Raw genomic sequence first — 121896 nt, forward strand, 5'->3', positions numbered from 1 at the left:
AAAGACAATGATGGGCCTTCGAAGGTTTGGCCAATCCTGTTTCCTGTATGCTCCTGAGCCTTGTATACATTTAAATTTGACTTGTTAACTTTATAAGGTACTTCAGACTTGTATTGTACTGAAATTGGCTGGGATCTCAGTATCTCCCTTATTCCCACGTACTTTATTCTTAGAATGCTTTGTAGTCATATTATTGCTGTTGGGAGGTTTGGCTTTAACAGCCTCCAATAAAGATATGGGCCTGCGAAAGGGCACCAGTAGCCCAAGATTATTCAGTATCAGCAACTGAAGCACAGGTGCCTTCTGTTTGCAGGGCCTCTTACTCTGGGCAGCAGCAGCCAGGCCCGGCCCCAGCAGCAGGGAGAGCTCCTCACTCCCTGGAGAAGAGGACACAGATTCCTGCACAGACTCCTGCAGCCTCCCGTGGTGCGAGCAACAGCCACCGGGCACGCATGACCAGCAGCAGGCTGCAAAAGCCCCCTTTGCTGGGTTTATTTGCTGCTGCTTCTGCTTGCATCCTCACGCTGGGCTGAGCTCTCACCAGTGCCCAGGCAGCAGCACTAATGCCTCCCTTTCATCACCAATACTCCAGCTCACCTCCTCAGGTACTCCCTATGCTCCTCACAGCCCCACAGCCATCCTGCCATCAGTTAGAACTGATGTGAAGCCTCCCAGGCTACTGCAGACATCCCCCATTTTTGGCTCTATATTCTCTCTTTACATTCTGTAATATTAAAAACTTGCATCTGCATAAAGCTAAGTTTGCTATTCTACTCTGTGTTGCTCCTGGAGGATTCCTGCCTTCCCCTGTGTTCCCAGGCAGCCTGGACACATTTCTGAGGCAGCTGATGACAACACTGCCCTTCACTGCAAAGAAGGAAGGAAGGACAAGGATCTCAAAATCTCATTTCAGGATATTTCATCATGTGAAAATAAATGTCATTTCATACAACATTCCAGATTACTTATCAAATAATGATCTGCCTCTTAATGTCTAGACTTCTGGAAACTGTGCAAATTAAATGTACTTGCAAATGTATTTATTCATTACACATAGCAATTAACGTATGATTTAAGCAATTGAACTGTAAATTATCCCCTTGTTTATAAAACAACAACATCCTCTAAAGGATAGTATTTTCTATTACAGCAATTAGTAACACATCAATTCTTGACTAGCTCGCAAGAGATCTCACATTAGCCCACATGAGGATGATTCTCCAGCGTGATCTCTGGCACCAGGGCACGCACACAGCTCTGGACCAGCACATGCAGCCGTGCACCAGACAAAGCAAATGGAAAATGCACAGGAGTTCTCCAAAAATCCCACCCCTTGCTAACACCTGTCAACGGCCAAAGCGTTAATGGGCAGCTTTGGCTACACATCAGCAAGCAGGAAAAGAAAAATAAAGGAGAAACCACTCCATTCTAGCACACACCCTGCGCTGCTGTCAAAGTGTGCTAACCGAGGATTTCAAATCCCCTCCTCCCCCTGCCTGCCCTGGGCAGAAAAACAAAGAAAAATGCACCGTCCCTGTGTCCCCCTGGCACGCCGCCCCATCAGCTCACCTGCACTTGCGGAGCTCTGGCGCGATGGAGGCGCTCCCGGCGCTCCCGGGGCACCGGGCAGGGCGGGATCCGCTCCGGAGCCTCGGGCCGCGCTCCTCGGCACCGGGCGCTGCCGCCCTGCCCACGCGGGGAAACCGCGCGGCTGCATGAGGTTGCTAATCCAAGTAACATGTGATCGTCCTGATACTCTTGATATAGCTAAAGGACTCATTTGGGCTCTGTTGCCACCTTGAATAATGAATACTGATTTTACAGGATTCAGATTATGTATACATTTCAATATTAGTGAGATAGGCTAATGCTCTCCATAAGGCTGCCAAACTAAAAACTAAAGACACCAGGGAGATCAGGCACCAAGTGCAAATGATTCATTGTACCCTGGATTTATCTGAGTCCATCTACTTACACATCAAGAAAGATGCTGGCTCTGCAAAGGCGCCATTCTGCAGTAGGAAAGCACTGCACCATGAAGTATCCTGTGTTTTCTTGACTAAATGGATACAGGAATAATGGAAATGGGAGGGCTGGCAAGTTGTGACCAATCCTGTTTGTCAAGGGGAAATGCCTGATGTCCCAAGGGCTTCAGGACCTGGTCAGACCAGGGAGGCTGAGACATCTGTCCCCACCCTTGGTGGGCACACAACTCCTGGCCTGCCTGCCCTCAGCAGAGCTTCCCAGTGCCAGGCAGGGCTGCCTGTTGCAGCACCTCCCAAAGATTCCAAATATTTTCTTGCTGCATCACTGCGGTTGCCAGGGTTTTGAGGATAACGTGAAGTTTACACAACACACTCCCTGCTGCCAATTCATGGCATGAAGAGAAGAGATGATGATCAGCTGGTAAATTTAGCAGAAAGCTCAATGGCAGCGATCAGTCCAGGCTGCTTTCTTGGACTGATTAATACCAAGGAGAAGGAACTATGTTGGAAAATATGATTGATCACTCTGCAGAAGAGCACAGACACTGTGGCCAAGGGCTGGCCCTGTGGGATTCATGAGCCTGCCATCAGGGAAGGTTGAGTCCCCAGGGAACCACATGCCAAGGCTCCCACCTGCCCTTGGCTGCGGGTGCCAGCAGGGCCAGGGGAAGAGGGCAGAGGGGGCACAGAAAAGGGCTTGTGTGCTGGGAATTTGAGGGCAGGCTGCCACACCCAGCCTGCTCTGAGGCTCCCTGCGCTGAAGAGGCTGGCGAGACTCCCACCCCGCCACGCTCCCGCCCACGACTTCCCATCCTCTGGCTGCGCTGAGCCAGCTGTGCACAGCTGGGCTGCAAACCGCACTGCTGGGCTGATCTGACTTAAAAGCCGTGTTCTGGAACAGCCTGCGGGGTTTCCTGCAGCCACAGCATGTCAGGGATCACAGAGGGCTCAGCACAGGAGTGCTGCAGCAACACAGCTGGAGACTGGACTCAGGATGTGCAGCTGGTGCACACCCACCTTCATCTGGCTCTCAGGAGGGTTCCTTCTGCTCAGTGTTTGGGACAGGGACATTATCTGTGCCAGTGAGCCCTCATACCCTCTCCTCCCACCACTGCCAAACTCAGTGTTTTCACTCCTGCTTCATGGCTTGCAGTCTTTCCATTTCCTGCAAGCACGCAAGCACCACAGCTCCAGCACAGAGACCAGCAGCCTCAGGCAGCAACACAAGTGGGATCTTAAATAAATAAATAAATAACTCGGCTCTCACTGCCAACACCTCCCACCACAGAGGGAGTGAGCAAGAGCAGAGATGCTCCTGCTCCACTGTGGAGCGTGGCAGTGACTGTGCATTTATTTCTGGTTCTCAGAGGGATGCAGGCTCAGCTGTCTGTCCCTCTGCCTGGAGCTCCTGTATCTTGCCAAGGATGCTGGCTGTTGTACTGGAGTGGGACTGCCCTGTCATGGTCAGCAGACTGCAAACCAGTGGCCTGGTGAACTCTGGGCATATTGCATGAAAAGAGCATCCCTGAGAAGGGTGTGAGGCAGCTCACAGCCTCTGGCTGGTAGCAGCAGTGCCAGATACCAGTCCAAGCCCCACAGGAAATTTAGGGATGTTCCCAGAGCTTGTTCCCAGCTGCAGTGCCTGCCAACACCCAGCCTTGGTTGCCAGCAGAGGACCAGGCTGGAGCTGGGGCTCTGGAAAGGCACACAGGGGAAAGCTGGGGCTGCACCATCTCATGCCCATTAGCACATTGTGGCCGCTCTAGACAAACCAGCAACCTCTGAAGTAACGCCGTGGGTATCAGGAAGGGAATTCCCATCCACATGGGTGGCATTTCACAGCTGCCAAAATGCCCTCCCCGCCAGCTCCCCGGCAGCGTTTCCTTGGTTCAGCAGGATAGGAGCCTGCCAAGAGGAATCAGCTTAGCAAGAGATCCAGGTATCCTGGCTCTTGTCCCAGAGCCTTTCTCAGCACAGAGCTGTGCTCCAGCCTGGGCTGGGATGGGCTGGGGAGATGAAAATGGCTCATCATTGTCTGTCCTTAGTGACTCTGGAGTTTCTCAGACTGGCACTTTGCTACTCAAGCAAAGCTTTAGCCTCTTCATCCCACAGTTTCCTGAACCATTCACAGGGATGTGTACACCATTCTTCTAGTAGTGTGAGCAACAGAATGAAGGGCACCAATTCCTGGAGGCCAGGATGCTCCCTCCACGCAAGAGGGTGTCACTGCAGAATGGCCAGAGCTGCCCCAAACACACCCAGCCTGACTCACACAGTGAGGAGTAAAATGGGTAAACACTTCAGCCTCTCCTCTGCAGCAGCAGCCAGGGAACAGCTGAAAGAGGCCAGCTCTGGGGAGCAGCTGCCACACAGTACCCACCCCGAGGCTTCTCTGGCAGGGCTGGGACCCCAGCTCTCAGCAGGTCTCGGGGAAATGGGTTCCCAATGGAGCAACAGGGCAGGACCTGCCATAAAACCAGACTGCTGCCTCAAAATGAGCTGCTCCTGCCATGGAGGGGGCCAGGCAGTGACACTGCTGCACAGAGGTTGCCCTCTTCACCACAAAGACCTGGTGTGTAGGGGAGCAACGTCCATGAAAGCTTTGATTCATCTAGGGAGCTTTGTCAGGAAGTCAGTTTGAAAGTGACCTTGTTCCAAAGACCTGGCAAACGTTTATAGAGGGGAAATAAATCCTGAAACCTGCACCCAAAGCTTCTGAGATCACTCCTCCCAGGGGAGCTGGTTGGATATGGATTGCACAACAGCTTCTGGGATGGGAACTACAGGCAGAGGCATGTGTGCAGGGCTGTCCAGAGGAGACACCTGTGCCAGGGACATGTCCCTGAGACTCAGCACTTGTTTTCCAGCCTTCAGGGTGGTGACAGCTTTGAGCTGTGGCCAGGCTAGGTTTTCAGCCTATGACCCAAAGAGGAAAGGCTTGCTATGCAACCCTGGGATCCAGCTTGCAATCCAGCTCTTACAAGCAACTTGGTTTCCATTTTCTGCATTTCCTAGGATCCTTCTAGCTTTGGATATTAAAACACTTGGATCTCTTGAAGCACATTTTGCTCATCTTGGCTGCTTCCTAAAGGACCAAAGAGCAGCCACAGCCAACCCTGCCACCTCCTCACCTCCTGTGTGCTGCACCAGCAGCAGCATCCTATTTTATTCCTTCCCACCCCTGGGCCTGTGCCCAGGACTAGTCTAAATTTTCTTGCCAGCACATTTTTCCTCCAAGATGTTCTGCCAGTCACTAAAGCCCTAATGCATTGTCTAAAGGTTCTTCCCAAATCTGCTTTGGACAATTCCCAAATTGTAATCCAAGATGACTGCTGGAGCAAAGCAAAAACATTTTGGGAGGACTGTGGGACAAGGGACATCCCAGTCCTTGGGGCAGTCCCTTATCTCAGAGTTTCACGTCCCCCTTGACACCTCTTTCACAAGAGCAGGCGAGGCTAGAGATGCCCAGAGGATCAGTTCCAGACCCCCTCAGCAGTTAAAAACCTCCCCACCACCGCCTTCCAGCCTAAACTTGGCCTCAGCCATTTCACTTCCAGAGACATCCTTCCATGCAAATCCTGCCCTTCCTCTCCTGATCCCTGGGGAATTCACAAGTAGACGCGCTTCCGCTTGGAGATCACAACCCTTGCACATGAAGGCATTTCGCAGCGGCAGCAGGCGGAGGAGGAGATGTGCAGCAGGGACACGGCAGGGACACGGCAGGGACACGGCAGGGACACGGCGGTGTCGCTGCTCCCGCCGCCCGGGCAGCACTCGCTGGTGCATCTCAGAAGGCTCTGCCGAAGCAGACTCAGTGCCCACACAGCCCAGACGGGACAGGCACCCGGCAGGCTCTGCAGCGAGCCAGGGGAGCTCTGCCAGGCCGTTCCCAGGTGCGGGCGAGGGCTGGCAAGCCCTAATGACAGCATGCCCTTGCTGCCTGCCCCGCTCCCGTCCCACAGAGACACCGACCTGTTGCCGGCAATTACGGGCGGTTTGGAGCTACTGGGCTACCACAAACACAGACATAATTGCAGCTTGTTCTCGCTCCGGCCGGAGGGACCGGGCTGCTCAGCGCCGCGTTTCCTCAGCCCTTTGCGAATCCCCGCAGGAGGGAGAGGGAACACCGGCTCAGTAATTGCCATAACTTTCCTCCCCACCAATATATGCAAATATCAGCACTAGAAGAAATATTGATCCAGCGGAGAGTTTCTCAGCTCTCCAAAAACAGACTGCAGTTTTCAGGCTAATGTGGTGTCTCCGATTTCCCCACCAAGATAAGTGTGAAAGTGCTTTTAGGCACTGACTTCCCAGTGCAGTCTCGGTCTTTTCCTCACTCGAGTTTGTCCAGCTGCTTAGATAATTGAAACTTACCTCAAATACTCTTCATCTGAAGTTAAACCTTGCACGCTGAAGGCTGCTTTTTTTTCTTTCTCTTTTTTTTTTTTTTTTTTTTTTTTTTTAATCAAAGGGCTTGTGGCTCCATCAAGGAGCTAAAAGAAAGCCTGGATTTGAACTTTTCCGCAGTTTTAAACATGACACTCTCCCTTTTATTTATTTTTCTTTTTTTAAACTCTGAAGGCTCAGCAGGCAAGCCTCTGCAGGGACGAAGGCTTTGCACCGGTGAGATCTGCAAACATGTCTCTTCTTTCTTGAACTTTATTTTTCTCACGGTCTCTGAAAAGGCAAGATCGGGTGATACGTGTGGGATTGGCCCTGTACAGGTGCAGATCAGGTACAAGAGGAGGTGGAAAAACATTACTGTGTATACTCAAAAAAAAAAAAAAAAAAAAAGAGAGAGAGAGACAGAGAAAGAGCGAGTGAGCACATTTTTGAATAGGCCAGGTCTAGTTCTTGGCAGGATGACTCAGGCCTAGCTGGCAGACTATGGGAATAGGAGTGTGAGAAAGTCAGTCAAGCGGAGGGGAGAAAAAAAGGATTCAAGTCCCCAGGCAAAATACTTTTTTTTTTTTTTTACTTTTTTTTTTTTTTTTTTAAGTAACCCACAAACTGTCCAAACCAGCCGGAGGTGGCAGCAGGGCGGCTGGGCCAGGCCCGGGGGACAGGCACCTCCCTCCCTGCGGTTTCGGCTGTGTCCCCGATGTCAGCGCACGCACTACCGCGGCCGTGCCCGCGCTGCCAGCCCGGGCAGCAGAACCCGCGGTGCCACCGCCCCAGTGTGCCACCGCCCCAGTGTGCCACCCCGCACCTGCGCCGTTCCCCGTGCCCCGCGCTGCTCAGCCCCAGGCACACCTGCGGGGGCAGGGGCAGGGGCAGCCCCGCTGCCATTGCCCGGGCGGCCGTGGGAACACCTGGGGGGAGAGCCGGTCTGCTGTGGGCAGACCTGGGTTGCCCTGGGGAGCTCTGGGTGACCGCGGCAATGCTGCGGGCACCGTGGGAGGACGCGGCCGCCACGGCGCGCCCCGCGGTTCGCCGCAGCCCCCGCACACAGTAGCTGGGCTGCGGCCACACGGCTGGGCCCGGCCCGCCGCGTCCCGGCCATCACCCCGGAGGGCCGCGGCCCCCCACGGCGCGGCCCGCCTCGGGGCCGGCGGTCCCTGAGGGGAGCGGGCGGGGCCGCGCCTGCCACGGGCGCCAATTAACCCGGTAATTAGCGCGGCGCTCCCCGCGCCCCCCCCCCCGCCGCGGGCGGTGCCCAAGGGGTTAAACCGCGGCCGCCCGCCCCGCGCCATTGGCCGGCGGCCGCCGCGCGGCGCGCAGCCAATGGGCGGGCGCCGTCCACGAGCGGGGCCGCGTGCGGGCGGCGCCCATTGGCTGGGCGCGAGTGTGGGAACGGCGGCGGGGGACGTTTCACACGAGCCGCGCGCGTGCGGCGCGCGCTATATAAGTAGGGGCGGCCAAGGGCGCGCGGCACCCGCGCCCCGCCGGCCTCGCCGCCGCCGCCCCCAGCGCTCCCTCACGGCACGGCCTGGCCCGGCACGGCCCGGCTCTCACTGCCGCCGCCGCCGCCGCTGCGCCTCTTCCCGGCGGCGCACCATGCCGGCCGACCTGATGGAGAAGAGCAGCGCCTCGCCGGTGGCCGCCACCCCTGCCAGCGTCAATGCGACGCCCGACAAGCCGAAGACGGCGGCGGAGCATCGCAAGGTAAGAGCGGCCGGGACGGGATGGGATGGGACGGAACGGGCAGCGCCGTGCGGAGCCGTGCCGGACGCTCACTGTCGCCTCTATTGCAGTCCTCCAAGCCCATCATGGAGAAGCGGCGGCGGGCGCGCATCAACGAGAGCCTAGGGCAGCTGAAGACGCTCATCCTGGACGCGCTGAAAAAGGATGTAAGCGCAGGGGGGTCCGGGCGGGGGGTGCGGGGGCAAACGGCGCTGCCGGGCCGGTCTGAACCCCGCCTGTTCCCGCAGAGCTCCCGGCATTCCAAGCTGGAGAAAGCCGACATTCTGGAGATGACCGTCAAGCACCTGCGGAGCCTCCAGCGAGCCCAGATGACTGGTGAGTCCCGAGGGGGAACCGGAGAGAGGGAGCTGGGGTGGCGCTGCCCGCAGCCCGGGGGCTGGGACCATCACACACTCGGCCTGCCTGCTCGGTGGGGAGGATAGCAGAGCTCTGCACCTGTATCCCCGGGGAGTGATGGAGGAGAGGGAGGTGTGTTCTGTACCTGTATTCCTGGTGCCAGCGCCTCCGCACCTGAATCCTGTTTTCATGGGGGACACAGTGCTCTATCCCTGCTACTGGGGGTGGTGAGGGGTATCATGCTTTGTGCTAGTGTCCCCAATAAGGAGAAGGTCACTGTGTTGTTTGTGCGTTTCTGGTGCTGGAGGGCACATGGAGGGCTGCAATCCCAGCTTGAGTTCCCTCTGCTAGCATCCAAAACATGGATCTGTTTTGGGAGTGTGAGAGGCACAAGAGCCACTGGAAGTACTGTGTTTCCTGCCTGGGTCTCTGGTATATGGAGACATAAGGAGATTCTTAGGACTTATCTATTCCCCACTGGGTCCTTGGTGCTGGTGGACTTGGTAGCAGAGGGGCTGTGCTCTCTGTCTGAAATCCTGGTGCTTGGGAACACAAGACATACTGCCAGAGGGACTGCTTTCCCCATCTGGATTCCTAGCTCAGAGAGGCTGTAGGGTGCAATGCTGGTGGGCTGTGCACCTCTCTTCCCTGTGGAGCCTGCTGACTGCTGTGTGCCTCTCTCCTCCCACAGCTGCCCTGAGCACAGACCCCACAGTCCTGGGCAAGTACCGAGCCGGCTTCAGCGAGTGCATGAACGAGGTGACGCGGTTCCTCTCCACCTGCGAGGGCGTCAACACTGAGGTGCGCACCCGGCTCCTGGGCCACCTGGCCAGCTGCATGACCCAGATCAACACCATGAACTACCCTGCGCCCCCCCCGCCGCCCCCGTTGCCGCCGGCCGCAGCCTTTGGGCCACCCCTGGTTCCTCCAGGCGGGGGCGTGGGGCCGCTCCCGGGCATGCCCTGCAAGCCGGGTGCCGATGCGGCCAAGGTGTACGGTGGCTTCCAGCTGCTGCCGGCCTCTGATGGGCAGTTTGCCTTCCTCATCCCCAGCACTGCCTTTGCTCCTGGTGGAGCTGTGCTGCCTCTGTATGGCGGCCCACCCACGGCTGCCACTGCTGCCTCGCCGCCAGGCCCGCCACCTGGCACGGCCGACTCGGTCTGGAGACCCTGGTGAGCGTGGTGGGCACTGGACTGGACTTGGCAATGCACCCCGTGCTGCTGGCACGGCTGTACATAGATTATATGTTCATATTGGATTGTGCCTTTGTACCATAGCACTCCCTTGACAGTGTTTCGTGTTTTACACGAGATCTTTTTTCTTCCTTTCCTCCCTTTCCTTATGTGACACCAAAGATTGGGGGTTTGTTTTTTGGGTGGGGTTTTTTTTTTTGAATGCTCTTAAAATAAAAGTTTCCCTTCCATTTTGGAAGGCCTTTGGAGAAAATTTGAGCTCTGGCATGTGTGCATAGGAAGGACCCCAGTTCCTGGCTGCCTGTGGATCTTGCTGCTCCAGGGCTTCCTTGTCCTGTTCGCCAGGCTGGAGCTGTCACTCAGACCCTCTGTCCCCTCTGTCTTGTGAAATCACCTGGCCCCTCTCCCTGCCCTGGGGCAGATGTAATTACTGCTTCTTTGGGAGCAGCTCAATTAATCAGACTTGTTAAAAGGAGCTTGTATTTGCAGAGCTGGTGAATGTGCCATGGGAGTCACCTCTGCTCTGTTCTGGCACCTCGGGCTGATGGAGTTGGTGTGGTAAAGCAAGACATGGAGCTGCCCGGGTGAGCCTCCTGCCCTGAACCCGGAGGAGCCTGCTTCCCAGGCTGTAGTATAAATTGCAAGTGACTCCAGTCAGTTGATTGAGAGAGCGGTGCCTGCCAGCTTCTCGAGTTACAAAAGCAGTGGCTCTCCGCAGGACAAGCCTGACACGAGTGCTCCTGTCTCCTGGCTGACGGGCTGCAGCAGGCGCTGGGCACCACCTCCACCTGGACTTAAAAGCATAGAGCTGTTCCTGACCCTGAGCAGCAGCCAAGCTGTGCTTGATGATTAATGCTTTGCATGTGGTTTTGATAGAGTTGGGCATTTCCTCTGCTGTTATATGGAAAACACGTGGTTGAGGGAGTGATGTGGGGCTGCAAGGGCTGTGTAATCATGAGCTGCAGCTGACCCCTGTGACTTGAGGATGCCCCGTTTCCAGGCAAGAAAGATGCAAGCCATAGATAGTGGCGAGCAGCAGTCTCAGGTTACAGCTTGCATGGCCCTTCTTAACGAGTCCTAACTCAGAGCGGACAGCTTTAAGATGTGCCAGGATCCACTGGGGTTTCTGTCCAAATCCTGCTGTAAAAGCTTGTTGGATTTTGTCTGGATCAGCCAGGTGCTTGACTGTATCCAGGTGCTGGGGAAATGAAAGCTGGGGAGAGTGAGACCAGATGGATTAAACCTGCTGGGGTTTGACTCCCCAGCTTTGCTCCTAGTAAAGAAACATATTCACCTGATCTGAAAATACATCCTGGAAAGAGGGTTGGTATGTGCCTGGGATAGGCAGTGGCTGAGCTTTCTTTCCCTTCCACCAGCCAGAGTGTCACCTTTCTGCACTGCAGGTACTGAGGGTAGGAGTGAGCCCACCTTGTGTTCAGAGAAGCGCTCAGAGGATCTGTCTCAGAATTACATCAGACCAGCTCCTGTTGCTGGATGGCTTGTAAAAGAGCTGATGTAGGCCAGTCATGCATCACCTATAAGAGTGAATGCTGTTCCATATGAGCAGAGTCTTCCTTTTCTGCTGAAACAGTTGGTTTGGAAAGCATGTTAGAAAAAAGAGACTCTGCTGTAGGCTAATGGAGAACATACAGCAGATCCCAGAGTGAAAGACAAGATGAACCTATTTGCTAATGGAGTTTAAATAGCCTAGTATAAAGCAGATAGGGCATGCTTGGGCCGGTTTCTCCAAAGCTTTCTCTGTTTACTCTATCCCACAGCCTGTTGACATGAGAGATCTGCTTGAGTTTGTGAGCTTTAAGGGGATCAGAGCAATTCCCAAGAGCCATGCTCTTGGTGCCAGTTCACTGAGCCCGTGACAAATTGGGATGACAAATGCAGGCTGTGGGTCTGTGGATCATTGTGTGTGGGAATTCTCCTTCAGGTGCAGCAAATGCCTTTAAACTGATGCTGTGTGATGAGCAGGAAAGAGTAAGGGAGGAGTGCCAGGGAAGGTGCAGGGCTGAGCTATGACCCTGCATGGGGACTGTACAGGACGGATAGGAAAAGGGACTGGACTTTGTGCTGCCAGATGGGATGCAGCTCCTGTTGGCTTCCCTGGGCACTTTGTTGAGCCCTGTTTGCCAGTGGAGAGGATCCTGGGAAGTGCTGGAGGCCGGTCTTTCTCTCTCACGATCATTCTTGGGTTGGTCAGCACTTTGCCACAATCCTTTAGGAGGGTACATTTGCAGACCCGCGGGTGCTGAGCTGGAAGGAGCAGCACTCCAATCCCTGCCTGCAGTGCACCTGCAGGGGGGTCCGTGTGCAGGGGGCTTTTCCTGCCTTCCCAGCACCCTGCCTTGCCCCCCGCCCACCGCGGAGCTTACAGCCCCGGCTGCCCCTTCCATCCCCGCAGCTCCCTTCCATCTGCTGCTGCTGCCGTCCCGGGAAACCTGTCATTAAAGTCAATTAACTTTTCCCACACTCCTCGTGAGCGGTGCAAAAGCCCCTCCTTGCTTCCTCCTTGGCTCTTAAGTGCTACCATATGGCACAGGCCCCCGCGCCCCCCCCACGCCCGCCCTGCCTTTGATTCCAGCCAGACAGCCGGAGCTTTATGATTTAAGCCGGGAGAGCCCTCGTACCAAGCCCTGGGCCGCTCTGCGGCCAAGGTGGTTTTTTTAGCAGGCAAGGCTGTTTTCTGGCAGGAAATGAATAGCTCCCAGATGAGCTCAGGAACCTGAGAGGTCGTGAGAAAGGAGCGAACCCCCGGCGCGGTGGCGGGCTGCCAGCGGTGTGGGGAGCGCGGGAGGGAGCGCGCCGCTGCCGCCGCACACGAGCGCGCCCGGCCCCCGCTGGCAGGCGGCGGGAGCGGCAGCCGCGGCCTCACGCCGCCCGCACGCCGCGCCGGGCCCGGCCCCGGCCGCCACAGCCCCCGGCCGCCTGTCCCCGACCCCCGCCGCGCTCCTGCCAAGGCCCGCGGCCGACCGCTGACCTTGGGCTGGCAGCCAGGCGGCCGGCCCGCAGGGAGTGGGGTGGTGAAAAAGCAGCCTGGCAGCTGGGCTGGGGCTGGGGGGAGCCAGGAGAAGAGTCCCCCGGGAGCGGCACTGCAAACTGCCTGGGGGCTGCGTGCAGCAGGGCGTGTGTGCTGCGGGGACTGGGATGATCCAGCCCCACGGCTTCCAGCTGGGACACACAGCCCGGTGGTGGGACCAGACTTGCCAGCGCATGGCTCTGGCTTGCACCAGCACCTCCAGCCCAGCAGCCCCCTTCGCTCTGCCGCTGCCCCTGGGGCAGGGAAGGGGACCTGTGATTTACAGGGGTGACGTGTTTAACTTAAAGCAAGTCAAACAAAAGCCTGGTTTGTTTTGCGGAGCACAGACTTCCTGGGGGGATCAGCCTAGACAAATGACTCTACTCCCATTTATTAAACATTTGTGGCCATGCGATCAGCTGGTGCTGGGAACGGCTGGGACAATCTTATCCGTTTCTCTGCAGCAGGAGTGATTTTTGACATCTCTGCCCAAGAAGAGCTGTGCCCCAGGGGTACCAGCTCCCCATTCCAGTGTCTTTCAGGTATCCAAGGACGGCGATATGATCCACACAGGCCGTAGCCTCTGGACTGTTTCCTTGCTCAGCCCTGCACGAGCATCCACACTGAGCACTGGCAGCAGGCTGGGGGCACATGTCCCTTGTGCTAGCACCACAGTGAGGGTTGTGAGGGGGCTGTGTGGCACTGAAGGGGTGTGGGTTGGAGGGGCCTGCTCCTGGTGTGTTTGCCAAGAGGAGGGCAGGGCAGAGGTGCTGTTGCTGAAGGACAGCCTTGGAGGCAGGGCTACCTGCAATCTGTAATGATTAGGAAGCTGCTCCCAGAAGGGGTTTATTGCCAATAAAGCCAGCTCAGCACAACTGCTGAGGGGCATTAACCCTTATCTGCCTGGCGCGATAAGAGCCTTGGGCTTTGCCTTCTGGCCCCAAGAGAGCAAACAGCCGCCACAGGGCATGGTACAGACTGCACCATGCCCTGTCACCCTGGGGACACAGCCAACATCCTGTGTGGCTGGGACGCACCGCCCCAGCACGTGCTCCCAAAGCCCCTGGCCTGGCTCCCCCCGCCCACTGCCCTGCACACAGGGGTGAAGGCTCTGTACCCAAACTCCCGAGGGGTTCGGCTGTACAAAAGCAGCATCCTGCTTAATTAAAAGCAGACCTGCTGTAATGAGCCTGCCAGCACAACAGTGTGGCTCGGGCAGTGCTGCTGGAACAGAGGCTGGGATTCAGCCTCACTGCAGGGCTGGGACATGAGGTGGCTCATGGGCTGGGAGCCAGGGCTGGGTCACCCTGTGCCTGCCTGCAGAGCCGTGTCTCTCTCCGTGTCCTCCCAGCCCTGCTAAGGAGACACAGCCTGTCTGCCCCATCCTGCTGTTGTATAGCACCTCGACAAAACTCATCCCTGAAATTGCTCCTGGAGTGGGGCCTCTGCTGGGTTCTTCCCCCCAGGTGGGGTCACACACCATCCCTGGGCTGTTGGCTCCCATCACACCACCCAGCCGTGCTGGTACTGGGACCAACAGCAATCATGCCTGCCCTGCAAGGGGGACGTGTCCCAGGCTGTGCCAGGAGGAGGCTGCTCCCTGCCCAGGGCTGGGATGGCACACACTGCTCTGGATATGGGTGCACTGGGGTGCCTCACAAGAGCCTTTCCAATGGTGACCTGGAGCCACCCACTGCAGAGGGGCTTTGGTCCCAGCAGTGAAAGTGCAGGGTGGTGTGAATGTGACCCCCAGAGTGGCTCCTCAATGCTCAGACAGGAATATCCCTTTAAAAAGAGGGCTGTCAGCAATGACTGGAGGCTCCCTCAGCTTGTCCCACTGCAGAAGATGGGCTGTACCTCTGTTCTTTGGAAAGCATTATGAGTTCTTGAAACCGTAAAACAATCTGGCTGGTGTTTCTCCCTGTGACGCTGGAAATCTGGACAGTGTTTGTAGCAAGAGAGGGATACAGACACATGCTGAACCTCAGTTATGTATCTTGCCTGGCTCTGGCCCTCACAGCCCTGCTGCACCCCAGGCACAGATAAACCCCCATCTCATTTGGCAGTGCTGACACACATGGGGCATCTGCCAAACAGGGGAAGTGGTACTGGGTCCCAGCAGCATCCTCACTGATGCTATGACAGGTATAAAGCAAGACCAACACAGGCTGATCCTGCCAGGCTTGGGAAACATTTGGCTTCTTTGCATCTCCAGTATCAGGCTGAGCCTCATTCCTGCCTCCATCAGCAGCAGGCTCGTGTCTGGACCTGGGAGACAACCTGCCTTTGTTCCAGCAGTGACATGAACCCTGTTTATGGCAGGGGAGAGCAAATGGCCCATTGCACTCAGGCCTTCGACAGCAACATGTAAATGCAAAGCAATACTGGAGATCTGCATGGCTGAGGAAGAGGGGCCAGGACATCCCTCAGGGCTGCATCACAGTGGGTGCTGGAGGAGATGATGAGCCTGGAAGGGAAGGAGAAGCTTTGGGATAATGTTGCATCAGGACACATGCTTCCAGTAAGCAGTGTTTCCAACCAGACCGGTCCCCTGCATGGTGAATGGACAGGGAAATCAGAGCACTTATCCCTAGCTCTGCATCTGGGAGGGTTCTCATTGGTCATCAGCTGCACAAGAGTCTCACAGCAAAGACTCCAACCGGCCTGATGGATACTTCCTTGCTCCTTGCAGCCACACCTCACTCCTCACTGTGGGATCAGTGCTGCTGTGTCCCACAGTACAGAGCTCTGCACTTCCCACGGGGCATTTCCTTTCAGCCACCCTTCAGCTTTTATTGTGCTTCAAAACAGAGAGGCTGGCAGCTGGACAGCCTGGGCTGGTGTTTCTGAGCAGGCTCCAAGCAGATGTTTGTGCTCACAGCCAGGGCTGGCGCTCCCTGCCTTCCCCGCTGGGCTCAGCTGCATGCAGGCAGGCTGCAGGCAGAGCCTGTGGGCAGGCAGCCCCTGCCTGCAGTGCTGCCTCTTTGGGCTTGAGAGTGGCTCTGGTGCTGGGCACAGGCTGAGTGGGGTCATGTCTCCTCAAAGGGGTGAGGAGCTGGACCACCATGGCCACCCACGGCTGAAGTAATGGATGAGGGCTGCGGGATGGGAGCCCAAAGCCAGGCAAAGGGGAGAGGGGCATGGCTGAGAGCTGCATTGTGCTTGCTCAGCCAGTGTCACGGTGAGCACGAGGGTCACAGAGAACCTCTTGGAAAGCTCCTCCCAGGCTGGGTCAGCCCACAGCACAGTCACCACTCCCTCTTCCCCCATCCTCGCCCCCACTGCAGATCTTGCATAGGGTGAGGGGCTCTCTTATCACTCACTGTTTGCCAGTCTGGAGAAGCACGCTGTCGCTGCAGCTGGTTAACCTTCACCCATGTGAAAAAGGACAGGAAAAGGTCTGACAGGATGGACTGTCCATGGCCTCCCATCTTTCACAGGGGAGGCTCAGACCCAGCTGATCCCATGCATGTGGTGGTGGTTGTGGGTTGCTCCGGCCATGGCTCTGGTGTCAGCCACATTTCACAGCTCAGAGCTGTCCCTCTTGTGTTAAAGCCTGACGAGACACCCCTCTCAAGGTAAACACAAGCCAGTTTATTGCTTGCTGGAGTAATTTCCCAGGAAGGTCACAAGGGCTTTCCTTGAGGCTTGAGACAGCCTGGTAAGTTCCGCTGAGCAAAGGTGTTATGAGAGCACCATGTGCTGGGAAAAACAGCACTGGGTCCTAGGGATGCCTGCAGCCTGCTCTAAACCTTGGAACATAGTCCTGTTTGTCTTCTCTTGCTCTTCAGGGTGCTGTACTCTGGGTTTCCCCTCCCACTTGTTTATGGCACTGATGCAGAAATTTGTGATGGCTGTAATTGCCAGCAGTTTGCTGATTGCACGCTCACCTGGTTTACGGGGCCAGAGACAAAAGAGCTAAAACCCCTTCCAAGGTCTGAAACTGTGTCATCCCAATGGGCAAGAAGGAGAGGGGGGTTACTTATGCATTTGCTTCAAGAGCATCTGGATGTAAAATAGGACAATGCATCTCATGAAAGGGCAGCACAGTCCGTGGGGACTGCCCTGTGACACAGGCTCACTGTCTGTCTGCACCAGGGAGGCAGCTGGGCACTCCCTCATCCCCTCCAGCCTTCATGTCCAGGAGGCCAACCCCTGCACAGGCTTCCAGATTTTCCCTCTGCAGCCCGGGCAAACTGGCAGAAAGCTTTCCCCAAGGGCTCAGGCACCACGGACCCAGGTTCTGCACCAGAGCCAGCCCAGCATTGCAGGGGACTGCTCCTGACAGTGTCCCTGCCTCCAGCCAGATACTGCCAGGAGGCTCTGGAGAATGGGGAACCCCACCCTGAGTGTGAGAGCCCAGCAGGAGCTCGGCTGCAGCTGCAGCAGGGCTGAGCAAAGTGATGCAAGATGTCTGCAGACGGCCAGCTACCGGCGGGAGCGTGTGGGAGAGGAGCTGCCCTCGGCGGGGCTCTGCCTGCGCGGGAGGGACCACACAGACACTTCGCCCTCCAGCCCTCACAGCCTCAGGATGCCTGGAAAGAGGAACACAGATTTTCCATCCACCCCCAAACTGGATACTCCCTCCAGAGCTGCTCCATCCTGCCCAAAAATATAGGAAGAGGGCAATCTAGCCCTTGGCAGGGGTCTGGGGGAGCTGTGTGTGTGCTGTTGGGTGCTGGGGTGGCACAGGTATTGGTCTCTGGGATCACTGTGGCTGAGGAAGTTTTGCAGGGGACCCCAGAGATGAGTGAATGGATACTTGGCCAGGCAGAGCCCATGAGGGCAGCCTGGGGAGAAGGGCAGCAGAGCTGAGGCTGGTGTCAGCAGAACACCGTGATGGGGACGCCCTGACACCTCACTGTGTGTGCTGGGAAGTGCCAACAGCTGCAGCCCTGCCAAGCCTCAAGCAGGGAAGGATCCTGTGCACAGCCACGTCAAGAGCACGTTTGCACAGAAAGAGTAAAACTTCAGATACCGGGTGTTGTTTCAACCCCAGAGCCTCCTCAATAGTGAGCTGCCCTCCAGAGACCTCCCCTCTGGACACAGAATGGAAGTAGCAGCCTCAGCACTTTGTCAGGAGCAGGGAGATTTCTGCCTCCCGGCCCTGTTGAATAGCTGCAGAATTCATTACAGCCCCGTTCACTTCTCCCTCCAATTATCCCTGTGGACAAAGGGCTGGGGCTGCAGCGGAAGGTCCCTTTCAGGAGGTGCCGATGGCAGGACGTGCTGCTGGGGCTCAGGCGAGAGCTCCTGTGCTGGGGGCAGTGACCTGAGCCCTGCAAATGCCACTTTTTGGCCGGGGCAGTAAGTGCGCACAGGGTGGCAGGCCAGCTCAGCACCAGGGACTGGGAGATGCTCCCTGCAGGGCAGGAGGTGCCCCAGTCTGCATAACACCTGCAATAGGTATTGCAGGCTGTTTCAGTCAAAAGCAAGATACTGAAGATTACTTTAATTAAGTACCAGACTCATTTTTATCTGTACAAACACAAATGGTGATTTGGCCCATTTGGCACTTCTCTGCACAGTGACTGTGGACCTGCCAAAGACCACAGGCACTGCTTGCAGTGTGGCTCAGGGGACTGGGCTCCTGCAGGTGACACCTTGTATGCAAGGTCCCAGATGTCATCCTTGGTGCACTGCTCACCCAGGTCACCTCTCTCCAGCCAGCCATGTGTAGACCCATCAGCTTCTAAGGTGAAGAAAGAGACAGCAATTGGCTCCAGAGCCATTGGGGCTCTCTGAGAGCCTAGAGCTGGTGTTGAGGATCATGGGGTGGATGTGATACCTGGGTGAGGGCTGGCCTTCACTGGTTCCCTCCCTGACAACTTGGAGAGGTCCCTCACTTCCTGAGATGCTGAGCCCCAGCCATGCTCATCGCAGCAGAGCCTTCCTCCTGCCCCACAGAGCAGAACTCACTGAAGGGAGATTTTAGGGGGGATTGTGCTGAGTAAACTTTGGTGTGGGGAAGGGGAAAAGGGGCAGATGCCCAAAGTCTTCAGGCTTCGTGGGGGGATTTGCAGCTGTGCAGGCAGGGAGGTTTGTGCAGCCTTTTGCTTGTTTGCTCCTTCCACCTCTGGCTTTGCAAGAATTAAGGGCTGTTTTGGAGGAGCTGACAGGAGAGTAGCTTTGCACCAACAAGTCCAATCCTGACACACTTGAAGCTATCACCAAGCAGGCTGTGCCCAGGCTGGAGAGCCTGCAGAGAAACCCCAGGAGAGCGAGACAAGGACTGAGGACGTTTCCGATGGAGGCAGACAGGACACTCAGCCTGCTCAGTTTATCAGGAAGAAGATCAAGAGGTGGCTTGATTACAGTCACAAGGACCTTGGTTTGAAAGTATCCTGGCAGAAATAAGGAACCAGGTACTTAAGAGCTCTTTAATCTAGCAGGCAAAGGCAAAACAAGGGCCAATTGCTCCACATTTCCAGCAGTCCAAGTGATTAACTCCTGAAGGGGAGGCAGGAACACAAGCTGCCCTCCCCAGGTTGCTGGGGGCTGGCTGGGAGCTCACACCTCAGTGTCACCTGGAGTGACATATTTTACTTTAACATAAGCTACAAGAAAATTCTGGAGATGGCAGAAAGGCTCAGAGCTGGGACAGCGTTGGGTCCTCTCTGCTTGGGCTACAGAGGGCACATCTCATCTAGTGAGGTGGTCACTGCTGGTCCTTGGGACACAGCAGAGAACATGTGGCACTGCTCAGGAGGAGTGGATAGGGTAGACATGGGGTGCATGGTTCTGGCCAGGGAATCTGAAAAATGGTGTTTCCATTGAGATTGCAGCTCTTGGTGCCCAGGGGATCTCCAGATGCTGATCTTCCAACTCCTGAGCAGACGGACAATTGATCCCCTCTCTGCAAGCTCACAAACCTGACCAAAAGCTCCTGAGGCCACAGAGGAGCTGGATCACCCAGGAACAAGCGGCACCCAGAGCAGATCCTGGTAATGTGCCCCTGGCATCTCTCAGTGGATGCAGATAACAGGTACTGAGCAGCCCCATCTCCGTCATGCCAAAAGCACGGTGAAGCAGGAAGAACAGAGCCATTATCTCATGAAGCCATTCATATTTCTATTTAAGTCCTATTATCCCCTCATTTTTGCAATTTTTCTAGTTAAAAACCGATAGCCTGGCCAAGGCCTTGTTGCAAAGCCCTGGGAAGAGCCGTGGCCCTGGCGGTGGCGTGGGGACCCTGTGTGCAGCCCCGATGCCCGGCGTGCTGCCAGCGGGGCTAACAAAAGGCCAGCAGTGGGGCCAGCCCGTGCTGGGAGCGCAGCGGTGCCGCTGTTGAATAGCTCTTCCCGCTCAGAGGAAGGCATGAAGAGGCGTAATCAAATAAGGGTATCAGCATGGTGCTCCTTGAGCGGCGCTCCCAGCATGAGCCGGCGGCAGGGCCGGGTGGAGGTGACAGGTATCTTTATCCCACCACGCAGGAGAGCTCACACATCCCGCTGGCAGGAATTTGTCTGCAAATTTTCCCCCATTGAAAGAAGAGAGGGGGCCAGCGAGGCACGGGCTGAGATGATCGCTTGATTAAGGCCAGGGCAGGCGAGGTGGAGAGACGGGGCAGCTCCCAGGGAGCCGTGCTCCCAGTCCTTAACCTCTCCTCGGGAGACCGCAAATTATATCTGTTAATGTATCAGCCCCCTGGTATCCTACAAATAGGTCGTCTGGCTAAGTGTGTGTCAGAGGTTCACAGGAGGAGTTGTTACCTTTTCATCGCTTAATCATTTTCATCATCATCATCTTTTAATTTATCTTGCAATAAGCTTTAACCCGGTGAGTCCCAGGGAAGGTAGGTGAAGAGGCTCGCCAGCCCAGCTGGACTGTAAACACAAGCAGGATGCACTGGGTTGCAAAGAGAGTTTGAAGAACAGAGAGAAACAGTTTTATCAGCGCTCCCGTGAAAATGGGAAACCCTTTGCCATGGAGATAGGAGTATTCCCAGCCCCATTTCCCATCCTACTCCTCTGCCAGCTTGCAACATGGGGATGATGCACAGAGCTGGGTTCCACTCTGCCAGGGACCAGGAGCAGCCGGAGGGAGGATGCTCCCGGGTGTACTGGCACTGGGGAGCGAGGGGGGCACGTCACGCACTCCCCTGGGTGCCAGAAGTGATTTACACAGTGCACCCGAGAGCAGAGTCAATTAAGGTCACATTTCTGTGTTGCTAAACAACAGGCGGCTCTGGGTTCAGGCCCGCTGAAAAGGAAACAAAAGCCACCCCTTGAAACGGGGGCTTTGAGCGGGTTCAAAGGAGCACGGAACAAAAGGCGGGCTTTGTGGCTGCCCTCGCCCGCGCCTTCCCGGGCCCTTCCGCCACCAGAGACCCCGTTCATGTGGCAAGGGGGAGATTTTAATTGTCCAGCACAAACAATGCTGGCATATTTAGGCCGGCCTCATTACAGAGCCATCCGAAATGCTTGAGAAGCATTCCCACCGCTTAGCATAAATAGCAGAAACGCTCTTTCACCAGCAGAGCAGGTCCCATCTGCTCCCAGCCCGGCCTCACCTTGACTTGCAGTGGTGAGCCCACAGTGTCAGCCCCTCTGCCCCGCTGCTCCCAAACTCTGGTGCAGGAACCTGCCTCCCTGCCCTCAGCCCCCTGCCATAGGGTGCTCCCCACAGGAGCAGAGGGCAGGATCTCCAGGGATTTGCAGAAAGGGGTGCTGCTGTGGCAGCCCTGTCTGGGCTTTGCTCTGCCCACCTGTCTCCAGCAGCTTGGCTATGGCTGCTGGGAGCTCGAGGGGCATCATTCACACCTCCTGACTGGACAAGGCAGTTTGCATGTGGCCCCACTGGCTGCTGGTTGATGTCCCCCGTGGGGAATGAGACAGGGAAGGTCTTGGAGCCCTTCCCCAGCTGGGCTGAGAATAACACGGATATTTCCCAGAGACCCAAACCTGACTGAACGAGGGTCTGTTTCAGGTTTGCACCCCGCTGCACTCATCAAATCTCCCCAGCAGCCTCCCTGCTGGTGCGTGGGTGCTCTGGAGTGAGCCGCCCCAGCAGCCGTGGCTCCAGCACAGGGCAGCCAGGGCAGGCCGCCTGTTTCCACAGCATGGGTGCTGGCACAGGGCCTGGTCAGCCCACAGAGATCAAAGGGAGCTGCACTTCCCAACCGATACCTGATCCTGGTGCTGGAAGAGAGCCGGGAGCCTGCCGAGTGCCTCCTGCACTGTTCCCACCACCACACAGCACCAAGCGCCATGGGCTCTGCACCTCTGGGCTGCATTATGGTACTGCAGTTTCTGCCAGCTCCCTCTTCCTCCTCCTTTGCCTCCCCTTTCTTGCAGGCAACCAGCTCTCCACACCCCACAGTTTATTAAAAATCCTGCGTACCTTGGAAGAGACAACACAATAGTGTACTTGTTACAGCTGCCCGGTATTAATGGACTGCCCCTTTTGATTTTAGAGTGGAACTTTTGGCAGAAAACCAGCATCCAAAAGGGAAAATTGCTGTAAAGCTTGGCAAAAAGGGGGTGGGGAGGGAGGAGAAACAGCCTGTAGCTTTGATCAGAAAAGCTTGAAGATGAATCATGGTGATGCCCAAAGCAGATTTGCTGAAGTTTGATTGCAAAGAGGGGAGCCAGGACTGGTGTGGAGAGGAGTGGCCAGAGTGGTGATGGGGCCGGGGTGGAAGGGAGCCCCAGCAGCCAGAGGTTCAAAGGCCTCTGCAGCAAAGAGCAGAATTGGAGGATTATTCACTTTCTATATTTCCACTTCTGCAGCACACATGGGAATCTAATTGGCCAGGATGAGAAATACAGCTAGACAGCTTACAAGTGGACTTGGGAAGACAAAAATATTTGCAGCTGCAAGCCATTAAAGGCAAACCCAGCCTCACTCTTACACTTTAATTACCCTGCTGTACACTTTCCTCTGCGTACCAGAGCTGGTGTCAGCCCAAAAATCTTTCTGATCTTAAAAAGACAAGCACAACGCCTGGCTGCACCAGGGCAGCAGCACTCCAGCACAGCAGCTCCAGAGTAGCAAGGGCTGAACACTTTGCAGGGCATCAGGCATCAGCTCTCACCCACTGCCCCAGTGCAGACCCCAATGCTGCCCTGCAAGGCTGATGGCAGCCCTGAGTCCCATCAACGAGATTAGCTTGGCTTTTTGTGGAGGGAAGGCATCCAACTGTGTAGATTTGGAGCTTCCCATGTACCCCGTGCTCTGCAAGGTCCACCCAAGCCCATCCCAGCATTGCCTTGCTGTGACAGCAAGTGGCAAAAGCCTTGGCAGTGATCACCCCTGTCCTACAGCCTCCCCAGTCCTCCCTGCTGCTGTATTTCAGCTGAGATGCTCATTTCCCAGGGCCCAAAAGCACTGGCAGGGAGATTTCCCCTTCATTGGCACCTGGACCCACCCCGATGGCTGGAGGCAGAATGACCCCATCTCCTCATGTGCCCCACCACAGCGACATGTCCGAGTGACTCTTGGCAGTGCTCTGGGCCCTGCAGACTGCCCTGAGGGCCACACAGCCCTGGCAGCAGTGCAGCACCCCGAGGCAGCACAGCACGGCACGGCACAGCACGGCACAGCACGGCACAGCACGGCACAGCACAGCACGGCACAGCACAGCACAGCATGGCACAGCACGGCACAGCACAGCACAGCATGGCACGGCACAGCACAGCACGGCACAGCACAGCACAGCACAGCACAGCACAGCACAGCACAGCACGGCACAGCACAGCACAGCACAGCACAGCACAGCACGGCACAGCACAGCACAGCACAGCACAGCACAGCACGGCACAGCACAGCACGGCACAGCACGGCACGGCACGGCACAGCACGGCACGGCACAGCACGGCACAGCACAGCACGGCACGGCACAGCACAGCACGGCACAGCACGGCACAGCACAGCACGGCACGGCACAGCACAGCACGGCACAGCACGGCACAGCACAGCACGGCACAGCACAGCACAGCACGGCACAGCACGGCACAGCACAGCACGGCACAGCACAGCACAGCACAGCACGGCACAGCACAGCACAGCACGGCACAGCACAGCACAGCACAGCACGGCACAGCACAGCACAGCACAGCACAGCACAGCACAGCACAGCACAGCACAGCACGGCACAGCACGGCACAGCACTGCCTGCAGGGGCTCTCAGTTTGGTGAGGGGGGATGCCATGCCCATCACAGCCCAGCCTGCCCGGCCACCACCGTGCTGCTCCCAGTTCTTTGACTGCTCATTTCCTTTTCCTCTCCTGCACCAACACCAAAAATGTTATTCCAGGTGCTGGCCCCAGTCCTGCTCACTCCCCCACATGCTTCACCCCACTTCTCCTGAAACCTGAGGAGAACTGAACTCATTTTATGCCATTTTATTTCAATGCTCTGAGGGTTAGCCTTGTGCCAGGCATTTTTAGTTCAGCGATAAACACAGAAGAGGAGAAGGCCCACAACTTTGATTAATGAGCAATTTTTTTAATGACTATTTCGAAGCTTTGATGCAATCTCCTTTCAAATGCACAAGCTGGTGGGGAGAGGATGTTTGAGTCATTTTAAATTGAGCTTAAAGTTTCTTGGCAGCACTGAAGGGGTATTGCCGGACATAGGCAAGGACCCCAGAAGATAAGGAAGGACCCTCAGGGAGAAGATCTGAAGTGAATATATGTTGCATGCATTGGGCAAGGAGAAGACCTGGCTGGCAATGCTGGCGCTGGGACAGTGCACCAGGGTGTCTGCTGGGATCTCCCTGGTCCTGAGTCCCCACAACACCTGTGCTGAGGGGCTGAGAGAGCTGCCCTGCTCCTGTGGGAGACGTTCCTAGGGAAAACAAAGTACAGCAAGGAACTGCAGGAGCAGGGGGGCTCAGGAGCCCATCGCTGCCCTGGGACATCTCTGCTGCAGCCATCGTGGAAGGGGTGCACAGGGTGACACCGTGTCCCTGGCTGTCTCAAGGGCTGATGGGCACAGCACAGCAAAGCCAGGATAGAGCAGGGACAGGGGTCAGCCCTGGCAGCAGCCAGCAGGGCCCAGCTTATCTCTACTGCCCCAAGCCCTGGCAGGACAGGGGTGTGTGCCCACAGAGCCCACCTGTGCCCAAGGACAGCGAGGGGGCAGCCACAGCCATAACGACAGAAGGACAGCTGGGCAGGGCGAAGAGAAGGCTAAATTAGGATGCTGGGCACTGCTGGCTGCCAGCCTAGTGCCGCCTGCCAAAAGCCCTTTGGCAGAGGAAAATCAAATCCCGGTGGGAAGATGATGCCTGGGGCTGGGCTAAGGGCAAACCAGTGATGTTAGTCCCTCCACGGGCTGCAGGCAAGTGAGGAGCATTCCAGACATTGTGTCCCCAGCAGGAATTTTCTGTGAACTTCTCTCACAGCCTGGTGGAGGTTCCCTGTGACTCCCAGGAGGGAGCTGGCTGGGGGACACATCCTGGGGCCAGGGAGCCCAGGAGGCTGCTGTGTGCCCAGGCCAGCCCTGGGCTGCTCCCGGCTCTGCCCCGCGTGGCTGCTCCCGGCCCCTGCCGAACCCAGGGGGCAGCACGGGGGGAGCAGGGGCTCCAGATTGGAACCACATGGAAGCACATTTGCAATGAATTAGGCTGGAAGCCAGCAGCTCTTGCTTGGCTGGGTGTGCAGCCAACCTTTGGGGATTGTCAGCTCCTCCCAGGTTTCCACAGCGGATGTTCCCTGGCCAGAGTGCAGCTGGGCTCTGCACAGAGTGCGGCCAAGGCGGCCCAGAAGGAGATGAGGACACGCGCAGGCAGGGACCTCTGCCCACACACACGGCCCTGCTGGCTCAAGTGGGCCCCACACGCTCCTGGCTTGGGCTGGGCAAGGTTTCAGGGGCTGACAATGCTCTGGGGCAGGGCAGTGGTGATGCACAGGAGGAATCGTTTGGCCACTTCCCAGCCTGGCAGCCCCAGGGTGAGCATGATGTCTCCCTGCCTGGTCTGGCTCACCAGCCCCTCGAGCTGCACCCAAGATTAAGCAGATGGGGAGTTCTTGCTCAGGAACTGGTGTGAAATCACATCTCGAGTACCTAAGAAAAGGGCAAGATCCAAAAGGCAGGGAAGAAAAGCTCCAACCTGGCAGCCCTCTTGAGGGGTGAGAGGGTTAAGGCACTGGTGCAGAAAGGCTTTGAGTGTGCATGTCAAAGAATGACACTAACAATTCATGTGACAACCTGCCAGGAAAACTTTTCAGATCGTAATTCGCATAGCGTTTGTATCATGTTCCCTTCCTGTTTAAAAAGGCAATATGGAAACCGTGCAAGGGGTTATTTGCTGGTCAGGCCGATCTGCTGTTTGTGCTCCCTGTCACGCGCGTCCCCTTAGGAAGTGATGCCACCACGACAGACACAATTTCTAAAAATAACACCATCCCACACATTAGTCTCTAGTACCATTTGTTCTAATTATTCATCCCCAGCTAAAGAATAATGTCTAATCATTAGCACTGGGTGCAAACTAAGCCCCTGCCAGGGCAAGAAGTCAGGCTACCCCCCACATGCTGCCTGAGCATCTTCCTTGGTGACATGTCCTACTCATGGCAGAAAACACAGAGAGGACTCTGCATTCCTGTGCCCAGCCCAGCCATTTCAGCCCTCACAAACCAGTCAGGAGTATTCACTGACCCTGCTCCACCTCTTCAGGACAAATCCTGGGGGTACCCAGAGTGCCTGTGCAGCCTCAGAGCCAGAGCGCAGTGCTCAGCTGGGTGTGTGTGGGCCCCAGCAGTGCTGTGGCTCTCTGATAAGGCCGTGTCTGTCTCCTGTTTCATGGGTGAGGGTATTTCTGAAGTGACAGGCTGCAGTGTTAATCTCTGGTTGGCAGGGGAGCATGCCAGCAGTGTGGCAGCCGGGCACAGCCAGCAGAAGCCTTTTACTGCAGTTGGGGCAGGGAGGTGCTCGGGGAGGCTCTGGAGATCAGCCCAGCTGCCAGTTGCTTTCACCTCCTGCACTTTGCACAGCCCCTGCTCCCTGACACCCTGACACCCTGACACCCATGCTGCTTGTGCCCAGCTCCCGGTTCAGAGGGGCTGGGCCAGGAGCTGCCTGTGTGTGGGCATCCCCTCTGGGTTAAGTGACATGCAAGCCCCCCACATGCTCCTGGAATGGCCCTGGAACAACATTGGCCAAAAAATCCCCCTTGGATTTTTTTATCACCCACATAACACTGGTGAAGGAAGGGAGGCCACCGCCAGGGAACATCTGGGCTCCATTGCTCATTGTCTGAGCAATGAGTGCTCAGACACTCGTTAATGGATGTCAGCGCTGAAGACAGAAGGGACGTCAGATATTAAATAAACACGACCACACTCTGCAGCCCAAGGCAGTCCCCTGGGGAAGGCACACATGCATCCGCACCCTCAGGCTCCCCCAGCACGGCCCCAGCCAGGCCTGGGACAGGCAGCTCGCCACACACACGTGTGAGCACAGCCACACGCCCGCCCGCTCCCACACAGCTCCGGTTTCACGTCAGCCACGGCAGAGCCGGGTGAAAAATAGTCCTCCTTTTCCTTTTTGGTTTTCCAGCAGGCAGATTATCTGCAAGTGCAGAAACCGCCAAAAACTCTACCCCATGAAAGAGGGGAATGTGTGGAAAGTGGCCAGAGCCCTCCAGGGTCTGGGCTGGCTGATATTTCCCATCCAAAATTGCTGCTTGGAGTCCCACCTCTGGCCTGCACACATGCCTCTGGCAAGGAGCAGCTGGTGCTGGTCCCCATGGGTGTGCACAACCACATGTGGGGCTGTGTCCTGCCTTTGCTGGTGCACCCAGCCCCTCCTGCTGCCCCCAGATTCCCAGCACAGCCCAGCATCCCACGGGTCTCTGTGCATCCTGTCGGTCCAGCCAGCGGGAAAGGACAGTCCCACCCCCGATTCCACCGAGATGTGAAAGGCTGTGTTTCCCTCACTTCAACTCCTATGGGCTCCCAGAGTCTCTTCTCCTGCCCTTCCCCTGCCTGTGCTCTGAGGAAGAGCAAGCATGGGAGCAGCCTGAGAGCAGGGAGGCTGCCTGGCCACTGCACTGGGACAGACACGTGCTGCAGGACAGGATGCACAGCTGGGCTGCTGGTCCAGCCCCAGCTCGCAGGGCCGGGTCTGGAGCAGGGCTTGGGGGCAGCATTACCCTGGGGGCAGGCTGTGGCACGAGGCTGCTTTGATGTGTGTTTTGGAGTCACACCACAGAACCCAGATAAGGCAGGACCAGCACACTCTGTGCAGGTATGCAGGATACTCCTGACCTGTGTCCACTGCTGCTCCTTTGGCTGCATTGCTGGAGCCAAGTTTCCCCATCCTATGGCATCTTCCACCGAACAGGAAACATTTCAGCAAGACCATTCTGCAATGTACAGAATGCACATGTGCAACCCTACACAAGTGCAGGGGGAAAGCAGCCCTAGCAGGCTGGTAGGTGCCCATGCTCAGCCAGCGTGGTCTCCTATCCCTCATGAATCAAACTTGTGGGTCCTGTAAAGGGCAGTGAGCAAAGGGATGGTCAGTGAGACGTGTCCTGTCACACAGGAGCACGACACCAGCCCAGGGCAGCACACAGGGCTTCCTGCTCCTGCGTGTGGTGGGCACTCATTAGCTCAGGGCTGGCTGTGCCTACTTTATTCTCTGGCAGCTTTTGTTCCTTTACAGAAATGTAGTCTCTCCCTCGCCCTTAGCCCCTTTTAATATTAAGGTCAATAGGTTGACGATTAAGCAGGAAAAGGGCATGAAGAATCAACCAAATTAAATCTTGTGTGCAAACAGGTGGGTGTGAAATTTCAATCAATGGCTGGTGTTAGCAGGGACCCCTGGGATCACGATTTCCCAGGGGAAGACTGGGAAGCCCTGGAGGGATTTGGGTACAAAAACTCCAGACATGGGAGAATAGAAAAAAGTCTTCTCAAAAACCAATATTGACAAGGTTCCTGTGTTTGCACCCCGGCTTTCCCCGGCAGCACAAAGGGAGATGATTATCCCGGGTCCACACGGGGAGGGGATGACAGGAGCTCAAAGGTGAGCCAGGCCCCCACTCCCCGGCTCCCCTGGCCCCAGCTCCTCCACTTAATCCCCCTCTCGCCCAGGCTTTGAAGTCGCCAGAGGTCGAATATGGGATGTAAATCACGTTAGACGCAGTGTGTGATCACAACGCCGCTGCGAGACAATGCCGCGCTTCCCCCGGTGCCCGGGCATCCCGCCGAGCCGCGGCCGGCGCTGGGTTACAAACATCCCCGAACTGTGTCCGATCCTGGGTTATAAACATCCCCAGCACCCCGAGCTGTGTCCAACTCTGGGTTACAAACATCCCCAGCACCCCTGAACTGTGTCCGATCCTGGGTTACAAACATCCCCGGCACCCCCGAGATGTGTCCGGCCCTGGGTTACAAACATCCCCAGCACCCCCGAGATGTGTCTGACTGTGGGTTATAAACATCCCCAGCACCCCCGAGCTGCGGGTGACATCGGGGACCGAGGGTGGCTCTGCCGGGGTGACCATTCCGGGCAGGACAGAGCCGCCATGGGCGCTGCCGAGAGCAGCGGGCTCGTCCCTGGGATCCATTAGCGAAGGCTGCGGCTGCGGAGCCGTGTAAAACACGAGGCGGTCGCTGGGCGTTGGCTCCCGGGGCCGTCCCGCAGCGCTGCACATCTTGTAAGCATTTCGCGTAAGGGGAGCCTGCACAGAAGGACCGGGGGTTTATTGGGCTGTAAACTGCGTTGTTCCCGTTACAGTAACGACGTTGCTGGTGAAGAGATGTGCCTTTAGCACATGGGGCTCGGGAACCAGGTGTGCCGGAAGGAAACAGAGCAGGGTTTGGAGGCTCTGCTGTCACCAGTGGGATAATAGAGAGAGAAACAAAGCAGACGTGGGAGGAAGCAGGGGGCGGCACCAAGGATATGCCGCCCCTGCCCCCAGGGCTGCTGTGCTTTTCAGCCCTTGGCATTTATCTGCCCCAGCCCCGACGGGCCGGGCTCGGCCCCCTGCTCCCGGACATGGGGCTGCACACCCTGCCCTCCCCCTGGCAGGTTCAGGGTGCAAGGGGTGACCGGGAAACAGCGAGTGACTGCTGGCTCCTTGGCTCTGTTTTGATGGACTTTGCTCTGCCTTGCTCCAGCACTTCCTCTGCCTCCTGTGGCTCCTGGGAAGATGTGACACATGAGGTTTGCTCCCTGGAGCAGAGCAAGGGCACTGTTGCCCCAAGGAGCAGCCCTGAGCACCAAGAGCTTCCTTGCCCTGTGGAAAAGCCACTCACGTTTCATTTTCCCTTAGCCACGGAAGCAGCCTCCAAAAAAAAAAAAAAAGTGATAGATAGATACAATTAACACAACTCCTATTTTCCCAATATCAAAAATGTATCCATGCTCTGCAGGCAGCAGGTCAGTTAGTTTAAGTCTTTTTTCACCAGTTCACAGCCAAACCAGGTTTAAGTCTTTTTTCACCAGTTCACACCTAAACCAGGACTGATTTTTCAAGACCAGCACCAGAGCTTACCAGCCATCACATCTGGCTGCACAGACCTGAATGAACACCATTATAGGCATGGTCCCACTAGCCTGGCCCCTCTTTTCTCCCTGGAGCTGCCACCTGTCTTGGTGGCCATGGCAGAACTTCCCAAGCAGGTGCCTGATGGGAAAAACAGAACCTGTCATACTCCCCCCCGATGACAAGTGACAAAGGGGGTGATGGTTGGTGCCAGGGACCTGAACCCCACGGCATCAAACCTCTGCACATACCCACTGACAGGAGCCAGCCAGGCACAGGTACCAACACACCAGGTACCAACACACCTGGCCCTCCCACTCCCAGGCTGCCCTCCACGCTGTGCTCCATCCCTGCTCACTGCTGCAGAGCCCAAGCACAGGACCCTGGCACGCAGAAACTATCTGCTTTCAAAGCCTTTTTTCTTTCTTCTTAATTGGGAGAACAGATGATTTTTTTTTTAAACAAAAATATGTTGTTATTGTGGAAAATATCTGGTCTCCACAGAAAATGCCTTGCATTCGCTGTACACATTGCGGACCATACCAGAAAACATCTGATGTGCTTCCAAAATAGACAGGGCATTTCTTTTCTTATTAGAGTGGAAATTTTCCTCAGGAAACAAGTTTTACCTAGTTTGTGCTGACATTTGCTGCAGCAGAAAGCAAGCAGCCCTGTCCCCATCTCACCCTTTCATCTCCAGGCATCATGTGGGCATTGTGGCATGACCAAAACCTGTGGCACAAACCCTGGCATTGATTCAATATTTGACCCAAGTCCTGTAAGCCACCAAGCACACACCAGGCTGGTCCAAGAGGGAACCATAATTTCCTGGGGCAAGATGATATCTATGTGGGAATCACTGAGGAAAACACAATATGTTACTGCTTTCTGGATTTCAGTTAGTGTTGATGCTGTACAGTCGTACTGGCTAATGTTAAATAGATGTTTATCAAGCAAAGTCAAACCCAAATATTGCCATTTCAGTTTAGTATTGTCTGTGATTATTCTGTAGAACAAAAGAAAAAGGAGAAAAAACATGCAACATTTTGTTCACATCTTTCAAATTCATCTGTGATTAATGTAGATGTTAGGATGGTGATTACAACAACTCCACCATTGGTTTTCCTGCTGCATCGATAGCACAAGGTGGGATGCACCTGAGGACAACTGCTATGGTCCCTCCACAACAGCTCTGGCTGGGTCTGAGTCTGACTTTTTCTGCGACATTTCCATTTGGGGACTACTCCTTAGCTCTGTTTACCCCAACAAAGCTTCTGGACACAGCAAAGAAATTTGCCTGTGTCCCCTCACCTGAAACCTGCCTTACCAAGCGCTCCCCACCAAGTGTTTTTAGGTTCAAGCCCCAGTGGTTCCCCTTGCACTCTGGAGAGCTGTGGGCTCCTCAGGCAGGGGCTGCCTTCTCCAGAGACCAACCCAGGGAGCTGCAGAGGTGCCGTGTGACACAGCCAGCCGGGACACAACCATATTCTCTATTTCTTTCTTTTTTTTTCAAACAGATTTCTGAGAAAACATCTGCTGTGCCCCAAGCCCACACCGGATCTGAAGATCAAAATAAAGGACTTTTGTCTTTTTATTAAGCATTTTAGCAAACGAGACTATTACATTCATATTATATTTCCCTGTTTTGTACAAACACGTTTAAGTCAGCACTAAGAGGATTACGTTTATGGTGCACCAATCTCTTCTCAAATGGGTTGACTAAGGAAACTCTTGTTAAACAGTATTTTCTCTAATGCCTGTTGCTTTTCTTCCTTGCTTTAGTGCTCAGACGTCTATCCAGGCTCCCTAAATCCACCCTCCCCATAAGCTTTCAGATCAAGACTCTTCCCCCCTCTGCCCCCCTCCACACTCTTTAATACAGCTGAAGATGAACATTAGCGCTTGGTTCAACTGCACTGGAAAGGGAAAGGGCAGATTCATCAAAATCTTTATACCTCCATAGAAAAATGTAGCCTTTTGCCTTTCCTCGAGTGAATGTCTTTTCTAGAGGGTATTCATTAGGGGTTTGGTCTGTTTTTGCAGACAGCTCCACAGATGTTGACATTTTTTTTCTTCACTGGGTTAAGACGCCTTCTATAGGCTTTCAGTCTTCATTTGTTACTTCTTTATTATCCTAGAGGGGTTTTTCTTTTTTTTTTTTTCCGCTTCTTTTTTTTTTTTTTCCCCCTTTCTTCCCAAGGAGTTGACTCAGTTCTCTGAAGAGAGCAGTGGTAGTAAGGCTCATTATTATCTCGGACCCTTTTTCCCGGGCCCGGCAGGCCGGCGGGGCCCGCGGGGCCATTGTGGCCGAGCAGCAGGTAGCTGTGGCACAGCGGGGTCAGCGCTCGGGCCGGCGCAGCGCCTTTGTGCGCCCGCCCCGTGCTGCTGCCGCCGTTTGTGCGGCGCTGGGAAAGGTCAGGAGCACGCTGCCGCCCGTACCTGAGCCTTTGTCTGCAGCCGCTGCCGGGAACTTATGTCAATAATTCATTGGGAAGCAATCGCTGGCAGGGGGACGGAGGGAAGGGGTGGAGAAGTGCTGGCAGGGTGGTACCAGAGGTACCTGCTCCACCAAACACGCCTGCCAGGGTCTTGGCCGCAGCTGCCGTGTGCTCAGGAAGCCACGGGCTTGCCACATTCCATCAGGTTTCATATCATCACTCCTGTACACCAGGATAGCTGCTTTCCCACTGCAAACTGTGCCAAGAGAGCCATTTGTGTGTGGAGGTTTAAAGCGTGGTGCAGGCAGCAACCTGCACGGAAATCCCCATCTCCAAACCCAACACTCTGCAATTAGCCCAGGACCCGTTACCCTTGCCTGCAGACACACACCATCCAAATACTCATCTCAGTGCCAGTACCTCTGCCTCAGCTCCCACAGAAACTTCACTGTGCATCTTGAGATTTTTCCACAGAAAAGGTTGGCGCTACAGACATGGGAACTGGCAAAGGCATCATAATTCAAGTGGTGCTTCAGGACCTGCCATAACAGAAACCCGAGGTAAGGATCCAGCTAATTCACAGCAGGGCTCATTGTGTCACCCCATCACTGCGGGCCATGCATTATCTCCAGGAAAACTAAAGCCCTTCTGCTCTTCCTGAGAGCCCTCCCAGCCCATTCCCACACTGCTGGAGTCACCAGCCCTGCATGGAGCTCCCCAGCCGTGCTCCCAGCAGGAGCTGGTGTTGGGGACAGGGCAGAGGTGACAGGTATCTTTATCCCACCATGCAGGAGAGCTCAAAAGTCCTGCTGGCAGGAATTTGTTTGCAAATTTTCCCCCATTGAAAGGAGTGAAGGGACTGATATGACTGCTTGATTATGGCAGGGGCAGGCAAGGCAGAGGGATGAGGCAGCCCCTGGGGAGGTGTGCTCCTAGTCCTTAACCTCTGCTCCACAACTGGATGATTTAGTACCTTAGTGGGGTGTGCTGGCTCCAGCCACGAGGCAGAGGGTGGGCATTAAGGGAGATATGGTCTGAGTTAGCAATCACTGCCTGTGACTGGGGAGGGAAGGTGCCTGGCCAGCAGGCATGGCTCCCTCCTGCTGCAGGACTGTGCCAATGCTGGGTGCCCACACTGGGTGCCAAAGCACTCCCCAGCTGCCCTTGCCCAGCCAAAGGTGGAGCAGGAGGGGAGCAGCTCCCCCCTGCCTGCTGCAGCCCTGTGCTCAGCCCAGGACACTGAACTCGACTGGAGTCCACATGAGAATATTGATGGGAAGGCCAAAATCCATCACATTCAGCCCCCACCAGTATGCTAAAAGCTCTTGCCATTTTCTCTTTTTATCACAGCTTTAGCAGGAGAGCTCTCATTAGCTTTACACATCATCCCTGGGGAAATAGTGCTGATAGATGTGTGAGATCAGGCAGGTGGATTTTCTTTTCATCACATATGCTGGAAAGGCCTTCCCCTGCTAAAAGCAAGAGGAGACTGAGCCAGCTCTTGCAGACTGCTAATGATTCACCTGGAGGGTCCTGGCTGGATTTCAGGCCCCTTGCTCTGCTCTGGTGCCTGGGTGCTGCCTGGCCCAGCAGGCAGGGCAGGATCTGGCCTAGAACCAGAAGGATTTTCCTTTGGGATGGACCCCCCAATTTGCCCTGGATAAAGACTGGTCCTCTCCCAGTGCAACATTTCATTCCAGCAAATTCCCAGCACAACCACAGCAGTAAGTAGCTTTTCTGTAACAGTGGAGTGGTGGCATCTCTGGCTGTTCCTGCCCTTTGTCACTCTGCTGTGTTTGTGCTGGCCATTGCTCCCCCTGAGCACACCAAGCTCAGTGGTGCTCACACACCCTGACCAGCATTAGGGACATGAAGGAGCCCTGGGCACAGGATCCACAGCAGCTTCTGCATGAACATGACAAGTGCTGGGGTTTATAACACAGAAAATCTGGGCTCTGAAGGGCTCTAGCTGGCGGGGTGGGAGGCGTGCCGCCCTGCCCAGAGCCACTTTTATGCCATTGTGCCTTTTCAGCACTGCATTAAGGCAGTCAAAGAAGGGGGATTTTTAATGGTTCCAGGGGAACAAAGCGGAAACATTCGACCCAACTTCATTACAGAATCATCTGAAACGCTTGAGGAACGTTTCCCACTAATTATCATAAATAGCCGAAAAAAATCTTTCCCTCCCAAAGCAGGTTCCAGCTGCCCCTCTGTGTTTTCTCACCTCCACTTCCAATAGCCTGACCCTGCCCCCGCACAAAGGGGAGACCCCATCTCCGCTCCCCCCACACTCAGGGGCTCTAAAGAAATACAAACAGGCAGCAGATTAACAGCACTTGTTTGCACCTTAAACAAACAGGAACTTCCGCCCCTCCGGGCTCTCTCACTGCCCAAGGCAGGATGCACCAGCTTGTTTTTCTTGCCCTTGCTCCCATGCCCTGCCCAAACTCTGGATAAAAGCCTGGACAGCCCAAGGCAGGAGGCAGACAGGATGAGAATGCCAGGGGTGTCAGCCCCCATCTCCTTGAGTCCCTAATCTGTATCCTCTTGCTGCCCCACCTGCCCCTGGGGAAGCCAGCCCCTGCTGCAGTAGGGCTGGGAGATGCCAAGGGCAAAGCAAATGCAGGAATGTCCCCATTCAGCTCTTGCCCCATGGATCTCACAGGGCTCCTTGCATGGCTGGATGGGTACTGTTGAGTGGCTGTGGAGAGGGATGCTGAATGGGAAGGATGGAGAGGGGGACAAACCATCCAGAGGACACACAGAGGAGTGGTGCTGGTGTTCAAAACCATCACCAGCATCGAGTAGCACACTAAGCAATGACTATTAGCCCACAGGCCATCTCTGCTGGCTGTAACAGTGGATGGATGAGTGCGGTGCATGCCTGTGCAGCCAGACCTGAGGCTGATCCCAGCAGCTGCCTCCTGTGCCTGGGAGCTGCCCCAGCTCATGTCCTCAACCTGCAGGTCTTATGTTGCCCATCCCACCTCTCAAGTGGCATTTCCAGCATCTCTCTGCTCCTACAGGAGCAAGTGACAAACCAGCTCCTTCTTGCTGTGCCCACAGCACACAGAGAAGTCAGCCCCCAGCTCCCCATGCCTCTCAAACCCCACCAGCAGCTTTTCAGACACTGCTCCAGCACAGCTTGGCACATGTCTGGCACCAGCACATGAGGCAGGCATGTAGGGAGGAAGCTGTGGCAGCGTGGCCACGAGCTGGGACAGGTTCTCATCACAAGCCAGCAGTGAGACTTGCCCACCGGAGGCCCAGGCTTGCTCCTCGTGCGGGTTATTGTGCAAATCCCCTCATGCAGGTGTTCATTGCCTCCCCTTCCCATGAGCCACAATAAAGAGTTTTGCTTGTGAGCCCCTTCCTGCCCATGGGGTGCCCCAGGGACAGGAAAGGGAACTGAGGCAGGTGGCAGGGACAGGCACCACACCCGCAGCATGGCTGGCTCCCGGCAGGGCTGACATGCAGAGGGCTACAGTCAGTGCTGCAGCATGAGTGACAGTGCTGTGGGAACCACTTCTCACCTGCACAGGACAGGAGGAGAGCCAGCAGCAGCTGCAGGAGTCCCAGGCCATGCTGGAGACCCCTGGTCCCAGCACCACTCAATGACACACATGTGTGGTCTCCTGTCTCTGGTTCTAATAGCTGGTCACCTGAGGCTGTGAGGGACTCAGGCAGCCACAGCAACTAGGAAGAGGTGGAGAGTGTCACAAGCAGCATGGAGAAGCCACATGGGGATGCTCAATTTTTTTTTCCCAAAGTGAGAACCAGGAGCATGCTGTGCAAGGACCAGCTAGCAGAGGAAGAGCAAAGCGAGGTGATGTCTTGTTCAGTACATGGGCAATCCTGAGCAGCCCTCAGCACATGGTGCTGTGAATGCTAAAATCTTACCTGAGTTCAGGGAAACCAGGGAAATTCAGAGATTAAAAACTATCAGGCACTTCCCAGTGCAGTGGCATGCTGCAAAAGGAATGCCTGGGCTGCCCACAGCAGAGGGGAGAGGCTGTGCTGGGTACCCTGCACTGCAGAGTGGAGAGGGTGTGCTGGGTACCCTGCACTCCACAGCCCTGCCCCAGCCACACACCTTCATTGCAGTGAGCTGCAGCCCTGAAGCAGCAAACACTGATCTCCCTGGTGCAGATCCCCCTGCTCTTGCTCAGCAAGCAGCAAACCCAAGCCTGAGTTGCCCTACAGGCTGCTCAGGCACATCGCCCCCAGGACGCCCTGCATCCCTCTAAGCTCCTTCCCTCCTGGAGTACACTGTTGGCCTCAACAGGGGCAAATGGGAACAGCTGCTAATTCCTCCCAGCCCAGCCCATCTATAACCCTCCAAGGACTGGTCCTGAAGTAGTGGAGGGAGCTGAGTCTTCCCTGAGAGCCAGCTGCACCAGCCTGGCCCCGGGAACACGCACGCTGTGTTTTCATTGCAAATTACAAATCGATCATAGCAGCAAATTCCCGTGCTGAGAACACCCTTGGCTGTTATTATTTTACAGCACTCTGAAGCACTTAGAGGTGTTCTGGGCACTTAGAAAGATATGGCCCTTTCGGGGTATTATGGGGCAAATTAGTTTTAAAAGCAGCTGTAGGAATGTTGGCCATTTGGCCTCCAGAGCCGGATGGGCACAGGTGGAGGCTGCAGGGCTTTGTGCTGCTTTTGGATACAGCACCTCCCTGCAAAGAGGACCCAGCACGCTCCGGAGCCAACACCTCGTGCCTGACCCCAGCTTTATTAATAACCAGTAATTAATATGAGAGCGGACGTGCCTTGTGTCTCTGAAGACCTTTTAAGATGTGATTATGTTGTGCTAATCTCACCCCGAAGTACTTCCCTGTTTAGACTGCGCTGGGCCATTAAATATCTGAAAAGCCAGCAGAGACCCCCCCCTCATCACCTCGGGAAGTGCTCGGGGTCTGTTCCCCAGCAGCCAGGCCCCGCTTTCAAACCCTCTAAATCAAGTATTAAGCTGAGTCCATCTGGATTGCCAGAAAAAACACTCCCTCCCCCTCATCTGTATCTCATTACCTGCTGTGCCAGCCCGGGCCCCGGAGCCGCTCGCTCCATCCCGCCCAGATGTGCTGCCCCGCTCGCCTCCCGTATTTCACAGCCGTCAGCAGCACTTCAAGGAGCAGCTGAAGGGCCTGTAACACTGCACAGGTTCTTAGCAAGGATGTATATCCAGGTCCCTAATGCATAGCTGCAGGCATGCACTCCAGCACAAAGCCCCTCCCGCCTCCCCTGGCCTTGCAGGGGAACTGGGGTGCTCAGGGCTCACTGGCCACAAAGTTTCTGAGTTGCTTTCCCACTTTTCTTTGTGAAGCACATGTCCAGACTATTGCTTTTCAGATACTCTTTCCCTGGGACTCCCAAGCCAGGCAGCCCCCATGCCACACAACTGGGGAAGGCCACCCAAAGGCAGGACAAGATGGAGCAGGTGCCAGCAGCAATGGCAAGGAGTTGAACCCTGTAGAAACTGTGATCAAATTTGGGAGCAGCTTACCTTGCACAGGGCAAAATCAATGCTGAACCTAGAGCAAAAAAAAAGGTACCTAAAGACCCAAATCAAGGGAACAACCCCTGTGTTCATCAGCTCAAATTCTCCTGGAATAAAGCTTCCCAGGAAAGGTTTCAACACTTTCTGTGATGGCAGAAACCACAGAGGAACAGCCACTTTTGTTTAAGTTTGGCACTTCCCTAGGCCTGGCAGGAGCCCATGACCGCGGAGGTGAAGGCTCTAACCAACCCTTCCTGCCAAGTTTCCCAAGAGAGCTGTTCCTGTCCTGCAGCCAGGGCTCAGCACCAGGTGAAGTCATGGTAAAGAAGCACATGCCAGCCATGCTGAAATATCAGTCTTCCAGAGGGGCTGGGCAGGCAGCACCACAAAGGGGGTTTGGAGGACATGGGATTTAAGAGTGGGAAGAAAAGCTAATCTATTGTCTCACCGTGCCACTGCCTGTGGAGGGCCAGCCCTGCTCCTACCCCAGCACTGACTGGGGGCTCCACACTCCAGCAAGCAACAGGTCAGGGCGAGAAAAGCCCCAGGATGAAAGTAGTCTTCTCACCAGCACATCAGACATAGAGAGGAAGCTTTAATATCAGGGAGGAGGAAAGGGAGAGGGGAAGAGGTCTGTGTGTGACGGTGGTACAGACACTGACACATCCTGTAACGTGGCACAGGGAACAAGACGCGGTGCGGGGCAGGAAGCCTCGTGATATCTTCCTCCAAGGACTGCAAGCACCTTCCAGGGATGGGAGGAATCCGGGTGGGGCTCCTGACCCTCCATGGCTCCTGACTGACCGCGGGGGCCCGGCCGGCGGCTGCGGAGGCTCCGGCGTTCCGGGGGCCGTGGCAGGCGGTGGCAGCCACTGCCTGTGTCGGGATGCCATCTAGTGTCGGGATCCCATCTAGTGTCCCTCGGCAGAAGCGCCGCCAGGCAGGGACACCGAGATTGGGCTTGTAGGCTCCCAGCATCGCCAGGAGTCATCCCACAACAGCCTGGCTGCTGGGACCCCCTGCACTGGGATCGCCCTAGGACCCCCCATCCCAGGGGTAGCGCACCCTGCGGCCAGCACGGCTGCAAACCCCAAGGGAGGACAGCTGGCACTACCCAGCTCATACAGGGCAGCAAAGCTCAAGGTGGCACCGGGGCTGGCTCAGGGATCCCGGGAGCAGCCAGACCCTGAAGGCTCAGCAGCCTCACGGGTGGCCCGGGGGGGTGGCGGGTGTCCTGGTGGAGAAGGAAGGCGACCACCCCTCCCAGCAGCGTGCTGGCAGCCTGCAGTGCCAGCATGGCCAGCCCCAAGGCCAGGGACACCTGGCACTGCCATGGGCTGGTCCACAGGGACAGGCCCCAGGCACGATGACTGCTGGGGGTCAGGGGTGCAGAGGCTGGAGAGGAGCTGGTGCTGTCTGATAGTGCGGGGATGGGAGGTGTTGGGAGCAGGATGGTGCCTGCTGGGGCAGGAGCCTGCTGGGGAGCAGTGGGGGTGGGCTGGACACCAGCTGTGGACGAGTCACAGGGGGTGGAATAGCCCCAATCCCTGCCTGGTGCAGGAGCATGGTGTGATGGTGAACGGGAGGCCAGCGGGACTGTGCCCAGAGCAGCAGTCCTGGGGAATGGCCAGAAAGCCACAGAGGGAGCTGAGACAAGGGGTGTTGTGGATGTTCCCTGTGGGATGGTGGCTGGCCTCTCCCTGGGCACTGAGAGAGCAGGAGGCTCCTGTTTGGTGGTGGCTGCCAGTGAGCTTGTTGGCACCTGTGCAGAAGCAGAAGCTGGAGTGGGTGGCACAGGTTCTGGGTGGGTGGCCCCAGGAGTCTGTAGCCTTAGGATGGCTGAAGTTGAAACAGCTGATGATGGGCTGGTGATGGAAACCTTGGGCACCTCAGCTGATGATGATGGTGTGACAGTGGAGGCCTTTGGCAGCACAGTGGGTGATGAGGTGGTAATGGAGGTGTCTGGCAGCACAAGTGGTGATGAGGTGGTGATGAAGGCTTTTGGTGATGGTGTGGTGATGAAGGACCTGGGCACAGTGGTTGTTGACGGCTTGGTCATGGAGGCCTTAGGCAGCACAGCTGGTGATGGGGTGCTGATGGAGGGCTTTGGCACACTGGCTGTTGATGGTGTGGTGGTGGAGGTCTTGGGCTTATTGGTTGTTGATGGGCTGGTGCTGAAGGCCTTCTGCAGCACAGCTGGTGTTGGGATGGTGACAAAGACCTCAGATAGCTTGGTTGGTGACAGAGTGGTGAAGGCAGCCTCCATGGGCACGGTTGGCAACACAGCAGAGGTGACCACAGGTGGAAGAGTGGTTGGCAGTGTCCTGATGGGAAAGGATGCCAGTGACAGCATGGTTGGAGCTGCTGTGGACACGGCTCCACGTGACAGGAATGTTGACGTCCTTTGTGATGGTGTGGAGTTAAATGGCAGAGTACCTGGGCAAATCAGGTGTTCGTCCCTCAGCAATGTTATTTCTTGCCCTGCCAGATGGGGTGGGCTCTTGCAGGAGACTTGGGTGGACAATTTGACCTTCTCCCTGTTGCCTAGGATCCAGTGGTGCAGGTAGCAGAGGTTACAGTCACATTTCCAGGGGTTACCACTCAGATACACTGAGCTGAGCTTCTTCAGAGGGTCTAGGAGCCCTTGAGGAACACTCTCCAGCTGGTTCTTTCGAAGATTGAGGGTTTTCAGATTTGGGAGAGAAGCAAAGACCTCTTCATCCAGAGCAGAGAGCTGATTTGTGTCCAGCTGGAGGTCCGAGAGCTTGCTGAGCCCAGCGAAGACCCCTCTTGGCAGGGCTGAGAGCTGGTTGTGGGACAAGATGAGTTTGCCAAGGGATGTGAGGTTGACAAAGACACCCTCTGGAAGTGTGGCCAAACTGTTCCTACCCAGATCCAGCTCCCTCAAGTGTGGCATGATGTCAAAAAGGCAGGAGGGGAGCTCCATAATATGGTTTGAACCCAGAGTCAGCAACTTCAGTTTGTTTAAACCAAAAAAGCTCTGAGGTGGGAGAACCTTGATGAGGTTGTTGTCCAAGAGGAGTTTCTCGAGGTGAGGCAGGCTCCTCAGAAGCATGGGTGGCAGTGCCCTGAGCCTGTTCCTCTGGAGGCTGAGCTCCAGCAGCTCCAGCTGACTGTCTAGCAGTCCCTCTGGGAGCTCCTGCAACTCGTTCTCATACAGCCGGAGGACTTGCAGCTGGGTGAGTTTGCTAAAGGCATTCACAGGAAGAGCTGTGATCCTGTTTCTAGACAGGTCCAAAAAAGTTAGATTGATAAGAGAATCAAAAATGCCTTCTGGAAGAGAAGGGATTGCATTGATGTGCAGGGAGAGCTCCCCCAAACTTTCCAGCTCATCAAACAGGCCTTTGGGGATGGATTTGAGCTGGCTGTCTCTCAGCTCCAGCCTCTGTAAACTTGGGAGGTTTTGGAAAGTGCCCACAGATAGTTTTTCTAATGAGGCACCAGAGATATCCAAGTCCCTCAACTTGTCCAAATTATCAAAGGCTCCAGGTTCAACAGTCTTGATCTTGTTGCCAATGAACAAAATCTTGGTCAGGTTGGGCATGTACCTGAAGGCACCTTTACTTATAGAAGTGATGCTGGTTTGCACAAAGATCATCTCAGAAACAAAGGGCTTTGCAATCTTTGGGATCTCTTTGACATCATTTTTTGTCCCTCTGTAGACCTCCTGATAGTCTTTGGGCATTTCATATGGATCTTCACCTGGGATTTGATCTTGGCATTTATGGGGATTGAAGGACAAGAGGAAAAGGAAAAGGAAGTGCTGGTACATTGTTCTGGAAAAAAAAGTTTCAAAAATCAGTTATGAAGAGCAAAAACTCTGTCCACAGTTCATGAACTGTGGTATCACACTTGTTCAGCTCTCAGGACTCTTCTATTCACATACCATGATTCATTTCATGAGAAAAAGAGACTGGACAAGCAAACATTCACTGCATTTACACGAGTTCACTGCTGCTGGTACCAAGGGATGGAGAGGGAAGGCAAGCCAGCTCATAGCTTGCCCTGGGAGATGCTGCAGGAGGGACAAGGGCTGGACAGTCTGTTCTCTGGCCCTTCTCACGTGTTTGAACTGCAGGCTCAGTCTGCCTGGGTGAAGAAGGCAAAGTGCTGCTGCCATTAGTGCTGCCCCAGCGGGTCCAGTTAGTCACAGGGCAGCAGCCCATTCATGCAACAACAGAAGCAGTCAGCCCTGCACTTGCTAATGAGGGATCAGCAGGGCTCCCAGGAGCCAGCCAAGACCACAGGACCTCGTGTGCTTAGAATTTCCACACTGTGCTGGGCAGACTTGCTATTTCATTTCTGCTTCTCTTAGTTCAAGGGGCTGATTTAAAACATGGTTTCTAAGCACCTCTTTTTTAGGATTCTTGCTAATTGTACCATATTTTGGCCTTGGTCATGCAGCTCTGACAGACAGAAATAGTTAATGTGAGAACAGCATCCAAGCTTTACAGCAAGGCTCATTAAAACCTTGGAATGTCCACAGATGAACTATTTAACACCCAACATTTGGGGCTCTGACCTTGCAGGTAGGAAGTGAAATCACTGATGCACACCTACTAGTAGAGCCCACTTCTTCCGTGGAAACATTTGGAAACACTCAGCTAACACATTAACTGGGGTTTAACTGCCATGAGCACCTCACTGGGACCATATTTCCAACTTTTAATTCACAGCCCTGGGTGGGAGCAGGTAAAAGAGGTGCGAGTTTCTTCTTGGGTGACCATCAAAGCTGGCCATGCAAAAAAACTTATTCTGGGAGGGTAAATCTTCTATGAAAAGTTATTTTTTAAAAGAACATAGAGACATCAGCAAATACAGGAGACTGAAAGCCATTGGGTTTGAAGATAAATGGATGGGAGGTGACACTGGTTGTGCAGGCTGCCCCAGGGCTCAGCCACTGCTGCTCCCTGCCCATCCTCTCCCCAGGGAGACTCAAGTGGAAGAGCCGGGGCTGTGGCTGTAGAAGTGCCTGCTTCACTTCTGATGCAGGGGCAGTGCACTGGGTGAAATGTAGAAACATCTGAGGGTGTGGGGATGAAAATTGGCAGTTTTGAACCACAAAACCCTTTTTAAACCCTCACTGTGGTCCCGTGCTTGTCCCCTACTCCAGCCAGGCAGAGTCATGGAGAGATGGTCCCAGCTCATGGCACTGAAGCCTCCCCCGCTCCTTGCTGCAAGGAAACACCAACAGCCCTCCACACCGCCCCTCCCAGCATATTTTAGAGAGCACAAAAGAAGCATTTTGCATCACTTACTTGGCTGAGCACTTGCAAACGAGTTCAGCCACGGGGCGAGCCATGCCATGGAGGAGTGAGGACACCGGATGGGGGTCTCATCACCTGGCCAGCTCTTTATCCACGTCCCAGGCACGGGGCTCAGTTTCACGTGAGGTCAGGACACCAGTCTGTGTGGGGAGATAAGGGGCCAGGGAACTGTGCCCCCAGTGCAAGAGGCCACGGCAGAAACCCCTCGGAGGCGACGCAGTCACGTACTCCCCAGGCGTTATCTGCTGGCACCACTCGACTGGTCACATCCAGGGAAAGCTGAAGATCTCCAGGCCAGCCTGTTTGCAGCCATGGTCTCCGTGGTCCTGTATCTCCAGCAGGATAACTCACCAGTTTCACAAACACCACCTCCATCGACACAACAGACAGCTGTTTCATTCCTCAGCATTTGCCTTATGTAGCTAAAAGTGCGGTTCTGAAGCCATTTTTTTAACGCTTATAAACAGTGAAACATTTGTGGCTCGACAGATACAACAACACGCGGGCTCTGTGCTCAGCCCCACAGCTCCACCTTGCTGACCCCAGTGCTGTGTGCTCCTGGCTAGTGCAGGGCATCCTGTGGGATGCTCATTTTGAGGCAAACTGCCAGGATATCCATTGCTTCCCAATGGGTAATTGCAACAACTGCATTTAAACTTCTTCCATTTTCACCTACTTCTATAAAAGATCAGCTTCTGCTTGCTGGGGTTCATTGCATTTTTCTTGGCAAATTTTAAAACAAACTACTGCACATTTTTAACAGCCTTACCCTTTTCCAGCGTCGTATCCATCCATGTCACCACCGGGGCTCCCCACCGCCGGCTCTGCCTGCGGAGCCCGGTCCCGATGGCCACGAGATGGTGCCGCAGCACCGCCAGACTCGGACAGACAGACACGGGGACACTCGCAGACACCCAGGGACACTCGCAGACACCGCGGGCACGGGCAGACACACACGGACAGGCCGGCCCTGACACGCACAGACACAAGGACACTCACACGGACACACACACAGACACCTGTGCACTTACTACACCCACCTCGCCCTCCCAGGGGAGCACACGCCTTACCTGTCACCCCCGGTTGGGCAGCGCTACTGGGACTTTGTGCCAGGTCTCCACAGGTCAGAGTGAGAATCCCAAGATGGGAGAGGTTGGAAGGGACCAGTGGAAGCCATCTAGTCCAACCGCCCTGCTGAAGTAGGGTTCCCTGGGTACCCATAGCTCTGTTCACTTGGCTTTTTAGTATATTCAGAGAAGGAGAATCTACGACCTCACTGGGCAATCTGTTCCACTCATCCTCCCAGCAAAGTTTATGTGAAAGTTGCCACTTTCCATGTTCAGGCTGCAGGGCTGTACACCAAGCCCTGAGATGGAAGGAGTGGGACCTGCCTGTGCTCACCTGGGCTGGAGCTCACCCTGCAGGCAGGCAGCTCATGCCCCTTGCCGGGCAATCAGCAGCCCTCACCCACACCTCCCTTGGACAGCACAAATCCATGCCCTCAGCTTTTGCCAGGCTGCAGCTCTCTTCCCCCTGCAGTGCCAAGGGGAGGTGGCTGCAGCAGGCAGACACGATCACACCGCGAGAATGCCAGTGGCACCTACTCACCCCCAGGCACCTGCACTATGCCCCACCATGCAGCTCCTGGCAAGATCCCAATGCACCACATAGGCCTTTGCTGTCTCTCCCAGACACGCGGACAGTGATGGGAGGAACAGAATGATTCCTCTCTCTGCCATGGGAACTAGTACACAGAAATAATAGATACATTTTAATTATATTTGAAATACACAGGAAACACATAGCTGAGAGGTTAAATAGCCTCAGGCCAGCTGTTGTGGAGGGCTCGGGGACAGCTGGGGACCATGGCAGCGGTAGCAGAGCAAGACGGAGAGCTGTTTGCTTCCCAGGCTGGTCCAGAGGCTGCCAGAGCAGAAGCAAACGCCTGCCCAGGCCTTAGGGCACGGCGGGGGGAGCTGGTGGTGTGACCTCGCTCCCTCTCTGTGCTGTGACAAGGACGCTGACCTGCAGCGTGCCGCAGCGGGAGCGCAGCAGCCAGGCCCGCCGGTAGGCCGCCCCCAGGCCCCGCTCCGGCCGGGGAGGAGGGAGGCGCAGGCTGAGCTCCTGGCACGATGTGGCATTGCAGGCCACGCTCACCGTGCCCTCGGGGTCGCTGTAGGTGCACTGCCCCGGAGCATCTGTGTCCCAGCCCTCCTCCGGGGGCACGCCGTGTGCTCCCGGGCACTGGAGCTGCCCGCGGGAAACCTCCAGCAGGGACCGGCCCTGGAGAGCAGCCGGGTTGGCACAGAAGGCTTGGCCGTGGGTGAGGGGCTCAGCAAAGCTCTGGAGCCAGTGCAGGAGGTAGGAGAGGTGGCAGTCGCAGAGCCAGGGGTTGCCAGCCAGCCCCACACGCACCAGCTCATCGTTGGCATCGAAGAGCCCCGCGGGCAGGCGGGCCAGGCGGTTGTGGTCCAGCACCAGGGCCGTGAGGAGGGGCAGCCCGGCCAGCAGCCCCGCCGGCAGGCTGGAGAGGTTGTTGTGGCTCAGCTGGAGCTCTGTCAGCCCTTCCAGACCCTGGAAAGCCCCGGTGGGCAGGTGATCTATGGCATTGTGTGAGAGCTCCAGGGTTTCCAGCACTGACAGGTTGGCAAAGAGCTCCTGGTGCAGTGTCTCCAGCCGGTTGCGAGCCAGTGAGAGGTGGAGGAGGCCAGGGGTGCCAGCGAACAGCAGGGCAGGCACGGTGGCCAGGTTGTTGCCCTCCAGGCTGAGGACAGTGAGGTTGAGGAGACCCGTGAAGATGTCGGGGGCCAGGCTGCCCAGGGCATTGTGCTGCAGCTGCAGCCGCCGCAGCGCCCCCAGCCTGGAGAAGATGCCCGAGGGCAGCTCCTCCAGCTGGTTGCCGTCCAGGTGGAGCTCGGTGAGCTGGCCAAGTGCCCTGAAAGCACCAGGAGGCAGCCGTGCCAGCAGGTTGTCACTGAGCTTGAGGACACGAAGGGCGACAAGTGGGGCCAGCAGCCCATCTGGCAGCTCGGGCAGAGCATTCTGTGACAGGTCCAGGGCCTGGAGCCGCCGGAGTGGGCGGAAGATGCCAGGGGGCAGTGCCTCGATCCTGTTCCCTGCCAAGCTCAGGTCCTGCAGGCGGCAAGAGGCAGTGAAGAGCCCCGGCTGCAGGGTGCGGATGGTGTTGGCTCTGAGGGAGAGCTTGCTGAGGCTGGTCAGCCCTGCCAGTGTCCCAGGGCTGACAGCTGGCAAGGGGTTGCCTGACACCTCCAGCTCAGTGAGGCTGGGCAGCCCCTGAAAGGCACCAGGCTGCAGCTCCTGGATGTTGTTATTGATGAAGACCAGCTTGGTGAGCGTGGTGCTGGAGACCAAGTGCCCGCTGCGGATGCTGCTCAGAGCTGTCTCCACGAAGAAGAGGTGGCTGGCACTTCCTGGCAGGCCCTCCGGGATCTCCCGTATCCTTTCGTTTGAGCAGAAGACTTTGGAGGTGTCATAGCACTGGCAGGCAGGGGGGCAGGATGGGGACAGTGCCCCCACCAGCAGGGACCCCAGCCCCAGCAGCACGTAGATCAGCAGCCTGCACTGGAGAAGGAACCAAGCCTTACCCCATGCACCCATAGGCAGGCACTGCTGGGGAAAGGGCTTCTGCAGCCAGAAATGCAGGATCAAGCTCTGAGACACCACCAGCATAGGCAGCTGCCCTGGCCATGGGGATCACTCCAGCCCCTGCTGCCAGCACCTCCCCAGCACTCCCCTTGCAGGAATGGGAAGCATTTCCCTCCCAGCTGTCTCCCCAGGGTTTTTATCTGTGCCCCAGCCCACCCTGTGACAGTCAGGGTGATGCCACCCTCACCAGAGGTGGTGAGCAGCCACATCCTGCAGAGCAGCTGCTGAGGTGGGACCTGTGTAGGTCCCTGGAATTCTTGGGGGAAACCTGTACCCTCATCAGATGTCTCCACAGGCACAAAGCCAGGTTCTAGGGCAGGAGAATCTGTGAAACACAGGGCTGTGCTGTGCACATTGGGTGATGGGGACAGCCCTGCAGGGCTGCTCTCAGCTCAGTGGCAGTAGCTGTGGGCCCCACCACTTGTATTTCTAGTTTTCTTTTTCCACAGGGAATCAGAGCAGCATCAACCTGCTGGAGGGATATTCAGCCTGACCAAATGCCTATTCCCAGCCCACAGAAGCACTTTTTGAGGCGGTGGCCCCCAGACCTCTGCCAGTCCCTCCCTAGCTGGGATACATTGCAGTGCTGCTTCGTGATGGGGGACATTGCCCACCCCAGAGCAAGGCCCACCTACAGACACCCCGCATCAGTGGAGCTCCTCTGGACTTACACTGGCACTTGAGAGCAGCACTGGCCTTGGCATTTCCTTCCCTCCCTCTTGCTTGTGCTCACAGAGCCAACAGAGGCTCCCACCCATCCCAGGCCCCCAAACTACCCAAGCAGTGTGGGCACCACTTACCAAGTGTGGCATCACGGGGTCGGTCACCAAACGTGTGGCAGATGTGCGGGGATGCTGCTGGCTGGGATGGGACAGTGTTTTCTGGGTGGATGGGAAGCCAGGAACAAGCTGTTCCTGCTGGGGCGGAGCTGCCCTCACTGCTTATCAGCAACAACAGCCCGTGTCCTTGGAGTACTCTGAAAAATAACCCAGCCTCCAGGGGACTGGAGGTGAGGCCAGAGGCAGCTGCCTGTGAGCATCCTGGCAAGGAAATGGGGTTCTGGCCCCGGACATCCACTGGGGCAGGGATGGTGGTGGCAGGGTGCTGCTGTCACAGGTGGCTCCAGTCCCACACCAAGGTCAGCATACTTGCTTCCAGAAACCTCCTAAGAGAGCCCCAGAATTTTATCAAATCTCACTGGGAAATGGTGCTCAAAATATCTCTGCCATGAGAAAAGAGACCAGGTGCAGCTTAGCAAGGCAGATGAAGGCTGTACATGAGGTTAGAGGTCTTTTCCAACCTTGTGATTCTCTGGGGAGGGGACCACTGTGGGACCATCATGGGGTTTTGCATCCCAGCCAGCAGTGGGATTGCAAGGGAGCCATGGATCAGCTGAACTCCCAAAGAGTTTCAGCCTGCCCAGAGGAGCAGCCCACACTGCCATAAAAGCTGCATTGCAAGGGCCTGTGTTGGCACAGGCTGGGCTGCCAGCAGCCATGGAGACACCCTGAGGGGCAGGAGGAGGGATACTTCACTGCACTCATGGAGCAGATGGTGACACATGGAAAAACACAGCTGACACAATTCAGTGGCAGCCAGCTCTGAAGGGAGCCAAGCAAGCTCCCACCACCCTAGCAGTGGACTATGCAGGAGACAGTCAGTGTCTCCATGGAGAAGCTTGCTGGGGTCTCAGCTTACTCACCAAAAGCCCACCCACTGCTGTTGTATGGCTTAGCCCTCCTTGGTCCATCATGCCAGGTTGGAGTCCAGGGACCAGCAAGGGCTCTGCAAACACAGCCCACAGCCCTGTCCCAGCCTCACCAACTCATACAGGCTTTTCCTCAATGCTGTAAAAATCTCTGAGGAGTGGAAATCAAGTGCAGCCCCTGTCCCTGCTGGGCCATTCCCCTGCTGCCCACCATAAAGGAGTGAATAAACAGCTCTTGGCACTTGGAGTGGACAGTGGCACTTTAATGAGAAGGTCACACATCAGCACCCAACAGCCCCGTGACACAGTCATGAGTCTCCTGTTACCATGCAGGACTCGGCCCAGAGGGGTGGCCCCTCACATGCACCAGGCTGGAGCTGCTTGTACCAGCACTGGCTGCTGAGGTGCTGTGAGCAGCCAGCACTGCAGGGTGGACACCAAACACACACCTTGTCCCACAGCAGCAGTCCTCAGGCAGCGGTGCCACTGCAGCACACATGGAGGTGAGCTCAATCCCCCATGGTCGTGCTACGACTGGAGAAGGCAGCTGGGTACAGGGGATGGCATGGCACTGGCACCCATTTGCAAACTGCAGAGCAGCCAGCACGCTGTGCTGCCAGTATCCCCCCTGGCCAAGGGCTGCCACCAGGCAGGGGCACTGGGCACACACAGGAGGGCACTCAAGGGAGTAAGAAGAGGATGAAGAAGCTTTGTCAAGCAGAGCAGGACCAGGTGGCTCTCTAGCTGGTGGAGGGTGTTAAGGAAATGAGGACCAGGAATGGGGTGGAGTAGAAGCAGCCCCAACACACCCCAGCAGTCCAGGAGCACAAGCACAGGAGCTTCTCCCATTCCCTGCAGACACTTCACACACACTGTCCCACTCCTCTACCCTCACAGTGCAAGCCCCTGCACCCTGTGGGGCTGAGGCAGGGGCACAGCCACAGCAGGGTCAGCACCAGTTGCAGTGAGGGCTGGGGGGCTGCTCCTGCCCATCCCTGATGCCAGCACACTGTCCCTGCCTCTCCTGGCTGGAGGAGCATGAGGGAAGGAGGCAGGAGCCAGGAGCAGGAGAGGATGCTGGCTATGCTCTGGCCTGCCCTGCCTGCAGGCAGGGAGGGCAGCTGGGATGCAGCTGAGACACTCAGGGTGTGCCAGCCAGCCTGGAGCCCTGCGGGGAGCCCTGCCCAGGCACCGGTGAGTGATGGAGCAGCACAGGACACACAGCTCCCCTGGGGCAAAGGTGGCCCAGCATGATGGCTCACACTGCCTGCCCAGGCAGGGGCAAGGTGGGAGGCATGGTGGGGGCAGAAGGTGGGAAAGAGGGGCTGGGCAGGGGTGAGGGCAGCAGGCAGCATGAGGGGGCAGCATTGCAGGGAATGAGGCAAGGTGAAGGATGGGGAAGTCCTGTTATTTGGGGTAAAGCACCATCATGGCCAGGCTGTGGCTCCTGGCTCTGCATCCCACACCTCAGCTGCTGGACCCGGGCAGGGAAGGAGCACAGAGGCTGCACTGGAGGCAGGAAGGGCTGGGGACAGTGGGCAGCCATGGGGAAACCCTGCTGCAGAGCAGGGACAGAGCAAAGCAGAGAAGGACAGTGGTACACACAGCGCACACGGTGATGTTGTCCCATCCCAGTCAGCAAGGGCAGCTGATGCAGAGCCTCTGTCATGTCCTTTAACCCCCACAAGCACCTCTGTCCTCAGGGTCTGCCAGATACTCAGGCTTCATTCGGAGCCTTCATCCTCATGAGCACAACGTGGCTCTTCTTCCTACAGCCATAGACCACCAGTGCCACCAGAGCAGCCAGCAGGGCCACACTCACCAGCACGATGACTGCTACCACCACCCCACTCTGCAGGCGTGTCAGCCCCCACTGCCCCCTCTCTTCCTCCTCTTTCTTCTCCTCCTCATCCTCCTGTGGGGAGGCTGGCAGCCCCGTGGGGGGCTCCATCGAGGCATCTTCTGCTGCTGAGGCATCATCTGAGGTTGCCACAGAGGTGTCAGCAGGGAGCAGGGTGCTGGGATGAGGAGCAGCAGCAGTGGGGGGCTGGGGGTCGATGAAGTGGTCCTGTGGCAGCCCGGCGATGGGGATGCCCTGCAGGGCAGGAGGCTGGGCACACAGCGGGGATATCTCACCCACCTTGTGAGGGTTCTCCTCCAGCCAGCCCTGCAGGGGCAGGATGCCCTTGTCACAGCGCCAGGAGTTGTTGTGCAGCCTCACCTCTCTCAGGGCAGTCAGTGGGGAGAAGATGCCGGCAGGCAGGTACTCCAGGGCATTGTAGTGCAGCTGCAGGTGCCGCAGCCCAGGGGTGGCCCTGAAGAGGCCCCGTGGCAGTGCCTGCAGCTGGTTGTGGTGCAGAGAGATGTTCTGCAGCTTGGGCATCCCCTCCAGTGCCCGGGCATCCAGGCGGCGCAGGGCATTGGAGTGCAGCGACAGCTCCAGCAGCTCCCCCAGGCCCTGGAAAGCCCCTGGTGGCACCGACCGCAGCCGGTTCGTGCTGAGAACCAGGAGCTGCAGCTGGGTCAGGTTGCTGAAGACGGCAGTGGGGAGGCTGGAAAGCTCATTCTCGTAAAGCCAGAGCTCCTGCAGGTTGGGCGTGGGCCCAAAGGCGCTGGGGGAGATGTCCCGCAGGCGGTTGACGTGCAGGGTGATCTTGGCGAGAGCTTGCAGGGGCAAAAAGACGCCGCTCGGCAGAGTGGTGAGGAAGTTGTTGGACAGGTAGAGCTTCTGCAGGTTGGTGTTGTGCACAAAGAGCTCCGGGGACAGCGTCTCCAACTGGTTCTGGTGCAGCCCCAGCTCCTGCAGCTCCGGCAGCCCATCGAAGGTGCCCACCGGGATGTGCCGGAGCCGGTTCTCGTAGAGCCGCAGCACCTGCAGCCGCGCCAGCCGCTCGAAGGCCCGGGGCGGCAGGCGGTCGATGTTGTTCCTGGCCAGGTTGAGCTTGGTGAGGCTGGTCAGCTGGTCAAACACCCCCTCCTGCAGCTCCTTCAGGTTGTTCCCGTGCAGCTGCAGCTCTTTGAGGTTGCTCAGATGGGCGAAGTGGGAAGGCTCGACCTGGAGGATCTGGTTGCTGGAGAGGAGCAGAGACTCCAGCTTGTCCAGAGGCTCAAAGACCTGCACAGGGAGCTCCTGCAGCTTGTTGCTGGCCAGGCTGAGGTAGCGCAGGTCGGGCAGGTTCTGGAAGGCCCCGGGGCTGATGCGAGACAGGAGGTTCTTCTCCACACGCAGCCCGATGAGCAGGGAGGCGTTGCCGAAGGCGGCGTCGCCCAGCTCGGCGATGTGCGTGTTGATGATCTGCAGGGTCATGGCGTTGGCAGGGATGGGGCTGGGCACCGTGCTGATGTCGGCACCAAAGCACTCCACCTGGGCACTGCGGACACACTGGCACTGCTCTGGGCACTGGCTGCTGGCCAGCTGGATGCCCACCACCAGCAGCAGCCACCGCTGCCAGCCTCCCTGCTCCATTGGGCCTGCAGAAAAAACAAAGGAGGGGGGTTCAACCCTGGGGGTTCCCAGCTCCAGAGTCACTGCAAGGGATGGGTGCTGCTTTCCCCCTGGAAAAGCCACCGAGGCTGTGGCCATCCTGCTCCCAGCATGGCAACGAGGCAGAAAAGGGTGGACAAGGAAGGCTTGGGGCAGGCAAAGCTTGACTCAGCCCAAGCAGGAGCTCAGAGCAAGACAGAGCTGGAGGCCACAGTGCCTGGCTGCCATACCACAGCTATTAGTGGCATCCCTGGCGTCCCAGCTCTCTGGGCTCTTCTAGCAGCCAGGAGTGTGGTTTCCTGTTTTACAGAGTGTGGTGAGCTGCTGCCAGCAGCACTGGCCTCCCAGCACCACCAAAGAGCCCAGACCTTCACCAGAGCTGGCTCGTGGCACCTGTAGCTGGTCCCAGCATTGGCCCAGTGCCCCCAGCACCGTCTGAGCTCTGAGCTCCAGTTGCAAATCCAAGAGCAGTGTATAGGGATGCTTTAGCCCTTTAGTCCAGTCCTGCAGGACCCAGGCTGGGTACAGGCTGGCCCTGTTCCCCCATCCCTAGCAGGAGGTCTCTGCCTGGCCTGTTTTTGCCATGAGTGGGGTGTCTGATGTGGGCACGTGCCTGCAGGCTGGTCCCAGGGGTGGTGCCCAGCAAAGCTCTCCATTACCCCTGAGCACAGATACCATGGACACTCTCTCCTCTGGGCTGTGAGCTTCCTCCCTCCCTAGATCAAAGCAGCAGCCTTGTGCCAGGCTGGCATGGAGCAGCCCCCCATTAACAGCTTCATGTGGCACAAGGGAGGGAGAAAACTTGCAGCTCCTGCTCTGAGCACGGCTCAGCCAGACAGGCAATTCAGGCAGCACAGGGGTCTGGCCACAGTGCCCCAGCTGGCACCCAGGGTACTGGGGCACAGCCCTGCCCTCCCCACAGGGAACACTCTTGCTCTCAGGCAGGGAGGGAGGAGCCCTCCACAAGCCAGCATGGTTTATGTTTCCCATATGGAAACAATCTACATCCAAGAACAGCTATGTTTATAGCAAGACATTTATAAACTTCCCCAAAGTTCAACACATCAAAAGCTCTGCTCATGTCACTCCCTGGTAAGGCAGCACTGAGAGCACACACACTGGAGCAACCTTCAGGAAAAGCAGCTGGAAACAATTGATATCTCTTTTTCTTCTAGGGATAAAAACTTACAGACCAAGAGGCTGAACATTCTCTGCTGCTCAGCCCCTCAGCATCCCACTGCTCCTAACATCAGCCCCCCCAAAACAGTACTTTGCTGTTTAATTTTCTCTCTTGATCATTGTCTAGGATACATTGCCTATGAAACCCTTTCAGCTCCCATAGCATCCAAGTGGTCTCACTTTTTCGGAGAACCCTTGCAAGATAAACATCTCCATCAAATGAAAAGGTGCTGAATGTGCAGATCCCACCACTCCACCACCACCCCTCAGAGCTGCCTTGGCAGTCCCTGGAATCCGTGTCCACTCAGAGGGACAGCAGGAGAAGGAGACTTACCCGAGTGTCCTGCAGCCACGAGCAGCGAGCGAGCACAGCCCCGTGCTGGCAGGAGAGCAGAGTGTGGTTCATTCTTCCCCTCCCAGAATAAAACCCGTCCAAATCAATGAATCAGCACAGGGGCAGTGGCGGGGTTAGGGAAAGCGCTGGAGCAGAGCTGCTTCCAACTCCTGTTTCCTCAGCAGAGCACGCACTTCAAGGATCACTTTTGGGTTTCCCCCTCCTGAACCCCAGTGCTCTTGTAAGAAGACAAATAGAGGGCCCTGTGAACATGCTGCTCATGTCAGCCAGTGCCCAGGCGGTGGCTTGGCCCTCAGAGTCCCCTGTGGGACACAGCCACTGACCCATGGGGGCAGACATGCAAAGCCAAACCCCTGGGCACAACCCTGTCCTTCCCTGGCATGAGTCCACACCAGGGCTGCTCCATGGTACTTCCTTGGCACAGGCACAGCTCTTGTTTCCCCATCCATGGCTCCTGTAAGCCCAGGGCCAGTACAGGCAGAACCCTGGCACAGAGACCCTGCCCAGGTCACAGCTCTCATTCCCCCCACAGCCACAGGTGCCAAGGGGCCACGAACCCACAAGCAGACACTGTGGGCTCTGTCCTGTGGGCACCACAACCAGCACTGCCAGGAAGCAAGAACTGTGCCAGGGTCAGCAGCTGCGTGGGTGCCAGCCATGGGCCAGGCTGCTTCAGAGAGCCCTGAGTAAGCCAGAGCATTGCCCACAAGCCATGAGGAACACCTTGGCACCGAGGAACTCCCACTGCAGGCGTCCCTGGAACCCCAGAGCAAGCTGTCTCCCAATGGCTGCCCCTGCTCTGCCCCCTCAGCAGTCCTGACACACAGGTGATGGAGCCTGGTACCCAGGGGTGTTTGGAAAGCATCCATCAGCTTGTTCAGGGGCGCCTGCTGCCAGCCCTCCCTGCCCCTCCAGCACACAGGGATGCACTGGGGTGCCCTTGGGTTCCGTCACCCAGCCCAGGTCCCCCCACCTCGCCCACCTCCTCCAGGCAGTCCCGGTCCAGCCGCTGCCGGGAACGGATATTCGGGAGGAAGGAGGTGAGGAGAGTCAGTGCACGTGGCCCCTTTGGGCTTCCTGGAGAGACACTGCAGTCCCTTGCTATGCAAGGGCAGCTGGAAGTTCCCTGCCTGCCTCTAATCCCCTCTCACCCCACCCCACCCGTGCCTCTGCCGTTGCAGCAACCTCTGCTGAGGTTCCGGTGGCACCGAGGAGCTGCTCAGGACGGGAACAGCTGGGGCTGCTGCCGGGGAAGAGAGGAAATGTGTCATGCTGTGAGCGGTGGGAGCCTGCAGGGCAGTGGAGGGGACAGAGAGGGGACAGACCGGGACAAACACAAACTGCAGGGATGGAGAGCAGAGCTCCCAGACAGTCTCAAAGGAAGGAGACAGGGATCGTGGGAACATGGCAGGGAGTGGGACCTCAGCTGGAGGACACGGCCACCATGATGTCACATCGCATGAGAGGCCATCTGCCACAGGACATGCTGGATGGCCACAGACCCCTCTGGCTGGAAAGTGGGTGAAACTAGTCCTGGCCATGTTCCTACCTGCTCTGGGGCAACACCCAGGCGTTTGGGCACAGAGAATGGGCATTTTGAAAACACCACCCACCAAGTGCTCTAGTTCACACTCAAGTGACACAGCAGTTTCCCAGAACCACACTTCCCAAAACAATCTCCCCGTTTCTGTGACAGCACTGCAGCTGAAGGTCAGGCACAGGGCTTGGGAGCTGCCTGCTCCCTGCAGCCCTGACACAAGAGCTGGGCTCTCACAGCCTTATCATGGCTCTGTCTGCCCGCTGCCAGTGCTGCTGGGCTTCTACCCACTCTGACTCATCCAGAAGCTCACAGCTTTTCGGCCAGGCAACACAGAAACCAAACCTCAGCACTTCCAATAAACCACTGCCCCAGCCCAGATCATCCCAGGAATGTTGGAGTTGCCTCCTTCCAAGCAATGATGCAGTGATGGGTATCTCAAACACCCTGCCCCAACTGGGGGGTCATCAGATTATGGTCCCTACCACCATGCAAAGTTTCAGAGCAGTGCAGGTAACTGCCCTGACAAAACCCTGCCTGCCTCTACCCAGGCCTCAGGAAACTGCTTCTGGCTTCCAGCCGGAAAAGATGATTGTTTGCAAGACGTGGCTAAAAATAAAGTAGGGCTGAGTAACAAACGGCACACGCCCGTGAGCCGCTTCTGCAACCACTCCCAGAGGTGAGCACATGGGGGGCAGCCCCAGGCTACTTACAAGGGAGAGGAACAGAGGGTGTGACAGCTTGGGACAGCAGCACAGACTCATCCCACACATTTGGAGGGGAGAGGCAGCTCCTGAGAGAGCAAACGGATGTGATTGAGGGGGAGATGAGCATTTTGCAGGGAGAGGCTGTTCCACATAGCCAGGAACTCACACAGTGCTGGATGGAGTGGGTCTCATGCTGCAGGAAAGCCCCAGGTTAAGCATTGCCTGGTGGACCTGTCCCAGCTCCAGCTGCACCAGCCAGAGGCTGCAGCCTCCCTGATCAAGCCCTGGACAGTGTGGAAACACTGTTGTATCCCTGCACCTTCAAGGAGACAATGGAGCCCCAGAACAGCAGTGTCACTTATTGCTGGAGCTGCCTGCCTTGCTACAGGACAGCAGGACAGTCCCGTGTCTGTCTGTCCATGCTGGCACATCTCCAGCACATCCCCACGGCCAGGGTGGCGGATGCAGCAAAGCTGAGTGGCTCTGAATCACCAAGGGACTCGAGACTGCTTGGAAAAACTCATGTAATCGCTAAAATTAGCATTGTGGGCTTGGCTGGGAGAGCACATTGTTCATCTGCCAAGCAGCTGAGCGTGCTCACCCACGCCATGCAGACACAGCTCCCCCTGAAAGCCCCTGCTCCTGCTCACCTCCACTCCTGCCTGAACTGGCACTCGGGGAAGGGCGAGCCCTCCCCATGGCCTGCAGGGCAGTGCTGGGACCCCTCAGTTACTCTGTGCTGCTGCACAGTGCCCACCCTGCTGTGAACCCCAGCCTGGTGGCCCCCGGTGCACACAGCTGGCCTCAGGCCCCAGGCCAAACTCTGCTGAAGGGGAGGAGGAGGAGGATGGAGGGCTGGGCTGGGGCCACAGAGGGAGTGCTCACCGTGTTCCAGCACAAGGAACACCTCTGGGCCTGAGCCCTGCAGCAGGACCCACAGGCTCACACCACAGCTGAGGGGTGAAGGAAGGGACATTACCCTCTCAGGGACTGGTGCTGTGGACACCTCCACTCTTAGAGAAGCAGCAGCAGCCCCTGCCTCACCACGGGCCCCCCTAATCCTCTGAGGAGCTCAAATGAGAGAGCTCCTCCATAGGGTCAGTGATCCAGCCCTAGGGACATTTTCCCACCCTGCCTGCGGAATGCAGGGCCAGGGCTGCCTCGCTGCTCTGCCATCATCTGTCCCAAGGGACGGGGCCATGCCTGCCTTCCCTGGGAAAGTGCTTATGGAACTCTGGGAGGGAGCAGCAGCAGCTTTGCTTCGCAGGGATGGCCATCAGGCTGACCTCCATCCCAGCACCAGCCCCAGGCCCACCACAACCCTCCTGGAGCTCCAGGAAAACGGCGTTTAGGATGTCAGGCTTCAGTGGGGTTGGCCCCAGCAGCAGAGCCGCCCCGGCCCGAGCGATAGCAGCAGCAGCGGGGCTTGGCCCCAGCTCCGGCAGCGCTAGGCTGGAAGGAATGCGGGGCCCGGCCAGCTCCGCCCGCAGGGATAATCCGGAGCGGAAAGAGCTTGTCCTGGGAGAGGGGGAGGCGATGGCAGGGGCTCATACGCTGAGAAATGTTCCCTGGATCAGCTCCATCTCTGTAAAGCTACCTCTGGCACCACAAAGTGGCCCAGGGACCTCTCCCCAGCACACGAAAGGGGAAAGGGGCCTCGTTTCTTCCCAGAAGAAGCCAGCAAAGGAGTGCACAGCAGACTGCAGAGCTGCTGCCAGCCATCACTGGCTCTCTGCCCTGAGCTTTTTCCGTGCAGAGAGATACAAAGGCACAGCTGGAAGTCTGGCATGCCAGTCCTACAGCAGCAATTGCTGAGCCCAGTGGTGGATGGGTCCGGGTGCTGCTGGAACAGAAGCTCCCAGCCTGTAGTGAACTGGGACCCACCCTCCTTGGCCCAAGTAAGAGACTATCCCAGGACTTTACCCACTAACACCCACAGGTGAGTATAAATCCAGATTTTGGCTACAAAAAATGGATGCATAACACCTCCCTCGTTTGCCACTCCCTAGCTGGGACAAAGCAGGTGCTTCAGGCCTTCTGCTCACTGTGAGTCTGTAAACTCTCATGCCTTGTCCATTGGGAACGTGCCTTGGGCTGCATCTCCTCCCAGCTCTTCTGACATCCCTAGGAAATGCTCAGATATCAGAGCTGCCAAATCAGCAGCCCTGGGCCAGCCCTGCTGGTTGGAGACCTGGAGGAGACACAGCCAATGCTCCATAATGTCAGGCAGAGGCTCCCAGGGCTCCTGCCTCGCAGCCAGCAGCTGCATCACTCCTGAGCCACTGCTGGGGCCTGCTCCAAGCACATCTGCCATCACCCTACTTCTCTTTGACATCAGGACAGGGAAGATCTGAGGTGCAGGCTCTGATCTTGCTGCTGTGCATTGGAGGACTGAACGGCAGCTGCCCAAGCTCACTGCCCTCTGCAAGGAGTGACAAGGGCCCTGCTGCAGTTCCTGCTCTCAGGAGGCAGAGGTGTGGGATGGAAAGGACCAGGACACCAGGGACACCAGGAAAGGATGTGTGTGCTGGAAATGCTTGTTGCAGTGGCTGTGAAACAGGCAGAGCTGCCAGTGTTTGTGGCAGCAGTTCATTCAGTTCCACCCTCAGCAACTTGTGCTTTGGGGACTCTCTGGATTCAACTCCCAGCAAGCAAAGGAGAATGGCATTTGTGGTGACATCAAGTTGGAAACACAATGAATAGTCCCATGGCTTGGCACAGGGTAGGTCAGAGCTCCCACTGCTCCAGGATTTCCTCAACAGAGAGAGCAGGAGCAACTGCTACAGCAGCAAGCACTCAAAGGGATGGAGCAAGCTGTGACTGGGCTGGCACAGATGGCCTGGTGGGGAGGTACCCAAGCACTCCCAGCCAGGATGTGGTCCTGGAAGCAGGTCCTTGACCTGGAGGTCTGGATAACGTGCAGGGCTGTTAACCATGACTCTGCACCTCCATCTGGAGCCAAGAGAGAAGAACCAACCCCTTCAGCCACTGTAATGCATGTGCTTTGCATTCACCTCTTCCTCAATATCAGGGACCCACTGGATCAGGGATTAGGTACCTCCAGTTTCTTACCTCCAGCCTGTGTTCCCGTCCAGCCTGGTGGCAAAGGCTGGGCAGTAGATGATGCAAGTGTGGGCTGCAGGGACTGAGAGAATCCTTGCACACAAGGGAACAGTGCTTTGAAGGACCAGCCTGCTGCCTTCCTCTGGCCACAGCTGCATCGTGCTGACCTGGAAAACTAACCCTTCTCCAGGAAAAACAGAAATGGGGTATGCACAAGGATATCCTTGGGTTTCTCAGGCCAGGGAATTTTTCAGGAAGGGCTGAGCTCCACTGTGCAAGAAACAATGAATCAGAGGCAGCTCAAAACAAGTACACCTCAGAGGAAAGTTAGTAAACCACCCCAGGCACTCATTGCTGCAGCCTTTTGTTGTCTGATGACTTCACTTCCCCCTTCTGTCTGGCTCAGGCGTAGGGAAAGCCCGATGACAGCATGTGAGGAGGAATCATCCTGTCCTAGCCTTGCCTGTGCACAGCTCTGTGCCAGAGCTGGAGCTCAGCGGCTGCAGCCGGAGCCAAGGAGCAGCGTGGGGGCCCAGCTGGGGCTCTGCAGGGCCAGGGCAGCCAGAGAGGGCTCACAAAGGCACAGCTGGTGCTGCCCTGGGGTGGGCAGCAAAGTGTCATACCCACACCATGGGCAAACAGGGGCTTTTCCTCACAAATCAGACACTGTGCATCCAAGCACCTGGAGCACACTTCCTTCACTGAGGTAAAGATCCCCAGCATGGTTTGTAGAAGTCAAAGACAGAATTTCCTCACTAGCCCTGATATCCTGACCTGCCTGCTGCGAGCAGCTGCCTGCGTGGCACCGTGTGACAGCGCTGGAGCTGGCACAGCACCGAGGGGTTATTACAGCTGTCCAACCAAGAAACTAAATTTGCAACAACTCTCTCTTCTTAAATACTACATGAAACCACCCAGAACGACCACTGAGAAAGCTCACTGCTGGTTTTGTGCTTCTCTCAATCATATTGCAGTAAATATTCTGGAGCATCTGTTTATGATTCCAGTCACAGCTTGCTTTGCACCACTTGCAGTGACTTGTGTTTCTGCTTCTTTAGGGATAGCTCTAACTCCCATTTAGCCTGGTTTGCCAAATTTTGTTAAACCTCACCAGCAAGACAATGATCATTTAACACTATAGAAGCACATTCTCTCTTTTCAAAGAGGAATTTAGGCCCAGCAGCAGAGCACCCTGAAACAAAGAAGTTACAGTTTATTCTTCATGCCTATAGTAACACACAGCAGGGAACCAACCATAACCAACCTGCAGGAAGTGCAAGTTTTCTTCACCTCAAATCTGTTATGCATTTAAAGGCCATCCAGTAAAGTCCCTAATATTGAGAAAGTCACTAAGGTTACAAAATTACTCCTAGAGTAGAGGCTCTCTGGCCCAAGAAGCCAGGGATCCACACCCAGAGGTTTTTAAGCACATCAGAGCTTTTAAGAGAAAACGAAGTCCCATAATGTAGATAAAAGCTGATAGTTAAATCCAAGAGCTACTAAAGCACAGGCAGCCTGACAGCCACCAGTCTACCTATGAACTAAAATATTCATACCATTCAAAATACTAATAAAATGTTAGTATAAAGACCACAACCCACACTATTGCCGAGTAGTTGCCTTTGCACATCAACACTTGAAAGGACTGGAAGTCAGGGAATAGCAGGATGTAATAAGGTAAAAAATAGTGAGACTGAAAATGTGACTGGACACTCCAAGTTGAAGTTGTATATGTTCCCCAGCCAATTTCAAAATGGAGTTGACACTTTGTGGCCCTCAGTTCAGGCAGGCTCCCTGCCCCTCACCTGCATGCTGCTGTTTTGCTGGCCAAGCCCAGGAGAGACCATTCTTTTCTCTCCCAGCTCAGTCAGGATCAGCTCTCAAACCAATTCATGCCTGTGGAGCCCCCTCTCAGTCGTGGGCATCCTCCTAGCACTCTGGTTTCAGGATTCCCTGCATCATGCAGCCAGGAACTCCTTGTTTTTTCAGACCACTGGCCAAAGTTTAAGGATGAAAGTGTTTACTTAAAATTCAGAGTTGTAGGAACTTTACAAAGTTTCCAGAAAACCTCCAATCAAACAATAAAATACATCATGATTATACTTCCTAGCTCAGCATCTTCCTCTGCTGTTAGCTTTGATTGGTATCCCTTCCTCATGCCACGTCCTGGGAAGGGGCTGAGGACACAAAGCAGAAGTTAAGACACTTCACCACACCATTCTGCACACATCCCCGTCGTTTAAAGGTCCTTCCCAGCATCTCCTCCCAAAACCACTATTTTTTTTTTTCTCAGTAAGGAGACAAAAGATGGCAGGCAGTAGAGGAAATAATATTATTGGAGTTCTTTGGGCAATGTCTAAAGCACAGCTGAAGCCATGTTCTTATGTAAGAGTTTCTCCATTGATGGCATTCCATCTGAGCAGTGAACACCCAGCAGGCAGCAGCCTCTGGCAGAGGACAGGGCAGCACTCCAAGGCAGGAAACCCAGAGCACACGTGTGGAGGTGACCACAGTACTTCCATCTTGCCCTCTGGGTTCATGCACTAAGTGCTGTAGCAATTTACAGTGATTACAGTGACTCTTGGCAAATGCTGCAAGGTGCATAAAACTCATTTCCATTATGTTATACAGACAAGGTCCTTATGGTCTTTGCTATGAAGATCTGCAATCAAGTATTAACTGCTCAAATGTTCAAAAAACATCCAAAGCAACACTTCCAGTTCTTTCTTGGGCTAGATTTCTCTATCTTCTTGATATTCTTATCAGAACTACAGGCTGAGCAGGAATATTTCTGGAGAGCAAGAGTTGCCTGGTGTTACCCATCACATACAGACTGAGCACAATGACTACAGTCTGGAGTGTTAAAATCAAACTGTGAACACACAAGAGTAGCTGGCAATAAGTAACTCTGATATTAAAATAGGGTTTAGCACTGCTGTGGGCTGGAAACTCATCCCACCAAACAAGAGTAGTTAAATCTGTCCCTCTAACACTGCTGGTTCGTGCTATGATGCTGGGAGAAGTTTGGACTGGAACATCTGAGAAGTGTAGCCCAGGTTGTCCAACATCTTCAACATGGGAGTAGGTAAAACTTGGAGTTGCAGGAGGAATGGATGTGAGTGTGCTGGTGATTTCCATGTCAGACAGCACTGTTACAGCAGTCTCCTGAGATGATGTGAAGTGCTCCGTCACAGGAGATGTCAAAGTTGAGCTGAACGTCTGATAGGTCATAGCTGTGGTTGGCAGGCACTCCAGGTCATCGATGCTTAGAGACACAAGAGAAATATTCTGCAGTGCCAGTGGGCTGTGGCACATCAGAGATGGCACATTTTTAACTATTGCTGTGCTCTTCTGGAGCCATTCTCGGAAGCCAAGAATTTGGCAATCACATTTCCAAGGGTTGTCGTCAAGGACAACTTCTTCCAGCTCAGGTAAAGCAGTAAAGAAGTCTGCAGGAAGAGACTGCAGGTTAGTACTATTCAGGTAAACTTTCTGGAGGTGCTTGAGATTATGAAAGAGGTTTCTAGGAAGAACCTCAAGCCTTGTATCAAACAGGGAAATGTTCTGCAGTTTCTGAAGGCTCAGAAAGATTCCCTCTGGCAAACTGGAAATATTACTTGTATGGAGAGAAAGGCCCCGCAGTTCATTCAGGCCACTGAATACATTCCTAGGAAGAACCATAAGCTCTGGGTTAAAACTCAGCACAAGAAGCTCTAAATTTGTCAAGTTACTGAACACAAAATCTGGTATTGTTGAGAGCTTTGTGTGATACAGCCATAGGCTACCAAGATGCCTCATCTCTCCAAACAGCACTTCTGGAAGAGACTTCAGTGGGTTCCTGTACAAGGTCAGTTTAGACAGGTTGTGCAAGTGCAAAAAAAGCCCAGAAGGCAAAACCTGAAGCCTGTTCCTGGAGAGTGTCAGCGTTCTTAGTTTGCGAAGACAATGAAATGCATCAGGGGCAATGGAATGGATATTATTGGAATGCAGGAAAAGCTCCTGCAGCTCCTTCAGGCTAGCAAACACACCAGACTCTATTGAAGACAGTCTATTAATATACAGCATCAGCCTCTCAAGCCTGGCTAATGCACTAAATATATTTCTAGGCAGTGCTGCTAAGTAATTTCTTGATAAGTTCAGTACTCTGAGTTTAGTGAGTTTCTTCATCACACCACTGGGAAGTGCTGTTAGTTGGTTTTTGTTCAAGTAAAGCTCCTGCAAAACAGCCAGTTTGTCAAACAGATTTTCCTCAATAGAATTCAACCTGTTACTTTCAATGATCAATTGCTGAAGCTGCACCATGTCATCAAATACTTCTGGTGGAAGTTCAACCAGCTTATTATCCAGCAGTTTGAGGACTTTTAGCCTTCCCAAGCCTTTAAAAGCCATTGGTGAAACCAGAGCGATGTTGTTTGAAGACAGGATGAGATGCTGCAGTTCCTCCATCCTAGCAAAAACATCCTGCAAGTACGATATGTTAGCATTTGTTATGTGAATTTCTGTCATGTTGCAAGGCAGATTTAACAATTCCAGGTCTTTTATGTGGGGGCCAGAGCAATAAATTGCATTTTTTGAAGAGCAGTCACACTTCTCAGGACAAATAGATGCATCCAACTGGAAGAAAAGCTTGATCATCACTGACAAACGAAACACCAACATCCTTGTTGAAGTGCCAGAAACATTAGCTGTTACAAGAGATAAGAGAGAATCAGGATTTGATCATAGGTAACTTAGCAGCTCACAAAGATGTGTGATTATATCATAAACCTGCATATGTGTGCAAAATTTCTCGTGCCTTGAAAGCAAACTTCAAAATCTCTTTTATTGTTGACTGCCAATATTTCTGAAGTACTCAGCTTACACTGAGAAGTACAGGTAAATTAATTTTTGTAATTCAAGTACTTCTTGTTTGTATTTGTACCAATTAACTATAATAAAAGTATACAAAAATCATGATGAAACACTTAAGTAGTCAAAAGACATATTTATTTAAACAGAAAAGCATTACAGGATTACAGAAGGGTTTGGGTTGGAAGGTACCTTAAGGATCATATCTTTCCATCTGACAGGGACATCTTCCACTAGACAAGGTTTAGTGTATTATACTAAATTACATGCCAAAAATATTTTCAAAAATTATCAAAAGGTCCTGCACTCACTGTGTTTTTCATTGTAAGTTATCAGAGGTTAAAAAATAAAGTTTAGCCTGCAAAAATAGACAATGGAGGTAAAAAGGTTGTCCTGTACTTTAAGTGGTGAAAAGCAAAACAGCACCGTCCAGTTAAATCCTGTCTCAGCATTTTCAAGTGATGGCTTCTTGGAACAGCCCAGGAACACACAAGAAGGAACAGGCTATTTTTGACACAGCCTGAAATAACACAGAAGACCCCATATGGCACAGGACAGTAGTGAACCTCTGACAACCACCAAGTCTCATTTCAACAGCTTAACACAACACCAAGCTATCAGCAGTGGAATTGGAAGTTCAGTAAAATGAGAGGAAAGAAGTGCACAAAATTAGATGGGAAGTTGTCGCAATAAAGGCACATCTGCATGAAACACACCACAAAGTTGGAAAGTTGCATACATTTCCAAACAGGAAAGCAATCATTGTAGGTATAAATGGTAATATTTAAAAGAGCAAGTCAAACAGAAACCCACAGAAATACTTCCTCAATTAAATCAACAAGTCCAAGTGTATCAGAAACCTGGATTTCAGGCACCTGGCTGAGCAGCAGAACAAGCAGCAGCTGGGACCACTGGAATAGCTGCAAAACTTCCACAGATGTAACTGGGATAGCTGACACAACACCAGCCCTCTGCACCAGGAACATGGGGGAGAGGAAGGCTCCATCCCCACATGCTCTTTTTCAGGGGCAAGGATGAAGCTCTCTCACACCAACCCCACAGACATACTGTTGGGTTCAACTCCCTTCACTGAAAGAGAAACCCAAAACAGCTGCATGTCCAAACCAGCTACTGCATTAAAAAAAAAGCCAGAAGAGCAAAAGGGAGTGCTTTTAAAAAAATTCCAATTTTATTCAGCTTCAGAGTACTGAAGTCTGGTAAAATATCTAACTCCTCCCTCAGGAAGGGAAGGACGTGGCATTTAGGGCTAACAACCACCAGCAACACAGTCCCACAAAACAAGATCTCAGTGGGCTTTTCACAACTCATTGAATGAGACATAGGCATCACCAAAAAATAGCACAAGATTCCACTCTTCTAAAGGTCTTTCACATGTCAAACAAGAATCTTTCAGAGAATCTCACCCTCCTAGTAATCCTCCCTACCCCAAAACTTTGTCGTAAGCCAGTGATGCTTTTACTTCAATGAATTTGTAGCTCAGTCCATCTCTGATCCTACGTATCCCCACAAGCAGAACCCTCCATTCAGAAACACATTAAGAATTTTCTGTTTCAAGCCCTGACTTGAACCAAATGGATGATAAAAACCCAGTTTGTTATGCTAGAAACTGCAAATGCAGGTCCCTTGGAAGGTATGACTACAGGCCGCTCTGTAAAATCAGAAACAGACTAACACCAGCCTGTAGGTTCATGACTGTTTTCCTGGTGTTATAGCAAAAGATAAGAGAGTATACAGAAGACAAGCAGGTGCTCAGAAATGCTAGAAAGTACTAGTTTTGACAAACAGCAAAATGGTAGAAATTCTTTGCAAGATATGAAGGCTGTAAGTGCTGTCACAAGAACTGTAAAAGCCTATGGGTCTCAAACACTTAGAACTGCTAACAGTATTAAAAAAAAAATATATATTTTAACAGTACAGAATACAGTAAAACCCACAATGATACATTCTCATGCCTTAAAATTCTCTCACACCCTCACATGAGACACCTGGCATTCCAGAAAAGGCACCAGCCTGGCTGGTCACTTACCAAAGCCTGCTCTACAGCCTCTTTCCCTTTCAGCCCCCTTCCCCACCACCCCAATATTTCTCAAGACTACAAAAGGATGCCAGAGGCAATACATTAATGCTGTTACTATATCAGAAGTCTCAAATCAGTTTTGAACTTACAGAACACTAAGCACATGTATTGCTTACAGTGGTGCTTACCTCTTTTACTGTCTTGCAAGTTCCTAAACTCACACAAGCATGACAAAGAAATTTTGAGCTGTACCTTAGAAACTTATCTGCTTTTTAAAGGAACTTACTAGGAGGAGAGCAGGCAATCAGGCTTCACCATGACACTGCACTTTAAATGGGAAGTAAAACAGCAAAAGGCATCCTCCAGATAACACTTTCACCCGTATTTGTCCAGTTACTGAAACAGACCAAAGGCCAAACAATATTTGAAGCTTCAGAGCAGATTTTTTGCTTATAATTGTTCAAACGACCAACTTCCACAGGTTGTATGTAACTCCAAAAGTAGGGCTTGAAACTACTCACATAAAATGCGAAAGTTTTAAGTCACACACCCAACAGCAGAAAACCCACTTGTGGCTTCTTTGGTAGTGATATTGGGGTATGTGCTTCAGCCAAACCAAAGCAAATCTGAGTGAAGTCAGAAATCTGCATTTCAATGTGAGATGTGATCAGAAATTTCAAATTTGTCACCAGTCTGCTAAATAGGTTTTGAAGGAGTGGATACATCCACTTTAAATTAAGTGCTCCTACCTTGACAAAGCTGCTCTGACTTTTAATTTCTTGCAGGATTGAAGTCAAAGCAATTTCAGTAAGGAATGAAGGGACTTTTACTTAATACTTTGGCTAAGCATTCCAAGGTTGACACATTTAGTTTCTGTTTTTCCTCAAAGTCTTCTGGAGTGGCATGCCAACAAAACCTAAAACCTGTAAGATTCTGAAAGAGAAAAGCTAAGTTGTAAAAATAGAAGCTTGAAATTGAAAGATTCAGTTTTTGTTATTAAGTAAAAAGATTGCTTAAGTATCTTGTCTTCAAGTTTAAAATAATGTGCTCTGCCAATGACTGTTTCAATGGAAGGTGAGCCACAGGACAGAAAGATGTCTTCATTTCCACATGATTTTGCTTAAGATGACTGTGACAATGATGACAGCTCAGATCATGCCTCCCACATGTCCAAACAGAAGGAACATCTGAATAACCAAAGGTGGAAACAAGCTGCTATCACATGTACAAGGCTTTAGAATGGCTCTCCTAAGCCACCAGGAGAAGCTGCAGTGTGATCCCCTGCAGAACACTAACACAGCAGGCACCCCTCCCACCCCATCTGCAGAAACAGAGGCACTGAACAACACATCCATGACATCAGAGGGAGTAAGCCTGTGTTCTTCAACAAGCTTTGCACCTAATTCTAGAAAGAATAATTAAAACAATTTCATGAAACTAATGAGAAGAGTTAAAATATCCATTCATTTTAATTTTATTTTCAAAGAGCTTCAGTCACAAAAATGATTTACAAGTCTATTTACAATTCTATTGTACAGTTATTTATGTATGCCTCTTGACAACAGGGTACCATTCTAGAGCAGCAATACATATTTTAAATACAAAGATGTAGTATCATTTCAGATTTAAAAATAAAAGGAAGCTGAGCTTCTAGAGAGTGCTGTAATGATGAACATTTTAATCTGTGTTAGGCTCGAGGAATTAATGGCAAACTAAGTAGTTTCTGGTTCACATAATTATTAAACAAGCTGCAGTTTGTTGAAAATAGTTTTAAAAACCTGAAGCTTTACTGTATATAAAATCAACATATTCAAGATTCTAAAAATTGTCAAAAACCCACAGCTTTCCCTTAGACATACAAAACCCTAAGTTTACAATTCAGAATTTCATGGGAGAAATCCAACAGGACTTGAGCTCTCTCATTTTGTGATGACCAACATAAGCATTAAAAATTTGCAGCATAAAAAGGACTCCACATCTGCTTAGTATTATACTGCATATACACATATACAGTACAGGATTATTTACCCAATTTGGGATGACTGTTCAGCACAACCTTCATGAAGAAAAAAAAAAATAAATAGAATTAAAAATCCAACAACTTTTTAAAAAGTGCAACAGTAAGAGTTTCCAATTTAAAGTTATGATGAATATGGACAGTCAGTTCTGTGGGTTTTTTCAGCCGCTTCTATTCAAGCATTATTTGCAGCATTTTCTTTTTACAGTAGATTTATTTCTATAGTACATGAAACTAGAGTTACTGCTAATTGAATCTGAAGGGAAAGGAAGGAAAAAAACTTTAAAAATAACCCTGAGGGATATACAATTTCATGATCTTGTAATTTATTTCTAAAAAGTAACATTTATTATTTAGCAACTGCTTTTCTGGATAGACCAGTCCTTTAAGTATGTGCATAAATAATATTTAAAAATCAGTAATATTTACAAATCCTAATACATCAAAATAAAATACGTACAGATTGAAGTCTGCATACACAAATAATTTAATAATAAATCAAACTCCTCAACATAAGGCCAAAATATACAGCAGGAAGAAAATGTCTACCCAGTATCTAGTGGAGCTCACTAACTTGGTCTGTTCACCTGAATTTAGATTTCCAAGATGAACACTGAAAAAGATTTTTTTTCACTACAAAATGAATTTCATCTTACTTCAAAACAGAAACTGAATACACTAGTGCAGATCTAGTTTGCTGCATTTCTGAAAACCAGAAAAACTAAACTGCTCAAAATGAGAAAAATTATAGGTGGTCAAATTCAGCTCTTGGGCAGGAAGGAATAAATCCCAATAATTGCAGAAAATGCAAAAGCTTATTTTGTGGCTGAACTTGCAATAACAAGATGGATTCTCAGAAAAGTTGATTTATTATTCCTGACTAAGCGTCAGAGCTCAAGCATGCAACCTCAGGAACATTTACCAACCCTGAATGCAAACGAGCTCCCATTTGCAAAACATTCAAGTTTACTCGCTCATGAGCCATTAGTTACTCAGTTAAGTGGAGACACTTGGCAATTTCTGTTTTAGTAACAGTTCCCTAGAATGTTCTCTGAAGACAAGCCCACCTTAAAGAGCTGTTTTCCTCCTCACTTTCTAGCTAAGTCTAATAAACTAGAATAAGACTGAAAAACTAGCTTCAGAAACAAAACAAGCCAAGAAAAATTATCAGTCTAGGAAAGTATTAAGCAAAAGCACAAATATTTCCTTGCAGTTCTCATGAAACAGCAAATCTAAAATGGTCAGTGAAATGGAAAGCAGAAGCTTATGTGTTTAAGGATAAGTCACAGCTCCCAGGTCCAAGATGCATAGCTTCACAATATTTTTCAACTAAAATATTATTTTTGTTTAGATTTGAATACTACTTTCGCAGCTGAGAATTATTCTTCATCAGTTATTCCATGCTACAAAGATTTTGTAAAATCAACATCGGCAGAAATTAGCCACCCGACTAAGGTTCATGACTAATTAATGTATCCAATGTTTGCACACCCTTTAAAAGCCACCAATGTTGTTCATGTTTATGACCTTATGAAGCCAGGACAATATAAAACATTGCTCTGTTGAATGAATGCTAAGAAAACCACTTCCCCTTTTCCCCCTGCTCCACTCCTCAAAACAAACAACAACAACAGAAATCAGGAAAAGAGTTGACAGCTGGACTGGAAGATAGTACACCCATATGCATACTATTTAGGAGGAGCAATAACCCAGTTCTAGGAAAAGGTCTTCCAAACCATTTAGCACCACTTTTAAATTCCCTGTTGGCACAGTATATTCAACACTGCAGAAACCACAACATGATTGACATTAACATGGTTAATGGTTGATGATTTTGGAGGTCTTTTCCAACCTTAATGATTCTATGAGCAGCAGGGCACACTGTCCATACTGTCCTACAGAACAGCACAAGGGAATTAGGCCTGATATGAAAAGTTCTGCTTATTAAAACAAGGCTGGAATGGAATTGTCTCCACAGGAATTTAAAAGAAGAAAACAAAACAAGACAACCCAGAAAAAAAAAAAAAAAAAAAAAAGAAAAAAAAAGAAAAAAAGAAAAAAATCCCTAACATCAAAACCTCAAATTCCATCATCAGAATATACACACTTCAAAACAATCCCAGCCATCCAGTGCACCTGGGGCCCTCATTCCACAACTACTCTTAAGGACCCCACTTCCTTCTCTAAAGGATCTCTACAGAATCATAACTTCTTCAGACCCCAGATCTCCTCCCAAAGCTTGGAGGTATCTGGACCAGTTAGTTGCCTCTGGTCAAAAATAGACTGATCAAGACTTATTATTGATCATCTTCCCAAAGACACTAAGGAAGACTTTTCCAAACATTTACAAAGTTGACAATGGTTTCCAGATAAGTAATTTGTAGTTTAAAAAAACAAAACAAAAAAAAAACAACAAAAAAGTTTTAAGCCTTGCAAGTCAAAGTGCTGTCTGGCTCTACTTCTTTGTAGACCTATTTTTCTAGTGGTCTTGTCTTCTGATACTGCCTCATGGCAAAATGATGTATGGCTACCCCTAGTGCTTAAGCAGCATTAGTGGTGATACTAGCTTTTATCTTTTTCATCTTTTTTTTTTTTTTCAATAAATAAAACCTGCATTAGCCTTATAGTTCTGTAGCAAGACAGGCTTTAGCTCAATTTTCTCTTAATTTTGTTTTGTACAGCTACATGTAGCGCTGAAGACACTGCAGCCTCTGAAATGCCTGTGCTCTCCACGTGCACAAACCCCACACGTGGGCATGTGACAATACCTCCCTCCACTCCCATATCCCTTGCAGCAGTAACTCTGGCCTTACTACTTCAAGGTATATAGGAAAATTATCTTTAGATTTACAAATAAAACATGGTCCACAAAGGGATAATTCAACCCTTCTGCTGGAAAAAGCAAGGTTTATGGAGAAATGCATAGCTACATGTAATAAAACATGACATAGAAAAAAGTGTTTAGATTCTCCATCCTTCTTTCTCCAAAAACTTTTAGAGTGTAGCCAAATGGCTCCTCCCCTGGAGGCTACCTAAGCCTTTTCTGTGGTTAGCTAGAAGAGAAGCCAAGAATCCACATGAAAGCAATGTGCTTATTTCTTAAGGACAGAGCATATTGCTTCTACAGCATTCCCAATTCCTGCTGCGGCAGACTAAAGAATTGAACTTAGAACCCAAACATTACACCTGGAAACACTCCTTACTAATAGGGACAAATTTAAGAGGTACACACACAAACTTTAGAACCGTTCTGAGGCACAAAACTTTTCATCAGTCAAATAAAAACCAACTAAACAAACAAAATAACCCCAACCAACCAAAAAGACAGACACAAAAAACCCCCAAACCATGACAAGGTTATTATGCATCTCTAGTACAGCCATGAAACCATCACATCATAGGGTTTACATGAACACACGCCCAGATAAGCAGATTAGAACAACTATTAAAGTACTCCAGGCAAATAATGTGAACCTGTTTTAACTGCCCTGCAGTTTAAACCTTCAAATGCATCTCATTTAGGAACAATGAAATCTGAAAGAAGGTGGAAGGAAACACAATTTTTGTTCTGCCTAAGGTAACTTACATTTTTAAAATGTATAGCCATAGGACACCTGGCTCTGAATTTTGTATTCAGAGAGACAAAACAGTTGGAAATATCTGCACTAGAATTTGACATTTAGCACACTGCAGTTTCAAATAAAGCCTTAAAATTACATTCTTCTGAATACTACTAAAGATACATGCCACCAGGATCTACTGCTACGTTACAGTGATGATTTGATATGAACCATTTTCTTGGGATGGTACTTTTGCTTCTGTTGTTGTCCTGGGTTTTGGTGGCCATTCTGGATCAACCAGCAGTTCCTGAGCTAGGTGCATATACTTGGCTTTTGGTGTCTTCTCTCTACAACCAAACAGGGAAGAAAGGAAACAGACTCCACAGCAGTCCCCAGCCTCCTGCAGAAGTGAACAAATTTGGAAATTGGATTACCATAACAAAAACAAAAGTCAGTAACAATACAGTAAATCACTAGAAGAAAAACTTATTTCAGTCTTTAATTTACTATTTCATTATCACATTGGATTGGACCTGTGGTACAGAAACTCTTCTGTTGTGTCTTCTATACTATGGTAGTAATGACATTCAAAAAACATTATTAAGACAAAACATTATTAAGACAACTATTTCACATTATCATAACATCTAAGACCACCAACAGTTTTTATGCATATTCTATAGTAATTTCAATAATTACAGATAGAACAGGGAACAATAAATTATTGTACTGTTGGAGAATAAAAGCCTGGTCTAGAAAAATTCCTAAAATCCCAAAACACTTTTTAAGTCGTGAATTGTTAAACTGAAGGCAGCCAGTCAGACAAAAGTAGCAGAATTTAACTTGCTGGTGAAATCTAAATACTGCAGGTATTAATAGCTATTAAAAAGGACACAAATTATTAAACTTAAGACTTCCTTCCTATGTTTCCTCTCCCAGTCTTAAAAGCATGTAATTAAATTAGCTGGGGAGGAGAAACACCATTTCTCATTCTTGAGAATGAATCCCTCTCATGTCTCAGAGACCACCTATAGTCTACAGGGCTGACATTTTAATAGTAATATATTCTATAGTTTTCATCATGCTCTAAATGTCTGTCAATTGGTGAACTGAAACAAATGTGAGCCTTGAGCACAGTTTCCATTCTTCAGCAACCACAAGACAATTTGTTCTACAACAGGCTCAAAAGGACAAATGTAAATCTGAAGTGAATATATTTAATAAAATTTAGTGCTGAGAAATAAACCACTGTAATTCTAGCAAGCACAAATGTATAATCGGCCAAAAGTAATAAGGCAAAAAGTAAAACAGGCTTAAAGTAGAGCTGTTTTTTATGGGATTCACATAGATTTCCTTCATGCAGAAGGGGCAGACCAGAGCAAAATTCATGGTCACCTGAAAAACCTTTCAGTGTCCTAAACCATCTGAAACAGTAATAGTGTATTTTCATTTGCCATCTTGTTTTGTTTCATTTGTACATGCTGAAAATTACTGCTCTCAGACAAGGGCCCAGAACTCTAAACCAAATAATTTACTTTCATTGCTTCTAAGCAAATCAAGATGTTCCCAGTCCAAGTGTACTAACTTGTGACACCAAAAAATTTGCTGATGTGGAAACTAAAAATGAAGTGAGAAAAGTCTTAAAGCAATACTCTAGGTTTGTTTCACCGTTCTTGCACACACACTCACTGAAGTCTTTAAGTGCCAATACAGAAAAAAATATAAACCCAGAAGCCTTTGCTTTTAATGAAATTTAATTTAGGCAGACTTAAGCTAAAGATAAGGCAACAGACACTTATAGATAAGAGACAAAACCAAATTAATCCACATGCACTGAAATGAGGACAGCAAAATACTCGTCTCCAACCTGAGGCGGCTGGGGTATGGTGAGGCGAGATTCTCCTTGTTTGTCTCGATTGAACACAACCTTCCAAAGGATCATATCAAGGAGGACATTCTGTGAGACATTACAGTGAGTGGGAAGAGTTAAAGAAACTAATGATCAATTGTTGTTAGTGTGCACATTACAAATAAAACCTGAAACAGTGGGTTAGCCATAACTAATTCAGTGGTGAGCAAAATGGAGGGTTTATGCTACTTTTGGTACTTTTGTGATAAACATTTCCATTCTTAAAGTGCTCACACAAAATTTAAGAATATGAACAGGTACTCTAAAATCAACAGCAACAATGACCAAATCTGCATCCATCTCTATGGGTAAAAAACATAAATACACATGTGTTTCAATACTCTAAAAACCTGTGAAAGCACCACATGAAGACATGAGTGCTTAGAGCAGTTTCCCCATAAACAATCTTGGAGTTATCCTTTTTACATAGTCTGTTCTAAACTAGTGACATTCTCAGAAAAGTAGCAGTGGGGTGGTAAAGCTGGGCCACCAGCAGGAATAAAGGAAATACACACAATGGTATGTGTAATTCCATGGTTTTAAAAGAGGGCAGAATTTGAACAGTATGTTGAGCACATCTGGTTATCCTCATACAGCTGCATGGGCGGACTCAGGAGCTTTGAGCCAATCTGACAACGCAGGTGTGAACCTGCACCTTCCATGGCCTCGAGCCTACAACTCTGATCCTTGGACAGATTCCATTTCTAACATCTGACTAACTGCTGCCACTGAAAATGGGGAGCTGATTAGTCAGACTTTGGTAACAGATTTTTATAATGCTTATGATTTTGTTATGTACCACAATTTGACAGTGCTTTTATAAAGCATCAGCCAACAAATCTTCAGCTTGTTAGATGTTCATTTTTGAAGCCAGTCTGGTTTAAGCATGTCTATACCAGGCATCAGGGGTGAGGAGGAACAGCTGCTAGGATCTGCCTTTGTTGTGCAATATTTTCTATCATATGGTAGAAGGAATCTGCATGCTTTGTGATCCTAGTCTGGCACCCACATGGAAGGAGCAAAAGCTTTTCACAGCATTTCAGAAAACAAACAGAAAACAACCACAGTCAGAAATTACTCCTGTTGTAGAAGCAATGACAAAACTACATATGATCATAGCGTGACACAACAGTGTCACACTGGCAAGTGTGACTAAGGAAGATCCCATCCTCATGTATCTCATAATTGTGAGACACTTAAAGAGGCATTACTGAGGGACAGCTCTCAGCAGAACAAACTCCAGGTGAAATACAGGGTACCTTGTTAAAAGATGGAAGGAGCTGCCACCAGTGGCCTCTCCCAGATACTCAGAATGTGACCTGTGGCACAGGTCTGTAGTGAAAAGTGGAGGGAGCAGAAAATCCAGCCAGGCACACAAGGAGAGAAAGACAATGAGCTATACTTGAAGTGAAGGAAAGAAACAGCCTGGGATTTCTACACAGCACACTGGACCCAGGGAGCTGGCACCACATGACAAAGCTTTAGAGAGTGTAGAGTAACACTGCTGGAATTGGGCAAATGCAGTTCAAGAGGTGGGCATCAGTTATGGAAGGTGAAGTGTATATTGTAAAACAAGGTTTGGGATTTGAGGATTGCTACACAACAGTTCTGTTGGGACACCTGCTGAACAGTAAAACAACTCATCTGCCAAAACAAAGCATTCAACTTATACTTGCAAAGTGGGAGAAACTTGGTTTAAGAGAGAGCATAACAGCCCACACAATTAGTGCAAAGAAGTAGGTACTTCTATTTTATTACCAAAGTATAGGCAACAAGATAAATAGGGAAGGCTGTTTAGAAGAAATGTGTCAAATCACCCCTGCAGTTTTGGTAATGAAAGTTAAATGACTGACGTGCGCAAAGATGCTAACTCAAACCTCCATAGGAAAAAGAGTGGGGTGAGGTTTGAAATAGTGGGTGAAAGAACACAGTCTGCAGGTAATTCTAGTGCTTAGGTGATGTTTAGTAGAAATTCACAAGTTTTCAGGCTGATGTGACAACCAACAAGGCCCAGAAGTGGAACCTGATGAACACATATTTAAACCAGAGGAGAACCATTTGTCCTCAGAGCCACGTGCTGATACATGGATTGGCACACTGTACAGACTTCCTACTGGAGCCCTTACACATCCAGAACAGAAACAGCACCAGATTCTATAGAAGTTACAGGATCACCTGCAGAACAAAGGAATTTTCAAGCAGATAGATGGTAAATGTATTTCCCTCAGTAATCTTTATCACTGGACTGAAAACTGAAACTGAATTGGAAAAAATATTTCTGTCTAGGAGGTTTGTTTTAATTTTATCAGAAGACAAAAAGAGCCATGATTCTGAAGCTTCAGAGTAGCTGTTTTGTTTCAGTGGTAAAGACGGCAAAATACATAAAATTTGACTTTTCACAAATAAAAGAAAGCCAGAAAAGCCCAAACTATTACGCATTCACTACTACAGAAAAATGAAAGAATTCAAGACCATAAAGAAAAATCATCAGAGGAAGAGCTAGAGTACATACAGGACAATGTAAGAAAGGCACAGGAGCTTTAATAGTGGATAAACTTGTTAACAACAAGACAAGAGGCCAAGAAAATTAGTATCTACTGACACGTTTTGGAAAAGTTGTTGCCTGCCATGTGAAAACACAAAACCATGTTCCAATAGGCAGCAACATAAGAGCATATTTTGCAAATTCTATTTGGAACAACATTTTAAACACAAAACACCTTGGTAATTTTGATTCAAGTATCTAAAAAAAACCCTTTGAGTTAGTTTTTACTAGGTCACTAATAAAGGGAAAAAACATGTCAATTGGACAGAATATTAATGCTGCAGTACTCTTTGAAGACCAAAATTATATGATCCAAGGAAGTATTATACTGATTACATTGGTAGCAATCCCTCACATTGTAATGGAAATAATGATTAGAAGCTGTAGAAAATGTTACACAGTAAAAACAGATAATTGCAGTGTGCACTAAATAATGCTGGAAGGTCTTTTCATCTTGCAGGAAAAAAGTGACTCATGACTGCAACCAAAACCCACACATATTCAGGTTGGAAATCACACATGGAGAAAAACTAACCACAGGAATAAATAACTGACTGAATACAGATTTCTTCTGGAAGATTTATTTGTCCAACTTTGATTCTTGGAAACAAAAACAAGGCACCTGGATGAAAGGTAGGGCATGTTTCTGCATACATTAACTCCGGAATTATAGCAGAAGAAGTCAACATTGACTTCAGTGATTGACTTCAGACAAGCTCAATGATGGCAAAAGCTGATTGGCATGAACATCTCTACTTCTGGGCTTTCATCATATCAGACAGAACTGCATAATTCTAAACAATAAGCTATGTGTACAATCCAAATGAAGGAAGGGGGGCTCCCCTAAGGATTTTAGATAGTTCTTTTGTATGTTGTTATTCTGAAGTAACAGAAAATAAAACAGAAAATAAAAATGGAGTATTTTAATACGAAATAGTTGAATTATTAAGTCTTTTGACTTTCTCCCTGCCCCAATTTTTTAATAAAAAAGATTTTAAAATTATACTTTAGACACAAAGTCTTGACACCTTAAATCTAGCTTACAAGGACATTTGTAGAAATACACACTTAACAAGAAAACAGTAGCCACTCATACTGGCATGTTGTGAAGAGTGATCTAAATAAAAGACAAACATGCACCCTGCAAAAAGAAGCACTTAAAAGAGAAGTATTTTTCCCTGTGGATTTCTTACCTCTGTCAGCACAGACACAAGTGCATTTAGAATAACAATGATGACAATTCTTAGGCGCCACTCTGGTGGCACACACACAAGCTGTGGAAACAAGTTACCAGAGATTAGAAACACACATGTGAAGTAAACACACATCCAAAACACTCAGCATTATAAATTCTCCCTTCCCCAGCCAGTGATGTGAAGCTAAAGGTCTGCAGGGCTCATGCTTGTCCCAAAGGCAGCCCACCAGTTTCCTGAGGAAGCTGACACACCTGAGATGTGCTGACTCTCACCTCCAGAAATTCGTCGATAGCTTCAACAGGATGCAACATGATGAAAAATATGAAGACATAAAGAACTATAACAGATAAAACAAACAGAACTGCAAAAGAAGAAAAGAATATTTTAATTGGACCATCTCACAATTGAAAGTTTTAGACAGTTTTAATATGCATCATGTGTTTATCACTGCCTGGAAACAACTTCTCTTTTCCCCCTAAACCCCCTCCAGTATTGGAGCAATACTAGTTGTGCTGATAGCCATAAAGAGAAGGCCTGACTCCTCCTCACTGGCTCACTTGTGGATTTGAAATATACAGACACATACATGTCTACAAATCAAGCAACTATTAACACAAATTTCTCCTTACAGTTTAGTATTTCTTTATTTCTAGCTGTGATTAGATAAGAGGATAACTCCACTATGATCTGCTAGCAACACTATTGCTTCTGAAGTGGCACAACAGAATTGCTAACAAGGGCACAGTAACTTGGGAATTTTATTTGGAACTGTATATACTAAGAAAGGACTTACAATTTTTGTAGCATGGTTGTCTAAAAGGCTTTCCTTTAGAAAAGACAATTGCCACTATGAGGTACTGAAAGCTGGATATAAAAAACAAAGTTGTGTTTTCATAATTTTTAATGTAATGTTCATCATGAACAGTCTCATTCCCATGGTGTGCAGAGCTGGTGTTCTGGGCGTCCAACACATTACATGCACTGCAACACAAAAACATTGAACATGGAGTTATGGAGAAGAGGCAAATAGGGCCCATTTATTTACAAAAGTAATGACAGAAAAAATTCTACAGTAGTAAAAAAGCTTAACTTGAGAAATATTACAGGTAGTAAGAAGTAACTCAAAACTGTGGCAGGGAGGTGGCAATTTTTGTGAATTCAAAGCTTCAAGTTCTTTTATGCTGCCAGTTTGTAAATTTTCTACATAAACTGTTTTAAAACTATCATTGTAGACAGACTTAACAGACAGGTAAGGAAATACTGCAATCTAAAAAAATAAAATTAAAACACCTCTTTATTTTCAAAAATATTAATTTGATTTACTGTAACTCTAACAGGAAAGCAAAGCTTTATAATATGAAAGAGATAGAATAGATAGAACCATAAATTTCAAATTTCTACCTCAACTGTCTCAAAGCTGAAGAGTCATTAGACCAAGCCATCTGACTCTGACCCAATTTTGTTTTTCAGCCACTGGGTAGCTCCCATATATTTTTTCACAGAAAATCAGCAAACTAACAAGCTGCAATACAGAAGCTTTATTTTCAAAGTCCCCACGGTGGGGGCAGTGGTCAAGAAAGAAGAGAGCATTACTGCCTATAGCTTTCCAATCACTACTGTATCCTGCACAGAGCCACTGAAACACTTACTCAGAGTCTGGTGTCCAAGGCTCATACCAGGACTGCTGTTTGACCCAGAAGAACCCCAAGGTCTGGAAAGCAAGGCAGATGATGATCTGAGACAACACGGAACACAGAAGTGGACCTGAGATAAGACCTGATGGAGGCCTTCGTGCAACAAGCTCTGTCCAAGCAGGGTTCAGACTCACTGCAGAGAGAACAAAAAACAAATGACACATTGCATCATTATGGTTTTCAAGAGTTATCCTGTTCACATTCTGTGGGATTAGAATGGCTTGCTCATGACATCACTTTAAAATTTAGTCCAGAACTGCAAATGTGAAACCACTTTGAAAAAATCATAGAACCCTAGAACAACACCATAGTGCCTTCTACAGGCTGGTTCCCCAGCCGCACAGCATAGCAGGGGACAGAAGCAGCCATCAGACTTAAGGAATTAGCAGTGTCTGGCCAAATTCCCTTTGTCTGCAAGGACTTACAGCTTGCCTCCTCACTTTTGGACTGCCATTGCTTCAATTAAGATGCTTTTATTAAATTTGAAAACGGAATTCTACTGTTAGCCAGTGAATTGAATGCTAGGCATGTATGTGAAATCAGATGTTTCAACAGCAATACTTTGAGTGTAACATTTTGTGGACAGAAGTTCAAAATAAGAATGCAAGGAATCAAAACATTTGAGCAAGATGATATTGCAATGACTCCTGTTTTGATTCCAAAACCAACTCCCTGTCCTGTGAAGACTTAGTTCCCCGAGGTCATGCCCACAACCTGCTTCTTGTTTTAGGACATTTCACAAATTTCAGATTGTGGTTTGGCTTTCTTAATGCATAGATGTAATAGTAATAATATCTTCATTGTATGTCACAGTGTTTTCTCAAAACCACATGTAATTAGATATTAAAGAAAATCTGACCAAGCAAAAAGTGGTTCACAGGAGCCACAATGGTAATTCAGTACAGTACTTACTAGTGAAGACAACCACCAAAATGATTGCCAAATCAATGAAGAGAAACTGGAAATCTCCCAAATTGCTCAGGATCTGGAGAAACAACAAATGACAGATTGGTAATTCCTTCACACCACCCAAAAAGTTTATACTGACAATTTTACACATTAATTCTTTGAATTTCCCTCTATAAACAAGAGAGTGTCCTGTCAAACTGGCCTCCTTTACCTGCAGGAGTCCTGAATACTCTGCAATTCACAGAATAATACCTGAAGTATCACAGTATGAAACAACCTTTTCAAGATGGACAAGCTATTTGTAATTGAAATTGGTTTGTAACCAAATGATATTATTGAATCTTACATACCAATGCAATAACAGCTTAGGCCTACAGCTCTTTCAACACCATAGCCTCACTATGTACTCATACAGCTGTGAAAATTTCCACCTCAAAAGTCCCTTAAAACTCTGCATCTTTACCTTCTCAGAACACAAATTAAAATACAGGATTTCTACCACATGCCATTATTGTGAAACCAACCATACTAACAGGAAACATTCCATTATGCTTCCCCCCACCCAGCCAAATCAGTACTTCCAGTTTCTTTAAATTCTAACATAAAATGAATGCATTGCCCTTTAAAATAAGTTAGGCTAATTCAAAATGCTGAAAAATTTTAAAATAACTGAAACCTGTATTTTTGCTTTGTATATATGCTTATTTGGTCTTCCTACTGTAGAGACTTTCTTTTCTCAGTCATTGGTTATTGCCTTTTCTAAACAGATACTACCATGTATTTTGTACAGTTAATATGAAAAAAACCCCAAAATATTAACAACACTTTCAGTCTAAATGTATTTTTGAATGCATACATTGTACTCAAAGGGACTTGCAATAATTTGTATTCAATATCTATCAACTTTCAAATCTCTGAATTATGCTGACACTGCATAGGTATTGACAGAATACTTACAGAATACAGCAGAGTAACAGTGATGTACTGGATGATGCTGTATAGTGCCATGAATTTGAACACACAGAAGGAAGTTACTAAAGCAGCACGGCCTTCCCTGTCAAAACAGATGGAATCATGTAACTACAAAGCTTTCTGTGCAAGCAGTTCAGTTCTGCCTACCAAATTGCTAGCTGCAATTAGACACACCAGCAAACCCTTTGAGGGACATGAGGCTACAGACATGAGAGAAACAGGAGTCAGAATGGTACACTTCCCCCAACATCAAATTGTGGGTCTGTCTTCTGAACTCAGCCACCACCTAACCAGTCCTCTTTGGACTTCATGTGGTTTTCAACAGAGGTTTTTAAATGAATGTCTTTTTACACAAGCATCTATGAAGCATTAATTTACGGCATGGACTGAATAAACACAGTCAGCCACAGAGCTGCTGACTTCAGAAATGTTTCTGATAACGCATTACTTCATTATTTCCCCACAGACCCCTAGATTCTTCTTTGGCTGACCATTATCCAAAATCATTACCTAATTTCCAATTCTAGAGTCAACAAATTGGTCAAACCCTATTTAGAGAATTTGCCTTCTACTTTGTATGGTGCAGAGCAATTATCTTTGCAATTACACACAGCCTTTATGGAAACTAGCAAAGTGACTAAGACAAAATTAAAGACTAATGCGTAGAAGCTTGGTCATGCTTTGAAAAATTAAACTTTTTATGGACAAAGGATTTTACAACAAAATAGTAAATCATGCTATGGCAGGGTTTTGCACTGAGTACCTTTGGTAAAGAAAAAGAACCACTAAAATGTATGTATTCTGTAATTCACACTGGTTTCCTGCAGCATCAAATATATACTAAAATAGAGCATGCAAGATGAGTTACACAGACACATTTAAGTCCACGGTCAGTGGCATTACCTGATCAGCTTTGGCACACAGGAAATACTGGGTGTCCTGGAAGTGAATGGTGATGCCACAGAAGCCTCAAGTTCAGACAGAGATATACCACCATGTGCCCTCTTCAGTGCCTGCCAGGTAACATTGAAATAGAGACCATTTTAGAACTTGCCTTCAGCTGTACCATTTAACTGAATGGTTCTGTATGGAAAATAAAAATATACTTACCCCACAGTCATTTGCTCCATCTCCACACATGCCCACATAGTAACTACAAAAGCAAAACAGATATCAGCATTCTGGATCATTCTCCAACCATGGTCCATTTAGCTTATTTCATTAATTACTTCTATATTTCAGTTATTCAGGGTTTGCATAACAATGGGTGATCATTAATGCTGAAATCAATTACTGTTGCTGTTATACATATAAGGAAGTAGAAAAGTAACATGACAATGACAGGTCAATCAAAGCAATAATGGTTAATTAACTCTCTATCATCCCAATGTGGTCTAAAGAATCTTTGCTCTAGGCAATGACACTTCTGTAATATTTTGTAAAGCTGCAAGGCCTGACACCAACAGTCACATACTGACCAATGTAAACAGAAGTCATCCTGATAATACTTCTGTAATACACAGAAGACATTTGATGGGCTTGTTTCATAAACCAAGCAACTGCATTTATAAAATATGTCAGTCAGTTGATGCACTTATTCCTCGTTCAAAACCTCATTAAAAGTCTGAAACTTTCCCAACTAGCCAGCAGATGGTACTACTCTCCTCTCATTCTATTAGATCAGCTAATAGGCTGATCTATCAACACAAGGAGTTTTCTCAGCCCAGCATTTTTCTTTAGGCAAAACAGCTAGGAGCATGCATAATTTTTGTCTCCTATCAAACCAAACACATTGAACCCTCTTGCTTTCTATGCTTAAGCAAATACTTACTCTACATTTTGTAAAGCTTCCACCAGCTGAGTTTTCTGATCAGGCGCCATGCGAGCAAACACAGTGCCGTGTAGCACGAGCTGCAAGACAGGAGAGTTATTAATGCTCACAGGGCAAAGGCTCCTCACCACTCAAAGTGCCCAGACTCAAGGGAAATGCTCACCTTGGGTACCAGGTCCTGAAAATGCTCCAAAATCACTGCAAATGACTTCCCATTCATTGCAAAATGGTATTTTGTCATCTGGAGATCCTCAAGGCTTTCATGGACCAATTTAACTGGAATATCCTATCAAAAGTAGTTTAATACTGTAATGGATATACACAGACACCTTGCCATTTCAAGCTAATACTCAGAGGGGTATTTCTAGAGATGACTAGGTTTATAAGAAGGTAATTTGAAAAAAAAAAAAACAACTCATACACATTTACATATTACTAAGAAAATGTAGTTTAATGTTTCAACTACAAGCAGCTAGAGAAGTTTTGACATATTGAAATGTTGGGGAAAAAACCCCTGTCAAGTGAAATGTCAAATGTCATATCACAGTTGAAAAACTACCTCCCCCAGCTGCTTTATTAGTCTGAGGTATTTGAGGATCTGAAAGTTAACCAGTATATCAATGCTGAACTGACACTTAACAGCTGATTTACTATTTAATAGAATAACATAAAAAGGACTGTAAAACTAACAGCTTACATTCTAACATGTGTGATAGAATGTAATAATATAATATCATATTACCTCTGAGTTTATGGCTGGTGATGAACTAGTGCATTTTGCGAGGGTATCTGCATAATGCCAGTTGATCCTGGCAGCCTGCCCATCCTTTGGAGGTAGTGCTTCAGCAATAATGACCTTATCCTGAGGTAGAATCATTCCACAGTCTCTGGCCACAGAGATAGCAGTTAACATGTTATCCCCTGTTAAACAATAGCATTTTAAAGGGTTTCAGTCAGAAAAACATCAAGATCATGTGCTGATATTCCCTGTAAGAAAAAAGCTAACAAAGCCTGCACAGAACTATGACAAGGACTGCCCCACATACCAGTGCCAACCTCAGAAAAAACCAACCTACAGACAACACTGAAACCCCCAGGTAAACCCCCTCCTCTAAGAATTTTGTTTGCTGCTTGGAGCTATAAAGATCTCTTATTGACCAAATCTTAGTGTATATGGAAAATCAGGCAGAAAACAGACAGCCATTTAAAATACTGCTTTCTACAGTCACAGAACATGCAAACACAAAGCTGTATTGTTAGCTTAGCAAAACATTCCAAAATCACAACACCTGTGATTTAAAAAGCAAACACATATCGTATAAAAAACACTGAGCACAGACATCTAAAATGCTTACAAGGACCTAAGTCATTCTCTCAGAAAAAATCAAACACAAAGTGACTTCTCATAGTATAAATCAAAATGGTAGGGAACATCAGGACATCCAGTCCAACCTCCTGCTCAAAGTAAGTTCAGTCATAAAATCAGACTAGGACTTCCACTTAGCCTGATTTGGAAGACTTTTAAGGATTTTCATCCTCCAATTCAGTATCAAGTAGCTTATACTTAGGGAGAAGAAACTACAAAGTGGAATTAAAGCCTCTTCTGGTTTCTCTGACTTACCAAAGCAACTTGCACCCAAAAACAAAAAAAAAATGGAGTCTGAATATTTTCACAAGTTTCTAAACTTCCCTGTTGCTATAAACACAGTGTAAACCCACTGACACTAATACACATAGTTAAAACAAGAAAGAGATGGATCTTTGAGTATCAATGTTTACATGCTAACCTGTAACCATGACAGTGCGAATGTTGGCTTTATGCAAATCTTCAAGTACAGCAGGGGTTTCTTGCTTTAACTTGTTTTGCATTATAATTAACCCCATAAAATCCATGTTGCTTTCAATAGCATCTCTGATGAAAAAGAGACAAGCAAGAGAAGATTTTAAGATTTACAATTATTAGATGCAGCTCTAAAAGCCTGATTTTCTGCTTATCAAAGTAAAGAGGAATGTGTATTTTTAACCATGAAGTAATTCGCTTTATAAAAAGTGGTGTGAAAGATATAATCACAATAACTTATTTCCCTTGTTTTATTTGAAAACCAGTATGAGAAAGTGTTGTTTCCTCTCAAGCACAATTTTCAGTTTTTTCCATGAGAATGCTTTCTAAAGGAAATTACAGTCTCAAATAGGTTATAGCTAGAAAACCTGCTCTGAAACTAAATGCATTCACAAACCAAATATTAAGATATGTTTATAGCACACATCTCTTTTCCAATTTAGCTGAACCTTAAGATAAAAGCTACCACATTCTTACAAAGGCATGTAAGATTAATAGGCACTAGCTAATTAGGCAGAGAAATTAACTCCCTTTGGTTTACATTAAAAAGTCAGTGTATTTACAGGTCTTGGGTATTCTACTGCTATTGTAGACTTTCACACCGGAAACTGGAAAACTCATTGCTTTGCTAAATGTTCACCTTGCACAGAGGGCTGATACAAAAGAACACAGTCAAAGTTGGCATTTTCATAGCTGTACTACACATTCAAGCACTGTGGGAAAGATGACATTATCCACAAAACTAGGCCCAGCTGAAAAATATTTCACAGGAGGTTCTACTACTTGAAGGAAGAAACCTTTCTACTTTTCAAACCTCTGCAACGAGAAAATGGACATGCTGCCTTTAGGAGACAAAGAAACTACATCAAACATGCATAGGATTTCCATCACTAGCCATTATCCTTAATAAACATAGATGATATAAGTATGTGCAAGTAAAGAAATCAGACAAGGTTTTCTGTCACAATAATGTAAATTAGACACCATAAAAATGATATTCCAGTTCATTTCCAGCTTAAAGCTCATCCTCTGAATTCACTTCATTGCAGAAAAAAAATTCCTTATCTGGTGTGTCCAGGGCACAACTAAAGGATGTACAGAACTATGTATGCCAAGACAAAAAAAGCTAAAGAAGAGTAGTAATTGATGTAAACAAAAATACACATTACATATTAATTCAAAGCATGCAGCTTTTAAAATCTCTTACTTATTAATAAAGTGAAGCCAGTCTTACCTGCTAATAGTCTGGACTTTGTGCCATGTAAGCTTAGACTCCAGTTTTCTGTGAGCAAGAGCAATAACTCGGAAGCCCTGCTTAGTGTAGTCTTCCAGGACACGCTCAAAGTCAACAGGAACTTTAGAAAAATCAAGTTTTGGGTTATTAAAATATTCATATTTCAGCTGAGCTATAGAAGAAATAAAAAAATTTGCTCCTTTACCTGTTTCCTGCTTACACAAGCTGGCAATCACCTCTGGGGCACCTTTCATGTAAGCATCCATTCTCTTTTCCCCTAGAACCCTGGCTATGACACACATGCGCTGCAACACTGAGGAAAATGGAAACTGGCGCACGATTCCAATTTCATACCCAGTCTGTGCCAGACAGGAAGGAAGGAACAAAAGGGTTACATCCACATCCATCTTCAGAAAAATAGGTATGTGCCAAATGAAAAAGTATACTTACCGACAGCTCAAACAACTCCTGAAAAACAAAAAAATATACAGTCACTCTAAATATCAATTTTGAGTATTTCTTCAGCTACAAATTATTTCAACACGAATCCGTATGAAGTCATACTGTATTTTCAATGGATTTCATAAAAGCTGAATATAAATATACTGCATCTGTTTAGTATCCTTTACTTTAAGTGAAACACAGTAGAACTGTAGAGCTTGATTGCTTGATTAGAATTACCAAGACCTTTCACATCCAAACTGTTTAGCCTTTGTAAATGACTAAAGTACTATGGTGTTTCAGAATGAGGCCACATTATTATTAAGTATATTCCTCCAAAAAATAATGCACTAAGTTGCAAGAATGTTCAGATATCAACTGCTGCACAGAAATTACTGCTGTGCACGTACACTGAACCCTGAACAAAAGGCAGTTCTATCTACTACAAAATACAACTCATACAAATGTACTGACTTGTTACACCCTCCCACTACCCTACTCTGTGATAATCTGCATATACACTCACATGCTTTAAATTTCCCTTTGTGAAATATTTAAAAATACTTCAAAATACAGCTAGAAGAAACATTTGCTAAGTACATTTTGTTTTTTTACTCAGCACTTAGTGACATTAACAAATTATTGTCTTAACTGAAACTGCAAGGTGAGCACACCTAAGCATTTCATTAAAACATAAGAATTTGGTAACATACAAATATTAAAAGGCATAAGCTCAAAAAGCATTACTGTACTTTTTAATTAATCAGTAAAGGCAATAATGCTGACACTCACTTTGCTCACCTTGCAATGGGCATATACTGAATCACTACCTTCAACAATGGTTTAAACATTTTAAATGTTGTAAAGGTTTGTTGTATCCTTGCCATCAAAACCCTCACAGTTCTGACCAATTTCAATTTTATCATATAGTAAAATGTGTTTCTTTAACTCATATCAATTGTTTCGAGTTTTTATACCATTTCTTGATCTGTTGCTTGCTTGGATTCTGGGGAAAGTTGTTTTGAAGGTCGAACCACTGTTGGCATGATTCTATTATGAAGGGCTGTTTCCTCTTCAGTTGCTTCTTCTAAAATCTGTATTAAAAAAAAGTCAACTAATTTATACATTCATTAACTTGGACTTGCTCATAATCCAATATTCAGGAGACAAAAGGCACTTACCCATCCTATTGCTTCAAACATCTTCAAATCAAGTGGATCCCCAGAAAGCACCCCTTCAATTTTTGTAAGGGAATGACAAGTTGCCATGCAAGCAACAAACTCTGACTTCAGCAAGCTCTCACTGCAAGCCCTCTCTTCCGGCAAAAGGAAACTGAAACAATGAAGTAATAATATACTTAGCACTATAATTATTTATTATGAGCCACTTCAAAAGGTTTGTTTAGATTAACAGAAGAAAATTGACTGCACAAGTCCCTTCACTTGTGTTTTCACACATCATGGAAAACAAATTAAGACTCTGGGCTGGAATCTTCAGAAACTATCACAACTTTTTCCTCCTTCAAACACTCAGTGTTCATTCCTTCCTTGTCTAGTTTGATCTCTCATACAAAGCCCTCTTATCACTTAGTACTTAACTTAATTAGCTAAGATAATTCATTTTAGCAGCCCAAAAAGTCATTGCTTAGGAGGACAGGATTAAAGAAATATGCAACTGTTTTGCAGTATGACCATGATGAGATCTCAGACTAAAAAATAAAATTCTGCCTCAGCTTCGCTGGGGAGTTTAAACTTCCACTAGACCTAAGCCACAGTTCAAGTGGCATTCCTACAGCACATTACAAAAATGTAAACATACATGAGCTCACACTGAATTTTCTATTCTATTCTGCTGAAGCTGTTACAGTACAACATGAGTATCATGTTTGCTATCAGCCCCGAGCTCATCCTTACCGAGCATTCTCCACCCGCTGAATTCCCCAAAGATCCAAGCCATCCTCAGTAAGTGTGCCAGTCTGCAAAAGAGACCAAGGGCATGGCATGTAGAAAAAACCTTCAGAAACAAATTATCTTCCAGCAAAGCAAAAATTAGCAGCTATTTAAGAAAATTTTCTTTTGTTTTCACATACAAAGCAAGACTTCAGGACAGAAAATACAGTATCTCCCCTTGCTTTTTGCTAGTAATTAAGTTCCAAACCTGGTAAATAACTTTCAAAAACATTCAAAGCAGTCATGCTCCTCACTGGAGACAGGACAAATGAAACAGACATTTAAAATCCAAAGCTGATAGCACATCATCTCAATATTCAGAGACTAAGGACACTGAAATATGGGCACTAAACCATTAGTACTATCTTATATAGTTAAAACAGTAACTGAAATGTACTTACAGTTGAAATAATACAGTTAGTATTATACTTATTATTTGAGATAAAATCAAAAGAGGAAAATAAATTTTATCTAGGAAATAGCCAAAAGCAAAGAATTCTGGCTAGCAGCATTACTGTCTTTCATTCATGTTTGTTTAACAAATAATAACAAAATACACTCACTCAGCTTTTCATTGATATTAATGAAAATGAGAACAAGTCTGACTTCACACCTGAGTTTTTCAGAAGCTTGTGTGCTAAATAAAGTTCTTAGTAAGCCTTAACTCTCACATTTCTGAGGTGTCAGTAGTAAGTTGGGAGTTTTGAGATAAGAAAGCAGCTCAATTACAACAACTTCTTAGAGCAGATTAAATTAGGAGAATTGGCAGATGGTAAACACTGAATACCTGGAAGCTAACAGATCACAAATCATCTAACTTATATGACAAATAATGAGTTTTCCCTTTTTATCTATACAAACTCCCTTTTCTAAGACAATGCTCCTTCAGGTAGCAAGGTTTCAAAATTCACCTAACCTTATCAAAACACACAAGATTCAGCTGGCCACAAATATTTATCCTTTGTGGGCTGATGCAGAAGATGCCAATTTTTTTCAACCTTCTTTGTGCATAAACGATGCCAGCAGTCATAGCAGCAGGGAGTGCTGGAGGCACCGTGATGGTGATAATGTCAAGGGACTCGATGATGATGGTACGAGCTGGAACCTGCAGCAGAGGTCAGAGTTAACGAGCAGAATTCACTGCTTACACATTCACCATCCCACTGATGTGCTACCAAGAGCAAAAGCCACACGTTGTTTTCCCCAGTACAGTGTGTTCTGGATTGCCCAGAAATTTATCATAATCTTCACCTACCATCAGCAACCACAATAATCCAGTCCTAAATTATCCACAACCCATAACTTCAAATTTGCACTTTTCTCCCTGGCAATGTATTACTTTAAAACATAAGCTGAATAATGCAAAATTTTTTGAGAGAAAAAATAAATAAAACAAACCAAAAAACAGTTATCAGGTTATTCCTTGATAAGGACTTTTTTGCCTGCAGCATGTTTAGATGGGCTGTATCCTATTTCTTCCAACTATAAGTCAGATAGTTACATATAACAAAGATAAAAATCTAGTAATTGGGTCAAGAGAAACCAAGGAAAACTCAAATTTCTCTGTAAGATATTAAACTTCTGCTTCTGTGCTGAATTTCAGTCTCAGTAACCTTGTCTCATTTCATTGATATAAAATAGAACAAAAAATTTTCACTTTAAATCAAATAGTTTCTCATCATCTGAAGTGTGATGGAAGTCATGGTCACCACTTTTCTAAAGTAAGGCAGTTCTGGAGCAGAAATGGAAACATACCTCATTTAAGATGCTATTGACAATTGTGTAAAGAAATCCAAAGCCTGCTACCACCACCAGAGACAGGAGAAACAAATAGGCATCTCTGTAGAGCTTAAAATCAGTTGGCTTTGGATACAGTATGGAACGAACAAGCTGTCCTTTAGCAGTACTAAAGCCTAGAAATAAAAAAGGAGTAAGTTCTTAAAAATACAAACAAAAGCAAAGCTATTAAAATATATTAAAAACCTCAATAAAACCCTTAAGCTACTAATTTCATTACAGCTGTTTCTCAATATCCGCAGCAGATGTTTTGCAATACTGTAATTAAGGTGCTTATATATGCACATCATACTACGGGCTTCTCTCCTACGGCAAGGACATGCAGCTGATGCAAACAAACCCCTCCTCTGCAGCAGCAGCAAATCCTCACATGGTTTGGCATGGCAGAGTTTGCTGTACTGCATTTTGTCCCTCACAGTGCAGAGCTAGTGGGTATATTTATTGTCTAATTAAGCCAGACCTTGCAGAAAAGAAAATTAAGATATTCAGAGTCCAACATCAAATACTTAAATGGCAGGTCTACTTAAGTTCCTTTGAGAGCCAGAATGAAAAACTCAGAAAAAACTGCAGTGCAGGGAGTCATCTTCTGAGAAGGGCACCTCCTGATGGCATTTTGACAATTAAACTAGAAGACTAACCTCTGAAGGTCTCAGTTGAACAACCAACAGATATCCCAAGGCGCTCCTTGAACTTTGCCTCGACGTTTAAAGAGGCCAACATTAATGCCCAATTTTGTGTGCCCAAAACGTTTTTCATCTGCTTACACTTCAAAGTCTATTACTACAACCTCAATGTCAATGCCAGGTCTTCTGGCATTAGTGACAGCTCCCTGACAGCTTTTCAGTGTGCAAGCCACCACAGCAAAGGCTGAGCCCTTGCTCAGGGCATTGCCTTCAGCAGTTCATTTCTGTTGCTGTTTGGGCTCACCCTGCTGTACATGCACACCTGCCGGGCACATGAAATTGATTTAAGAAACAAAACACGTTCAGATATATATTATTAAAGGGCAGATGTGTTCAACAGAAGGAAAATATCTATCTGAAAGAAAAGACTAATAAAAGTCTCAAGAAAGAGAATAAAACAAAAAATCAGAACTTTTACTGCTAAAGCAGACTAATAGAAGGTGAAAAGAATACACCAGAGTAAGAAACAGCTAATTAGGATGAAGTTATTAGTTGGAAATCTTGCTTTAAGTAGCAGTCTAGTTAATGCAGGCCAATTTCTTCTAATTTGTTTTATTGTACCTTGGATTATAGCTTGCATTAATTTATTTTGTGGTAATTTTCTTAAGATAATCTTTGTAAAGCAGAATCCCACAATTATACTAGCTTGTGCAATTGGTTTTCATAGACATTTAACACCAGATCTCTAACAGATGAATTAGCATTTCTGTAGATAGATCAAACGAATTTTTAAATTAAATGTTATGTACTTTGAAATAACTATAGGTAAAGAAAAACATTTGGCATTGTGAATGACTCTGCTAAAATCAGCTGTTCCCCACTACCCATCCAATCAGCTGCTCCCCACTATCCAGCCAAACCTTCTCCAAGAGGCACATGCAGTTCAACCAACACACTACAAAGAAACCTCTAAAGGACAAGAAAATACATTCAAATAAGTTTTAAATTGATGCTAAAGACTTTTTTCCTTGCCAACTGTTAATCTTCAGACCATCCTCTAGTTTTATCAGTTTTAAGACTTTTATCAAGCTATTTGGGGTACATTCCTTTACCAAGTTTAGCAGTATCAGCCAGTTGACACACACCTACAGAAAGGAGTAGAACATTAACAAGGGATAAAGGTAACCATTAGTACCTGTCCTCACCACCAGAGCTTTGACCAACTCCCCAGTGTAGAAGCGGGTCTGGATGACATTGGTCCCACAGAACAGCGTGTGTCGCTTGTGCACCTCAGGACTGTAGATCTCATCTCCCACTGCTTTTGGATACTCTGAAGGATTTGGCAGATTGATCTTTGTGACAGGAACACTTTCACCTTAAAGGAAAGAAAGTCTCTAAGCAAGATCAGAAAAGAAAAGACATTTTTTTCATTCACAACTACAAGTAGAATAATATAATTTCACTTCAGCAGCACAGGCAGACTTATGGAAGTCATCTTCCTTTGAGCATATTAGGTAGTCTCTCACCTTACCCAAATGATATTTAACTCCTTATAGTCCTTTAACTTCCTTATAGAGCTTCTGTGCCCTTTACTTCAAATGACAGTTAGTGATATAAAACACAGTTCATTAGAATAAAAAACAGGACAAGCTTCCTTCTCTCGCTGAAAACCATCACCCCCATCTTTACTCAGAAAAGCTAGAAGCTGAAGAAAATTATTCTCAGCTCCTTTGGTGACCAAGTGCACTCAAGCTAGGGGAGCAATCAATTTTTATCAGGTGCTAGCAACAGCAAGAGGATCAAGTATATTCAGAAAAACTGAACACAATAGAATATACAATCTCTGAACTAAAATTTCCTAAAGGCTGTCAATTTGGACAGATTGTCCTAGGAATAACAAAGTCCATCCTAGTCACTGAAGCTGTCCTTTAAATACATCAGACACCTGATTTCAGAGTATGCAGGCACAATTCGAGATAATAATTTGTGGTTTTAAATACAGTAGAACATTCTACTCACTACTTCATTTTTGGAAGAAGCTACAAGTTTGGGAAAAATATTTCTGAAGAAACAGCCTTCTGACCTGCACTGAGAACATCAAGTTAAGAGGCAGGAAGACAAACTATCAAGAAGAAAAATTTTTAACAAGAAACAATCATTCGTTTTTGGAGTTTTCAAGCAGTATTAGGTAGCTTGACACAAGTACCTAAGTGCCTCAGAACATGTGTAATTGTAAGAACGTACACATTTCAAACAAAATAAACATATTCAGTTTTGCTAAAACATACTGCAAGTAAACATGCACACAGGTATAAGCTAATACCTTTAGCCCTGCAGCATTGTGTATCAAATTTACTTTACCTGTTAGCATACTTTCATTTACAATACAAGTACCACTGAGCAGCACTGCATCACACGGCATAATCGTCCCGTTGGATGGAATCAACATGGTATCTCCAGGCACGAGGTCAGTGGAAAGGATTTCTTCTATTTCTGAGTATTAGAACACAAAAAAGTTTACTTGAAAAGAGCCACCACCTATAAAACCTGATAAAGATCCTCACACTCAAGATCCAGGTGGTGACAAATACAACTATTAATAAAATGTACAACTTGATTTAATTAATGGCATGAAGAGATTTTAAAAATATAAAGAAAAGGCCATTGATAAACCCCAGTTCCACCACAGATTAAACTCCTGAGCACATGGATAGAGTGCATCATGACATGAAAGGAATTGAGCTTATACAAAAGATATTAATGATTAGCTACAGTTTAACTTCAGTATAAAGACATGAATCCAACACCAATGTATGTCTTAAAAACAAACTCATGCATCACACCTTTTGGATACCACACCTTTAACTGCTGTGATATCCAAATGAGGGGAAGTTCAGAAATTATCTTGCAGCCCTTGTTGGGTAATAAGTTAATGGAGACCCAACACATGCACATCTTTAAATTAGGAAAGAAACCAGAATGCCTATTACATAAGTGGAATGGTAGAAAATGAGAAAGAGCAATAGAACAAGCACCTAATCTAGAACAAACCTGATACTCACTGAAAATTGCATCTAGAAGGTTAACCCCGAACACATTACACTATCTAAATTCCACTTTAACCTTCTTTTCACATGCAATTTTGCTAAGGAATGCAAGCATTTCCAGCTGATTAAAGAAAGAACAGATGCAGACCCACTTTACAGTCACACTTCATGAGCAATTTAAATTCAACCTTCCAAGCCACCTGTGAAATTTACCTTGGTTTCCTCTGCAGACAGAAACCCTTACAATGCTGTGAGCTGCTACCATGTCATGTAACATAACATATTGCTGCAAAGGGGAGAAAAAAATCATTATTCAAAAGCACAGCTTATCTTCTTCTAAATGCACATTCTACAGTAGAAGTGATGAGATTCTCTACTAACATTCTTTAACAACAAAATGCTACTCAAAACATTCTCTTGAACATCGTTTAGAAAACTTATGGGCAAATAAAGTTTGAGCACATCAACCTGTACAGACTCCTATTTTAACAGCATTCTGGAAGCAAACATACACTGTCCTGTAAAAATCTTATAAAATCATTTGGTCATTTACAAAAGTAACAGCTGCAGTAGTTGTATGAACTTGAATTAAGGTACAAGTTGTTTGGGGTTTTTTTGTCCCTGGCCTGAATTCAGAGATTGCAATTTAAGGATAATTACTACTTTGATTCTCATCAGCTAAGTCTACAAAGCAAACTGAATCACCAGTTTAACAATCTATATGCTTCACTGGGGCTGAGTTCTGCAGGGCCTTTTCAAACAAGGAAACAATACAAGATGGAATCACTACTGTCAATAAAACTTGGTCCATAAACTTGTGTCGGGTTTTATTTAAGCAAGGGAGTGTTTTTGTTGTCTGAGGCCAACCTATTAATTCATCAGCGTGGAAAGGCTGCAAAGGTCTCAAATAAAACTATAAATCTAAATTCTTTCAGCTCGAAGAGAGAAAATGCATAGCAATATTCTATCTGTACAACTCTGAAAAATTCTTAAAAGATTTGTAGGCAATTTCATAACAAAAATAAGGCAATGAGTAAAAAGCCAAAAATGCATCCATTTTCCTTGATCTTACCTTTCTAATGGTGTAGAGTGAGCTAACAATGGATATTACAGACATAATCACAATTGCTAATGCATAGTAGTGATACTCATCAGTGATCCATAATATCACACTGAACAACTGGAAAATGTAAAAAGGGTTGAGAACCTAGAAGAGTGACAGAACATTCAAGTTACACCAAAAGGTCACAGGGGTTCTCCATCAAAACAAAGCTGAAATTATCCTTCTCCAGGGAAAAGACAATTTCAGTTCTTTATACATACTTTTTGATTTGCCAAAATGATCCTTTCTTTCACTACCTCCTCAGCCCCTCAAAAGCACAGTTCTCACTCAAATGTACACAAATACAGACTTCAAAGACTGATACATTTTCCCCTAATGTTATTTTCCCCTAAAATGTTATTTTCTATTTATTCTTAATAAATGCCCTGATACCTCAAGTTCTTACTCTGTTAGATCAGGTTGGAGAGTTTCTTTGTTCAGAAGTTCTACTGTTCATTATTACAACACAAAATAACAAAGCAGTTATTCAAATCCACCTGACACAAGGAAAACGAAACAAATCCAACAATACTACATTTCATTTGTTCATTAAAATAAATATGCTGTAATATATAATCCCTGGCCTTCTCATGGAGAACATAAGTCATTTTATGTTTTAAATTAACTACAAAAAATAAATAAGATGCTGACCCTTTCAAAGAATTCTGATATGTTTTCTAATGTCCTTACTAAGGCACCAGGCCTGTGAACTCTGGAGAGCTTATAGCTGAGGCATCTTTAGCTCTAAGGAGAGCTGGAGAGCTTGAAAAAATTGTCCATACTATTTTGTTTTAGAAAGTTGGGCTCTAGGGGAAGGTTTCCAACAGTCAATAGTCATTGCACATGAAACAACTTTCAATTATATACCTTTTTACTTTGATTTGTTAAAGAAAAGATTTTACCTCCTTAACCAGAAGCTTAAAAATGGAAGGCACTTTCACAGCAATTTCATTTACTCCATAGAATGCTTTTCTGTATTAAAAAGAAAAATACAAAAAAAAAGTTAAGATTTTTTTAGGAGTTATTGATGTCAAAATAATTCCACTAATCTGATAAAGTATAGCATGTCCCCAAATCTGTGACTCTCTTCTTATTTATCATTGTTTCAAAAAGTGCTTTTCAGAAAACAGTTACCTACTGAGATGTTCCAATATAAAGATAATTATTTTATACTTCAATTTAAACTGTACCTTATTTTTTAGATTCTTTCATAACAAGATTTCTCTGCAAACTGTGTATGAGACCAATGTTATTAAATATGTCATTCTGAAATCCAGTATGTGATTCTCATTACCTTAAGCTTAAAGCAGTGTTAACTCTTACCCTGCAGTAAGACAGTGTTTTCAAGGTCCTGTATTTTAGTTTTATTCTCAGCATGAAAAAAAGGCAGATCATGAAAAAGGGAGCTTCAAGAAACCAAGCTCTGATGGGGTCAGAGCTGATTAAATGGCAGTGACATGAAAAAGCCCTTAAAATTATCTGAGGGAAAATACTTTTATTTTAGACACAGATTGCCAGAAGATGAATTGATAAGCAAGCAGATGCTCCCATATTTCAACCTGTATGAAGGTCTCATTTAAAAAAAAAATCAGACACTGATCACTCAATTGTCTTCTGGGCTTTTTAACACTCTGAGCACAGGTAATGAAACATCAACAACTCTTCCCTCAAGTACTACTGCAATATTACCTGTAATCATGCATTCCCTTTGTCAGTCCTGTGCTGTGTTCATTATGAATTGCAGAGCAGAAGGTAGATTCATCTAGGCCTCTAAATAAAGGATAAGTCAATGAGTTATTTAAGAAATCTGATATTTAAAATTAAGTCTTCAGTGACTCAAAAGAGCTAGGTCTTTGCCACGAGGTATACACCATTTTATAAAACAACAAGATCTATGGACAAATGTATTCTTAGCTGGTTTTGTCACAACTGCAGATACCAGTGACACATTAAAAGCAATCTTCTTGTTGATATATCTTACTCTGTAGGACAGTCACACCTATTCCAATCAAAATGGAGACACTTCAAAAATGAAGTACAATACTAGCATAACTAGTATTCAAAGGCTTCTAAAACGTGAGCAAGTTTTATAAAACATTATATGAAATCAATGTGAATCAATATTTCTTCAAATTATCTTCATTTGACTCTAAGTAGTAATAGAATTTTTTTAGAAATAATTATTAATCAATTCATTAAATAAATCTATACCACAGCTATTTTACAGCATCTTACTATCACAGTGTTATCCATAATGAGGAAAAATGCATCCTACATTTGTGCATGTTTTGTAACAATTACTTCCATTCTCTAGAACACAGGGAAAGCTTTACATATCCTCACTACTGCAAAGCCTAGGATCACATTTCCACCAACTGCTTGTACAAGAACAGAAGATGAAAATTATGTGTTAACCTGGCCCTGGGTTTACCAGGTTTCTCGAAACCTTTTTAAGTTCAAGGATTTTAAAAATACTATTTTAAATTTAAAAATACACAAAACTCTGTTAATAGCTGCGTTTTTCCTCCCACTCTACCATGAACAACTTTTCTTTTTCTGTAGGAAAAGAAATGTAATAGTGGAGTTAAGGAAAGTGCCTAAATTTAAGTGCTCTATATGCAAATATGCATACCTATGTGTGCCATGTCCATGCAAGGACAGAGCTTCTAGCACAATGTTCTCTGCTTTTTACACTACTGCTACAGACTGAATTCCCAGGGCACTAAAATCCCTGTGTGCAGAGTTTATTATAAAAAGCACTCATCAACCCACTCAGAAATTTAGTTGACAGTAGCTAAAACAAAACAGACATCCAAGGTCAGAGTTGCATCCTCTTTGGCTATGTGACCAAGTCTGACTTAGTCCAAGAACAATTACACTTGCATTTCCTGTGTTTAAAACAGTGATCTTAATATTATGGTAATATAAAAAGAACAATGATATGAAACTCAAGCTCTCACAACTGAATTAGTTGTCCAAGAAATCTTAATTTGCCCCCCTTCTGTGTTGTGTTAAGCCTTTCATGATGTGATCAAACTGTTCTGTCTCTGAGTGCTGGAGTAACTGCAGCCCACAGTGAACGCTCCTCATGATGCAGGCTTGTGCTTAGATCACAACTACAAACGTGCTGCCTGCTTTAAGGCTTTTACTATACAGACCTCTGTCTCACAGATTCTCTATAAATATTAACTTGATGTTCTACCATATTATTAGGTAATATCAATTTTTGGTTTATGCATATAAACTGAAGGGCAGAACAAAAAGACGTATCTTAGAGAAGGACAGATTTTTCAAGACTTCTTTTCAGAATATTTATCATTCAAAAGCTCAGATATTATTTTGCACATGGTATCTAGTACTTCACTACACAACCATATACTTTAGAGGAAAGTTGTAACAAACTGGAATTTTATCTGACCTTGTGGAAAAGTGACTTAGTGCTCTAACAGTATCCAGTATGTCTCAGATCCACTTCTTTCTCCTCTTTATTATTCAATAGCTAAAGAATCATGTCCAGCTCAGCTACTGTACCTGACTAAACAAGTGGCCAGGCTCAGTCATGGCTAATACATCAAACAAAGTAAAGTTTGGCTTATCAGCAAGAATGTGATTGAATAAATGCTCCCATAACTTCACAGGCATATCTGAGATTTTTCCAGGGCTTATAAATTGGCTGAGTTATCACAAGAACATCAAAAGGCACAGTCAAAGAGCCACAAATGCCAAGTTTCAAGTCACTGCTTTAATGCTAAGGAATAACATTTTTTTCTAAACACACGGAGTCATATGATTTTTTTCCAATACCTGTTTTTAACATACAAGTACAGTTTCTTAATCTCATCTGTGGGAACCATTCCCTTTGAACAATTTACATTAGGGGCACTGTAGGCATGAAAACAGGAGCCTGCAATGCAAAATGATGACTGCCACTACCTGCATGACTGTATTTCATGGGAGACTTAACACAAAAAATGCATACAAAACTTTTAATTACTTACTCCTGAGAACTGAGACATTTCCACCCTCCCAGATGAGGACTGCTCAGTTTTGTAATTGCTTGTGTTACAGCAATTTCTTTAAATTGTTTTCATTGCTAATAACTTTCCATATTATTTGCACACACCTTTTTGGGGAAAAAACCCATCTCCACATGGTGGTTCAATACAGTGAACACTACTAATTCAAGCTTAAACCAGATTTTATTGGTGATCTGAATTTATTGTTTCAATGGGCAGTTGCCAAAAAGGGAGAAGCCTGTGCTCATTTAACTTATGGCACTATGAGATGGCCTTATCAAAGAAAGAAAAACTTTCTTCTTCAACCCTAACATCATGCAACAGTGTTGCTGAATAAAAGAAAATACAGTGCATCACAAGCTAGTGCTGCACACTAAAAGACATTTTTTATCAGTGCAATAGACCTGTTTTTGTTACTAAAGAGTAAAGTAACAAGAGATGGCTGAGATCCAGCCCAACTGCACTAAAACATAGAAACAGACATACACAAACATGAGCAAAAAAGGTATTTGGTGAATTCCTCCTCTTCCTAGATACTCCTTTTGGGTCTAGCTCAGCAACACAAAAAACTAAATTATTCCATCATAATCAAAGTTTTTGAGTGTTTATAGAAGGACTACTGTCTACGAACAGGTGCTCTGATTCTGAAGTAACTCCAAGAACAGGCAAAAAAGCCTGCAGAAGCATGCAGCTGTCACCCTACACAAATCACACTTGATAAAGGCAGATTAAACAAACACCTTCCTTCCAAATTCTCCTGCCCTCACTATGGTTGAAACAAAGACTAAACGAGCTAAAACAGCTGGTCAGAAAATAACACCAATTTTCAGCATGTTCTTAGGCATGCTATTTTATTTTTTTTAAATACAGTTTGAAGCACAACACATAAGAAAAAAGTGTTCTTACCGTACAACATCAAAACTTTGAACTGAATCATTCCAAAAATACTTCACACTGTGATGTGTGAAGTAACGAATCTGTAAGGGCAACAAAACATAGATGTCAAACTGGTACCACTTAACACATCTCTTCTGACTGGCTTTGTTCTGAGAGGTGACAGAAACTGAATTTAGAAAAGCTTCACTGAAAAATGAATACTTTTCTTTCAACATAATCTTTCAAGCTTTCCACAATTTTCAGTAACAGGTTATTGAGGAGATTTCTGTTCCACTCAAAAATGAGTTAGCCTTTTAAACAAAAGCAGCAGCTCACATGTACTGGACTGTGTGTGTTTATTCTCAATAGTATCTGAGAATCAGCCAGCACAGTAGCACAGTATTGCAAGTTTACTTACAGGCAAATGTTTTCTCGAATCGTTTTTATTCTCTTCTGCAGCAGATTCAGAGAAATGAACAGCATGGCCATTTGAAACCTTGTGCACAATGGGGTTAGGATTCTGTAAAGGATTGGCTCCCAAGGAAGGCATAATGCGGACCTTTGCACAAAACCATATCTTGAATTCATCCTTAAAAAGAGGAGGGAAAATAAGTTAGCTGAAAGAGCATTTGAACAGCATTTTACTAAAACAGCTGTAGCAAAATCACAGATCATAGATTAGCAGAGTCCATACAGAATTGCAGAACATAGCTTCATGTTAACATCAGCTACCTTAGGAATAATTTTCTCTCCACAATTCTAAAAGCACATTTTTTGCACTTGGGTCAGCAGTTACACCTTACTTCAACAAATGTTATCTTTCCTGAACAAGGGAGGGGAAACCATGTTTCAGCTTATAGGAACAAGGTATTTGCTCTGTAACGCTGATGACAACACCATTGCTGTATTTGATTAAACTGCAAGACAGACTACTCGGAATGCCCACTGCAAACAGCTGTCAGCCTTCCCACACAGTCATTCCCCAGGAGCACTGTTCTGCACTGCTGTAAGGCACAGTCATGTCTACACTGCAGGCAGGGACTGCTGCACTCCAGCAGCCAGAAGGAGCTGCAAACAGGGAGAAGCACATCCCCTGCACACTTACAGTCGTTCTCAGCAGAACCACCTGGCAGTCCTTCAGAGCAGCCCTTCTGCACGTCGCTTTCACACGCCACTGGGGCATCCAGTAGAGGAGGAGGAGAAGAAACCCACCAGAACAGATCACTCCCACAGTAACCAGCACCAGCTTCCAGCGACACAGATCGTAGCCATAGATCTCCTGCATGGCAGTAAAACAAGTAATGATGACTCTCTTAATTACTGTGCCTGGGATGCCAACATTAATTTTTCATAATGTGCAGTATTTAAAGCAAATCAAATTTCAAAGCCATTTCCTCTTTTTTCTTTTCTGGGGGAAGGAAAGATTTGGAGCATTTAATACATGGTGGAGTGGAAGCAAAAAGGAACACTGTTTTGCTTAGTCAGAAATATAAACATCAATAAAAGCCTGACAGAGGCAGATCATCCACACTGTGTAAAACATTTCTTTGCAAGACTGTCTCCTCTCTGCACTGCTCCCTAACGACTGAGGCTGCAACACAACCTGCCTTAACTCTCAGTGAACAACAACATTTTTGACCATGACACAGCACAAGTCAACTGAACATTTAAGAGCAAAAGTGTGTGGTTTTGTCAAATGCTGATTTTATGACATAGCATTTAATTAGCTAGCATTCAGTTTGGAATTACTACTGCAGGCTGAATTTTATACATTCTACAAAAGCCCCTAAATATATCAAACATCACTTTCTAGTAGAGAATTTTGCTTAGTTTGCCTGCTATTTAACAAGAAACACTACTTTACAAACTCCAGGCTACACTCTAAGGTACTGTAACTTGCACCAGTTAGAAAAATCCTTTTCCCATGAAAAAAACCCCAACTATTCAGTGTGCAAGCACCAAGTTAACTTGATGACAGCCAGGAACAGAAAATGATTTAGTGATTTACTGGACACTGTTTTACATTCCTGAGTTTCACATTACATCATTAGATTATATTTCCTCTGTAAAACGGTAATGCAGTTTCCCATTGAGTCCCACCCATTGTTCATACTGACATGAACTTCTGGGATTTTTTTTCAACTTTTCATTAAACAGTGTTAGAAATTGTTTAAACTCCTAAGAAAATGCTTTTCAAAAGTTGGTTTGTCACCTTCTCTGATGACAAAAAGCAAAAGTAAAGCCTATTTTCTCTTCAGCAATAAAAATAAGTGAGTGAAAGATGGTGAGAAAAATTCTTCTTTTCAGGAGAAAATAAAATCATTTCCTAAAATAAAAAATGTAACTTTAGTGATCAGGCCATAAGCATCTCCTGTTCTAAGATGCATTTACTTACTTTCTGTATTAGAGCTATCTAGTGAAGAACTACTTTTCCTTGCAGTGTGGACAAGGACAGAACAGTCACAGAAACCTATCATTTTTGGAAACAAAAATCCCTATATATACCAAATGGACTAGAAAAATTCCTGTGAACCCCAAGTGAGCTAGAAATTGAAAGAGTAGCTGCTAGTACTTTCCTGTCAAAGCTTCCTGCTTTGAATCACATTATGAAGCATTAACTTGTTTTAAAATACAACAAAAAATCTCCAGGATTTGGACACAAGAAACCTCAACTAACCAAAGAACAACAAAATACTGGTAACAATAAAAAAAACAAAACACAACTCACTTTGTTTCAATTTTCATCTGTAAAAGTGGAAATGTTAAGCACCAAAATGTGTCATCTATTGGACTACTGACCTTAATAAAAACCTTTCCTATCCAAAGACTAATTTCTTAATACCAAAAAATATTGCCAAGGATAATCTCATTAAATTGCTAAATTGATTTAAACAGAGACAATCCACTTCCCAATGCAATAATATGCCCCCTTTAAGCAGAAAACCCTGAAAATGTGTTTCTTCCATTGTAAAAAAAAAAAAAAAACAATTAACAGAATTCATTACCATCTCATCTTCCTCTGCTTTATTGACATATTTCTTTTCTTCTTTCTCCATGTTTAGTATGATATGAAACTTCTCAACTTGAGATATGGAAGACCTTCAACAAGACAAGAATTAAAAATGAAAACAACATTACTGATTTGACACCTAAGTTTTATGTTGTTTCAAGTTACTTTTGGTAAGTTCATATATAAAACACAACACTGACCAAAAGTTAATATTTATCTTCAATTTGCACTGTTACTAATTTCTAGAAATAACTATCTAAGGAGGCCTATAAAACTTTATGATGGAACATCAGATAAATACAAGTGAAATACTGCATAAACACCAGGCATTAAAAGAGGAAGAAGCAGCTTGTACCAATTTAACTCAGCTACATTCTACATGCAGCAAGCAGTTTTTGGTACATTCTACAAGCTTCATGATGGAAATGTAAATTAAAAATAAAAATGGTTAAAAGAAGTAGGTTAGTATTAGACATTTGTATCACTCTATATGTAATAGCTCCAATCAGATGCTTTCACAAGTCAGGCTATCCTTCAAGAGGAAAGGCACAGTACCCCTGAGATCTACACTTCTCATCTGAGCAGAATAAAGACTTGCTCAAAAACATTTAGTCCCCAGTTCATTATTTCTAAATCAAGACATGCTTTTTGGTCAGTCCTTCCCCTTCTTTCCAATTCCTCTCCTATTCAATTTGCATCAAAATCTCTCACAGTTGCTAATCTTGAGAGGTGCTTGGAGGACAGATTATGATCACAATTTTCATGAATAAGAAAAGGCATGAAAAAAATATGGCACTGTCTACAAGATGGATGCAGTGCATACAGATCCCTACTCCAAAAGGGGAGAGCTACAAACTAAGGCTAAATACAGTGAGGCTTATCAGAATTTTCCTCATTGCATAAGCAAGAAAAATCAAAACTACCATGTCAAACCACCAAATTTTTGAAAATCAAACTGCATCTAACCTCATTTGGGCACCCCTGTATATTTTAATTGTATACAATTTATAATTAATGCACAGGAACAAAAAACTACCACAATTAAAATCACTAAACAGCCAGTGCTCACCTGCCAAGACATAGATTAATTATAATTCTCTGCACTGACATGGTACAGCTTTCAATTATATTTACTGCACATACATAAATCTCTCAGAAGACACTTACTACCACAGCTTATAACCAATCCTCAAGTATTAAATCACAGCACAAGCAGCTACTCTAATTGTCCTTTTCCAGGCTGTTATTATTAATGAGTACATGTTATTATTAATAAGTAATGTTAATTAGTACAATCACTACCAATTTCTCTGCCATTAACTCCCCAACATTTTCACAAACCAAATCTCCAGACTACAAGTCAGATGCTCTCAAAGGCAGCCCCTGGATCCATGCACTCACATCCACCAGCAATGCCAGCTTCAAAGGGTCCCTCCTCCCATCTCCTGCAGCTTATCTACAGCATCACAGCCACTCGTGTTTTCTGCCACCCACCATCTCCTTCCCACTTAACCCAATCAATGAAGCAGGAACCCAACAGCAAAGGTTTCTTTTGCTACCCAAAACTGGATCTCCTCAGAAATCTATTCCCACTGCTGAATAAGGTCCTAGTAGAAGAAACACACAAAGGAGAGAACTGCATCACAGCACAAAGCTGAGTCTCAGGTGAGAAGCTCAGTACTTCATAAATTGATACAGTTTTCATTTTGTTCTGAATGGAGAGAACTTGCCAACATTGGATTGGAACATCAGCTCACACTTTCCTTGACTTGTTAAGCTGAAAATTTTCTATTGCTACGCTATAATTTTACTGCAGATTTACTTGGAAATTAAGCCACACAAGTCATTAAAGTTCTAAACCACACTTTCATTTAAATTGCCACTTTCTTAACTAAGGAGCTTTCTATCCTGGGAAAGATAAGATATACAGAGAACCAGTTAAAATCTGTCCTAAATCTACACAGGACTGCTAAGAAAGCTCCTGAGGACAATCTTTGAATTAATTACATCAAACAACTTTATGTACACCATACAAATCACATTTTCAATCAAGAAGTCATGCAGTCAGAAAATGTTCTGTGTATTTACAGAAGTATACTCCTAATAGAGTTCACAGGTCCAGGAAAGAATTATTAGGTTAAGCATACTTGAGCTACTCTGCTCTTAAACCAGCACACACTTCCCTGCTGTGATGTACAGTAACATCAAAAAGGGTCCTGCAGGCAACTCTCCAACCTTGATGGACATATCAAGAAAGAACTTGATACAGGAAAGCACCAGGCAGAAAAATAAATGCAAATAGCTTTCAGATCAATGGATCTCAACTGAGATTTCCATTTGGCCAGTATGGGACCTTATGGGACACCACGGCAGTGTGAGAGAGAAGTGCAATTGCCCTCATTTAGGCAATGGGAAGGAACATCAAGTTGTGGGTCTGAAAAAGCATGAAAGGAAATCTCAGCACTAGCAATAATTCCTGTGATTCAGTAAGCTCTTTGAACAGCTGGGTAGAATCAGACAGGGAATACATGAGGAGAATTAGGAGGCTATTTCTGACTCACATCATTAGCTCCATCTGCATTATTTTATACAGACTCATTTACTGAACAACCTTCAACTAACACATGCTCTCAACATGGCACATACTGCTGGTAATTTTCCATATTAAAGTCCAATTCAAATTTCTAAACTTAAAAAGCATTACAGAAATATTTTCTTCGTTGATGGGTCATGAAAATGATTCCTATTCCACAAGAAAGAACTGCACTCTCTCTCCTATCATATCTCTTCTGGCACACCATCAGCCCAAGCATGTCACCACGAGTTCAGATGGGTAAGTTCTGTGGTTTGTGTCCCATGTCCTGCTGAAAGCTGGAGTTGAACACCACTACATGGTGCTGCCTCCTTGGGTGACTTCAGGCTGCTGGGACAGACTGAAAAAACCTTACCAATTCAGAGAGACTTTAGCAATCTGCATTTGAGTTTTACTTCCTTCTTTCTACAATATGATGGAATTAAACATTAAACGTTAAACTTTAAATTAAAGATTTAAATATAAACCTTGGTCTTTCCAGACCAAGTAAGAGAGTATGACATTTTACTAGTACTCAAATTGAAGTGAGGTGGAAATCTACTTGCAATAAGCAACATGAACATGGGACCAGCCAAATATAATGGGCTCTGATGCACATTACAGGCTGCCACTCAGCCTCTCTCTCTGGCCCAGGAGTGAATAGCCAGAGAAATCCTCTGCCCTTTTAACAAATTGAAAATAGCAACCTTTTCAAGAAAGAAGACTTACAACCAATAGAAATGCTGAAAGTTACTATCACTCCACTCATAATATTTACTTATTACATTGCTACTGTATAGCTAAGCACATTCTAGAGCCAGAGTAGTAGGAAATATCAAAAAGGTCTGTAAAGAAAAGGCAGCTTGCCACTGAGATTCAGAGAACGAAATCTCTTGCAACATTGTGTAACAATGTAGGTATAAATTTAACAAATGGTCTAGAGATCAGCTGAACAGTGTCTGAACTCTAAGTACTTCTAAGAGCATGCATTTGAGTCACAAGCTTAAACAGTAAATCCCCAACTCTGCAAAACACAGTATATAAAAATTAAGTTGAACAGCATTTCTAATTTGTAACTGTCCTGAAGAGTGTGCAGCTGTGAGCAGGACAGCAGCACCTGCAGCCTCAGACCTAAGCTGATACTTAAGTCTGAATAAGATACTTATTTTGGAGCTAAAAGAAATCACAAATTGGATCACTAAAGAAATTACAGCAGTGTACAGAGCTTAAAACTATATGCATCCCTCACAATGAAGAAAATGCTGCACTTTTTCTCAATTACTACACCACTCCATATTTGTCCATCTATCCTGACTAAACCAGAATAACAAGCAATTGTACCAAAATATTTGAAAGTAACAAACATTTGTAGCAACAGTATAAGAGGTGCAAGTGAAGTTATGGAGTGTTTATTAAGGAAATTGTTCTAAAAGCACCACAGCAAGTCTCCATCAGTACACCTGAAGATTTCTGCAAGCCACACATTCAAAGGACTACTGGCTTACCTCAAGGTAGTTTTCTAACAGCTGGCATAATTAGTAAACTACTTCAGTGCAAATTTTACCCTTGGAGTTTGATGTTTGGGGTGGAAAGCAAAGACAATCTTCGCTGTTGCCTTCAACATTTGTCTCAATTCCACAATCCTTAAAAACTAAATAATACACATGTTGTTGCCATATAATAAACAAATAATAAGCACGTTGTTTATTCTTCCAGTTTTTCAATATAAGTGGCAGTTTCATAGCTTCAAGAGAAAATTTTTAAAGTCTGGACAAATTACAGCTCCAAAAGAAGAAACTTTTGGTAACTCCTGCAACCACAGGGTAATTTACACTCCCAATTTCTCAAATTAAAATTTATTTTTTAAAGCTGCAGTTTTTAATAAAATCCATGTATGGATACCTATTAAAAAATTATTGAGTTATTAATTTTGCTTATGGTCTTATCATCTTCTTAAAATACATGAGTAAACTTCCACATTTGTATTTTAAAAGCTCCCTACTTTATTCTTTTCAGATTTTTGTAAAAAGTCCTGTGATAACTAATAGTTTCTCTTACCAATGAGCAGTCCAGCAGCTGTCCTCTGCACTTGCTTTTGTTACCATGAGTTAGCGAGGCAGTTCTTAATAACGGAGACCCTATCTACAAGGGAAGTCCTGACAAATGAACTATTTTGTCTAAAATCTAAAAAAAGTCTCCAAGGGCTTTTCAAACTGTTATCAAAAGATTAACATATCAAAGAAAATTTGGCACTGCTTGGAATGCTTTTTTTTTTTCCTCTTCCCTCCAGAGTGGCCGAACAATTGCAAGACTGTGGCCGGGCTGGCGCGGAGGCTGCGCTTCCAGGCATCGGCCGCCCGGTCCAGCTCCTTCTATTCAAACAACAAATGCCTCCCCGGGAGCCTGCAGACACTCGCAGGGCTGTGCACAAGCCCTGATACTATCTGCCCAGGCAAAAGCATCTATGCTCCTGACCAAACCCTTCCTTGTATTTACAGCCCTGGGAGTGAAGACAACAACGTTCATGTTGAGGACTAAAGGCAGCGGGGCAGAAACGCACGCGTTTCTCACTCTCAGCATTTTGCACTTTAGCACACAGCATAATGAAGCAATCACACACACCAGAGCAGACGACCTTTAGAAACTGAGTGCTGTAAAGCTAAGAAAGTGAACTTTGTCACTACCTGAACATCACAGAAACAAGGTCGTTTTCTGTACAAGGCAAGGCTCAACCAGCTCTGCTTTGCTAAGAATACAAAAGGCAAACCAAGAGATGTAGCAAGGCAGACAATAAAAGCAAGAGACACATGAGAAGTCAAACTTCAAATTCACCTCTGTGCAAAGATTAATACAAGTAAATCTTCCTCAGCACCCTATGTAATTACTCTCAATAAATAAATCAAACAAAGTAAACTAATAGAGGAAGACAATAACAAAAGAACCTGACTGACCTGTCTAGAAAACAATCAAACACAATTCCCATTCCTGACATCTGAGCTACTGTCCTAGTAAGTGACTCACTGTGCTCTCCTGGGTCCAAATAGGCTACTAAAGGACTAATACTCCTCTTTCAGAACTTATTTACTACATGTACATCCTCCACTAAGAGCCACCTTACACCTCTGTTATTAAAAATTAAGTTTCTAAATAGCTCAATGTCATGAAAAGCCTTTCATATTTCTGAATAAGAAACACCTTGAAAGTCATCATCTTGAACTGTATCCCAACTAGCCGCCAAAACACGAGGGGAAAAAAAGGGGGTTTTTTGCAGCTTGAAAGCCAAACATTATTTAGTCACTCAGAAATTCAAAAATTCTGCACTTTAGAGTCATACTTTTAACAATTTACTCCAAGAAGAAAACAACTCTACAAGGGAATAGACCTTACAAAGGCAATGTTTACCACTAGCGCTTATTCTTGTTCCAGTACCATGAGATTCACACACACTGAGATAATTTACCAAAAAGTCCATTTTTCCCAAACATTGTAGTGAAAGTTTTTGGGATTCATGCAATGGGCCCAAAATGGAGGTAAAAGAATTGCTACACATACACAAAACACCAGCTAATGCTCAATCACTGCCATACAGCAGTAATGAAATAAAAACTGAAGAAATGCTCAAACTGTAAGGGGCCAGGAAGAGGAATGAATGTATCTTCTAAGAAAATATTCCATCTGAAAAGACATCTGACTTCTCAGGAAAGATGAAAACTTGGCCTGGGCGACAGTTGACCATTAGGAGAAAGTGATGGCCATTCATTTTCCTTGACATGAGGAAACAAATATTTTCTTTGACACAAGGCTAAGAAAAAAGATTATAAAATGCTTACAAGGACGTTCTTCTCAAAACATATTTCATAATATGCTGCACATGCTAAAAATCAATCACCAAAAAAGTAAATTTGGACACAACATTTCCAGCTTGCAAGGGATGGAATCAAGATTTCTGCCCACAGTGTCTTGGACGTAAGTCCTGTATTTACTTCCCAGTCCTTCTCTTTTACATAAGATATCCTACTTTAGCATCTATAAAAATAATGTATTATTTCCTAAAATTTCTCCACTGACAGGTTTTGAAATAAGACAGGCAGAATCTGCAGCCACTGAGAATGAAAGAAGGACACTTTAATACATTTGCAATTAAAGATCTTGAAATCTATTCAAACAGCTATAAGAAAGTCCTGCTCAAATGCACCTCATGACCTCTTATCACCGAACAGTCTGGAATCAGGATCCATCATTAGTCTCTGTGCATCCTTTAAGGAAAGAGTTTCTGAGTTGTTCTTTTTGTATTCTCAGTCTCCAAGGAGCTTCTGTACACAGGTGTGCCTGCACTCTGCATTTCTGCTTCTCTGATTCTGCCTCACTGTTGCAGGTAGCCAGGACAGGAGCCATGGTGTGTGCCAGATGGATTTTGCCACACCCTGGACTTGGAAGGATCCATGTCTGAGCAGCAGAACAATGCCAGAGACATCTCACAGCACCTGGCAAGCCTGATCCCACATGAGAGAGCCTCTTTGCCTGTCCCCAAAACACAAAACTCATCCCACTCAAAGGCCTGGGGCTATCACATTTTTGTGACTTTAAAAGGTTATGACTTTTGCTTCAATATGCATTACCATGAGCTTACACATGTAATACACTTGTAAAGCATTCAGTATTATTTGAATATATCTGTATTTTTACAAGCATGTGGTTTACAAACACAAGAGAAGCTCTGCTTGAGAGGCAGCCTCACAGAAGAAATGCACCTTACAGAAATGGGAGCTGATGCAGTTTACAGCTCTGCATACCTTGCAGCTGAACCCTTAAATACCAACTTGTCCACATAATGTACAACAGATGCTTGGGTAAGACATACAAACTAAAATAACTATGGAAGATCAAAAATCCTTCAACTGCATTTTGAAAGGAGTTAAGGTTATAATTTGTACTACAAACAAAGCTTAACACTTTAGTCAACTAACCAAGCTCTAACAATAAGAATGACATAATAGTTTAATGAATACATGGAAATTTTACAAGTACACGAGCTAAATTTTAACAAAGCCCTCCACTCAATACCTATTTTATCACTTCCCATCTTAGGCTTTCTGTTATAATACAAGCTTTTGTTTCTGTGTTTAGGCTTAAGGAAGACCATTGTATCCAACAATCACCAAACCAAAATTGTATTTACATTTGTAGAGTGTATTCTTTGTAAAGTATACTTTTTGCAGGCTGTAAGAGCAATTGCAATGTTTATAGTAGAGTAAGGGCTACATTAAGGAAAGATAATTCTACATCTAACAATAAACTCAGTATGTCAATTCATCATGATAACAAAGTACTATAGCCAATACTACACTCAAAACTTACTTTGTAACCAGTCTTAAGATCATTATTTTCAGATCACTTAGAAATTAGTTATTAATATAGGAGCAATGAAGAAGATATGTTGGAAGAGAATTGAGGAAAGCTGTTGGTCATCTCACGGACAATTAGTCAAGCATTTTATCACCTGACTTTCCCACCATCTCATTTATCTTACTTCAAGCAGCAGCTATTCACATTAATGAAAATTTTCAACTGGAAACCAAGCACCAAAACTCACAATCACCCAAAGCTTGTTCCCACTCTCAGGCTCACAGAAACAGAGTCTTTACCCATTTCTTTTCAGATTTCTGGACCTCTTACCTAACTGACATGAGAGAAAGAAGACTTGTCCCATAGTCAGGGAATCCAACAAAGCCTACATTTATTCTGGATGCTTATTAGTTCTTTTGTCTCTTGGAAGAGTATACCAGACATTTGGGTTAGAATTCACAGAGTATGTTTTGTTTGTTCTTGGAAGAGAAAATTCAACTGTTCCAAGTATCTTGGGTAAGGCATGGTGCCATTACACCCAGCATGAGCCTTTAAGCTGAGCACTGAGGCTGCTTCCAAAGAAATGTTTTCTTCCCACATGAGGTGTGAACTTTACTCAGCCCTTCTATGTGCTTAAATAACCAAGACTATTCTGGTTCGATAATGGGGATGGCAAAGATGCCCCATCCCAGCACCAAGAGAGGGGCAGCCACTCCAGTGGAGAACTGCGAGTCTGAAGACCCAGACCCAGCAACAATGGGTCCTTTCAAGGAAGCATTTCCCCTCAGGGGCTGTGCCAAGAGCCCAACCTTTCCTGTGTGGCTGCGGCCTCATTGTGCAATGTAGAGTATCTGCTTCCTGGGATATATTTGCTTTTGTAGTATGGATGCTCAATAAAAGGAGGCAATGACTTTTTTTCCTCTTCCTCTTAAATTCTTGGAAAATATTTTTGAGGTTAACATAAGAACATTTGAATCAAATTTCTCTTTGTCTGCAAGGAGATCATCAAGCACCACTAGACTAATCAAGAGATGAACTTTCCTCAGAAGTTCAGACATTTAACTTTTGCCTCCTCAGAAGCACATATAGTGGCACACAGCTATGACTACAGCAGTCACACTCATTGCAAGCAAGCAATTGGCTTTCACATCATCCCTTCCCATCCTAATTATGACTTAATACCTTTCACTGCTTTCAGCAAAGCATTCTCAGACAAAGCAGCAGTATTTCTTCAATTTTCTGAAGCCAAAATGCAAAACTTAGATATTCCAAAGTTCAACTATGTAACTACTAAAAGTACACAACACAAGAATATATTCCTGAATAACAGATTGTACTAATTATACACCAAATTGTACTAATTTCTAAAAATGTATTCTGTAAGAAAATGTATACATTAAACCAGTGGGTGCTACTGTTTACTGAAAGCACAATTTTTTAAACTAGTCATAATAAATTGACACAAAGTTTGAATGTACCACAGTGTATCTGATACATTCACTTAACTTAGATCAGAAACACTTCAAGGAAAAAGCTCTTGTGTGCAAACTTGTCAGTCGATAGAAATACTGTGCATGACAGATACTGTTAAAACTCTAAATATCATATAACAACACTAAATATTAATGTTAAAAGACTGTATAGGTTCCATTTAAAAGACATCACATATGACAATTTATTTGTTTTGATCTCAAATTACAATAATTGAAATAATTAACACAAAAATCTGCAAATTAGTTTCATCACAAGATTGAACTGCTGTACAGGACAATTTTTTATGCACGGGAATTTACAGAACCTGACAGTTTAACTCCTGAAATTGATTAATTTACACTCACAACTACCATATGAGGCAAGAAGAAAAATCAAGGGGGAAAAGTTGCACACTGTTTCCATGAAAAGAAGTTTGACAAAGACAAGAAGAGAACAGACATACAGGACCGTAACATTTAACTCCATGCCTGCAGTGTAAACCCTGGCCCACATCCACCTAGCTACTGTGTGCCAGTCATTCACAACAGTCCTACAAACTCAGAAGAGCTTCAGAGATTTAGTAAACAGTTGTATTTCAGAGCAGGGTTTCTACAATCCATGAAATTAAATTAACTCCCCACATCCTACTACAATACATTTCATCACTGCCTTAAATAGCTCTGTTTAAATGACACTATTCAGTGCTTCTGTGCCCCTTGGGAATGACTTCCACAGCATCAGCAGTGGGAGACCCCTCCTGTATAATGGAAACAGACTGCAAAAATCTGACAAGGGATATCCCTTCAACTGCTGCAATCTTCTCAGTCCTAATGACCATCAGCAAAGGTCTTGAATATTACTTCTACTATAAGTAATAGCTTTTGCTTATCAATCCATTTATAGTTAACTTTTATCCTGCACATTTATCTTAAAGGAGAAATTCTGCTTTAACATATCGTGCCTAGAGCAACATTTTAATCTCTGTTTGAAATATCTTTTTTAGAACTTTTCTTTCTTTCCTAGCTATAAACATTGTTATTATGGAATTAAGAGGTGTAACTGTATCCATCTTCTCCCCCCTGAGGAGGAAAGTTTCCTTGAGCAAGACCGAAATGTTTCAAGTACATGAAGTGTATCAAGGAGTGCTTTTTCCTCAAGCATTGACCTCACTAACTGAAATATCACCACTGTCTAGCCAAATATTCAGAAGTAGCCTCTTCCCAGACAGCTCTAGTCGAGATGCTCGACCCAGCTTTCCCCTTCAGCCTTGCTTTTTCATAAATGTTAGGTAAAAACAGAGGTCAGCTTCCTAAAGTACCACTGAGGACTGCCACAATTTCACTTATACTAACGCTACTGGGGCATTTAACTCCATACTCTGTATCAGTGGCATGGAAGAACAGAAAGGCTAATAGAGCAACAAACAATGGGCCAGAAAGGTCAGATTAAATGTGCATTTCCCCTGCAGTCAAGGAGACAGCACAGAGAGAGTGACATAATGATGCTCCCCAGTGCACCATCTCCAGTCCCAGGGATTTGCAGTTCAAGAGTTTCATGAGCCAAATACCCAATCATCTTATTTATTACTAAGTGGATTTTTCCTGGGGTTTTAGAAATTATTTTGTGGTACATTTTAAGTTTGCCATCATCCTGCAAAGAACTCCTAAATTCACAGAGGATTCATTTTGCCCTTATTCCGACCCTCAATCTATTAGCTTTATGAACATGCACCCTGGTTTCTCCTTGCCTACAGCATTTGGAAAAGCAAACTGCCAAACTACTTTATCTGAATATAAGCAAAATAATCAAAAATGTTTGAAAAAGACTAAAGCTCTAACATATCTCCTTTCTTTGGGACACTAAGAAAGGAATCAATCACCAGTTACTATGTTTTTACTATCTTTCAGGCTGATGTTACAGGTACCAAGCTCTTTTTCATAGCTGTATATACTACCACACTTCCAAAATTGAAAAATGTTAACCTAGCTAAAATCAAGATTAGTAATCAAAGAATGAGGATGTTCTCTGATAGAGGGACACACAGATATAAAACACACTCTTCAGGAATCCAGCAAAGGTAAGATGGGAGGATAGAGCAAAATGCCACACAGATGATTCACCATAAGATACTGTCCCATAAACTTAGCAAACTGTCTGCATATAGCACAATGTCTGCACTACCAAAAATTAGCCTCCAAAATAAGTGACCTTCACAAAAGGTGAACTACTTCCATTAAGCTAGGCCAACAAAAAGTATTTTCTGAGAGTGCACACCAAAATATTCTCAATCCAATACACTGTTCTGTTGACAGTAGCTCACCAACCAGCAATACTGACTCGACTACAAGGCTGCACAAGTTCTGCCACCACACCCATCCATGGTACAGACAAGTGTTATCAGACTTCAGCCACACAGACAATTCTGGCATTTAAGATACTATACTGACATTTATGCCAGCAGAGGAGGACAGCAAGCAGGAAACTGAGACTACACCTTTGTTCTAAATGCAAGGTGCAGACTGCACTAATTCAAAACACTCTGCTCTGAAACCAGTCCCAAGGACTTCTATGACCTGTTCCAGCAATGGACTTATGTGGAACAGCATCTCCAGCAAGACAGCCACTATTTCTGACACCAGACAGTCAGTACTGAAATGACCACAGGGTAAGAACTGGGGTTACAAATGCTACCAGCATGGCAGTGCCAGCTTAAGGCATACAAGTCCTCCATAACACATGCTCAGAATGCAATCATGCCAACAGTCTCCCCACTTAAAAAACCTGTATCACTCTGGGGAAGGGATTTTGCTGGGTAATGGAAAGGGTGGCAGAAGGAAGAGTGCTATAAGGACAGATCCATCTGCACACTACTGAGTAAGGACTCTGTCAGGGTGACAAAACCCTAAGTTATTTTCCATTGTGCTCTCACCCTACAAAAGGCATGCAATTTGTGTAGTGAAATTTGTGTGTTCTTATTTTTGCCTGTTCATTACTGAAGTTATTTCTGCTAGAGAAGACAAGTTCATAAACAAATGCAAATTATATTGCTATCAAAAATTCAAATTTGTAGATGAACTAAGGAAAATTAAAAAGTTAGGAGCACAAGCAGACTTTCAACCTACTCAGACTGCACAACAATGGTTTTCCAAGTGCTCCAGTTCACTCAGACACATTACATCTGCCTCTGCTCCAGACACATGCCCTCCACCACAGGTTGATCTCACCCAAGCAGTTGAAGGCAATCACAACAGTACAACTGTAACACAGCAGAAGCTGTGTTTCACCCATACACTGCTGGCATTTAAAGTCTGGCTGTCTGAACTGGACTCAACACCATTATACCAAACACAAGTCTTCAATATTGCCAGCATTAAGGCTCAGTAGGCTGCCTCTAGCAATAAAGCATGGCTATGATGCAGGAAAATAATGTCAGGACCCTCTCTCAAAGCACTACTTAAGGTTTTGAGGTCCTCACTAAATGGCTGAACTGAAGACAGGGTTAATCTAAAGAATGCACTCTGCAAGACTGCACATTTAACAGCCCTTTTATGTTTCCATTTGAATTACCAGTTGGTCTGAAAAGAACATTTTGCTGGCTTGTCAGATCTGGAGTACTGCTCTAGTGACAGAGGCACCACTCTCTGACAGCAGCACCCTCAGCCAAAGGCCACTCAAGCCAGTGGAACAACCCTCTGAATTCACTGCACGTTGGATCCAGCTCTCACAACTTGGTGACAACAGCAGATATGTTAAGAACCCTCCATGCCTGTATGATAAATATAGATCCCTGTTTGAGAAACAGAGGTAAGAAAAACTACTCTCCCCCAGAGAAAAAAAAATCTCTAGCCAAGTAATAGGGCTTTTCAGGAAATTAATCTGCACCCAAAAGTTAAACAGTTCAGTAAATATTACAGGGTGAAGGTAAAGTCAGGCAGGTAATGCAACTCAACTGCACAATCTCCCCACCAGAGGCCAACCATTATCCCTGCCACTGACCTTTCAGCTACTGCTATCTGCTGCTGCACTAAATGCAGCCTCCAGAAAATAAGCTCTTGCTATTGTTGATGTGAAACATCATAGCAGATCTTAAGGGCAGAGTTCATGAGGGTAACTATACTTTTCTTCAATGATTTGGAGACATGATATGGCAGCAAAATGCACAGGATTAATTGAAGTGTTTTCACACATTGCAGTTACATTATAAATCAATTGCTGAAATAGAAGGATTATCTGGATCCTTTGTTTTGCCACACAGACTACTGCAAACAATCAAAAATGATTATAACAGTGCATAAAAACAATGATATATAAAATAGCATGGCTGAACTCACAGCTGGACATTCCACTTTGCAATGGGTCCATCCTCACTTAGTGTGGATCCCTGCAGTGGTGAATTTACCACAGTATGGGAACTGCAAAGAGATCCTCAAAGCCAAAGGTGGACCTTTTAACTATGGATGAGAAACATTATAACATTATAAGAACACAAACTTGTTCTTCATGCCACAAGTAAAGACTTCTTAAAGTTCTACATTTACTGTGAGAAATGTTGAAAACTTAATTAGTGTTTTCTCTGATGAAAGTTAATCCCACTTCAATGTGCCCATCATGGCCACTGAAAATAGCATTTCCTTCTTACAAATCTTTTAAATACTTGAAATCTCTTACATTCCCCCTAAACTCCTCATCTCTTGCCAAAATAACTTGGATTTTCTTCCACATTTATGAAGTTGCTTCCTCAAACTCTGATTACTCTCATTTCTCTACTCTGAACTCCTTCCAAGTGGTCCAAATTCTTCTTGAATCTTGGCACCCAAAACAGATGCTGTCTGCACAGACTGTACATCAACAGCAAATAAAGCCAATGGAATCAAACTTTACATCTCTCAGACAATACTCCTGTTAAAACATCCCAGTGAGATATTTGCCTTTTCTGCAAAACAGCATGACACTGACTCATGTTCAGCTTGTGATCCAGTACACCCCCAGGTCCCTTTTCTAGTAGCTAACCAGTTATTGTTCACCCTGCATTTCAACAGCTGGCAATTCCTGCCTAAGTGCACTACCTGCATTTGTCCCTACTGAATGTTGTGTGATTTTTTTCAGGTTATTTTGAACTCTCATCATGTCCTCCAACACAGTCCCTGAGAATTTAATAAGCACATTTAATCAGCCAGCTGACTAATATTTTCATTAAAGGCCAGGACCCAGGACAGAATCCTTCAACATAACTTCTCATTTTAACACAGAATTATTAATTACAGTTCTCCAGATAGGATCATCTACCCCCAGATCATGCCTCCATTTACTTATGAGGCCATTAAAATGAGGAAAACCTTTTTCAATCAATCAGTTCAGGAGACTAAACCTCCACTGCTTCTGCTATAGCCACTGAGCCTTCTGCTCTGCAGTAAAAAGGTATCACGACTCCAGACACAATCACCTTTCCCACAAATCAGTTCATGCTGCTGTATCTTCCAAGCACTTGAAAACAGAATGCTTGCCTATTAATCTCAACTGATGGAAAAAACTGGGACAAACTGAACTGTCAGACTGTAACTCACCTTCCTCAGCTCTTCTCCTTTGTAACTGTCTGAAGACTCATCCTTTGCCAGCCTTCTAGTACTGCTGAGTAGTCCTACATAATATTTTTGAGCAGTTTTAAGAATTGTACAGTGAAACTTATCAGGGCCAGCTGACACAGAAACATCCAGTGGAAGTATGATGTAGTGTAAAATATTACCTTGTCACAAATATTCACAAGATTGAGCACCTGCATGACACTATGTGAAAGACAAGCAAAATAGGCACTAAACCCTTCAGATGTTCTGCAGCTTCTGCAGCCTGTGCTCTCCCCACCAAATCAAGTCAGCATTTCCCAATCTTACTACTACTAAGATACTTTCACAGGTAGCTTGAGACTTTTATGTCTCTTGCTACTTGCCATTCCATTTGCACTGCACCCTTTGTGATATCTGCCCCTACTTATCTTTTTCAGATGTTCTTCACAATGTGACTCAATTTCACATTCTACAGATATTTTCTTCCTTCGTCCCAAGCCAGTTAAGCTGCTTACTCGTGTTTCTCAAAACCCTTCTCATTACTCTGTTCTCCTATCCTTTAAAAGAATCAGGTGTGATTTCACAGCCATTGCCATTTATCACCTTCCATTTTGACATCTTCTAGCTAGAATAAAATCTGAAGGAGCTGCCATTTTTGTTACTGCATGTACCCTCTAAACTGAAAATATCACTGCCATCTAACTTTGCTAAAGGTCAAAAAAGGAGTTGTGTATTTTGATTTTGAAGGACGATCTTTTAGTCTTAAATACCACATTAAAAAATCTCAATCCAACTAAAAAATAATGGACTTGCAACCAGTTCTACTACCACATACAAAGAGATGTTTTAAGATGAACAATGCAATGACACAATTCTAATAAAGCAGAAACATTTAAAAAAAGGCCAAATTCTTTCAAATGAAAAACACACAATGAAAAAATGAAAATCCCAAGCCCTGCACAGTGCTCCATGAAGATGGTGCAGAAATTATACATTTTAGAAAAGGAACTGCAAGACACAGAACTTCAGCTTTCTGTGCAGATCACATCCATAGTTCCTGAACAGAAATTGTGAACACCCATCCTTTTCTATTTAAGCCTGCTTTTCAGCTACCAAAAATTAAAGTTTACAGTCTTATTTCAATGAGGAATAAAGGTGTCAAACTTGGAGCTATAATACAGCTACAGTTTACTACAAAATGAACTTTTGTTCTCTGCTATGCAGATTATTTAACAAAGGAAGCAGCTTTTTTATGAATGAAAACTATTTTTAGCTCATTGTGTAACAGTGAAAGGGAAACATTTTAGCATTACTGTTATTTAAAACACTTTTTTCAATGTTTTCTTGTAAAATTAGGATTTTTGAACTAGGATTTGTCTTGTGTGAACTTTCTCATGCTAATCAAAACCATATCCAAGCACTAGTCAGAATGTTGGCAGGTTTTTTGCCACTGAAAGCCCACAAAAATTACTTATCTGCACAACAGCACCACTCCAGACCCACAGCAGGTTTGACCATAGGAGATGCCAAGCTGTGGAGACCAAAAAAACCTGCACTTAAATCCAAGCTCTTTCTCCAAGGCAATTCTTGCAGGCATTGAAGAGATGAGCCTGAAGATGAGCCAGGAATGGCAGAACACTTATGTTCACATTCCATTGATAAGGTTTGGGCACTGAGTAAATTCAATCTAAGGAAACCCTTTTTTTCTAATTTCCAAAACTCAAGAGCTTTAGAAGATTTAACTAAAGGACAAGGCAATAAAAGAATGACACATCTTCTCTCCATGCCAGCTGCCATCAGGTTCTGTCCTGGGCTGACTTTATGATGCTGGCATCCATCATGTGCCTACCACACAGACAGTAAATAAGGAAGGTGTTACAACCCTGGTCCCTGCTCTGCAGTTGAAGATGCCTGAGCACAGCACTCAATAGAGACATTTATCACAACAGAAGTAATCATTCCTACACCAGACCTGGGACAAGCTAAGACAAAGTAATCCCCTGCTGCAGATTTCTGCTGTTTACAGAAATAAAGCAAACACTATCTGAATGTTTCCAGAATAAGGAACAAGGGTGCAATGGTCAAAATGCTTGATGAAAACCTGACCTTTCCATGTCAGCTCCCAGCTCTATTACTGATTTCCTCTATGACCTGGACACTCCACTTGGACCTGGCTTTTACAATATAAAGGTATTTTACTTCCACAGAATAAATTGAATTTGTCTTCATCTCACAGAAAATCAATGTCCTGTTGGTTGTTTTATACTCCACATAGAAAACAACAGGATACTACCTCTTTAAGGCAAATGAGAAAATATAATCTTAGGGTTCCATGTCAACACAGAAATTTATTTCCTTCTTTTTAAATAATTTATTAGGAACACAGTAAAACAGCTTGTCTGCTGTGCCATGCCTGTCACATGGCAGAGGAGCAGAAGAGGACTGAATCACAAAGTTTCTCAATCACCCAGACCTCATGATGCAACTTCCCTTCCTGCTAGGCAGCCCCCACACTCCCCTGGAGGCACTGCAGCTTCCTGACCAGGCAGCTGGGACCTCTCCAGGTTAGGCATGAATTAGTGCCTCCCTATGCCATCAAGTCCTCCACAGACCAGCAACAAATGAAAAACAAATACAGGAACAGATGCCTGATCCTAGAAGACAACTACCAAAAAATTAAGTGGAGAGAGCAAAACAAGCTCAAAGTCTAGACAGCACTACAGAAAGACACCAAGCTTGCTTGGAACAGCCCCACTGCTCCTGGGAGCTGTTTGGGAAAGCAGCAGCTGCTGCCCAGCAGCTCTGCTGGAGTCTGCAGAACTGCTCAGACCCCTTTCACTGCTCCACCTCCTTGAGCCACAGACAGCCAGCCTTAGTCAAAACCAGTTAACAAAAAATGTCTCTTGCTCATTTTCTGAAGCACTTTAAAAACTGATAACCTTGGAGCACACCAGTTTTTCACAGCTGACCTAGGTGCTCACACTGGAACACTCCATGTAGCCAGAAGCCAGTGCTCTTTCCCACAGGTGACTACACCAACAGGAGATGACATTTTTGTTTCACTAAATCATGCTAATGATATGCTTCTTAGAAGTCAGGAGGGTTAGATCAGTACCAATCAATTTCCAAGTCAATTGTACAGGTCAAAGTTTACACAGCATACTTTCTTTAAACTTTGTGAAACTGTACTTGTAATTAACCAGAAAAAGCAGCTAACAAAAGCAGCAGTACATAGTCATGCCAAACACCAAGACAAACATTTCCTCAGTAGATGTGCAATAAAGATACACTGCTGTCACTCATGACACTGATACAGGGACATTAAGTTTATGAGGACCACACTTACAGAGTAAGGACCACAACAGAGTAAATTTAAATAATGCCAAAAAACCTGCTTCTCACAAGATCATGAAAATCAATATTCTACAGGATGTAACGGTGTACAAAAAGTTAAGACAAGGTAAAAATAGGAATTCTTTCAAACATGATGGAACTGATGACTGAAAAATATGGCTAACCTGTCTGAAGAGCCAGTGTGTGGACAAATCTCCTACATACAACAGCTGAGTCACCTACAACAAAAAAAAAAACAAAAACAAACAGTTAGAGTAATGAATAGGCTAAAAGAAACATAATCTTGATTGCCCCTGCTAAGAAAACACCATACAATTGCAGTGAGTGCAAACTGCAAAGAAAACACATTAACAAATTCTAACTCAGCAACCTCAGAGGAGGAAGCAGCCAGCCAGCGTGGCCAGACAACTATCAGCACTCGTGTTAGAACAGTTGAGAGTTAACATCTCCCACTGCTGGAGGCAATGCTACCTCAGCTCCCTGAGGGGCTCCAAAAGTCTCTTCCAACTGCAGCACCTGCAGGGATACACTGATCCCAGCGGGCAAGCCAAAGCACTGATGGTAGTAGCAGCAGGCTTTCAGAGCCAGTGCTGTCGATATTCAAGTTAATCTTCACCTTCAGTATCAATTCTGTGAAGGTTCTCAGTGTTTAATTCACCTAGCAGCTGTTTATCCCTGCACAGGCACAAACAGGCCTGCCCTCAGGGATGGCGCAGCGGCTGTCAGAGGTGCTGGCAGTGCGGGATCCCCGGCTCCACGGCTCAGCTGAGGGACCGTGCCCTGGAACCTCTGGCAGCAGCAGCAGCATGCACTGACTCGTGCTGAAAAAAGGATGAGACGCACTGAGTCCCCATCTCGAGCTGCGAAAGTTTCTCTTTGGTACTCGACCAGCAGCACTCGCCACCGACCCCGCCACTGCAGAACACGCTGACGTGTGCCCGGGCGGCGGAACGCGCGCTCTTCGGGAACCGGGGCCGCCGGCAGAGCCGCGGGCCGGGCTGAGAGGGCGGACGGAGCGGCACGGGAGAGCTGCCCGAGGGGCCCCGACAGCCCGGGCCGGCCCCTGGGCAAGGCGGGG

At 47.2% G+C, this 121896-nt stretch overlaps 6 protein-coding genes across 8 annotated transcripts; 1 reads left to right on the top strand and 5 right to left on the bottom strand.

Moving 5' to 3' along the window:
* The first annotated feature begins 7875 nt into the window (after positions 1-7875).
* On the top strand, positions 7876-9851 carry HES1 (hes family bHLH transcription factor 1). Its single transcript, XM_059479342.1, has 4 exons — positions 7876-8090; positions 8180-8275; positions 8357-8444; positions 9157-9851. Exons 1-4 carry the CDS (start codon positions 7983-7985, stop codon positions 9639-9641), a joined length of 777 nt encoding a protein of 258 aa, XP_059335325.1. The 5' UTR covers positions 7876-7982; the 3' UTR covers positions 9642-9851.
* Positions 9852-39209: 29358 nt separating this feature from the next.
* Positions 39210-43849, bottom strand: LOC132077674 (platelet glycoprotein Ib alpha chain-like). Its single transcript, XM_059479495.1, has 2 exons — positions 43351-43849; positions 39210-41868 (listed from the first exon to the last, which is right to left on the bottom strand). Exons 1-2 carry the CDS (start codon positions 43392-43394, stop codon positions 39210-39212), a joined length of 2703 nt encoding a protein of 900 aa, XP_059335478.1. The 5' UTR covers positions 43395-43849.
* Positions 43850-45169: 1320 nt separating this feature from the next.
* On the bottom strand, positions 45170-47928 carry CPN2 (carboxypeptidase N subunit 2). Its single transcript, XM_059479407.1, has 2 exons — positions 47826-47928; positions 45170-46941 (listed from the first exon to the last, which is right to left on the bottom strand). The coding sequence occupies exons 1-2, from the start codon at positions 47835-47837 to the stop codon at positions 45316-45318; spliced, it is 1638 nt and encodes a 545-aa protein (XP_059335390.1). The 5' UTR covers positions 47838-47928; the 3' UTR covers positions 45170-45315.
* A 1047-nt stretch (positions 47929-48975) lies between these two features.
* LOC132077554 (leucine-rich repeat-containing protein 15-like) lies at positions 48976-54767 on the bottom strand. 2 transcript variants are annotated; one of them, XM_059479339.1, is made up of 2 exons: positions 54734-54767; positions 48976-52204 (listed from the first exon to the last, which is right to left on the bottom strand). In XM_059479339.1, exon 2 carries the CDS (start codon positions 52197-52199, stop codon positions 50451-50453), a length of 1749 nt encoding a protein of 582 aa, XP_059335322.1. In that variant the 5' UTR covers positions 52200-52204; positions 54734-54767; the 3' UTR covers positions 48976-50450. The 2 variants fall into 2 exon arrangements, with proteins under 2 accessions (XP_059335322.1, XP_059335321.1); XM_059479338.1 differs by lacking the exon at positions 54734-54767 and adding an exon at positions 53731-53771.
* Positions 54768-61132: 6365 nt separating this feature from the next.
* LOC132077565 (platelet glycoprotein V-like) lies at positions 61133-66342 on the bottom strand. 2 transcript variants are annotated; one of them, XM_059479369.1, is made up of 2 exons: positions 66231-66342; positions 61133-63743 (listed from the first exon to the last, which is right to left on the bottom strand). In XM_059479369.1, exon 2 carries the CDS (start codon positions 63715-63717, stop codon positions 61801-61803), a length of 1917 nt encoding a protein of 638 aa, XP_059335352.1. In that variant the 5' UTR covers positions 63718-63743; positions 66231-66342; the 3' UTR covers positions 61133-61800. The 2 variants fall into 2 exon arrangements, with proteins under 2 accessions (XP_059335352.1, XP_059335351.1); XM_059479368.1 differs by having other exon boundaries at positions 66133-66310.
* A 3614-nt stretch (positions 66343-69956) lies between these two features.
* ATP13A3 (ATPase 13A3) lies at positions 69957-121601 on the bottom strand. Its single transcript, XM_059479029.1, has 34 exons — positions 121435-121601; positions 120983-121036; positions 102508-102601; positions 100608-100781; positions 99921-100091; positions 99533-99603; positions 96300-96380; positions 95513-95582; positions 94581-94715; positions 93722-93794; positions 92823-92954; positions 91657-91836; positions 89797-89954; positions 88958-89146; positions 88006-88067; positions 87274-87424; positions 87070-87186; positions 86102-86119; positions 85857-86010; positions 85652-85772; positions 84365-84489; positions 83320-83498; positions 82741-82863; positions 82578-82657; positions 81857-81899; positions 81650-81759; positions 80732-80828; positions 79778-79850; positions 78821-78998; positions 77965-78152; positions 77444-77532; positions 77169-77249; positions 73389-73478; positions 69957-71921 (listed from the first exon to the last, which is right to left on the bottom strand). The coding sequence occupies exons 3-34, from the start codon at positions 102556-102558 to the stop codon at positions 71724-71726; spliced, it is 3762 nt and encodes a 1253-aa protein (XP_059335012.1). The 5' UTR covers positions 102559-102601; positions 120983-121036; positions 121435-121601; the 3' UTR covers positions 69957-71723.
* Positions 121602-121896: the final 295 nt, after the last annotated feature.

This window comes from Ammospiza nelsoni, chromosome 10 (genome assembly GCF_027579445.1).
Source record: "Ammospiza nelsoni isolate bAmmNel1 chromosome 10, bAmmNel1.pri, whole genome shotgun sequence".
In the NCBI taxonomy this organism is placed as follows: Eukaryota; Metazoa; Chordata; class Aves; order Passeriformes; family Passerellidae; genus Ammospiza; species Ammospiza nelsoni.

What these genes read in the sequence shown, in the direction of transcription:
- LOC132077565 (XM_059479369.1), bottom strand. Translation starts at nt 63,717, where the DNA reads ATGTTGGTGTTTCGTTTGTCAGTGATGATCAAGCTTTTCTTCCAGTTG.
- LOC132077554 (XM_059479339.1), bottom strand. Translation starts at nt 52,199, where the DNA reads ATGGAGCAGGGAGGCTGGCAGCGGTGGCTGCTGCTGGTGGTGGGCATC.
- LOC132077674 (XM_059479495.1), bottom strand. Translation starts at nt 43,394, where the DNA reads ATGGCTCGCCCCGTGGCTGAACTCGTTTGCAAGTGCTCAGCCAA. An exon ending in GTTTGCAAGTGCTCAGCCAA is followed by an intron (nt 41,869 to 43,350) that starts GTAAGTGATGCA and finishes TTTTTTTTCCAG; the next exon opens with AACAATGTACCAGCACTTCC.
- ATP13A3 (XM_059479029.1), bottom strand. Translation starts at nt 102,558, where the DNA reads ATGGAGAAAGAAGAAAAGAAATATGTCAATAAAGCAGAGGAAGATGAG. An exon ending in AAATGAAAGTATGCTAACAG is followed by an intron (nt 91,837 to 92,822) that starts GTAAAGTAAATT and finishes CTTTCCTTTAAG; the next exon opens with GTGAAAGTGTTCCTGTCACA. An exon ending in TGTTTGAAGCAATAGGATGG is followed by an intron (nt 87,187 to 87,273) that starts GTAAGTGCCTTT and finishes TTTTTAATACAG; the next exon opens with ATTTTAGAAGAAGCAACTGA.
- HES1 (XM_059479342.1), top strand. Translation starts at nt 7,983, where the DNA reads ATGCCGGCCGACCTGATGGAGAAGAGCAGCGCCTCGCCGGTGGCCGCC. An exon ending in CGGCGGCGGAGCATCGCAAG is followed by an intron (nt 8,091 to 8,179) that starts GTAAGAGCGGCC and finishes CCTCTATTGCAG; the next exon opens with TCCTCCAAGCCCATCATGGA. An exon ending in TGGACGCGCTGAAAAAGGAT is followed by an intron (nt 8,276 to 8,356) that starts GTAAGCGCAGGG and finishes CTGTTCCCGCAG; the next exon opens with AGCTCCCGGCATTCCAAGCT.